Source organism: Toxotes jaculatrix, chromosome 2, assembly GCF_017976425.1.
Source record: "Toxotes jaculatrix isolate fToxJac2 chromosome 2, fToxJac2.pri, whole genome shotgun sequence".
NCBI classification, from domain to species: domain Eukaryota; kingdom Metazoa; phylum Chordata; class Actinopteri; family Toxotidae; genus Toxotes; species Toxotes jaculatrix.
In genome coordinates this window covers 23083168-23226348 of record NC_054395.1, presented here as the reverse complement: position 1 = coordinate 23226348, position 143181 = coordinate 23083168, and the positions used below count along the sequence as shown (strand labels likewise).

Sequence of the window (143181 nt, the reverse complement as noted above, 5' to 3'; positions counted from 1 at the left end):
CACTGAATGACGGTTTCTTTAATACTTAACTAACTACAAAACAATAAGTACATTGAAGTTACTGATGATTTCTGGTGCTCTCGGAGATTTGTTTACATCAGTAATGTTCAAAACAATAGAGTATCAACAGGCCAATGTTTCAAATAATGATCAGTTTACACTTTAGAGCTCAAATGCAGATACTTGGCAATAGATAGCGCGTCGAGGTTGAGATTCTGCTGGTGCAATGAGCCCTTTCCGCTGTGATTGGTGTTGAAAAGTTGTCCATGCCAAGGACGTTTGGTTTTCTGAACTGTTCCAGAAAACCAGCAGCACCCTGTGCTTCCAACTTCTGCTTGATCTCTTGCTTTGATTTTCAAGACCCTGCTTTGTCTTTCACTTACGCAACTTGCTTTTCCATATTTTGTTTAAGGCTGCTAGAGTCTCTGAAGTTGTCTTGTTTTGCACCTATGAGAGTCTCAGGCTCTTGGACCTGCTCAGACTATGTAGTGTTACTTAAATGTCAGCTGTCTCCACGTCCATATGTTTCCAGCATATGGACGTCTTTGGACTCATGGGTGGTGCTCTGTCATGTCAGCATCGTTTGCCATTGTTTTTTAAGTGCACTGGATGAAGCAGGCTGTTACGTTGATTTTTGCACTCACCAATAAAGGCTTGAGCTTGCCATGCATTAGTCAGCGGTCAATTTACTCATAGTGCATAACAGTTATGGGATGCAAAATAGATTAAAATGTTGGAGAGCACCTTAGGGAGCTCATGAACATCCAAACCGAAAGTCTGTGATCAGTTCTACTCTACTATGCTGCCAACACTTGTTGAGAAACTATACATACAAATGCTTTTTTTTTGCCTTTTAAAATGAATCCATACCAGCTAAAGGGTCTCTGATTTGAAGCTGGACATGGCCTTTGACCTAAGGGTGGACAGAGGTTGTTATAAAAGCATGAAAGGCCATATACAACTGGGGTTGACTTAGTTACTTTAAAATGAAAAAGATATAGTGATGCTAGCCACATGGCTCCAGAGATGGCAATGTCAGCCTGTTGCACTGTCCATCGCTTTGGTCCAGACTGAAATATCTCAACAACCACTGGATGGATAATCAGTTCCAATATCAACATTCATGGACCCAACACAGTGAATCATAATGGCTTCGGCGATCAGTTCACATGGCTGTTATGTGTTTTAACAGTGGACTGAATCACGTAAAGGCAGCATTTCTCCCAGCACATTACACGTGAATCTACCAGAGATGTCAACAGTCTGTCAGTCAAGTGATGATCAGCTCAGTGAACATCACCAGCAGCCCTCCAGATCTGCAGGCAAGCCGAGGCTGCTCACCTGATGGTTACCTGAGCAGGAAGCTGAGTCCAACAGCAGATGATATTTCATCCTGGGCATCGTGTCTAACCGATGCCAAACCGAGACACTAGAACATGCATGTAAACGCAGCGAGTGTTAACACAAGCGAGGCCTTCTTTTTAGGTAAAGCCTGGTTAGCAGGACAACAGCTTAAAACAAACAACAGCACACACAAATCCCCTGAAAGAGGAATACAAGAGGAACCGGAATCTTTGTCTCACATTGCATCAATTGCATCAATATTTAAATTCGGGTACTTTTCTTCTAACGAGAGCATAAGGACATCGCTGTCTGTTTACTACAACTCAGATCTCACAGGACTAACAGATTCATTGTGAGGGAGTGCAGCAGTAAAAAGAAAATGAGAGGGGTGGGGCGTTGGAAAGGAAAAGCTGATTCAACCAAAGATGCTTCCTCTGCCTGAGCTGAGGCTGATGCACTGAGGGCTTCTTTCCATTTCCCAGCTTGGCAGAAACAGATGGGTAAAGGTAGTAACTGTGCTTTGTCCCCGTCCACAGCGGATCGCGAAATTCAGCAGTTTGACTAAAGGCTGTGTCTTCTCTGAGCGTCATGTGCACGATTTCAAAATCTCCTTAGTCATACACTCACTAAGCACTTTATTAGGAACACCATACTAACACTGGGTAGGGACTCCATTTGCTGTCAAAACAGCCTCAGTTCTTTGTGGCATGGATTCCACAAGATGCTGAAAACATCCTGTTTAGATTCTGGTCCATGTTGACATGATTGCATCACATCGTTTCTGCAGATTTGTCAGCTGCACATTCATGCTGCCAAACTCCCATTCTAAGACATCCCAAAGGTCTTCTGCTGGACGCAGATCTGGTCACTGGGGAGGCCACTGAAGTACAATGAACTCATTGTCATGTTCATGAAACCAGTCAAAGACTTTTGCTTTGTGACATAGTGCATTATCATACTGTGGCAATCAAACGATGATTGATTGGTATTAGGGGGCCTAAAGTCTGCTAAGAAAACATTCCCCACGCCATCACACCACAGCCGCCATCAGCCTGGACTGCTGACACAAGGCAGGATGGGTCCACGGATTCAAGCAATTCTGACCCTACCATCTGCAGCCTCAGCAGAAATCGAGGTTCATCAGCCCAAGCTATGTTTTTCTAATCTTCAGCTGTCCAGTTCTGGTGAGCTTTTGCTTACCATCTTGTTTAAATTATTCTGTGTGAGTGTAAACTATTGTTTGTTTTAATTGTTGTGCTTTTTGTGTGGACCCCACTTTGTGGAAGTTAATAGGGATCTGAACAAAAAAGCCACCCATCACCAACGTTTGTGGAAGGTGCTGTTGTGTACAGTATGTTGCAACTGAGCTTGACAGGAGGTACAGACAGCAACAAGCCTCTGTGACATCACAGGCTTGCCTCGGGGGGAGGCGGACGGGCAGCCAATCAGAGGAAGCCCGCTTAGCCGGCCCGCTGCTCCACACCAAGGTGACAAGGTGGGGGTGGCAGACCTTGGAGTGCTCTCCTATCTTGAGATGAGTGATGCTGCTGCTGGTGACACTGGAGAGGAACTGGTGGATGGAGATGGCTGTGTGTGTGTGTGTGTGTGTGTGTGTGTGTGTGTGTGTGTGTGTGTGTGTGTGTGTGTGTGTGTGTGTGTGTGTGTTTTCACACATATACGGCAACCCTGAACTTATCTAGACATTTCCCAGAGTTGTATGTGAGAACGCAAATGTCCGAAACAGTAGGACCGGACATTAAATGGACTTTGCCATGCCAGCTCCCTAGTACAAAGTCAGAGTAACGTCCTATCAAGCTAATGTGTGAACAGAGCCGGTCACTGTCCGCAGAATTCACAGCGTGTGAGTGGGTGTGTTGATGACGTTTCTAACCTGCCTCCTGAACGCTCTACCCAGGCGCCACGCCTGGGCTAAATCACACCGAGTATTTCCGGGAGGTGAGAACGCATTTGACACGGACAATCTCCTGTTGTGTGCTACACGAGTGAAAGGGCAACTCTGGACAACGTCCGGCCTTGATTCTCCAGGACATCGACTTCATCTGAGAAAACGGATTGTGTATGTGTGTGTGAGAGTGTGAGGGGGTAGAGTGATATAGGAGGTGTGGCGGCTGAGGGGAAGGCAGGACAGGAGTGAATTAAGTTGAGGAGGTGGTCACGTAACAGCCGGGTTCAGGCAGAGTTGAAACCACTTGCTTGCTGTGGTGCAGCTGGTAACATTTACCTCAACTCCTACCCCGTAAATGTTTGTGTGTGTGTGTGTGTGTGTGTGCACACGGGCACGTTAAGGAGCTCTAAAAACACATAAACTAGGCCTGGATTTTTACAATGGAAAATGAGTAAAAAAACAGAACTCCCCTTCTCACACACACCCACCCCTCGGAGGACCCCTTTAACAAGCATCTATTACCTTACAGCAAGAAGAAACGTGAAACTAACCGCCTCCTCCCCCTAAAAATCCAGCTCTCCTCTGCTTGGGGCTCACAAAAAGGTGACAGATTGTGTTTTTCTAACTCTCGTTTAAACAATGATACATACAGACATGGCTGCCCCACACCATCACGTCACTGACCGCAAAAAGTGACATGAATCCATGTTTCCTCTGCAATCCCTGAAAATGTTGACTCTCTGTAAGTTTGTGAAAAATCCTGCTGAACTCTGTGTGCACCCTGCGAAGAGCAAAAAGAGAAAAACAGAAGGAGAAGAACAAAACCACCCTCCATATTAGGCACCAGCACACGATGTCTGTACGTGATTTTGAGGCAGATTCAGGAAAAGGTGCTTTTCTGTAAGACGTGCTGACAGTGGTCTTCTGCTGTCTGACCTTCATGTGTTTGCAGAGCAACAACATGTGAGTCAGGTTTTCTTAAGGACCCTACACTATTTGATTTTCGGCACTAGCAGATAAAAGTTGACAATCTTGATAGAAGTAAGGTCAAACCTTTCACCATCAATTCAAAACCGTGGCCCCTGTAGCTGCACTGAGAAACACTGACAGCTAATTTAATGCTTTGGCAACCAAAGAAACCCTGCGTGAGAAATTCTGACTTTATTTAGATGTGGCCTTAAAATACTATTATGATATTGCAATGTATTTTTGCAGAAACTATATTTATGGTGGTGGATGGAGTTAATCATTTTAGTGACTTTTTGTCCAACACTCTAGCTTATGACAGCTTCAGCTGTATTTTGTGTTTAGTGCTAATTAGCAAATCATGCAAACACATCACAACATGTCTCCGTGACGATGCTGCCGTGCTAGCATTAGCATTTAGTTTCCAGCACCACTGTGTTTAAGTACAGTGTCACAGAGGTGTTAACGTGACTGCAGACTCTTAGTCTAGAAGTGCTAAAGTTCACCAGGTTCTCATCGCACAATCTGACATGCCTCAAACTAGGTATCGTCTGACACTGAGATTTTATGAAACTCAATTTCACACTGAATAACATGCGATGAACCTGCAAGATGGTTGTTACTACACAGTGTATTAGGGCCATTAGTGTACAATGTGTGCTGTACTGAGTCCAGCTAGTACCGGCAAACATGCAGCAGAGAGAAGAGAGGAGAGGAGAGGAGAGGAGAGGAGAGGAGAGGAGCCCCAGGTAGCCTCACAGCAATGCACCATTAGATAAAGGAAAACACAGAGCCAAGCTCTGCTGCTCGCGTCTTCTCCAGCCACTGTATCCCCGTCTCTCCCACTGACCAGCTAAATATTTTATCAGCTGGCAAAAGAACCTACAAGCCCCAAGGCCAGAGGTTCTTTTTGTGTTTGTTTCTTCATTGAAGAAAGTAACTGTTTGTGTGTGTGTGCGTGTGTGTGTGTGTATGTGCGTGTGTGTGTGCGTGGGGGAGTGGGGGGGGGGGCTAAGTCTGTTCACCGACCACAAAGTCACTGAAGTGCTTTTGATTGGTCACTTTGAAGTAGTTCTTCTGTTTCTCTCTCCCAGCCTCTCTCTCGCTCTCTCTCTCTCCCAGCCTCTCTCTCTCTCTCTCTCTCTCTCTCTCTCTCTCTCTCCCTCCCTCCCTCCCTCCGTGTGCATCCTATGTGCAGCACGCTGCTCAGTTCAGAACTGGATGAACGACCTTGAGCAGGCGCGAAGGGCTGTGTTGCCATAGCAACGAAGCCTCGCACAACCAGTAACAGCTGGATGCAACAGCACTCCCTGAATTTTAGCGGGAGTCGCCACGTTAATAAAACGACTCTCCACGTCTCCTTCCCCCTCCCCTCCTCCTCACTCTCTGTAACCACCCCCCCTCCCTCATCTCTCTCCACTCTCAGACACATGGACCTGTACTAACACAAAAGAAAGCCATGGTTGCACAAATACAGTATGTTTGACATTAATGCATAAACTTACTTTTGTTTCCTGTGCACAAGCTAATTGCACGCAGTGAGAAAGAAACACAATGGAGAAGACAAAGACCGAGGTGAATGAGACAGGTGGAGGAGAAAAAGACAAAAATAAACAGAGAAGTCCAAGTAACAAAACAAAACACAGAACAGGGAGAAACGCACAGAGATGGGCACTTGACATTCCTCTCACAGAAGAAATAGCTCTCAGAAAAGGATATGAGCTGCACTGAGGCATTCTGGGGAAAGAAAGGAAACAGAAACTGAGGATACCCGGTCGACTGTTGTTCTGACAGTGCATCAGCTCATCCCTCTCTCTCTCTCTCTCTCCTCTGTTTCTCATCAGTTCATCCTTACAGCTCTGCTTGATGTTTAGTGATCCCATTATCATACACAACAGCATAAACTACTTTCTAGCTCCTTAACTAACCAAAAACATTTTTCCGTCGACCTGACTAAATAAAGATCAACTGTATTTCCTAACACATCAAATGGCAGCAGCGACTGGCACGGCTCTTAGATCAATTACAGGCCAATGCGAGAACCTGGCCTGTGCTTGCTGTTAGTCTGAACGGGTCAGCACGTGTCAAGTGACCTGGTTTCACAAACACGCTCCAAATCAGTGTTTGACCCAGGCCTGACCAAATGGAGGACAATACAGACATTAATACTCAGATTTACTGTGTTAACAATAAAATGCAGCTATTTATGCATTTTACAAATCATTTTTATCATCAGTTCATCTCTAACTTCCTCTGATTAATCATTTCAGTCTATAAAATGTCAGAACAATACCCATGATTAGTCCAAGATGATATCTTCAAGTTGCTTGTTTTGTCCGACTAACAGTTCAAAACCCCAAAATATAATAAAAATGACAAAATCACTGCCTTTAATAACTGATTATCAAAATGGTCGTTTATTAATTTGCATGCATTTCCTCTCTCAAAGTGGCTCACTTCTGACACATTCAGCATGTAGTAGCTGTAACAGTAGTTTGCTGAATGACTGGTTAAACATCTGCATAGATAAATATCATAACTCAATGTCTCTCTCGCACACGCACGCATGCACACACGAACACACACACACACACACACTGTTTCCCATTCAGACTCTCAAATGTAAAGAGGGAACCGCGTTTTAAGAAGTGAAATTTGAGATTCATAAAAGCTCCGGTAAAACTCCACAGAACAGCAACAACGTGTTTCTTGCAGACCCATGAAAACGTGTGAACAAACAATAACAACCACGACCAACAGTCTGGTTAAAGTGATTTTAATGTCTGTTCATTCTGCACCATCATGCACAGGGTTTGTGTCTGTCACAAATTTTACTTTCACACCTGGTCTTTCTTTTGGGAACCACTATGTCATAAAACTTCAACACAGCAAATCAAAACTTTTAAGTTGTTATGTTTTTTGTAAAGATCAATGTTCTGATTTATCTCTTGACAAAAAAGCAAATGAGTGTAATTCCAAAATGTCAGACTATTCCTTTAAAGCCTGTTTAGTAAAATAATTGTTTGTTTGCCTTAACTGACTGTGACATTTTAAATAACTGTACCAGTTTTCATATTTTCGGTGATTCATTTGACTTGAGTGTCTTAGCATCTTTTGGAAAGAATGATCTGTGATGTTGCAGGTGGTGTCGACACCGAGAAATTGTGGCGCTGTATTTCTTCCTGTATCATCTTGACTCATGAAAGCAGCTTCCGGAGAACTGATTCCCAACACGCACAGCACAGACATATCACTCACACGCAAAATACCACTGACAATGAGATCAAGAGCACATAAATAAATAAATAAAGGACGTTACTGTCATGTTATTGGAAGTAGAAAAGTTTTTTTTCAGTTTACGTGAGTGTAAAATACTTAAAATACTTATGGGAGTGAGAAACAGAGACAGAGGGGAAAGCTCTCTATAACAAAAGAATCAACAAGTAATTAAAACAATCTTAACACGTAATTATAAATTTACATTTGTAATATTAGATAAGTAAAACTCAAAGCCTTAAGATACACACTATGAAGGACTTTCATTGATTGTTAAATGAAGAGTGAACTTATGAGCCTTTAAAGCAGCCTAGATTTTTTTTTTCTTTTTAGATGAATATGGGTAGTATTTCTGGTTTCATACTGTTAGCTGTACAATAAAATAGAGCTCATTTGAGTGTCAAAGCTAAAGCCAACACATAAATCCCCTGTCTATCTCCAATTCATTATCACAAGAGTAGCAGCAAAATGTGTCTCTTGATGTCTCCGCAGGCGGGAATGCTGGCTCTGAGGCTCCTGGCTCAGGAGGAGAGCCATAAATGTTGGCAAATATTGACCTGACATATGCAAAATCATAGGAATAACACATCAGAATTCTGTTCTTGGGGTCATTGTTTTACCTTCAAGCTTATTAGAGGACTGACTGAGTGATTCCTCATCCTTGAGCAATTTTCTCTTGACATTAAAAGGGCAGCCAAAGGGGTTAGGTTAGGGTAAAATTAAAGTCCAAGCTTATATTTTTCACACTCTACAATACAGACTTTTCTACATGGACCATCAACTGCTAGGACGAGCAGTTTTAGCCTCAGTCTTATAGCTCAACATGTACAGTCATCAGTGCAAACGTCTCGTGGATTCTTACGAATATTCCACAAGACTCTTGTTTGTGTTACACAAACAGCTGGAAACATTAAAAACTTTAAAAGCCAGCAAGAGGCTGCGATTTCAACCAATGCATGGCGCCGATTTTAGCTTAATTGGATAGCCCGGTAGAGCCGATAAAATCTGCCAGCGACAGTTGTCATTTCAACTTGATGGCCATAGCAACAGTAACTAAAAGTCAATTGCAAACTAGGAGGAGCCGCTGGTTCCAAATCATTTGCTCCTATCCTCTATTCCCATTACAGTTTTTTAGAGGACAACCTTAACGTTACTTAATGATAGAAACACAGTAATCGGTTCATGTTGTAACCACCCGTTTTGATTATTTCAAATTCTTTAATGAGAAATCATGCTTTGTCTGTCACTTTGACATTGTGGATGGACCTAAATACTACAATACCCATGAGCCTCAGGCGTCGTTGCTATGGAGAGGCAGCCAGACAGAGGCAGAAATTGGAACGGGAGGGAATTCAAAACGCTTTGTTGTTGCAGTTGTTAACAAAGCATGGCGCAATACCTTCTGAATTCAACCAAAGTTAAGAGTGAACTGGTTTAAGATTGTGACACAGATTGTGTTTTCAGCTTTTTCAACAACTTAATCTTTAGTTCTCTTTGGAGAATTTTAGGAGTCTTTCATTAAAAAAAAAAAAAAAACTCAAAACGATTATTCTATTATCAATTATCTATTATTTATTGATCGACTTATGGATTAATCAGCTAATCATAGCAACTCTAATACAGCTGGTAGTGTGAAAAGATACCCAGGCCTAGTCATTTGAGATGAACTTAGTAGTATGGGGGTATCCACCGCTGGACTAGAGATGCATGAGTAAACGACAGGAGGACACAAATGAGTGAAATAAAAAAAGAAAACGACCCCCTCAGCCACAAAGCAAAATCAATGAGAGCTGGTGAAGATTAATTCCTGTTTAACAAATCCTGACACATGGGAGAGGGGCCCCAACAACAACAGGACAACAGTTCAGCTCACTACACTGCTGATGGGGGAGGCAGGGGACAGCGAGGGACATACCACAGAGAGAGAGAGAGGGAGAGGGAGAGAGAGCACAACAAAGAATGTGGACCGTTTAAATCAGAAAACTTCCTGATTCCACAAAAGAGGCGATAAAAAAACCTGAAACGATCAAGCAAAGTCGAGGAGGGCAGAAACAAGATCAACAAAAGACCAGGAAGGACACAAAAGACAAAAATGCCAGGTAGAATTCCAGCAAGAGGCTCCACCTGAGCCCCTCCCCTTCCCATGCACACACCCCTCCCTTTTCCACACACACACACACACACAGCATCCCATGCTCCCAGGCTGGTGTGTGAGGTCCTGCCTCCCTCCCGCTCAGCCTCGTGTGAGCCCTGCCCCCAGCGCCTGACCCAGTCACCAGCATCCCCTGCTAACCTCTGTCCCCTTTTTCCCCATTCAGCAAACATCATGCATCACTGTCACCCTCCTCCTCCTCCTCCTCATCCACGCATTCATCCCACCATCCGCTTAGCGAAGACCCCTCATGGGTGCCTACAGGTCCGAGCAGCTTGCCCACACCCCCCCTCTGCCCACGTTCCTTTCGATTCCTTGTGTGCAGGTCCTGGGCGTGTGTGTGTCTGCACGTGTGCAGAGACTCGGGCCACAGAGTTGACTGTAAATCTGTCAGAAGAGAGGTGCCGTGAAACGAGTCGAGGGCTCCTTGCTGCCACACCCCTCCACTTGGGCAACAGACAGTTCAGCCAAAAGACTCAAAACGATAGGTCAATCAAACAATTAGTCATCGAAAGAAACTGAATCGCCAACAATCCTTATGACAGAATCATCGTTTGAACGCCCCTCAACAAGCAGCAGCTGGTTAAATCCTGAGTCTGAGTTGACAAACTATATATTGACATAAAGTAAAGTGACAGCTTTCTGCTTTCAAGAACCTAATATCCCTGCAACAATATTTTGTAACAGGTGATGAAACAATTAGTTGATTAATCACTTAGTTCATCCGCAGCAACTATTTTGATAATGCCAAATATTTAGAGATTCCAGCCTCTCAAATGAGAGAATTTACTACTTTTCTTTGTCATATATCACAGTAAACTCAATATCTGTGGATTCTGAACTGTTGGCAGGACCAAACAAGATATTTAAAGATGTCACATTTGAGTCTGCAAAGTTTTTCATGTTTCTGCTTTAAAAAAATAATGAAACTATGAAGACTGTTTCCTATTAATTTTCTATCGATTAATCAATTAATTGACTAATCCTCTCAAGTCTGAAGGTAAGAAAAAAGAAACTTAGTACATTTTTTCATGTTCTTGTCTCTGTTCTCACTGTACAGTTTACAGTGTATTATATCATTGTACAGTATAATATTCAGCACATAGAAGAGTCTAGTTATGATTCTATGTTTAGTTTCTATTTTTTATTATTGTCTGTTTAGTTATTGTACATAGTGTAGCCTTTAAGTGTATTTGTTGTTTTGCCTATGTCATTGTTTAGCTCTCTAAATTTGGAATCACTGTAATTAAAAAGAGATCAAGAACAATAACCGTTTTATTTTGGGCATGTCATTGTCAGGCTTGTGCACAAAGAAGGGGGTGTTAGTTAAAGTTATTTATCAATCAAAAACTCTAACCATTCTCTGGTAGCAGCTTCTCAAATGTGAGGATTTGCTGCTTTTCTCTGATTTGTATCTCTGTAAAATGAATATTATAATAATAAATTTTGGACCACTGATCAGATGTCAGTCTGAATTCTGGGAAACCTGGATGGACATTTTTTTCCACATTTTATAGACAAAAAATAATGAAAGATTAATCCATAATGAAAACATCAATAATAATGACTATTTTGTATATAGAATGTCAGAAAATTGTGTAAATGCCTGTTACGGGGTCTTGTTTTGTACAAAAAAAGAACAAAACTTAAATATATTTTACATAGTTCTACATAGTTTACTATCATACATCACAAAGCAAAGCAGCTAAACCTCACATATGAGAAGCTGGAATCAGCAAATATTTTGCAAAGTTGCTGCAGATTATTTTTCTGTCAATCAACTAGTCGATTAATCCAATAATCATTGCAGCTCTGGTCATCAGCTGTGCCCCTATTTAGTCGTGAAACAAAGCTGCAAAGGTGAATTTATACACTGATCAAAATATGACCAATTCACCTGTCCACACTGACACACAAACCATCTGCATCACTCCCATTCAACTTATGTTTACACACACTGAGGAAGGCTGCTGTTGTTCAGTGTGAGCAGGTACTGTAATAAGGCTCTGGTGTCATGCTCAAGGACACGGTGCTTTTCAAGGCACATGCACACACACACACACACACGCACACACACACGCTGGCTGTGTCAGGGATCAAACCGTGCACGTTCAGGGTTACAAGGCTGTGTATACGGACAGGGCCACGCTGCTGCCCCCTGCAGATATACAGTGAGATACATTATTGAGTATGAAGCAGATGACAGGAGGGAGGTTACGAAGGAGACCTAACAGGGAAAAACATAAGCACGGCGACCATTCACTCTTTCAACTCACGCTTTTATAGCCAATACGTGCCCCGTTCACTGACTTGCACACTGGAGACACACCGGAGAGTCAGTGCACTTTTTTTTATTATTATCGCTCAGCACACGGGACCCGGGCAGGCAGGCAGGCTGACTGACTGACACACAGCCAGTCAGTCAGTCAGTCAGCATCCCCTGCCTCTTAACGAAGCCACTAAAAATACACCCGTAGCCTCTTTCAAACACAATGCATATGTCACACAGCTGAGTGTTTGCATGCCCTTGATCAACACACATTTCGGTCCAAATTCCCTCATGTTGCGACAGCGACGGACTCAGCTTATCTACTAGTTTCCCACCGACTGCCGACAGTCAGCAGCGGCCAAGAGAAATCAGTCCACTGTCCCCGTGTTTGTGAGCGTGTGTGCGAGTGTAAAGTGTGTGTGCTCTCCCGAAAACTTCCCGAGGTACCGTATGAATTGGAAAACACTTCTGTGATCCACCAGCTTGTGTGTAAACTGGCCAGCTCGCACGATCGCCAAGTTACCACATCTGCTAAACAATTATCCCTCTGGCAGCACAGGCTGACAAACAAACAGGGCGCCCGGCGTGCACCTCGTCGCCGCCGCGAACAGGTTAGTAAACCTCTGCTGTCACGGACTAAATGACCATGCACTGTGCCCTCCGCACCGCGCCGATGCCAATATTGTGTGTGTGTGTGTGTGTGCACCGCGGCTGGGAACCCAAGTCAGTACGTTTCCGTCCTCCTATCGAAATGCAAACCGAATGCAAAGTCGGCTTGAATTAGCTGAATGTCATCAAGCACGCAGCGCGGGCTTACCTGGTGGACGTCTCTCTCTACCGGATCGATAATTTCTTCTTTACACCATTAACTCTCCGCCATCTTCGGCACTGTTTGTTTAAATGGGAAACACTCCCGAAGCCCAAGAAGCCAGTTCAGTAAGTTGAGGCGTCGCGGGGGTTGCTGGGTAAAGGAGTTCGTTCGCGCGGAGCGCCTCGCTTCCTGCCACCTCCTCCAACCCGGATGCGGACTACAGGCAGACTCCACCACCGCACGGTGAGGGGAGGGGTGGGGGTGGGGGTGGCAGGAGAGGGGAGGTAGCTGTGGAGGAGGAGGAGGTGGGGGAGCGGGCACTGTCTGTCTAGCTGCCCACAGACGGATGTCAGCGACGATACGGAAGTGGAGGGAGATGCCCCGGTGTGTATTTTCTGTTAACGCCGGCACGCCACGACAAAAGCAAACACTGAATTGTTTTTCTTGTTGAAGAAGCCCACAGGCACACAAAAAGCACAATTTCCAGACTTTCTACTAAAAGAAAGCATTTGGCTGGAGGGGATGACAGAGGAGTAGACAGCCTAAACTTGAGAGCAAATTAGGACGCAAGGGTCTTATCCCTGTCTGGTGATGAGTAGTTGGTCCATTTGGACAAGTAAAAGTGGTTTATCTGCCAGTGGCCTGCTCCTTATTGAAAGCAGGGATTAGTTAACACATTAAAGGACCACTGTAAAATCAATTTGTAAAACCCAGTTCATTTCCATACATGATAAAATTTGCTTGGCTGTGTCTTTAAACTTGTTAGGTCACTGATACACTTGCTTTTTACATACATGTGTAGACAGCGGCTGCAATGGCACACATGCTGGCTTGCCTACTTTGTTTGTATCTGGAGGATTACAAGTTATATCCACTAGGGGGCAGATTAGGAGTCTGTCTGTTAGGTCTCTCACTTTTGGACAACAGAAACAGAAACCAAGGCAACACTGAAAGAGGTAAAAACGTCGTGGATGCTGAGATCACGGCAGAGAAAATGGCAGCAGTGACATCGAAAATGATATATCAGGAGGAAAATTTTGATGTTTCCCTTCATTGTGTTGATCCAAAACTGCTGCTGACCTTTCTTTCGGATATTGCCCCCTCTGGTTATGAGTTGAATTGCATCTCGCAGACATGTAGTGCTAATTTCTGCACAAGCAACGCTCCCAAGAAATGCAAGTATGGGAAGTGAGGTAGCCATGATGTGCACGTTAATGTATATTGACAGCAAGTATATCAGCAGCTATATATATATATATATATATATATATATATACATACATTTTGAAAGTTTTGTGATTTAAAAAACTACAAACTGATTAATCAAAACCAATATGGTCAGATTAATTGATAGTGAAAATAATCATAATTTGAGCATTGATCTGGTACAAATAACATGTAAATGTTAAGTAAAAGGCTTGTTCTATCAAAACTTGGTTGTTCCTCCACATGAAACAGAGACCTTGAAATGTCACATCACATCCCTGCAGCCTTTTTGCAGGAGCCAGCCTTCTGTGAACTGGGTTTGTTTCACTGGAGGAAGTGTGGCTCCTTCAGGCCACCTATCTCTTATAGATGAGGCCCATATGTGGGCTCCATATGCGAGCTGGCAGGGTCAGTGTGGAGCAGTGACGTCGGAGCCGGGTGGCCTATGAACTGGGACACGTCAAAGCAGTGCCCCGACTGCTGCCAAGATATACAAAGCAGGGACAGACAGCACCAAAATCCGTCACCATGGTGATACCAGGCAGACAAGAGCAGAGATAGATGGATAGATACACATACACACACACACACCATGAGTCAGGATCCTATTGTGTCAATGACAGTGGGAATGAAAGAAGATGAGAAGAGGAAGGTGAGAGAGAAGTGAGACAAGATGATGAGATAGTGGAGTTTAGTTTAAGGCAGTTTAAGAAGACGCAGAGACAAGATCACAGATAATGATAAATGGTATCTATTGCCTGAAGAGAACGGTAGCTGGGAAAACCTATATGTGTTAAGGGAACACAAAGTAGAAAAAAGGGGAGAGAAGAAGAGAGTGCGGAGTTGTCACTGTGATAGAGGAGGAGAGGAAGTGTTGTAGCTCAAAAAGACATAGAGGGAGTGAAAATAAGATTTAGTTTTAGTGGGAAAGTGAGGGAGGGATGGCAAACAAGAGGGAGAAAACTGTAAGAGACTAAGGAGAGTAAGAAAATGTTGAAATAGGGTTGTGGAGAAAGTTTAAAGCAATTAGCCCCATGGGTCAGGCATAATTCCTCAGGCAAAACTAAAAGAACCGCTAAGGAGAAGAAAATGTGATTCGAATATAACTCAGTGAGAGATGTGGAAATGTGAATGTTCTTGGAAAGCAGGAATTACATAAAAAAGATCCTTAAAATTTTAATTTCAAGAGCCTACTATTACTGAAAAAATGTTAAACACATTTACTTGAGTGTAACCCAAAACGTTTGATTAAAATTTATTGCTACGCACAAAGACACAAACTGCTATTTTCCCAAAAACAACCAAAGAAATGCGAACACTTCTCAAATAAACACATAAAACCAGAGACACTCATACACATGTAGTGATAAGTGCTAGCCAAAGGATTTAGAGCTGTTTTAAGCCTCCTTTAAAAGAAATTAGACTTGGAACCCATTCGAGGTCTACTGGCAGGCTGCACTGAACCAATAAATGCCAGTGTAAAAGCTGAATGCACGTAAAAGGTTATAAAGAGAGAAGAGGAACTGTTAATGATACCATTGAGTATCATGGAGTCATCACTATACAGAACACATCGTAGGTGACCTTCAATAAGAAATATTCTTTCAATGCAAACCATTTACGTTGTGTGTGTTGTAAATGTAATGGTAAAGACTGACATTGAAATAATTTGTCACTGACGGCGAGAAGATATTTTGTATTGGATGTACTGAATACATGAAAACAACACTACAAAACATACAGTATACCAGAGTCTTTATTAGCATTTTGCTATAGGTGGTATTGGTGGATTATCATAATGATTAACTGAATAGTGTCCTCCAGCCATTTAGCCATTAATACACTTGGAGGACACTTTTAAAAAAGAAACATCAAAACCAAAGCAGGAGAGCTGAGATATTCTTGACTAGAGGTCCCTGGTGTGGGTCAAGCTCCAAAAACACTGGATCCAACTACATTTCCATCATGCGAATCAATAACATCTTTGATTAGACCTTGTCTGGCTCTCAAATGCCCGCTTCTTACAAACCGTCTGCTTCCACTTGGTAATGCACCATCAGGGTCGTTCTCATAGCCTTCGGAAAACTCCATTCAGAGCTAAAGAATGGATTGTGGAAGGCGCTATATAAATAAAATTGAATTGAATTGAACTGGATTGAATTAAAGAAGCCATTATACAACTGTTAACTCAGACTATGTGGTACTTCTTGAGATAAGTAAACAGAACATGTGTAAAATTGTCAGCGTGCCCCTTTGACACCCCCAAAAAGTCCAGTTTTAATTGACCTCTAGAGCTTTAATGTGTCGTGTCGCTGCAGTGATGTAGAACTGTACTGCAGGGTGTGTCAGTACAATGTGACATCACTGTTGGGCTGTACATGGACACATTATGAAACAATGTGCCCTTGGGCACAGACAGGTAAGGTCCTCCCGTCCCTCCTTTATAGGAGTAAGATCCCCAAGTTGAGAGAGACGCAAAAGAACATTTGTAGTCATTTTGCAGATTAACCTGAATTTTCAGACGCAAAAAAATGACTCAGTGGTGTACTGTACACCCCACTGGTGGCTGTGGTCAGAGGTGAACTATGCTTGAATTGTTCTACCAGAGAGGTCTGTGATGGAGGCTGCTTTTCCACCTGGTGTTAAGTTGCTCTTTAAGTTTAGATATCAATAATTTACGCTGTTAACAACTGGGCACATGTTTAACATATCAACATAGAATATTTAATAACTAAAATATATAGATACAGTTATCACTGTTTTAGCGCCTTATGTTTAAGGACCATGCATGTTTTTGCTTATCTCAGCTACTCAGCTACATAACAAGTAATATAAAACGTGACTGTACGCTCTGGACAATGGTTGGCAGTAATGTTTGTAATAAATGGGCTACACCAAGCAAAACCACTGGCATGACTCTTTAACAGAGATCTGCTATTTACAGGTGGAGGACAGCCAGCACATTTTCATTCTTAAAAACGTAACAGTTATTATTACAAGTGGAAATCTGAGTTATTTCTGACCTTTGCTTACAAATAATTTCATTCAAATAAATCTTTTGAAACCATCAGCTGCTTTTGAGAATAATTGCCACTACTGCATTTTGGAGCGAAATCCTTTAATTCATTAAGGCCTGTTCTTGATACAGCAAAACAGTGGAGAATTGTTTTTTATAGCCAGCTGGCTTCAGGTTGCAGTTCCACAATATTTAAAGCCACATTATTATGGTACTTATTGTCCGTCATTTGGAAAATTCCATAGTGCTGCCTAAGGCTAAAAGAAAATGGAAATGGCAGAAAATGAAATGTAATGTGAAGAAACACACACACAATCACACACACTCAGCAGAGTCATTTCTACAGTACTAGTGCCTCAGCATCGAACTGTGTCATCACAATTCAACTTGATCTTAATCCGCAAAGATACAATAAAGCAGCCTTACTGCCTAATATCAATCCATCAGATGGTTAGAGATTGGACAGAAAATGATCATGCTTTATTTACCAACATACAGTTTATTGTTGAGATAACCCCTGAGAGAGAATTTAGGGGACTGCAGAGAGAATTGTGGGAAGGTGAGAGGAACAGGGAAACTGTTTAAAATTCTAAACAGGTAGGAATGAGGCTTCAGGAGTGTAGTGGAACTGCTACACAAACACACACACACACACACAGATGTGAGACACGAGTAGAGAAAAGAGGCTACCCAAATACAGAATATGCTGTTACATTTGTATGTAGAACTGAAATGATCAACAGAAAATCAGTTGATAGCTACCTTGCGTTGTCGATCAATCGCTCAAGTAATTGTTCAAATAAAAATACCAGGCATTTGCATTGCATTGCAATTTGGTTTTATGTGTTGGTAAATCATGACAGTATGTGTGAGAATAACAACAATTTATGGGTTTTGTCCTCTTGTTCAGACAAAATGAGCTTTTGGAAGACTTTAGAGACTCTAGAGAACGAGAATAATTAAAGTAGCTCTTAGTTGCAGCCCTGTTTGCATGTGCTGTAGTGAATATACAGTACGCACAATGAATTAAAAACCAGTTGAATGAATTTATCATCTACCTAAATCCACCCCCATTCAAGGATATTTTTTTCTTAATGCTCCTCCCAGTCACAGCACCTCTGCCCAGTTTGAATTCAAAAGGCTGAGGTGAAAATTATGATGGAGACACAATGTGAGAAAACTACTCTAGCAACACTAGGCAAATCTTCCTTATTTCACCAACGCGGATCGGCGCCCGTTCTTCATCAGGGTGATTTTTTTTTAAAAGATGGCAGCTTGAAAAGATACTTGAGGCCCTAGTTGGCTGGTGAAGTGGCGACAGCACTTCACACACACAGGAGACATATTACTAGGAAGCTGCCGTCTTTGGGCTGCACATCCAATAGGATTGGTGTTAACTATGAAGACGCAGGAAGGTTAAGAGGTGGCCTTGACTCTATAGATACAGTTTTAAGTGGACTTGTTAGCACTCAAACCAATATACAGTATAACGTGTCAAAAAGTAATCAAAGGGGAGGTCCCTGATGAGAAAAGGAAATGGGAAGATCTGCCCACAAATACAGGTTGAAAGACAAAGGTGAAGCTGTGGGAAACAATTAGTTTGTCATATATTTATGAATCCACCATATGGTCCGGGTCCCAAGTAGCCGTTACTCTCTGCTTCCATTTCTATTTGTGAAACCTACCTCGGCATCATCCAATGCAAAATCAATACGACATGATTGAACAGATAAAGCAAAAACGGGGGCAGTTGTTGAATCACTGGCTCGAAAGCCTCGAGGGACGATAAAGTTGCTGTTTGGAAAAGCAAAACCCACAATAAGTGAGAAAGGAAGATGGAGCCAGGGACTGTGTGTTTACCGTCACACTGGAAGAGTGCACAAACCGGGTGTTACAGAGAGAGTGCAGGCAGCGGAGGAACAGATGAGACTGTATAAACACACGTGACCTTGCTAGTGCTGTCAGCTGTCCCAGTTGCCGGCTGGGCCGTGTGTGTGTGCAAGCACATGCATGTAGGTGTGTAAAGATTCACGTTCCAGATGCACAGCTTGTTGGTGCACAGCTGCATGCAAGCATACACACAGTATACATTCCATGCAGTCTAGAGGACATGCGTAAATCATATCCATATTCCCACCACGTTTTTGTTTATTTGTGCGTTACTCAATGTGAACGCTTGAGGCAAAAAGGACACGTGCTGACTCCATAACTGAGGTCTTCACCAACTCTGTAAGCTCACACAACTACATGCCACAGAGTATCGTGTTTTGGTATGGTCTTGCGAACAACCTTAGGCAGCGAGGACAACCTAACCACAAGAGTATAAAAGTTCTTAAAAAAACATAGTGTCCATATGAAAGGTAGTTTTTATTAATTGCAAAACTACTATGTGGGCACAGAACAAATTCAAGCTGTAATCAATCTCGATTTGAGAGCACACCGGGACAGATTTAGAAGCATGAAACAAGTCTTAAGCACAAAATCCTGATTTTGTGTGCACTCAGCACAACATGTGCTCTCATAATTTCCCCCAGCCGTTTTGGCAGAGACTGAGCTTTTGGGAACTTGAGGAGAGGCTTGAAAACAATTTTTTGAATCACATGCTTCAAAAGGACAAGCCTATATGCTGTATCGCATCTATTCCATAGTTCTGTCTGGAGGCAAATGATAAAGCCAGTGGACTGTGAGGATGGGCTTACAAAGTGTGAGTGAGTGTGACAGCGTCTCTAAGAATCCATGCAAAATTCTTTGCAACATATTTGGTGCTAGAGGCTTCTTGATCTGGAATCTACTGACAATGCTAGCTGGTGAACTACTGTAACTAGAGAGCTTATAGTTAGACTAGTGTCTCATAAGAATGTGCAAACCGTTCCCCTTTTGTTGGGCAGTTCATATTCAGTGACAGGAGGTTAAATAAAACTGGATGGTGCAACACAGCTAATAAGCAAAGATAGCTTGGACTATCTGGCTTTCTTCTTCCATGAAGGTCAGCGCAGTCAAGAATGCTTGCTCAACAGTGCATATTTGTGTTCACCAAAGTTGAATTCAGAGTGAAAAATGTGCACATATTTACTTCACCCCAACAAGGGAATTCAGTGATCGCAGAGGTGCCACTGAAATTTAATAATTCAATTGTAAATTTTTCCTGTTTTAAATGCTGGTGTGACAGGACCTCATGGCTTCATGTACAGGTCAATTTCATTGGATTTTCCTCTGCTCTCAGTTTGAGATTGTTTGCAAGCACACAAACTTCCAAAAGTGAGAATGTGCAACAGTATACGAAGTAAAGAAGGCCCAATGCTTCTTCAGATCGGGCTTATAAATGTGCCCATGCTCTTGCTTTTGTCTTGGAGAATGATTTCCATTTAAATTTGTTTTATGCCCTTTCAACTCATTAATGAACTTCCACACGCATAGTGATGTTTAGCCTTTCTGCATTTACCTCAGTTTCGCATCAAGCATTTTGCTTTTTGCCAAGCTATTACTAAATAAGAATTTGCATCTAAATTTACTGACCTTGATTAAAACAGACACACACACCAGCTCACAAACATAAACATGCATGCACTAAAAGTCATTTAATGAGGGGTGATGCTGAATGAAAACAAATCTACTGAGAGCTCTTTTTCTGCCTTTTCCTACATTTCTGTTTCTTTCTCCTCCCATCCAGTCATTTAGCCTCTCATTTATCTAACTGTTCTGTATAGCCTCTTTATTTCACCTTTCCTCTTTTTATCTGTACCGTTTAGGAGTCCACTCTAATTTGCATTTGCTGGCTCTGATGGACACTGATAGGGCACTGCTCTCCTCTTCACCACACACACACACACACACTCCCCTCCATTATTCTCCTCAGTTCTACAGTGAATCATAGCACTCTGCTCGACATTGCTCTCCCTCTGTTTCTTTCCCTCTCACTTCCTTTACCATTTTGTCTTCACCCTCGTCTGCTTTTCATTCCCGCGCCTCTGATCTCTCCAGATGTATCTAGCCCTTCTGCACCCTGTCCTTCATTGGTACACCTGCTCTATTGCTCACCTCACACGCTCCCCTCTCGTCTGCTTGCTCACAAATAGCCGTAAGGTCATGAGCGTCTAAGATCCCCATCGAGCTTCATGGATCACTGCAAGTAAACCTGGCTGGGAGAGCAGCTGCTGCCCAATTTGCTCATTTGAGACAATCAATGCAAATAACACTGAAGGACTACAATACTTCTAAGAGATTACACAGACACACACGTACACAAACACAAAGGTGTGTGCGAGCACACACACACACACACATACACACACACACACACACACATGCTTCAGTCCTGCTAATTGTTGGCTATTAGTCTGCAAGTCTGGGATTACATGTCTTATTAAATACAGAATTTCAAATGAGCTTCGTTAAATAAGAAAGTACTCCCCTTTTAATGAAGCTAATTTATATGGAAATTACACATAATACTGACGATTCAGTGAGAGATTTATCCTCATTGGATGAAGGGGAGGAGCGGGATTGTAATTTTTTTCCCTCGCCTTAGTTGGCCCCTGCTTTTGGACTCTTTCTGCAAGTTTGCTTTTGAAGCGCACCCTCACAGAGTTTAGGTCATGTATGTCTGGGTTGGGGACACAGCCATCAGTGTGTGTGTGTGTGTGTGTGAGATGGAGAGCGTATGTGTGAACTCCTGTCCTTGTGCTGACCCTGCAGAGCTCTGCCCTGCCTCTCTGGTTCCCACTGATCCATCATGCTGTCTGATTGCCCAGAGAAAAGCCATTACTCTGAAACAACACAACACATTAGCGTTGAGCTGCAGGTGTCTCTTTTCAGTGTTGTGCTCATTCCTCACCATCCATGGATGCAGATGTCATGTTTACAGAGCCCTGGCAGTCAAATTGCACAACAGTGAAGCGGTGGTGCATGACTCCTTTCTAAAATACTCTTTTGGATTTGGATAAATACACATTGTTACCCATCAGTTGATTCATTGTTTGTTAACTGCACGGTAAAGATTGTTTTAAGAGTGCTGAGCTGCATGCTGTGTGATAAGACAATGTTTCTGTCTTTCTCATTCTGACTAGTGATTTATTAATGCAGGTCTGTATGCAGCTATGCCCCTGCAGACTGCCTCTGTCCCTCAGGCAAAAAGCTCAGTGTTGCCCCCTGGTGGTAATTAGCTGTGAAGTACGATTTGGCCAATATTTCCTTGTGTCTCCTGACACCGTTCCCAGTGGGTAGTATAAATTAAAAATGTTTAAAATTGAGGTCTTGAAATATGTCCTTAAGTGAAATAAGTGGAAAGATGTAATGAGCAGGAGGGGAGAGAGGGAATCCTCAAAAGCCAATATCTTGTGAATATTTTCCTTGCTGGTTCACCTCAGAAGTAGATAGTTGAGAGAATCCCTGATAATTTACTGTGCACTTTAAAATTATAATGTTTTTTTTTCTCCATGGAGTTTCCATGCTCACAGATCTACTATACCTCTGGGGCAGTATGTTAAAAAATATGTTCAACAAGTTTGTGTAATGACCAAAAGCTTTATTCAAACATGAAATAAAAAAAAAAGAGTGACAAAGAAAAATGATCAGAACTCACAAGAATTTGCATAAATATATAACCATCAGAGCAGTTCAGAGACAACATATTTGAAAAGGAAATATATCGCAACATCTATAGACAAGCAGCAAAAAAAAACAACTTAAAAAAAAACAAAATCAAGGACAATGCAGAATGAATTAATATAATACAATAAATGTGTGTCTCTGCTGTGCAGGTATTTTTTTTTTTAGTGATCTCATGTTCAAATGCATTAATGACTGTTGCCACCTAGAGGTTGCTCACAAAGTTAATGCACTGCAGTCTTTTTTTTTGTTTGTTTTTTTTAAGTTTCCAACAATTACAAAATGCACACCATTTTAATTGAGCAACTTCAATATGCAATTCATTGAGAATCAATGCAGAAACAGCCCAAAGTGAGCAGTGTTATGGTGCTCTGACGTAATGCATATTATGCAAAAAAAGTGCATTCCTGTGGGATTATACAGGCTATTGTGTCTCAAAGCGAGGGGGCCGTGAGCTGCAGTGTGGCTCATGTTTCGGAGCCTAAACGTCTGCTGATTGTTGTACAGTCGACATCTGACGAGCAAGAAAAGCTCACAGATGGTTTCACTGCAAACTGTAGTTTGTTAGTTCTACATCCAGGGCCTGTAATCACAAGTACTGAAAGACACCTGTGGGACGGGAACAAATAAAACACTATACTGACCACTTGCTCCTCTGATCATATTTTTAAACTGATGTGTGGATGACTAGTGTCATTATGACAGTGCTTTTCACTATCATGAAACATGTAGCTGCAGTGTACACCTGCAGCATAGTGTTAACTGAGTACTGTTATACAACTGAGTTCACTTTGCTCTAATAAGGCCATGAAGTTAAATAAACCATTAGGCTAAGTAAAGTTTTACACTCATACCACAATGTATACCCACGCTAACAGTTCAGCAAGCTTCATTCTTATATATATAAAAAAATTCATATCAATATGGATGCAAAACAAATATTCACACGTGTGTACTGAACAACAGTGAATTTTAACAGTTTCCCCTCTATAAAAATAGCTTAAAAATCTGACACATATTTTAGTACAGTGTTGGGTTAAGTCAGTTTTTTTTTCTCTTTTACATCTGAGACAGTTTAATAACAGGCTGGTACATAAGTCCTGTGTTCCTCCTTCCCTCCCACGACACTGCCATACACAGACGTAGGGCTTTAAAGACCACCAAAGTCCCAGTAAGGACCACTAAAGGGAGCAAAAATAAATGGCATCTTCATCTCCTCCCTGCTCTAGACCAAGAGTCAGAACTCCAACTGTCTGCAGACAGGTAGTACATTTTTTTTCTGCACAGAGATTCATATGCACAGTGGTTTAGTAGTGGAGCAGAACTTGGTCTATGACAGGGAAGGGTATGGTCAACAATAGAATAATGTGTGCTCCATAGCAATGTCAGGATCATTGGAAAGGCGAAGCAGGAGAGACAAAACATGCCACATTTGGCAAACAGAAATCACAAAATCTCTCTCACACAGGATAGGGCATCTGAGGGGCAGAGACGGAACACAGAAGCATTTAGTAACCAATATCCTATAGAACGTACACCTATCCACAACTCAGTGTTTTACACATACAAGAGTGTTGAGAACTGAGACGGGTCCAACAAAAGTGAACTAAAGGACAGGATATGATTGTGAAATTCAACCAACAGGGCAGGAGTCAATGAACAGATTGTCACATTTCATGCTCTGCACACAGGCAATTTTTTTTTTTTTTCTGAGACAAGCAATAAACATTGTTGTCATCATCATTCAGGCCCAGTTAATTCACAAACATACATAGTAGGCGAAACAATACTTTACATACGTACACACACACACACACACACACGCACGAGTTAGTGCGCAGGCATACAAACACAATCCCTCACAAACACACCTCCCATTGCGATATGGGACATAACTCATAGTGTAAGTGGTGAATAGCTTGTCCCCTGATACCCAAGGATAAAAAAACGGAGAAGGCAAACAGAACGCAACACAAGCAGAACGAGTGATACAAACCACTGACGTTATAAGGACACTTGAAGAAAGATTGTATTGTTTGGATTAACTAAACGCAGTTGCTATGTACCGCTGTGTTTGCTGGTTATAGCTTTTCAAAGCATATAAAATAATAACTATCTGTAGTATATGACAAAAATAAATAACTCAAACCTCTTGCAGCAGTTGTAAAAAGGCCACTGAATGCTTGTGTGTTTGTGTATGTATGTATGTGTGTGTGGAGAGAGATGCAAACTCAACAGCACAGGTAAGAACTAGCCATAAAGTCTTTTGCCTTAAACCATCATGCATTGACATTACCATATAAAAGACTGAAGTGCAGCCTCAAACACAGTTTCTTGCTCAAGTTTCCAATCATGCTGTTATAAAGATTTAACTGTATGCATACAGTACAGCATCACAGGTTACAGTACAGCTTCCTCTTGTTAAGTCACCTAACCTGGTTGAACCCCTGGAACAGGCTGGTTACCAGGCTGGTGATAAAAGCGAACAAAATTATAAAAGTGCCTCAATCCTGTAGCATGTTGGATTTCAAAGGCAGAGGCTGTAAAATAATGGCAGTAAATAATCACAGAGTTAAGTACAAGCTTGAGTTTTCTGGCTGCAGCTATATCAAATACCTAAATAGCACAAGTCTTCCTCTGGAGTGATTAATTTAGGATCTTTTCCTGACAACAGCAGAATAACAAAGTGCTGTAAGAAAGGCTTTATTTTGGGACATGAACCAGTGGCCTGTTTAGTATGTTTAACTGAATAAGGCCCAAACTTAAAATGACACCCGGTACAGTTAATCTGTACAGTAACACTTTCTACTAGGTTGCCCTGAAGTCAAAACTCGCTTTTTAAGGTAATGTGATATTAACCGATTCGATGTCAAATTAGTGAAGAGCAACTCAGTTTAAAATACCCGACGAGTGATCATAGTTTTACACAAAAGGACACTTTGAAGAGCTAAATCTATCCTGTTAAAGCATAAAAACCAGCTCTGCCCTGCCAACGTCCCATCTGCACAGAACCCAAATTACTAATAAACATTTCCAGCAGACATTAACACTGAACTTTTTTCAAAAGGGGAGTTTCAACCCCAAAGGGACAGTTATGTAAGGTTTCTTAGTGCGCTTAAACATTTGTTTTGGAGAGCAATAGACAAAATTTGAAGTTGTGTGAAGACATAATGTCACATTGTCAGAACTCCCTCACTCAGTTTTCCTTCCAATTCTTCCACCTCTATGAAGCTTTGGCTTTTCTTGCCCGTGGTGATGTCTTATCCTCGGACTTCACAACCCCATTGGCAGCACCTCCTGACATGACAAGTGAATAGAAACATCCCTGATTAATCTTACACACAAACTGTTTGAAATACAAACAGAAACACAGAATCACATCGTGTCTGTTTGGGTGACTGACCAGATGTGGAGGCGCTTGAATACTCACCCCTTGTAGGTTCCCTTTTGTGAGGCTTGCTCTTTGGGCTGACCGTCTTCTTCTTTGAGGCCTGGTTCTGGCTGTGCTCCCTCCACTTTTTCAACTGGAAGTTAATGAATTTCCACATCATCCAGGCCTGCGTCAGGCAGATAGCAGCCAGACAAGTCATCCTGGGGACAGTGGGGAGGAAACATTTTAAGAAGTTAAAGTGATTCAACTTGTGAACAGGAAAACAAAACTTTGGCTTTTCTTTTTGTTCTCTTCAAGTATAACAGAATTGGTAAATTAGCTAGGTATGAGAGTTCAGTGAGTTGCCATCTGGACTTGCCTTATGGTGAGCACATTGAAGTTGCCTTCTGCTAGGGAAAAGCCCTGGTTTTCTGTGCGGGGTAGCCCAAAACCAAACGTCAGAACTGAGAGTGTGAGGGTGAGGAGGCGGGCGATGACAAAAAGCAGCGCCCACAGAGTGAAGCTGTAGAAGTCAAAAAAAAAAAAGAAAGAAAGAAAGACGTAGCATTAGGTTGGTCAGACCAACAAGCTGCGTCTGCCCCTCCAAATACTAAAAGTAATACCCTTTCTGCTTGTTCTCATCACTGAAGTAGAAGAGGCGTGAAGCGTGGAACAGGAGCTCCACCAGGTAGTGAGGGACCAGCAGCACCAGGCCCAGTCGGTGGAGGCTGAACAGTGAGGACACAAGGAGGCAGAACAGAATTATGAGAACTACTGACATATATATATTCTCTTCTCAGAGGACATGCATGTGGACCACGAGATATAGCATTTTCATATCTGTTTCTGAAATTACATTTTTTTAGATTAAAGGAGGAAGGAGATGACCAAAGGGAAGAGCTAGGACTTACAGGTCAAAATACAATACAATGCCTTCAATTTTAGTATCAATTCCCTATGTGGGGGGAAAAGTCAGTTGACCTGGTTTATAGTTTAAAGATGATTTCTGTGGGGCTGTTTAAGGACAATAAAAGAAAGTCAAAAAGTTGATAATTGAGTCACTCCTCCATCAATCAAAGAAATAGTGGTGTACTGAATTTGCTTTCATACGCTTCCTTGCTCATTTGAAACATTACCAGGAAAAATATGAGGTCTTTATGAGAGATTTCTTTAGAATATGCTCCTGAATAGTCTTTACTCTAGGATATATTCAGAAAAACGTATTATTTCGCTTACTTTAAGACGTAGGCACCAGTGATGTGGACAACATAAAGGCAAATGTAATAGAGCTGGCGGGGGATGTCCTCCTGTAGAAAGAGAAAATAAAAACAGAGAAGGGAGTCGGTGTTAGTAAGACCAGATGCTCTATGGCAGCAACAAACAGTTTGGATGACAAGGCATTATTATGTAGGATTACAGCATTTAAAATTTTGGACATTAAGTATTTAAGTAAAGGTTTTAGTGATTCTATTTACTGTATAGTAAAACATGCTTCAAGAGTATCAACCTTCTTTCACCAGGATAATTCACTCAGTATCAGTAAATACACAAGTACAATATGTAAGTATTAGCAATATTTCACTGGACAATTTAATGTCCATTTAACACAAAACACCATATAAGAACAACTCTCTCATCTGAAATATGTTGTGTACATTCTTTTTTGTAATTTATTATAAGCTTCAGATAATCTCTTATAGTCTACAATGCCATCAAATTTCAGTATCTGTATTTAAGAAACCTGCGGTCTGAGGCTTCTCGATAAGAGAATCTGTTGATTTGATGATCTGTTGATTCTTACGGCTCTCTTCCACAGAATGAAAATATGGCTAGTAGGATTTTTACAAGTATTTCCCCAAACCTCTGCACAATAGGTGATGTGTGGAACAATAACTGAGCAGAACCGAATGTACAGTGCACTCGCATGTAGCGGGTCCTTTGCGGCTATACAAAAACAAAAGTGAAAGTGATTTTGATTAGATTACGTGTATGCACGTAGTCAATACCACACACCTGCAAGATGCTTTTTCAGTAGAGTTGAAGAAGGAACAATAATAAATAATGGCTTCTTTGGTTTCCTGCTAATTCCACAAGAATTTTATCAAAGTACAAAAGACCTCAAGTCCTTCTTACTTGTCTTTAAGTACTGCAAAAGATGTTTGATTGTTTAAAGTAAAGCCTCTGACCTCTTTACTATACACCTCAGCAGCCCTCAGCTGTTTCCTCTTGTAGACAACACCAGCAGGGATTAGAACTGGTTAGAGGGTCATTAACTGACTGAGATCTAAACACCACTGCACTCACCATAAAATAACAGACTAAACAAAACTTATACAAGAAGAAATATAATAATCAGATTTATTACTGCTGACAAATAGAGAGAACAGGGGACTCAAGTTCTTCACCACTTCATCTGTTAAGAGGTTATATGGATCTTGTGTCCCCACATTGCAGCTGACAGCTTTTTCTTTCACCAACTCATATCTGCAATGCCACTCATTTACATAAAATACGCTGCTGCTCTGCTGACCCAGGGCAATATGCAAAAATCTGAAACATGTTTCAAGTGTATCTTTTTAATTGATTCTTACCTTCCGCACTTTTTGAAAGTACAGCTCAGGAAGTGCATGGAGCCAATAGGCAATTTGGCAAATGTAGAAGAACTTGACCTGAAAACTAGACAAAGGACAGGTTGTGCAGAGGTAAGAACCTGTATGTTTCAGCACTGGCGCAAGTTATAGCACTTAAAGTGAATAATATACAGTAAAATATATACAATACATAATTTACAGTAGACTGTGTTGTACATGCTGTACTGTCCTGTAACTTTTCAAAATAAAGTTGACATGCACAACATTATTTAAACTTGAATTACTGACTTGCGGTGTGTGCTTCTGCCAACCAGTCAAATTGCAGTCTACATCCATGTCTGTCCAGAGTATAATATATATAATATATGCAGTGAAGACTTTGAAGAAATTTAATAAAATGTATTATGTCCAAAGCTCACAGTGACCTTTGACCTTTGGAAGTGAACATTTGTGCCAATTTTTGAAGAAATTCATTCACGAGAATGGGATGGACAACCCGAAAAGATATTGCCTCCGGTCATGGCTGTCGCAGCCGTAGAGGCATAAATACAGTGACATGCAAGACAAATCAAACCAGAGAGAAAATCGGAAGGAGACACAGCCTGACCCAGAATCCAAAACATCTTCTGTGCAGCTTGACACGATGCCTCACAGATCGCTGACATTAAATTTTGATGGAAGATAATAAGATAAATCCCAAAAATTCAAAACAAGTGAAAAAAATTCTGCTGCATCATTCATTATAGAAGAAGAGCTGAAACTACTGAAGCTCCTCAGAATACATGAAGAGTTTGGATTTTTTCCGGGATTAATCACAGTTATAAAATATGATATCACGATAAGTAGGAGTCCATAAATCTTTACTTACGCCATGTGAGTGTGTGGGTAACCCTCCCATAAGAAAGTAGGATTCGTGGCAAAGTCCTCCTGTCAGAGAATCAGAGAGGCTGCATGAGATAAAGTGTAACACAGGCTGAGACAGTGTATTTCTATGATTCCTGACCCTCATACCGCTGTTAGGATGCTGCAGCCCCAGATAAAGGAGAACAGGTAGAACGCTGCAAGCTGTCCAGACTCATTGAACTTGCTGTGTTTGGTCTTTGACAGGTGCAGCCTCCTGTTCATTTTCTGAAATTAAAAAAAATAAATAAAAATTATTCAAGATGAACATATTAATACTGTATCATCACATGTTAATGTGGGGGACATTTGGTTTTTATAAAAATTAAAACGAAATGTCACTTTTTTCAGTTTTTCATTTTTCAACTAAATGATTTAAGTGAACTACATAAAACAACCTTTAACATAACAGTTATAACACAAATTGTGTAAGAATAAAAGAACACCCATTCCCTAATTTTTCCTTCTCTCACAAATATTGTAATTGCCCTCCTTTGACCTTAAAGGATAAGTTCACATTTTTTCAAGTCTATATTCTGTCTGGGCGGCTGGGGATGTAGAACAGGGTTGGTGGTTGGATCCATTCCGCAAATTGAATGTACTTCTCCACAGAAACAAGGACTGTTTCTCACTGACTGATTTTGGGCCCCATCTCTTAAACTGTAAGTGCATTGGGGAGGGGATCTCTTAGCGGCTGGTATGAACAGGAAAAATGATTACAGCAGTATTTCATCTGAGCAACGGATGATTGTTTTAAGACAGACATGAAAAAATGTGAACCTGTCCTTTAAGACAGACAGATGTTTTTTTTTTTTTTTTTTTTTAAATCCTTGTCCATTACTGAATGTGGTCCAAAAAAGATTTTTATTTTTGGAAGAAAGAAATAGAATCATTTTTTTTTTTCTCTTAACGATATCTGTCTGAGAATTGCTATCAAAGCCAAAAGATGTCAGGGGGAACATGAGCGCTGTTTCAGTTATTATGTTTTAGTGCACATGAAGGTGGAAGGATGAGATCACTTACAAACAGATCTCCAAAAAGAACAGTCAGACAAGAACACAGTTGTCACGTTTGACAATGAAGCCTATGATACTTTTGATCCTTTCAAGAAATTCAAAGAGTATACAAAGACTGCTGTAGAGAGTACACGGGTTGAGTCAGCTATTATGATTTAATTCTTATAAAAAGAAACTTGTGTGCAAACTTATAAGTTAGAGATAGAGGAGTTTCACTTACACCATGCTTGTACATTTAAATGAAAATATAAAAAATAAGCCAGAGTTACCAAGGGAAAAATGGTTGCTGATCTTAGATACTCACGTCCAGAATATACTCTTGTATCAAGGCATGGAGGATGACCGCAATGAGCAGATAGAAAAACACAGTGGCCACATCTTTGGGGCCATACTGGTAAAGGTTCATCGGCTCAGTCTTCTCATCTGCAAAGAAACAGAAACACAAAATTAAAACCTTAAAACCTAAACAACGGTTAAAGAGGCATAATACATAATCAAAGAAGGGCTTTTATTTCGGAATAAAAATCTGAAATGATTACTAGACCTATAACGTTTGACTCACCAAGGACTTGTGTTACGTTGTACTGTACTGTGATGAACATGATGGCAAACTTTGCTGTGACCTGGAATGCAAAGAAAGAAATAGGATCAACTGATTCTGACAGATTTCATACAAAGGAAGCTGGAGGCTCTGTGTTAATAAACTAGCACTGCAATGAATATGTGTCTAATCCTCTTGGAATGCCCATTGTTAGTAAACCTCAAGGTATCTTTTTTGACAGGCATACAGAAACAGGATGTGTTAATGACAGAATCCATATTTAATCCTGTAGTATCACATTGCCAAACAATCGTGAAGAATGTGGTCATCATTTCATGTACAGGTGTGATGAGTGTGGACTGCTGTGTCACTGCAAGACACTGAATTCCCAAAACTGGGGTCTGGGAACCTCCACATTCTACCTGGAGATGCTCCCAGGGGTCTCTAGCAAAATGAAATATATTTTTAGTTCACTACCGTTGCTACAATAACTATAATGGTTTCAGGATTAGTGTGTATCATGATCATCACTTTCCCCTTGAGTACAGACATTGACATTTTAGTACCAAACTATAACCCGACTCTGTCCTCACAGATAAAGGTTGGTTCAGATTTTATTTTAGAGTAGTGGCTGTGTTTAGGTGCGGACAGGTTAGTGGGAGGAGAGCTATCTTGTTTCATTCAAACGTGGCTAGGTACTAATCAACTATAGTTGCCCTGTCGAGCCAAAGGGATAAAATGTGTAGCATGCAGACAGACGTTTAGCCTGATCATCTTGTTGCTAAAGGCCAGATACATGTATTGATTTGCTACAGAGGCAAAGGATTGGCCGACTGGTAAAATGACCTGTGAGCTGTGCCAGTGGGCCTCCTCACCATCTCCTTTGGCAATCAGTGAGACACATGAGAAGGTAAGGAGAAAGACTCGCTAGCGCCCTGCCCCTGGAGTGCTGCTGTCATGTCAGCTAACGATAGCTAGCAGCAGCTAACATCAGTCGGCTAACTACAGCTCACACAGTACCTCGAACATCAGGCCGAGGAGGATAATCATGGCCAAACACGAAACCATATCGGCGTGATTCTGGATCACAAACTCGTGGCTCAGCACCGGCGGGCTCTTGTTCTTCTTACGGAAACCCATGGCTCTCCGACACTGCTCTGCCTTCTCCGGATTCGGGGCTGCCGTTACTGAGTCGTTCTTGGTGGGTTGGGAGCTAGCTTTCCCCCGCTGCACGGCTCAACCGATGGATGTTAACGCTGCTCTGGGCCGGTCGCTCCACTGCAGTCCCTAAGCACAGTGAACCGCTGCTCATGTGCTTAAAAACAGTCATGAAGATACATCGCACAGAACCAAACACCACAGCACAACACCCACTTTTTCCCCCTGCCTGGTTAAGTCAGATGACGGGCCCTCCCACTTCAAAACCCCTATCATGAACCGCCCAGAGCCGTTGACGTAGAAGGAGAACCCAGGACCGTGGTGCCTTCACGTACTCCACGTAAGAACCAAGCGTTCAAGTTCAATTTGCCAGCAGGAGAAAGAAGCTAAGTGGATACTCTAAACCAGTGGTGTCCAAACTGTTCCACAAAGGGCCGGTGTGGCTGCAGGTTTTTGTTCCAACCAATGAAGAGCACACAGTGTGACCAATCAACTGTCTGAAGAAGATCAGTTGATTAAATGAGTCAAGTCTGGTGTGCTGCTGCTGCTTGGTTGGAACAAAAACCTGCAGCCACACCGGCCCTTTGTGGAACAGTTTGGACACGTCTGCTCTAAACTCACCATTTATATAGTCTGAGTCACTCATCATTGTTTGGGGATAAGTAGTATTTTATCACAACATCATCTGAAATGATGAAGTGCATCATTATAAATGTCTTAAAACTAGAGGGGCTCTCCACAAGACAGGGCCAGAAAATCATGCAGTCACCTTAGTCACCTTAGTTGATATTGTACTTTGGTAGTGCAAATAACTTCACCCATTTGCAAATAATTAAATTGCCTAAACAGCGGAGGATGAGGCCCTTTGGGGGACTCTCAAGGCCTGGGCCCCATAGGCAGTTGGCTGGTAGCAATAATGGTCTTAAAACTGGATTTTGTCCCTTTACAAGACCAGGGCCACACGATGGAGAATGAAAAGTCTATCATAGCTGGTGCTGTACTTGAGTTGTGTACATTTAAACAAAGTTTTGGTTAATCAAATTATGTACTCTGCATTTGATCTTGAATGCTCAGGGGCTTGCTGTTTTATGGTAGTTTTACTGTACTGTATGCATTTTATTGGTGAGTTTTATGTGTTTTAAAGGCCAGTTTAAGGATGGGCATTACAAATTAGTTCCCTCAGCAGATTAATCCAACCATACAGAATAGCAGGAACTGAATAAATTCTTGCTACTGCTTTCTCTTTTGCTTTAACAGTGAAAGGTATAGAATTTCAGTAACAAAATATAAACATAACAATTAGCATCTTGTTGTTGTTTTACTTCATTTTTACTATTTACTTTACTGCTTGTCGCCTGCCATTTTATTTTGAAGAAAAAAGTGACACCGGAAGCAGCTATTTGACTTTTGGTGGCGTTGCTCCTCGTTAAGCTGAACTAAGTCAATTAGGAGATAATATGTCATTTTGTGTCCGCTTTTATGCGTCCACTGTAACTTAATTAACTCGAAAACGTCAAAAAAAAAAAAATTACTGTGATGATGGTATACGACATCGGCAGTCTTAACGTTTACGGAGAAAACCAGCAGGCAAGTAACTAACGTTTACGTGAAGGAAAAGCCACGCGATCTCTTTATTGACGTGACACCGCTTAGCCGGCCTTAACTAACGTTTTCATTTCCGTCCCCTAATTAATTCATTATCTTTTGTTTGAGCCATTAGGGGCCTCTAATTTACGAATAATTTCAACTGGGCTGTTAATCCGTATACCTCAGTTCCGCAGTTACTCATCCTTTTGCCGCCCCAGTAATTACAAGAAATATAATCAATGATTTGCATCTCAAACAGAAATAGGTAGCAATTTAATAGACATGACGTGCTAATAAAAGGGCAGCAATAACAGTATTTTCTTACCACCGTAAATGACACACTGTTTATTTTATGTAATTATTTATTACATCTTGAGTCTCGTACTGCAACACAAAACAAATATTTTTTTTCCAAATTAGTTTTAGCGTAACAAGCTGCTGTGACCTTCAGCATTCACCAACCAATGGGAAAATTACACCCCTATTACACTCCTTCCTGTGTAAAACAGTCTCGGAAAACAACTTGTTCATTACAACATACAGAGGTACCACTGAACAATGCGAACTGGCCCATGATTGAACCTAATAGCTGAGAAACCATTTAGTTGACTCACCTATAATATATAACATACTTTTTTGGCGCTAGAGGGCAGTATGAGGCAGACCGGGTACACAGGGCCTGCGCCTTCCTCACTCAGTTTAATGGCGGCCAATGTGGTACGTGGAAGTCCACAATGTGATATGAAACAATGGTAATCATGATATTTAGAGATATTAAAAACGTGGCAATTCCATCGGGCTTGTATTAGCCCGGCCAGCTCAGTCTGTAGAGCACTAAACTCTCACCCTCACGGGCGGCGGTTCGAGCCCCACTGCCCCACTTTCACACTTATCATACACATCTGGGGTTGAGTTAAGTGATATAGGTGTCCTTCATTGAAATACAGTCAGTCTAAGGATGTTAATGTTAATTTTTGAGGCCATGGGACATTGGTGTTGTATTGGATTACATCACAATAAGCATATTTTTCCCAATATTTCGACCATTTACATCTATGGAAGCATACAAGAACTACCTTTCCTTTCATCATGATGTAGTCCAGTATAACACTGTGAATTACAGCTTCACAAAATGACAGTTTTGAGGCAACAACTGATACATAGGAACATTATAAATGTCACCAAGACTGTATTTATGGCAGGGTCCTTATGTAAGATTTCATGCCTGTTTTCCTATTTCTGTCTGTCACTGTGCTGCTGGTGCTTTATCCAGCAGTGTTTAATTATATATGAGCACAGTTTGAGCACAGGCGTCAAAGAGGAAACCCTACTCATTACCAAAATCACTCTCTAGTTTTAATGTCTTCCCACGGAGGGGACGGACTTATTTTATTTATCTTATTTTATTTTATTTCAGCTTTTGGTTAACTGTCAATGGGTCAATTTTATATTGAGGTTATAACAGTAACAATTGTGATGTGAGACATTAAAACTCTTGGTCTTTTTTATTTCATTTACAACACAATATAAAAATGTTTTGATTGTATACTAATCTGTTTTTTTTCCTTTTTCCAGACTGAATTGCTAAACTAGTTTAAGAGCTGTAGCCTGTCTTTTCTCTGGAAACAGCCAAGGGGGAGGGAGGAGTTTAAACAAAGGCCCACTCGACATTAAAAAAAAAAAAAAAAAAAAAATGGAGGCTTGTGCAGAGAAGCCATGGTGTCCTGCTCCTCACACTCTACATGCTGCCATTTCTACTTCTAAAGCCTTCAAATAAGACAACTACCGACAGATTCTACTCTTGGAAGCTTCAAAACATTGTCATATGGGGTTTGTATGTCAAAACTACTCATATTAATCACGTTATTTTGCTGTTTTAGGCCTAGCTCTGTGCTTATTTTTCTTCCCCTGTCTCTGACACTCACAGTGCTGCCCCTGCCTGCACTGAACAAAGATAATTACTCAGGAAACATTTCGGCCAATCACGCGCGGCCTTGTATCTTGCCTGTGAGGAAAGCGACCAGTCAGGATCTGGCTAACATCACTGGGGCCTGATCGCCTTGCCTGAAGAGCGGAGCCTTCCCCGGCTGAGGGCTGAGAGTGTCCTCCATGTTTTATAAGTGTTGACATAACAGTGTGTCAGGCAGCCATGCATCCACAGAGGTAAGCTCTGTCTTTTTTATCTCAACTCTCTGATAACAACATGGCTTCCTTCTTGTTGTTGTGGTGACTGTTAGTTTCTCATGATGAATGTGCACACCTTAAAATCAGTTTAGTGTGCAGGAGGAGGAGCTGGGGTGGATTGGAGGCCTTGCCAGGCCTCTCTGTTCCACAGTGCTGAGGAGGAGGGTGGGGGGTTGGGTAACGACTCTCACCCTTGCTCTCTCTCTGTGTCTCAGGGTCACATGGGTGCCCCAGACAACCAGGCTGCCATACAGGAGGCAGAGTGGACCATGGCAAATCCTTTTCCTTTTTTATAATGCAAAAGAGAGTTAGATTTAAAAATGGCACCCACATCTCCTTTCTGTTGTGGCAGTCTTGTGTTGTAGCCTGGCAGAGAAAGAATGGGGGATGGGCAGTGGAGGAGGAGGGGGGGGTATTATGTACCCTTTGTAAGTGGATTGGCTCTGTGCTGTTTTCTTGTGTGTCATGCCAGGCCAGGGAATAGATGCGTGGGGCAACAGATGTGCTTGTGAGGAGGACAAGGAGTGCAGGACATAACTGAATACTGTTTTTTTGTCTAATGTTTTTCATATCTATGTCAAATAAACAAATGATTGTGAAACTGAAGAAAACTTTGCCTCGGTACAAATGGAACAAACTGGACTGAGGCTGGACTTTCTACACGCCATGCTGGTCAAATGTTGACCCACATGAAACAAACCTTTAGTCAGAGGGCAATCCTCTCTTTCTCATTCTAACTGTAAGAAATAAGATGTTGAGAGACAAGTTACCACTATTTACAGCCATAGGCCCTGAGTTTACAGCCCGGGGCTTCGTCAGCTCCACGGCAGTATTGTGAAAGTGCTTCCTCCCCTCTCTGATCCTCAGACAGTGGCCATTTTGTGTTCAGAGAGGTCTCCTTGGGAGAAATTCAGGCTTCTCTTCACAAACCAGACAGCAGGAAAACAACATGAGACTCAAGGTTTTTATGTGGTGTGTGTGTGTGTGTATAGATTTCCTTTGCAAATGTCTGAGAGTAAGGTTTGGCTGTGTTTAACTCATCTGTTTGTTAGCATTCTTTTCTACTTTCTGTTATAGTACTGTGGGTTTTTCCCATTTTTAACACATAAAAGAAATGTCATGGTTGCATAAGATATAGATACAAAACAACAGGTTTTGTGTATGTTCTGTCCAGATTTTGTATAAGAAACTACACAAAGGCGAGGCAAGTATTTTAGTAAAGCACATTTCAAACAGAGATAGGTCAAGCTATTCTATATAAGTGAGAAACGCATGTGAGCAGGTGCATACAGGTGTATGAAAATTAGTGTTGCTTAAAGTTTTGAAACAAAAAGAACGTGCCATGTATTTCTCAGAACATATGAAGGCTGTACATTGATTTACATCATTCATCACCATTTTTAGCAGTCTCAACTGTGTGGGGGAGACAAAGAAGGTTTTGTTTCTTCTTGTGGCTTGGTGCATTTCATCTACATGACAGCCAGAAAATAGTAACGTTTCAAATCAGTGTTTAATCTTAGACCAGTTCACTCTCTCTGTAAAACCAAAACCAAAAGTTAACTTCTACGGCTAAAAATGCATGACTCCACAGTGCTTAAATGAGCATGCAATATAAATGTTACATTGATAGTTAGAGATGTCAGTGCGTAACATTATGGTGTTGCAAACAAATCCTCTGGGCCTCTTTCTGAGCCAGTGTATGTAGCCTATAAACAGGACGGCAGAGTTTGACTAGCACAGCCACCGAGTTATGCATCACAACCACAAATATAATCTCCCTGAAGGCCTTTTTCAAGTCCCCACTGGCTTATACTGTCATAATCAAGAAGGGCAAGCTAAACTTAAGGAAAATAAACCGTCTATTGCAGGGGGAAATGTCTGCATTGCACCAAAAATGCATTTTAAAAGGACGAGGGGAGCCTGCACACTGTGATCCGTGTGGCATAGCACAGCCGACCAATAATGTTCCACCCTGTTGGCCCTCCAGCCAATTGCAGCTGCAGTTGAGGTTAAAGATTGACAATCAGAGGGAGAGCAGCAGGGAGAGCAAGGGCCTTCTGGAAAATTCCACAGCCATCTTTGATTCACCCTTTACAGCCTTATATAAAATCCAGGTCAAATCTTTCTTTTATACAGGATATTCTGTGCATACTAGCAGTATACTTTATTTGCTTATTAAGTGTTGGGAATTGTGGTAAAACAGGCATCTTGATGTAGTTAAAATCGTTATTTTTATGAAATGTAGGCAAGGCACTTGTATCTTATTTTAACTGTTCTGTTTTGTCGGTCTCAGGAAAAGCAAAAGCTAATAGTATGGATTTTTTTATTTGTCTGCACGTGGCTGTTGGTCTTGTGAAAGCAGAATATATCTTGTCATTTTACAAAACCTAATAATCTTTCAGGGGTTTAGTTCAGCAGGGTGAGCTGGATGTTTTCTAGTGAGTGGTATTAATCCTAAGTGTTTTCAATGCCAGTTCCAGTGTAAAGAGCACAATATGAGGTTTGTATTGAATACCTTTCCTGGATTTCCATATAAAGTGATGTTTTTTTTAAAAATATTTGTTTGTTTCATTTGAAAAAATTGTGTATTCCTACAGGGATAGAGAATAGCTTTGCCAGGATCTGTGTGTGGTTTCACAGTGTTGGTCTCTCTTTCTTCAAAATGAAATCTTCAAAATGAAATCTAATTATTCCATGACAGCAGCATTCACCGGGAAGGAGGGAAGCCAAGATCGAAGACATTAAAAAAAATGGCAGAGAGAGAGAGAGGGAGATGAGTGCTTCTCACTTTGCTGGATTTTCTCGCGTCTCCCTCTCTGTGTTTCTCCTCTATCCCTGGGATCCACTGTGAGGGTTTTGTCTTGACATAGTCTTGTTTTTAAAAATATTGGACTGTAATCTCCACACATCTCTCTGGTCCTCCTGCATGGATGTGCCAGTGCCTGAGTCTGAGCCTCGGAGTGGGGGATGGGGGAGAGGGGGGAGGGGAGCAAGCTGTGGCCTCCATTTTCTGTGACGAGAGAACCCTGCTCGTCTCTCACAGGAGTGGAATCTAAAGGCACTGACTCAGTGTTGTTTCCTTTTTGTCCATCAGGTACCACTTGCAGAAGGGAATACTGTCAGTGTTTTCTTGAACCTGGGTCTCTCTGGAATATATCCCAGAATCTGCTGAGGATTTATTTGCCTAACTCTCCTTGTGTGATGGATCATAGCTCCTGATCTGAGAATGCCCTTTGGATCAGCATACTACAGCATTTTTACTATTGGTCATCTTGTCTTCCTGGCAGTTGCAGTAATGTCTTATCATTGGCATTAAGTGTGTATATAATATAAGCTTGTGGCAGTTTATTCAGCAGCTCTGGGCTGCCTGGTGATGGCGAATGTTCTTCTTTTTTTTCTCAGGGCTGTGGTACACGTAGCAGAGCGACTTGGCTAACGTTTTCTTATTTTCATGTGGGCCTCGTTTGTTCACTCAGTCCGGAACAGGAAGGCCCCAGAGGGGTTGGGGTTGGTGTGTGTGTGTGAGTGTGTGTGTGTGTGTGTGTGTGTGTGAGAGAGAGACTATTGGCAGGCTGAAACAAGATACCCATGTGCCATATTTTTAAAGAAACTGTGCTCTTCTCGTGTCTCTCATTTTTCAGACAGTACAAGTTATGAATAGTTTCATTTTGATAAGCTATCTGTGATTACCAGTTTTAATGTTGAAATAACAAGGAATTTATTTAGAATATCGTCGATGGTTGTGAGTAATAGTGTTGGCTCTGTAGGGATTGGGGGTTTTTTGTGTTTGGTAGAAATAAGATCTTTAATCACTGTTAAATCTCTGGATTGTGAAGCAAACATCAAAGTTGACTTGTTCAAATGAGTATAGTTTTAGTAGCTGATGTGATCACATCTAATCTCTTTTAGTGTTGGGTTTGTCGTATCTGATTCACTAAAGCCTTTAGAATATGTTTGGTAACCTCCACATGCCTATCAGTGAACTGACATTTGATCATCGTTGTGTGGAATGCCTCTTTAAGGGTGGAAAAGGGGACATGAAGAACATTCCTTTGCTTTCAGAAGAGCAAAACAAAAAAGCTTATCCCACAAATGTGGTTGACCTTTGAGTTGTAGCCTGTAAACCCATCATTCTAGCTGGAAACCAGAGCTGCAGCCAAAGCTATGAACTGGTCAAGTGTGTGACCTGTCAGGGGTCCTTGGGAGGGTTTTCTCCTCAGGGCATGTGAATAAAAGCTACATCTTTGGAACAAGGCCCTCTGTTGCTCTAACAAAGGAGGAGCCACATACTCAAAGACCTTCATTTATAGCAGGACCGTCTTTATTCTCTTCCTTTTTCCTGCAGAGGAAATGAGATGAGAGCAGGTCTGGAGACCTGGGAAATTAGGCTTTTCCAGTGTGTGTGCGCCTGTTGGAGAGGGTTGTGTTAGCTTTTGGAATCATTTACAATCTATGGTTTTATTTTTGTATGATATTAACATTGGCCTGTTTACATCAGATTGTAAACACCTCAGGAAAAAGAGGCCTATATTTTGAGCTATGATTGGAGCAACTCCAAACTTTTATCTACCTCAACTCCACATTTATTTGAATATGTTCTAAATATGTGTGGTTCATAAGTTACTCATTGTTTACCAATGGGCAGTGATATAAACAAAAGCTTCTAACATATGCCTGTGATAAAGATTTAGGCCAAAAATATTTTTGACAGACCCTGTTTTGAAGCTTATTAGAAGGATCTCTTGCTATAGGTTTCCAAGAATGGGCCCAAATCCACGGGGTATGTAATCTTCTTGTTACTGAGGGGGCTTGAGAGGTGGCAGAAGCATATACTGTTAATTGCCATGAGACACTGTCCCTCCAGTAGTGTGGACCAATCCCCTCTGGCTTTCTTGTTACTATGGGACTATTCACCATTTGTCATAAACAAAGCACAGAACAAAGATCAAGACCTAGTCGGACTAAAATCTTATAGCTGCAAAGTCTCTTTGTGGACGGAGGTGCAGGGTAATGTCATTTAAATGGCCCGATGTGTTGTTGTGAATATCGGCTTGTGCTTAGCAGAAAGGAGCGTTGCCATGGTGATTGTTACCATCCTCTCCGTTGGAACATAAAGAACATATTCAGACTCGTTTGTCACTGATACAATGTAAAGGATGTGAACTTCGTACCACAATGTCAGATGTGCTGAAATCCAGTGAAAACAATAACAATGGAAACCTGCAGAATCCCTGTTGACAGATCCACTGGGACCTGGGTGCCTTGGGTGGTGTTCCACTTGTTTACTGTTATGCTGTTGTGGTTTCTGAACACCCTTTCTGACTTTGTGTTTGCCTCTCTTTCTGTGTTTCTGTGTGCTCTTGTTCGGGGCTCTGCAGTCTGGCTGAGGAGGAGATAAAGACAGAGTCTGATGTGGTAGAGGGGATGGATGCATCTCTACGATCCAAAGGTAAGTCTCTAAGGCCGAGTACCTCACATTAAGAGTCAGACATCTGAGGCGACTTAGTTTCAGAGAACGTAGAGGTTATTTACCGCTGGTTCTGAGGGCAGTGTAATGTATTTTGTTGGTCTCTTAGGGCTATACAGATAATCCCTTATACATGGCTGCCTGCCTGTTTGTGTCAAGTATTAACACAGGGTCTAGTTAGTATAGCAGAAGCCCTCTGGCCGTTTGTCATTATTAAGTATTTGTATTATCAAGTATGTGTTAAGTGGCATCTACTATAATTGCTTTTTAGATCAGTGTTTTTTCTGTCTGTTACAAATATTAACACTATTGTGACGACAAAATTATAGAAACTCAACACTCAATTTATTGCCAGATTGCTCAGTTGAAAACTGAATTGCTTTAATTTGCATGTTCTCCCTTGGTTTTTCCTCTGGCTCTAAGAATGTGGGACAATGGGAATGATGTTTTGTGATTTTTTTTTTTTGGTCATTCTCTTGGTTTATTCTAAGACTAGCCAAATTGCTGTCATACCAGTCCCATCTTTTAACCTTCTTAAGCTTGTGTAACATGTTGGACTTGAGTGTGGTAAACAATACAAGCCTGTCTGGTGTTGTGTGATGGATGACCTGATTATCTTTCTGTGTCCAGTCCCTGATCCACCGGGGTCAGCAGAACGATCAGTGGCACCACAGAAGAGAAAGGTGTCGAGCCCCACTCATTCCTCCAATGGACACTCTGCCTCAGACACCTCCCCCAGCCCTCTCAAGAAAAAGAAGAAGCCTGGGGCTGTCAACTGTAACAATAAAGACCAGGTAAGGGCTCCAGTGTACTCATTTCAAAATCTGGTATGTTCTCAAAGGCTGTGGAGTATGGTTGGGAAAGGAGATGGCTCCAAAAAAGAAATCTAAAACAAAGACAATATGACAGTTCTGACAATATAACCCAGGCAACAATTCATCACATTTAGACAGTCTTTCCTGGAAGGTATTCATGATGATAAGTGCCATGATACATGATAGGTGCCACAAATAGTTTCTGAAGCTATTTGACCATCCACCAAGCCTTTTAACAAACTCTGCGGTGATTAAAAAAAAAAAAAAAAAAAAAACCTAGTGCAGGGCAGTGCCATAATGCTTGTGAGAACATGCCAATTTTGGTTGTGACTGTAGTGTACAGATTAAGATTGGACCGACAGGTATGGGTGTGCCCTCCTGTGAGAGTGGAAATGTGTAGGCTCAGTCATGATTGCACGGTAAACTCAAATACACTTAGAATTATTATTATTATTATTATTATTTGGACATTTTGGATTTTTTAGTTTTTGATGACTCTGGAAATACGACATCAGTTCATTTCCAATTATTTTGCTGTATTCAAATTCTATGATTTTCGTACTATGAGGCTCTGATGCAAATGTTTTTATTACGGGCTTGCCAGACTAATGTAGTGCTGAGTGATTCCCTTTTGTCCTTTAGCCCCATGTCGGCCTTGCATGATGTTAAAAGATAATTCTAGCCTTTTTGACGTCCGCATAGCTTATGTCTTCCTGATAGGTTTAGAATATATCCTTTTTATTTTCTTGAAAGGGTCAAATAAGTGACAGTTGAATTTTACCACTCCCGCTACAGATAAATTAACACCAAGCGTTTATTTAGTGTAAGCTCAAGGTAATTTAGACTGTGAAACCAGAGGCATCAGCTTCTGTTTATCCAATAAAGTAGCATCCGTAACGTACCAGTTGGGTACTTACCAGATGACCATGCCGCATGGTTTTTACTCTCAGGGGAAAGACTCAAAAGTCTCATGCCCTAAAACCTGTTCGGTTAGTTTTGTTTGACTCACAGTTGAAACTGTCACATGACCATATGTTTAAATAGCTCACACACAGTAGACAACAAAACTGAGTACACCCCTGGGAAATATCGCTAACATGTTAAACAATGGGCCTCACAGCAAGAAGGTTCTGAGTTCAAACCTGCCTATTGGCACGGACTTTACATATTCTCCCCGTGCCTGTGTCAGTTTCTCCCTGATACTAAGGTTTCCTTCCGCAGTCCAAAGATATGCAGATTAGGTCAACTGGTGACTTTAAATTGCCCATAGGTGTGAATGGGAGCGGGAATGGATGTTTATCTCTGTATGTCAGCCCATCTGATAGACTGGCGACCAATTCAGGGTGTACCTCCTCTCGCCCCCTGTGCACTTGAGATTGGCTCCACATGAACAACATTATAAAGTAATCCGTGACCATGCCAGCTTTCTCAATACTAGCCTGGGGTGTGTCTAATGGAAGGTATGAAACCAGATTTTGAGACTTCATAAAGATGGGTGAGGGTACAAGACCCATCAATAGGCAACTGAACATAAGCTGAAACACAGTCGCAGTAGTACTGGTTTGGATATAGGAACAGTCATATTACCGATAACAGAATACGCAGTGGATGTCCTTGAGAAATGTCAGCATGCACAGTTTGCTATTTACACAACCTTGCATTGGAAAAACACAAGAAGATGAGTCAGACTTGGGACAAGAAATATCTTTGAAATTGGTGCTTAAGTGACTGTTCGGATAGTTTGAAGGACATTGCATGAAGTCAACCCTTATGGATGGCATCCGAGAACAAAACCACTGCTCACAAAACTGCAAGATTAAACTTTGCCAAAGAACATTAAAAGAGACCTGATGAATGTTGGATGAGTCCAGCATGTTTAGTGTGGATCTGACCAGGACTATCACAGTGACTGCACAGTGCCAAACGTGAAGCATGGGGGCGGGAATGTGCTGATATGGGGCTGCATGAGTGCAAAAGGTGTAGGAGAGATGACATTTATAGATGGCTTCATGAGTGGAAGTTTATTTACACAAATACTGAATGAAGAGATAACTCCCAGTTCCAAGAAGTTTGGCAGGAGGGCAAATTTCCAACATGACAAAATCACACCAGCATTTAAAAAGAATGTTTTTTTTTAAAGAAGAACACTATGACCTGGCCAAGTTTAGCTGAATCCAACAGAACACCTTTTGGAGTAGTTTGAAGCAGAAGATAGAACAACAAAACTCTCTAGCAAAGAGCAGCTGAAAAGAATCATCCACGAGGATCAAATCTGTCATCAGAAATAAGGGCAGACCTACAAAATATTTTAAAAAATTGAAGAATAGAATCTCACTAATGAAGAGTGTACTGACTCTTGTTACAGCTAGTCCTTAAATATGGACCTTTAATTCTAGTATAATTTGTCAAACATTTCTGCTTTTCAAATGAGCTAGTTTCATTCTGCTTGGGCTTTTGCTAAAAAATAAAACTGTACTAAATGGACAGAATTTGTGATTAACATTTTAGAGATATTGACAAGGGGTGTACGGTTTTGATGCATACAGTATTTGATTAAGTCTTGTGTTGGGTTCACTGTCTTTAATGCTCTCTATACTGCTTACCCTGCTTACCCCAACTTAATGCTACCTTGTTTTTGTTGCACTGCACCTTTTTGTGTTCCTGCGTGTTTTTTTGAAACCTGCCCCCCTGTTTCTCTTGCCTGCATTTCAGTCAGAGCTAAGACATGGTCCCTTTTACTATATGAAGCAGCCAGCACTCACCACAGACCCTGTTGATGTTGTACCGCAGGACGGCAGGAATGACTTCTACTGCTGGCTGTGCCACCGCGAGGGCCAGGTGCTCTGCTGTGAGCTCTGCCCCAGGGTGTACCACGCCAAGTGCCTCAAACTACCAGCCGAGCCCGAGGGCGACTGGTTCTGTCCAGAGTGTGAGGTATCTCACTGAAGACGTGTATTGTGTGTGGGTGTACACAAATGATTGTGGGACTCAAGGCACAATCTTGCTTGCTTAGTTAACAAATGGGGTGTCAGGCTTTGTGCCGTGAGCAGCTTCAGTCAGAGAAGGGGGAAGAAATGAATGAAATCACCTTCTTTAGTCTGAGGTTGATCCAGAAACCTCTCTTGGCTCTCAAAGACACATGGTGTGACACCCCTGCAAGCATATCTGATAGCTCACACTGTAAGTTTGCGAGATGTTAGAGGATTAAAGTTTTAATCTGCTTCTTAACATTTTGGAAAATTTTCTATGCACGTCTTTTAATTGGCACAATTGTGAACATCTAAAATTTGTACAAGCTAAATCAAAAGACAGCAGATGATCTAAACCTCACAAAAGCTAAGATTTATAGTATTTATTGGAATATCTGTGTTCAGTTTTTGCTTGATGTTTGTTACTTTCATTACATTTCCAGTTATGTCATTAACAATTTTTGTTGCTGTTGCAGAAAATAACAGTTGCCGAATGCATTGAAACCCAGAGCAAGGCAATGACAATGCTGACAATAGACCAACTGTCCTACTTGCTCAAATTTGCACTCCAAAAGATTAAACAGCCTGGGGTAAGACTTTTTAAGATCCTTTCAGTGCTGGTTTGAAAGGTGTCTTTTAATATCTCTCTAAGAAATAAAAGTCTAAGAAAATGTGTTGTATTCAAACACAAAAGTCCAGAAAATGAGGCATCCAAATCATGGCTAATGCATCTGTTTCTTCTATTCTTTCTTTTTAAATATTTGTCTGAAATGAGCAGACTGAGCCTTTTCAGAAGCCTGTGTCTTTGGAACAGCACCCAGATTATGCTGAGTACATCTTCCACCCCATGGACCTGTGTACTTTAGAGAAGGTAGGATTATTTATTTTACTTGCCTGGCACAAAAAAAATGGTCAAAACAGAATGCACAAAGAAAAATACAAAGATGTCTTGCAAAATGCTCAGAAGCAATAAAACAGAATATATTAACAGATGATTATTTTCTAAGTGTCTTATGTTTAATTGTATTACTTTGACTTTTTTCATAGAATATCAAAAAGAAAATGTACGGCTGCACTGAAGCCTTTCTTGCTGATATGAAATGGATCTTACACAACTGCATCATCTATAATGGAGGTAGGCAACTTTGACATATATCAGAAAACACCTGCTAATACAAAAAAAAGAGAAAATATCAAGTCAGCCCTTGTCTTTATTCCAGGTAATCACAAACTAACAGCAACTGCGAAAGTCATTGTCAAGATTTGTGAACATGAGGTAAAGAAGCTTTAATTATTGCTCAGTAATAGCAACGTTTCTGTAAATGTTTCTAACTTGGAAATTAAATACGTTTTAACTGAAAATCTTCGTTATTCAACTTGTATTTTAGATGAATGAGATTGAGGTGTGTCCAGAGTGCTACCTGTCTTCATGCCAAAAAAGAGACAACTGGTTTTGTGAGCCATGTGTAGGTCTTAATGTTACCTTCAATTCCAGATTTAATCAGTGTTTATTCATATTGTCTTAGATTACAGATCTGTGAAGCTGATTTCTTTTTGTCCCCAATAGAGTCAACCCCACCCCCTGGTCTGGGCTAAGCTAAAGGGTTTTCCTTTCTGGCCAGCAAAAGCACTTCGGGAGAAGGATGGGCAGGTAGATGCACGCTTCTTTGGGCAACATGACAGGTGAGGTTAACCTTTGACCACTAAGGAAAAAATTACCTCCTTGTATTAGGACTGTTTGACCAAAAATAAGCCAAGATTCTGATGTGTTATTGTACTTTCACGCAGGGCCTGGGTCCCCATCAACAACTGCTACCTCATGTCCAAAGAGATCCCTTTCTCTGTGAAAAAGACAAAGAGCATTTTCAACAGCGCCATGCAAGAGATGGAGGTCTATGTGGAAAACATTCGCAAGAAATTTGGGGTCTTCAACTATGCACCCTTCCGCACTCCCTACACACCCAACAACCAGCTACAGATGCTGTTGGACCCCTCCAACCCCAGCGCTGGGACAGTGAAGACAGAGAAACCAGATAAGCTTCGCTTCAACTTTGATATAACAGCATCTCCAAAGATGGTCCTCAGCAAGAGCTCCACGCCCAGTGGTATGAGTCGGAGGGTCTCCATGACAGACATGCCTCGGTCCCCCATGAGCACCAACTCTTCCGTTCACACAGGGTCTGATGGGGAGCAGGACATGGAAAAGGCCAGCAGGAATCCTGCCTTCCACTACAGCACCGGAGAGGAATCAATGGACTGTTCTGGTAAATAAATAACAAAGTGCCTATAATCAATATTTTTATGATGCCAATAAATCAGATGGTCCTGTGAAAATGATGTGACGGTGTGAAAGAGGTTCTTTGTAGTGAAAAAACGACACAGAATTATCAGCTGAATCTATATCTCAGTTTTACAGTGACTTACTTTCTCATTGTCGAGCTGTCTAGTATCTATGTATATAATGTTTTGGTTCGCTGTCATCGCTTTCAAAGCTCCAGCAAAAAGGCTCTGAAAACCCACCGCACACTAACTGCTCAGCACCAAACAGTAGATAGACACAGTTAGCAGCTAAGGATCCTGATATTTCCCTTGGAAGCTGGTGGGAACCAAAAACTGCTATAAGAGAGTGAATCTTGTTCGAATCTATGTTTTGCGAAGTGGCCAGAAACACAATTGAAAATGGATGATAATGTTGTTCTGTAACTGCTGGATGTTTAAAATGGGTAACTGTTTGCAAACAAATTCACCATATCAACTTAAAAGGTGACAATAGCTCAGTATTATGTTCACATCTGCTTCAGCTGCTCCCAGGTGACCAAGTGCAGGTCTAAAGTCTTACAGAACCCTAGTTATGTAGTCTTGAGTGGAGTAATGCTGTTTTTAACCATTTTACCCAAATATTTAAGATGGAAGATTTAGATTTTTTTTTTTTTGATTACAGCATCTCCTGTCTCTGGAAAGATGGGTCCTGCAAGCAGTGTAACAGGCAGCCCGAAGCCCTTTAACCCTGGACTGGTGCCCAAGCAAGAAAGGACCGCAGGCACAGGCAGCATCCTCAATCTCAACCTGGGTCAGTTCCAACAGCACAAATGTACTGTATTTATGATGTCATCATCATGAGAGCTGATACTCTGAAGAGAAATCAAGACCATTTGCTCTGAAATTGAACATTGACCTGTTCCTTTCAGATCGAGTGAAGGCTGAAATGGATCTGAAGGAGCTGAGTGAGACTGTGCAGCAACAACAACAACAACAACAACAACAACAACAACAACAACATCATCAGCAACAGCAAGCAGCGTCAGCAGTCGTCCCTGCCCCAAAGAGACACATCAGGAGCCTGGACAAGACTATTGAAAGCTGCAAGGCACAGCTCGGTACATATGCAATCACTCTGTGCTTTGGCACAGAACACTATTCTTGTACTGTTCATCTGGTGCCATGTCGCTTCATGCCATTTGCAAGACAAGTTAAAATTTTTGATACAATAAGTTGTGAATGTCATGCCAGTTTGCCTGTTTTTAGATTTCAGATTAGATTACCTTTGATTAAATTTCTCTAGATGTGGTGAATTATGAGGAATTTAACCAAAACACGGGGCAGCTGAAACATGTGATCTGACACTGTGTGACTGCTGTTGACTGGGATTAGAGTTGTGAAACAGTATGTTTGGCAACTACCTAATAACCTTTATTTCACTGTCTCTGACACAAAGTGTTACAATTTTTGAAAAAGATATAATGAAGAATGTATGTTTCTCCATGCAGGTATAGATGAGATATCTGAAGATGTGTACAAAGGTGTGGATCACAGTGATTCTGAAGACTCTGAGAAATCCGACTCAAGTGACAGTGAGTATCTGAGCGACGAGGAACACAAGCCAAAGAGCTCCACCCAGGATGACAGAGACAAAGCAGAGAAGAAAAGACCTAAAGCAAGCACGGACCGAGAGAATAAGGAGGGGGCAACAGGGGCAGGGGATAAAGCCACCCCTGAACCCCTGCTCAAAGAGAAACAGGGTAGCAATGGCCCAGATAGGGACATCCAGGACAAGCCCAGAACACTGCAGTCTCAGCCCCTCACTGACAAACCCAAAGCCCCAGAGGAGGGCAAAGCAGCAGCTGCTACATCGGTGGCTGAGCAAGACTCTGATTCTGAAAGAGAGCTGGTCATTGACCTGGGCGATGAACATGGAGGCCGGGACTCAAAGAGAGCGAGAAAAGAGCCAGGGGCCTCTACTGCCAAAACTCTCAAAGAGTCTAATGTTGCCAAGTTGGAAGGTGAGGCCTTTGATATGCTGGATCCATTTTCTCCTGTGATTCTCATTATGACATGTACCTCAGAGGGACAATGTGAAGGAAATAATAGCCTTATGCCACTTAGCTTCTATCTCTCAACACTTATGGGTATTCCTAAATAATTTCAAAGTCTGCAGCTGACACATCCATTCCTTAATTACATTTTAAATTCTAAAAAAAAAAATCCTGTTCCTTGAGGACAATTATAAACTAGTAGACTCTACAAAGAGGGCTTTAAGTCCAACTCTATTTAATCTGCTTGAGGGCCTGATTTAGAAATCCAGCATGCCTCCCTCTTAAGGAGCAAAATATATATATATTATATTTTTATGTTTATGTTTATTTTTATTTTTTTTTATTTATATATATATTTTTCTACCCAGGTAAATTGCCTTCATCTGCTACCGCAGCAACACCATCACGGGAAGCTGCCTCCAACCTGAAAGACTCCTTGCAACCGGCTATTACAGCAGCCCTCAACCTTGTGTCCACTGCAGCTTCTGGTCAACCCAGTGCCACCACAACTACCAGCGGACATACCAGTTCTCCCTCTCCTGCTTCCACCTCAGTCTCTGCAGCGTCCCCCGTACCTGCAGCTGTAAAGAAACAGCGCCCTCTACTGCCTAAAGAGACGGCCCAGGCAGTGCAGCGGGCAGTGGTTTGGAATCCCACCAAGTTTCAGACGTCCTCTCAGAAGTGGCATATGCAGAAAGTGCAGAGGCAGCAGCAGCATGGAGAGCAGTCAGCAGCGCAGACTCAGGGGCAAACACGTAGCCCACAGCAGTTGCAGTCACAACAACAGAACTCCTCCTCCAGTACCCGCTATCAGACCAGACAAGCAGCTAAGGGTATATACTTCGGCATAATCATTCATCTGAGGATTCAACTTAACATAATAAGATAAAATGTGTATTGAAAGATGTATAATTTTCCTTTTTTTCACACCTTTTTCCCCTTAAGTGCAACAAAAAGACCCGCCTCAGAATGCGTCCTCAGCTGTCCAGATCACATCCGGTAGCTCTTCTTTCATGTCAGGAGACTTACAGATCCCCACAGTGTCAGCTGATGTGGCTGCAGATATAGCCAAGTACACAAACAAAGTAAGTTAGAGTTTGTGAAATGAGAAAAGGACTTCAGCAATTTAACTTTGCATACCATAGGCATGATTATCCCTATGGCACCTAATGTAAGGATAAAATCATAGAACAAATGTGCCAATTAAACCACTCTCTTCACTTTTTTAAAGTGATAGTAGTTAAAACTGTGGACTAATATCACGTTTTTTGGCAAAACTTTGCAGATTATGGACACAATAAAAGGGACAATGACTGAAATCTACAATGACCTTTCCAAAAGCACATCAGGAAACACAATTGCAGAGGTAAATACTTGCATACACACAGGGGCTTATTAATGGTTCATAATAATACTTGTAAGACTTAAGGGGTTATAATCACTGCACATTTTTGCCACAGATTCGACGGTTAAGGATAGAGATTGAGAAGCTCCAGTGGCTGCATCAACAAGAGTTGTCAGAGATGAAGCACAATCTAGGTAAGTTTTCTGCTTCCAGCTTACATCATTACACCTCAAAGAATTTACGTGCCACTAAACCAGTCTTTACCTGATAATCACGTGATTACAGAGGTTTCTTTTCAACATGTGATATGAGTTTCAGGTTATTTGTGTTTGACTTTAATGCAGAACTGACAATGGCAGAGATGAGGCAGAGTCTGGAGCAGGAAAGAGAACGGCTAGTAGCTGAGGTAAAAAAGCAGATGGAGGTGGAAAAGCAGCAGGCAGTGGACGAGACCAAAAAGAAACAGTGGTGCGCGAACTGCAGGAAGGAGGCCATCTTCTACTGCTGCTGGAATACCAGTTACTGTGATTACCCCTGCCAGCAAGCCCACTGGCCGGAGCACATGAAGTCGTGCACGCAGTCAGGTAATGTAAACATGCTCATAATAGATAGGTGGCTTAAGAGCACTTGTTTCAGCGAACCTTCCTCATGCTGTGTTTGCTCACCATGAATACCTCTCCACTTAGTACCTGATTCATCTGGTACCTGCTCATTAGATACTGAGACAAAACTAGAAGGACATGTAGGACATGTGGCGCTGAGGTTGCATCAATTAGATCTGAGTGTACGGTAATATATATGTATATTGTGTTGTCTCCCATTAGGCTGGATTCTTCTCCTGTCATGAGGCAAATCTGAATTGAAAATTATTGAACTCTAGTGACTGATTTTTTATTGGGTATTATACAAAAACATGATTTGTCTGACACAGTTCTAATCTCTTACTGATTACTGATTACACATTGAGCATATAGGCTGTTGCCTTTCAAATAGAACTGTGCCCTTGGATTTAATAGGACAGTTATTTTCTCTATCCACGCATACATTATTCTGATGCGAGGCTCATTCTTATTCAGGTGGGTTAGTTGATACCATTTCTGTGTTTTGAGATAAGCAAAAATGTTCTTTATAGAATTTTTCTAATAATTCACCTTGAAATTCGAAGGCAGCTCTGCTCTGGCTATATTTGCACTATTCAATGTCAGATGTAAAATGAACATGAAATCATCTCCAGTACAGTCTGTCCTCCCTGTCCCTCTGCCTATAAACTCATCCCCATGGTGTCCAAGCCCCCAACTCCCTGCAACCCAAGCACTCATTTCTTCAGTGGTCAATATGATGTACCATAAGTACAGTGTGATTTTACATTGATACATACATGGAGATTACCTCCTCATTGTGTTTTGTAGACACAGCCATGCCTTTTATCCAACCTGTGGCATCCAGATTCTGCAGACACACAAGCAGCTATGTAGTGTCCAGGTTCTCATTTTCTGTTTTGCTTTTCCTTCCAGCCACAGCTTCGCAACAGGAGCCAGAGGCAGAGCCCAACTCGGACCCTTCTATCAAATCATCAGGTCACTCTCCTGCCACACAGACCCTGACCTCGGGAGCAGGATCCATATCAGACAAAAGCAACTCTCCCACATACATGGACAAGAGTAAGGACAGTTCTGCCGTTACTGTGACCTAACTACTACGCTACAGAAACTTTGGCAGATTTAGAAAGGTCGCTGTAGGGCTTGTGGCGTCAAACATGTGGCGCCAAACCTGGTGCTTCAAGGCCTGCACCTCTGTGACAAATCACTTTGATTTTCCATTCCTGTATGAACACCCGCTTGGTTGACATTTTTGGTTTATTCCTCATTCACAGTTTCCATAAATCTGTGTTTAGGTGGATTCACTATGTGAAAGTAGTCTGTCTTGAGAAATAAAATGTGAGTCTGTGTGTTTTTATACTGTAGTTTTATGTTATAGCTCTGTTACCACTTTGTTTCCAGTCTGAGGAAGATTGTATCATCCCACAGAATATTTGCTGCATTATCCCTTTCAATGCTGCTCTTAAGTACTTCATGGCAGTTCTGTTTTGTTGACTGCTCTCCATAGTATGAGACAAAAAATGTTTAAACAGCCATCCACATCTGATATTCATTTATCATGGGTCCATCAGAGGTATTTTGAGTTATGCAAGCTTCACCTTTATTTTTTTTAAACCATGTCCTCTTCAAATCAACTGAGGTATTCTGGGTAATGCAAGTTTAAACATTGTGTCTTCAGCCATGTCCTCTTCATGTCAGCGGTGACATTTTTGGTTCATACCAGTTTTGTATTGTAGTTCCACATTGTATAGGCTGACATAAAAATATCTGTGATTTATTAAAAATAACTAAAAAATTTAAACTGTACATAGGTTTTGTAAGAAGAAAACTGAACAATATTTATAGTGTTATATGTTTTTATAGTATGTTTAATGAAATCACATTTCTATGTGTCTAAAAAAAAAGTTATTTGAAAATAAATTACTTCACATGAATGTCAGCGCTGAGCAAAGTCTCTGTTCAACCGGTTATCCAAAGCTGATGTAAATCCTGGTCAGACTGTGTCTATGTACTGGGTAGGTGTAAATAGAAACTGCATTTTGGCTGGTTATTATTTCCTGTGAGCATGTATGTTTTGAGCTTGTCTCGTTCTTGTTTACATATTGTACATACAATATATGGACTTGTGAAGAAAAAATAAAACTGCTCTGATCAGTTTGGTGTTTCTTGGTTTGATGTATCCTTGTGTAATGTAAAGTGGTGAGGATTCAAACCTTCACCACGAACTGAAAATTATTTACTCTGATTAACATTACGTCCACTGTACCTTGATTGACTTAGAAATGTGTCAGAAATTTAAGGAGTCAAAAGTTTTGAAGTCCTTGATCTTCACAACTTCAATGAAGGTGCCACACTGCCTGAGTACGTTAATCGACATTTGTGGATGTGAAACATACCCAGAAAGATCAGCAACTGAATTACGGAGGAAATGTTCACTTCCATCCCACTGACCACGACATCCAGCATCAAGTAAAATAAATCAGTCTGCGCATTAGCTCCCATTTTCCTACTGATAAAGCACTGCACAACCGTTCAAATAAATAAATAAATACTATGAAAAACAAATGTTGAAAAAATGTTTCGCTGTCTGAATGACAACAATCATAACCATAATCTATATTTAGCCTACTTCTTACCAACGCGTGAACACTCTTGAAAGTTGGACAATTTGACTGGGATTTTGTGCAAAGAAAAGACATGCACCTATAAATAATTAAAAAACAAACACATAAATAATAATAATAATAAAGGAAAAACATTTTGTAACTACGTTGTTTTCCGCTTGTGACAACTTCCCGCGAGATTACGAATCAGCACGGCAAAGAAAATGGAAGGTTGTGCTAGCAAGCTAGCAGAGCGAATGTAACCCTAACTGGAAAATTGTCGTTTATATTGAAGGTATGATCTATGTTTTCCCTCACAGTGTCGGTGTACAAGTGTGCAACATTTAACTCTTGTGCTGGTATCTTTGGAGATCGTTAGCCTCCCTGCGTATTGCTTTGTTTAGCTGGTAGTGTAGCAGCTAGCGGGTATCTAAACTAGCTACAGAGAACAATGTCGGTCGCCATTAGAAACAAGAATTCTCTTTTCCCTCTACAAAACAATTCAGGAGTGTTTGCAAGGACGTTTCGTTTGTGCGCTACTTCAGCCGACCGAGGTCCGAGAGTGAAATTGGTTACGCCTGCTGTTTCGTTTCTGTTTCGCTTAGTGGTGTCAGTAAAATATAGAATGCAGGGACAATGTGGACAACCCACTTACTTCTCATCTCAGCTGAAAAGTGTCTGGAATGATAAACCGTTTGTACCAGGTCTATTTCACTGTGTGGACACCAGAGCTAACATTTACACCAGTTACTAATTGTTAGTCATTTTTTATAGCAAAATTGCCAAAAAAAAAGCTTCTCAAATCTGGGGATTTGCTGCTTTTCCATTAGTTTTAGCCAGGTGTGCCTAAAAAACCAACAACGTCTTTGGTTATAATGTTACATGCCATTTGTGATATATTACATTGTGTTGACAGGTTTTATTTTGTCCACCCCATTCAAATCAGTGAGGATAGTCAAAACAACAGAAACACCTCCTTGTTGAATGCATCACAGTTTAATAGTACTGCAGACTACATCCATGGTGATCATACAGTTGAATCAATAGCATTGTAATGCAGTTTCAGTAAAAACTGAGCATTATAACATGGGGGTAAGATTGATTACAGGACTGTTGGATTAGATTGCATTAAATTTACCTTATTGCGTATGCAATAAACTAACAACTGAGTGTATAGTGTCCACTATTCACCGCCCTCCGTTTTGTGGCCCAGGTTTTGTAGAGGGATTCTCAAAATTTAGTTCTGTTATTTAAGTTTATATTTGTTGTTTCTTTGTTGTGTTGTGTTTTATCAAATTCCGTTTTTTCTGTGTCAAGCAAATAACAGAGTAAGTCTCAGGAAAGGTAGTATTCCATCATAGGATAACTGTAGCGCTGCAACCCTGCAACAATTACTTCACAGTTATCAATATGTCTGACTTAATTGTTTACTTTATAAAATGTCAGAAGATAGTGCTCTTCATAGCCCCTAAGAGGGCATGTGATCATGGGTTATAAATGTGTGTATACACTCAGTTATCAGTTTATTATGTGCACCCTGCAAAAACGAATGCAATGTCGATTACAACAGTCCTTAAGTAAATCTTACATTCATGAAGATTATAATGTTCACTACATTTGTACACATATTAGAGGCAAGAGTTTTTGAGAGTTTGTGTTTTCCTTCTCGAATTTACATTAGGAAGGTACATGGAGAGACAAGGGGAATGACCATTTGCTCGTTCTGAAAATTCATACATTAAGGCCTTGTCCAGCTCACCGAGAGTTGACATTCCTTTAAGCTTATTTATTAACAACTTTTATCCTCTGTATTTTGACAGTATTCTATTGATGTCACCATGGACCCAGTGGAAAATAACAGCGTCACAGATGATAATAATTCAGGTAAAACAGATTTCTGTGAATTGCTTCGGTGGACAGACTGCAGCTGTAGATGACCATGAAAGAGGTAGTGTTTCTCATTATGTTGATTCTGGGTGTTCCTGTTTTTCTATAGAGGAACGACAGAGCCAGACAGAAGAGTCCGAGTCTAGTGTTAGGCCAACCCTGTCACAGGTGAAGAAGTCCTGGGGCTTCAGGCGTACAACTATTGCTAGAAGGGAGTTCATGGAAGAAGTCGGAGACCTAACACACAGCCCTCCACTTGTACGGAGAGGTAGAAGTCGTCGAACCAACCAAACACGCCAGACCACTACAGCGACTCAAGCTGCCCAAAAAACTGCAAGCGCAACGAAGAGTGTAATAGATGAGCTCGAGTGGTCTTCTCCGTCCTCACCTGCGTCAGAGGAGAGCAAGCCAGCTTCAGAAGCTTCTGCAGGAGGGAGCCTTGACCCCAGCTTATGGCAGGATTTTGGATCTGCCTTCCACACTGCCTTCTCACTGCTCGGCGGGAATGAGGGCTTGTCAATGGACATGCCAGGTGCACTGGCAGCCCCTGACATTGCATTGGAAGCTGCTGATGCCATCGAGGCCCTTCCTCCACGGGCCATAGATGAAACTGAGGTGGCTGATAATATGGAATCTGCTGATGACGTGGAAGTTTTGCCGCAGGGTGCTCCTGAAAATGCGGCAGGGGGAGAAATAGATGATGTGGTGTTGATCTCTAGTCAAGAAGAGGACAGTGATGAAATGACTCTGATACAGATTAAGGAGAAGTTGGCATCTAAAGCCAGGCAGGGAGACGCGAGAGGTAGAGGGGGGAAAGGCGGAAGAGGAAAGGCCAGAGGAAGGGGTAGAGGCAGAGGAAGAGGTAGGGGAAAAGGGAGAGGAAGGGGCAGAGGGAGGGGCAGGGCAGTGGAGCTTCAATCAAGCACTGGAGATGAGGTGGACAGTGACGATGACGTGATGATTGTTAATGGGGCTGAGCAGCAGAAGCAGTTGCAAGAGGAGAAAAAGGGAAATGATGCACATAGCCCTGCTGAAATATCACCTTCTCACTCTGATATCACTCTGAGTCCTGCGCAGCAATCAAGCTCAGACTGCATAATCATAGACACTGATTTAGATCATGTTACTGATGTAACCCCTGGTCAGTATGATGATGCACCGGAGGAGGAGGAGGAGGAGGAGAAGAAAGACGATAAGGATCTAGGAGAGTATTCAAGCATATCAGATACTGAGGGTTATGACTCCAATGCTCTGTACTGCATCTGCCGACAGAAACACAATAAAAGGTACATGCTCCTTTCTGGTAACAAGATCTGTTGGTGCTGAGCTGCTCTTTCGGAGCTTTGCATACCTGAACCATCTGTCAGTTTCGCTTCCTGATCAGTGCTGTATGTTCACTGCTTCTTCTAGGTTCATGATCTGCTGTGACAGTTGCCAAGAGTGGTTCCATGGTGACTGCGTTGGTATCAGTGAAACACGGGGCTGTAAGATGGAGAAGAAAGGGCAAGAGTATATCTGCCCTCCTTGCATGGCCAAGAAGCAGCTTCAGTCTGAGCCTTACCCTCAGCCTGAGCCTGAGCCTGAGCTTAGCTTTTCTGAATGCTTGACACTAAGTCCCTCTGGTGAAGAAGGGGAGGGGCGTGAGGAGCAGCAAGCCCACAAGGTTAAAATTTCATTTGGATTGCCAGTAACCTCCAGATGGCTCATTGTTCCTAGTCACAAAGAATAAAAATAGCTGTCCAACTAGTTTGCAGCTGTAGTTTTTAGGTTAAATATTTCTCACTCCCATGTGACAGTAAATGTAATAAATCAACACAGTATTTGTATTATTAGTGAATGACTGATTTGCATGAAGGAAGTGTGGTCTCTGGGTCTAAGATGAGAATCGGTTTTCAGGAGACTGTAATGGAGGAGGAGGAGGAGGAGGAGAAGGAGAAGGAGGCTCCTGCACTGAGGCCAGAGCCTGAACCCAGAGCTGACATGGAGATGGAAAGCTCTCTTCCCCTGTGCATTGGGCCGGGGTGCTCCAAACAAGCCCTGCCGGACTCTGTTTACTGTGGCACCGACTGCATCCTTCAGCACGCTGCTGTCACTATGAAGACACTCTCTGGACCTAAGGTGCCCAAGTCCAGAGGACGAGGACAGAGAAAAGTTGCCACTGCCAGACCCGCTGCAAAGGTAAGCAGTTTAAACATGGAGACTGAGACATTTAGACAGATGTTTGAGGTGAATAGGTTATGTATTTTCTTGTTTGGTCTTTTCCATAGTTTGTCTGATTTTATGTGAAACCACTGTGTAAAACCCAGAGCTTTAAGTATCTTTAGTTTTGACCTGAGTAAATATTTTTCATCACAGGGTCAGAGGCCAGGTAGGATGTCTAAGAGGTTAGCAGGAAAAGCAGAGGAAGAAAATGAAGAGGAGGACATGAAGGCAGATGATGGAGGAAATAAGGAGGCTGCATCTCCCTTAGCCTGCGACCCCAGTCTCACCGAAGTTCAGGCCACTTCCTTACCATCATCTAAGTTTAACACAGCGTGTATGTACCATTCACTACTCGTACACATTCAAATCATACAGCAGTTCAAACACAGAGCATAAATTGCCTCTATTGGCATTACAGATATTCCTCCCTCTTTGAATCATTGCAGTATGTAAAACAAGCATGCGCACACACACACATACACACACTCTCTGTCTCTCTCTGGGATGACTGATAAGTAGCAGGGGTCAGCAGTGGGTAAGTATGTTCACTTTTATAGTTCCTTTGATGAATCTAAATGTCCAAAAATGTTTTTAAAACTTGACTAGTCAGGATTCCAGTATTCAACAAAACACACTCATTTAAACCAGTCTCATAACTGGAAACAGCTGAATGAGCAAAACACCGACCGCGCGCGTGTGTGTGTATGTAGAGGTTACTGCCGGATAGGCAGGGTGCATTGCAGAGTTTGGTATCCATGTGTTCAAACACTGCTTCCGTGTTCAGTTTGTCTGAGGTCGTTTTGTAAACTCAAAGGTTCTCACTGAAAAACATACATGACAATCACTGACTGAATGATGAACACGAGTTCGAAGAGGCTTTAGCTGGTAAAGAGGAAGGCTTAATACAATGACACTTTGGGCAAGGGTCTCGTATTCTGGACACACCCCTCATTCTATAAAACTAAGCTGCCAGCCTTAAGAGTATGACGAATTCCTGAGAAGTACTTGAGAGTCAAGGTTTAGGGTCTGTTTCTCACGGTAACTTGCAGTTCACATGAAGCATATGTTTTTATGTGTTCATTTCTGAGCCAACAGGAAGATGTTCACATATTACCAACATTTTTCATCATTGTAATAATTGAAGCACACTTTTTTTAATTGTCTCAAAAAAAAAACCTTACGAACAGTCAGTTTTAAAATCAGATACTCCAAATCATTTGAACTCCGTAACGCCCTTTTCACATGTGTAGGCATTTAGAGGCTGTGGCCTTGTTCAGACCTGGCATTGATATGTGTTTTAAGTGATCTGATCACAGGTGGACAGCTCTAAGAATGCATTAAAATAAGTCTCCATGTGCACCTTGAGTGACCAAGTGTGATTGGATCAGCAAGTGCAGAAATGCACTTCCTGTGCATAGTCTACTGGAAATTTAAAGGAGATGTTCCTTGGCACATTCCAGGCAAACCAAATCACCAACATCTCGTTTGCGTGATTTGAGAATGAGAACGAGTTCGTACTTCCACCTAAACAAAGGACGTCAATTCAATAGGTAGTTCTTCATTGCGGCCCAGGACGCATTGGCATACACACTACTAAAAGATTGTGGCCATATGCAGTCCAGACCACCTACAGATGTGGTCTGAGTAGATCTCAATGCGTCCTGGGTACGATCACACCTGTACTTAGAGCACGTTAAGGCTAGGTGAGAACAGGGACCCTGTGATAAGATTTTTTTTTTGTCAAACTCTGTCAAGAACGTACCTTGAAGCTCAATTAAAAGACACTACTATTAGATGCCAGGATGTTTTTTGCTGAAGGGCTTTGCTAGTTACTGGAAAGTGGTGGTTATACATAGATTAAAAGTAAAGCTTTGCAGACTTAGCTGTGCACACTCGATCATCACACAGGATCTCTTGCTTGGAGGCATCAAACTGTAACTCCCACACGTCTAATCTTTCAGAACTCCTGAATACCAAACCTTATGGTTTCAAAGTCAGAGAAGTACCACGGTGTTGAAGTGCCAGGGCGTAAGGATGCTGACGCTTTAAAAATGTAGGGTTCATTTTGAAACTGCTGATGCCTTATGCCTCCACAGCTGATTTATTTTGGTGGCTGAAAACTTAATGTGAGTAAACTAAACTAATTGCTGCACTCTGTATATACATACAACATATATACATAAAGCGTTTTACAACTTTTCTTGACCCTTGCTCAGACAACTTTCTAGGTATGAGATACCTGGAAAACTTCTCTCTACATCAAGTCTCTTGATGCTGCAACTTACAGTGCCTTAATCATCAACTCACAATACACAAGCACACACACACTTGGATCAGTCGTTACACAAACACACCATTATTAGATTGGCAGGAGGAGGAGAAGGAGTTGATTCCTTCCTTCTGCAGAGATGCAGAGGGGACTTGAGGATTCACCGGTGCAGATGCTAGAAAGAGGATCCATCTGGACTCCACCCACCAGTGTAAAGGGCATTTGTTGTCACATTCCTATGAAGTGTCAGTGGGCCTCCTTCACTAAAGTGCTCCATCCCTCTGAGCCTCTCAGTGTACCGCAAATGAAGAATACATCCATACAAAGTCTAGGGATGAAGGATTTGTGGGACTTTGGTGGAGGATAGGCATCTTTTTAGTAAGTGAGTGTGGGTATAGTGTTTAAGGAAGGCTACTTGATCTGCTTTTTTTTTTTAAATAGATCAAACAGTATGAATGCGCCCATGATCCTGACATTTTGAAGCCCTGTCCCCTTCAGTTTTGCTTACACACTCACATATGCATCCACGTGTCTTCATATATTCATACAAACAGTCAACAGGAAACATTTCTTTTGCTAGTTTTTGTAAAAGTAATACTTTCTGTGCTTTCCTTTGAGCACTGACACTTATTTCAAACCATTAAAACAAGTGAAATTTCTAATTTGAACAAAAGAACAACTTCACCTTACTTTCACTAATACATTTCATGAACAAAAGTATAAAGCCTAAAGGTAAATACAACAGACGGCAAATTTTCTTTTTGTTACACTTGTTCATTTTTTACAGATACACATAAGCAATATAATGTTTGTTCAGTGAGCCAAACAGTCCACATTTCTGTATTCTTGCAGAAATGCATGCACTTTTTTTCCTTCATTAACTTAAACATAATAACAATATAAAAAATACTAAAAAATGTTACAGATATAACCGCAAACTTGGCTGCTAGGTAAGAAACTTTAAATAACCCTGTACTCTACCCAAAAAAAGACGAAAACGAAGAACTACGTATTAAAGGTTCCCTGTGGAGTTTTAGACCTCTAGTAGCACCGTGGAGCTTGTTTTGTTTTCCTTTTTTTTTTTTTTTTTATAAGAGGGAGTCCTTGTTTTCTTTGTCTCAAGCACACATATGATGATTCACATACATGCACACGGGATGGTGCAAACCACAGTCCGACCAATGGTTTTACACTATTCCTCTGGTCACCCGGCAGCAGTAACACGCCAAGATATGCTGTAGAAGACCGGATGTAAATAATGCTGGATTTAAGATATTTTTAAAAATCAGCTTTGCAAATGTTTGATGAGGAAGGAAATGCATTTGTTAGGCCCCTAGGATACACACAGTGTGTTTCGGTGAGTAACACTGAATGTAAACATAATTTTTCTTTGTTTACAAGAAAAAAAACTCCACAGGGCACCTTTAAGTATGTGATGTGAAGGCCGCAAAATTTCCACATTTTTCTACATATTCATACAAACACAGACAACAGCAACCAACATCTCAGCTTTGCCATATTTATCATTTCTGTGGTTTCCTTTGAGCACTGAACCAGGGTCAGCTTCCACTCCCCTTTTCCAAACCTGCCCCAACCAACTAGTCAGCTACAGTGCAATTTCAAACTAATTCTGTGAAATTCAATCTTTAGTGATAATGACCAAGTCATTAATATGTCAGTTATCATGCAACCCAGAAATTTTGGCATCACTACTAAGTCTGTGTTGACATAAGGTAGAAGCCAAATTTGACAGCTAGGATCTTTTACAGTTTAGACCTGCCCTTCCCCTTAATTAGAAGATATGCATGTTAACTATGTCACACATGAAGTGATGGTAGCAAAAATGGGCCAAGAGATCCAGCTCCAGCTTGTTTTATGATGCAGAAGACCAAGATTGGTGGGCCTCATTCCGATTTTATTTAGCTCATTTATCCAACTAACTGACTCTCTGACAAGCCTCCTATAGAACATTGAAACTTAAACTGTTTCAAAGCTAGATCAAGGTCATACAGTATATATTAAGTAGCACAAAACTGTTAATATATTAATTCTGCTGATCAAGCATTAGAAAAAAAAAATCTTATGTGAAATTGCCCTTGAAATTGTTCTGCTGCCACTCCAGTAAAAGAAGTGTTCAACAAAATTTGTTTCTGGTGCGCAGTGTTTGACATTAAAACAAAAAAAAAAAACAACAACCCCAAAACATCAGAACATCTTTTCAATAAAGTAGTAGTTCCAACGAAAAAAACTTAGGTTACAGTTTGTATTGTAGTGGTGGCAGAAGTTTCACATATCAAAACCTTGGCCCATAAAAACATTGCCTAGATACCATTACACCTTCAGGTTAAGTGACCCTTGAGCATTAGAGACTTCTGAAACACTAGTTTTCAGCATATCTTTGCATACATTGTCCACAAAAAAACAAAAAACTAAATAGGTTGTGGAGAGAGATGGAAGGTGTGTCAGACTTTTGACTCGAGCTATGGTCTTGTGGATAAAAATGTCAAAATGTTAGGAACAAGTCTTGATATATACTAACAACAACAAGAAATTCATGACTACAATAAATAAAAATAATGAAAGTAAACAAGAGGGAAGCAAACTTAACATTTTCTTCAAAACACTAATTAGCAACAGTAGTCCTGCAGTCCATCAGAACCGTGTGTGGTCCCCCGTTGCTGCCGCTTCTGCTTCAGCCTCTGGATGTGCAGCTTTGAGGTGCTCACACTTCTGGAGAAAACACAGACTAAGCTGCTGGCTCTTGACAGGCAGAGGTCACGTCTCCAGCTGTTGTGTTGCAGGGCGTCTCACAGGTTCTCAGTGGGGTTGAGGTCACGAGATGATGTCGCAGGCTGAGACGGCATCTGCTAATCAGCAGTCCTCAGGGCAGGTGTTGCCTCATGAACAGAGGTGTTCTCCTGATGAACTGTGGTGCACATGATGAGTTGCTGCACAGTTTCATCTCTGCAACGCGTGACATCATGGAGCAAAGGAGACTTAAGTGTGGCATTTGTCTCAAAGCAATCTGAACCTTAAATTAGGGCCTTTTTAAAGATAAAGCGAGTGGACATTTCTCCTGCTGGACCTCAGAGTACTCCCAGCAATCCTCAGTGTGAATGTCAAGTTTCAGGTTTTGGTGCCTCACTGTTGCTCGTCATAAAGCTTTAGACATTTGACGTTTCTGTCAAACATGCAACCTATAGCTATAATTTCTTAAAATGTCTCTTTAACCTCACTGTATATATTGTATAAATCATTATTTCCACATATAACAAATTTTTAGATGTTCAAAGTGACTTTTGTGCATTGACATAGCATAACCTTAAGTATTCTATCGAAAAAAGACAGGGCAAATACAAACATTTAGTTTGGTTAAAGAAAATGATCTGTACATGATGAATAGTCATGGGAATGAATGGGTTTTGATCACCACATCGGAAATTTTTTTTTCTTTTTTTTGGGTGGACTTTTTTTGCATTCTACACCTGATAGTTTCAGTGTTTTCTCGTACACTAGAAAAGGTTTTGCATTCTAACGCCTACATCTGTGAGCTGAAAGCTGTCTTCAGTGGTGACCACCCATCAGTTTTCCCACCTGTGTTTTTTGACTTTCGCTATTAGTGGCTGGGAAATGCACAACGATCACAAAGTACCACAGAATAACTACACCCTTCAAAAAAATACTTTGCATAAGCAGGGCACAGATCAAAACATCTTTACAGGAAGCAGTAACAGTCTTTTTAGCACTTTTTTTTTTCATTTTAGCAAGTGCATATAGAAAGGATGCAGTTGGTTATACTTTGAAATCATTTACTTTGAGAGTGACATGGATTTCAACAGAGCCAATACGGACTTTTCTGCCTTTCCTTTTAATCTTGTCAAAAGAATAGCATGCCTTATTTGTTCCTGGATGTAAAATGTTGCCAGAAGTCATTGTTTTTTTTATGTAATTGTGATTTAATTTGAGATGAATGTGAAACTAAAATGGAGGTACAAACAAGTACGTTTTGGTTTTAAGGACAGGCTGATTTTAACTTAATGCCTTCTGCTTTCTGTACCACTGGAGAGCTGTGCATATTACATGGATGAGACACCGCACACAGACAAATTTGTCAGTGTCCAATAGGGCTGTTGGGGCGGGTACCCAAGACCAGCAAAGACCCCAAAGTGTTCAATTTTACACGTAGACAAACATTACATATACATATAACTGAAATAAGATATTGCCATTAAAATTAGAAACTAAATAGGAACCCAGAAGTTTAAAAACAGAAGACCCGGTTCCACTGGATCCATGAGACAACCTGTTGTGATGTAGTTGGAGCCTTGAGCAACTTTTGTCAATGTTGCCTCACTCTTGTGATGAGTAAACACTCTACTTGCCAGGCACATGTGCCATATACAGAGTCGGAGGCCCCCATCAGGAAGATATTTTTTTTAAAATCTCATTCATCCAGACCACCCACTTCATTGTCATTTACAACACTTTCTCTCAGTTAATTGCTCCACAAGGAAATATATTTACCTGACATTTACAGGTTAACAGTGCCTAAGAAATACTACGGTAGTTTTATACATCAAGTGAAGGGAGTTGCTTTTGCGAAGAGCGACTTCTCTCTGCTTCATTGTCTTTTTCCTCTACCTGTAGTTGAAATGTTGAAAAACTTTGTCGCCAGGATCCCTGTCACGCTTGACTCGTGGCGAATGCTGTTCTGCATCACACAACACAAGCACACAGTGATACCCAACATGTTTATAAAAGTCTTGTTGGACTTCATGCAACTTGCAAATGCCTGTTATACTCATATATAAGGTTCTTTAATGGTCGTCCTGTCAGTGTCCACTGGGATTCCTTTCCATACGCAACCAGTACTACACGAACATCAAAGATCATTTTTGGTCCATATTTAGCCATAAAGTAGTTGGTAGTTACACAAAATGAAATTTATTCTTGATTAAATTATTTCTATCATAGAGTGAACAGAATTTTTTTCAAGATTGTACAGTGGGACTCTTGTGCCGAGCTGGAGTGTAGTGTGACCACATGATGTAGTGTGAAAGGCATGTGATTTCTGTGGTTTCAGTGTTTACAGTAGTAAAATGTTGGTCTAGGATAGTAACTTATTTTCTGCACTTTGGTTAATGCATACTGGTAATCTTTAGCTTTGAAAAGTATGAGTAGTGAGTTTAGAAAGAATCTTACGTCTGAGCAAAACTGCCAATGTCAGGTTTTAGCCAAAATCTATTCTTTAAATTTCTCTTGAATCTCTGTTGTAGCATCTTAAATCTCATTACCACCGTTTCTCCATCTGATGCTCTCAGAGCTTGTACTTTCCCAGCATGTCTTTTCCAGCGCTTCAGTAACTTCAGTGCCTCAGTGTCTTAAGCATTTAATTGTAAAACACAAGCACCCCCTACTGGCCAAACAAACAACATGCAGCCAAAGAGAAAATGCTGACTTTCCCAGTGTTTCAGTTTGTGAGAGATTGTACCTCTGAGTTTTTAATGTTTGCCCCCTGTGTAACTTTATAACAGTGATGTAAGATAGTACAGATTAAGTAACTTCAAATTTGTCTTCACAAATATTGTTCTTAAGAGTTATCGCTGGCATTGTCATTTCCAAAAGAAATGTGATCTTATGCCAAGTTATATGAAGTATATATATACATATATGAAGTGTTTGCCGTGCTGTTTGAAGTTGTGTGTGGTCATGGAGTACATAAAAACCCACTTGGTATATCACCCACCAGTCATTTATGGCATAAATACACATAGTACATAGTCTCCCTCAAAACGTCACTTGAATGTTTCTCAAAACACAAACCAAGTATGTACTAACTATTCAGCTTGATGGATTAGTATAACTGCACTTTTAGTGCAGCAGCTTGACAAACACAAACTCTCCTACTGAGGCCTGTCCTCACAGTCAGTTTCCCTTGAGATGAAATTCCCTGTGAACCACATGGCACGTTCTATATTGTGACTCATAATGTCATGAAGGGACTAATGGCTTGCCTTATGACAGTAAATAGGAGTCTAACTACCTGGTATTGCCTTCTGTGTTCCCTTCAGTGGGCTGTGAGGTGATGAAATTTCTTATGCTCCACATGTAAACCTGTTCTCAGCAAGGGAAGAGAACGCTTACCGTTTCAGGAAGTTACCGCTCTAAGCCAAGTAATAATATGGCACATTATCCACTGTAAAACCACTACTTCTTCTTTTTTCACTTAAATTTTTGTTAATTACTGAGCTTTAGAGCTGTTAGTAGGCAGACCTCTCCTAGCTGCAACTTGATATTTACCAGATAAATATGAGAGAGGTATTTATCTTATTATCTACAGTTTAGGGTTTGCGTTTGTCCAACTGAAAAGTTTTGTTTCTGTTAACTAATTGCAAGTTAGAGTAACATTATTGTACATCAGGACAACTCTGAAGTTTTGCATCTGCATATATGTAGAGGATTGCATATGTGTGTAGGACCAAACAGTTTGCCGGAAAACCGAGGTTATGACAGTAGCCCATGATGGTTGATTCAGTGATTATTAAATGTATACATATACTGAGTGGATGTATAGATCCATTACTGCAACTAACAGGGAGTTTGATCCAGGAAAATTAAATCTGCTGAAATGGAAAGTTTGGCTTTGTGCAATGGAAGGCATGTCAAAGTTGATATTGCAGATTAGAGAGACCTAAGTGTAGTGTTTGGATTTGTTAGTGTCTACTTCACTGACAATCAGACTGAATTGCCATTTCATTTCACTGATCAAATCAGAGTTATGAGCAGTGATTCAGAGGTCTGAAAGCAGGCTAAGTACCTGCAGTCATAACAAGGAAATTTGTATTGGTAAGCATTAGAAAACCTTGCTAAGTTAGACTCCACCAATGTGAAGCCTCCTCATTAAGGGTAGGCCCATATTAAGATAAGAGATAGGACAGGATCCCCCAGAGGTGGTGGGTTGCACAATGGCAAGTCTGAAAGACAGAATAATCGAATTGCAGTGATGTTAAAACAAGAGTGATAGGGAAGATTAGAGTGAGAGGAAACAGCAGAAATTCACCCACAGAGGAATAAAGGCAAAGGCAAAATGTAAAAGAATGATTATGATTGTGAGCAGTAGTTTCATAGGCACAGTGTGTGTATTCTTAATAATTTAAAGAGGCGCGCTGAGATTGTTCTTGATTCACCACAGACAGGGTCTAAACGAGTTCATCATATCTAGAAACCACATTTACTCACTCATACAGATGATCTTGTTTCTTCCTCACTTTGAGACACACACACACACACACACACATTTGTACTGCAGTCTTTGTGAGGACACTCATTGTCATAATGCAGTCCCTATCCCCTCAACCTAACTTTAACCATTACAACTAGATACGTAACCCCAAACCTAAACCTAAACTAAACCCTAAGCCTAATTTTATCCCTCACCATGAAACCAAGTTTTAACCCCTTTCAAGCAACCCTTTGAAGTTGTGAGGACCGGCCAAATTGTCCTCACTCCAGAGGTTTAAATCTCAAACTGGTGCTCACAATGTAAAGCCATACAAGTACACACACACACACACAATAGCACAGCAATGTACAAATAAAGATTCTTCATTCTTTACTTCATAGATGCAGAAAGTGACTCACCTGAATATTTGTTCCTTCCTTCTTTCATTCCTTGTTCCATCCTTCAGTTTTAATTTTTTTTTCATTCATTTATAGTTGGTCTACTTGCTTGTCGGTGTCCTAAAGTACAAAGGGAAGTTTCTCCAGATGACAGACTAAACCTGGATCATTCATTTGCTTCCTTTATTCAGTACTGTTGAAATGTGTAGTGTTTCATATGCATCTTTTGTCATCATTTAAAGTAGTCATAGCTTGCCTTGACGTTGCCTCAGTCTGTTAACCTGTCAGGAATATTATGAAGTACATTGGAGGCAGAGAACCAGATTTTTACCTCCATCCTCACCCAGTGCTTCTGTAACTAGTATGAGCATCTACATAAAAAAGGTGATTTTAGTGGGAACCTCACATCAGAGATGTTGCATTGAATTTTGCCCACTCCAGAGGGCTGAGCATTGAATTACAACTCAAACCATCACACCTCTACGCACATGTACAGCTAATCATGACCCCATGGCTTAGTGCTTAGCTAAAGGTCCCAGCTTTCCCAGCTGCATGTTCTCCTTGTGTTTGTGTGTGTTTTCGTGGGTGCTGTTCTGTTGCTTTCCAGACGTGCTTGTTACTAGTAACGTTACGACACATTATCTTGACAAAGCCACTGACAGAGTTGGTCTCCAGGTGCTGCACTGTGGCTGAAGATTGTTCTTGAAAAGCTCTAAGGGGGAAAATAAATCCAGAGGATCAATTTCCTTATAGAAATGCATAAAATGGAACTAAGTGCCTATACAGTATGTTGACAGAAACTCGACCCCTTCACTCTGCTGGCTTTTTCTAAAGCAGGCTTTACCACCTGTCAGAAACTGACCATAAATCCTCAAACACCTGGACATGTAATGAATTAGGCCACCAATCCATACCATACAACTTCTGCTGTGTTTACTCTGGTCTCGCTGCATCTGCCGATGACAGTTTACAGTACATGTGATGAATTAATGACACAGGTGCTGCAAATAATGACCGTTGCCCTGGCTTTGTCGGAGAAACACACTGGGTGAAATTGGGTCTTTCTTTGCTGTTCTTCTCATTGACAGGTGTAGCAGACAGAGGTATTGATATACAAACAGGCGATCAAGGGTGTCTGCATCTATTTATGGCTAACTACTTGTGCTCTCACATAACCAACTTGACACTGAATATGTAGACAACTGGATATAAATATATATTGAAATATTTTTTAGGCAGAGATTCTCAGTGAGGGAAACAAGAACCTCAGAGTAACAGCTAAAGGCTAAAAGTGATCAGTGGAGCTGGTTAAACATCTGTGCTCATGAGTCTACGATATACAACCCACAGAACATGGTGTCGATGTAAGGACACTAGCGAGTTAACTGCTGTTCTCGGAAAAAACACCACCACTCTGTGCTTCAAGTTTGCCAATGATACCCCTCAGCACTACTGGGAAATGGTTTTGTGGACTCATTAAACTAAGGTTAAATTGTCTTGAAAGATCACACAACACAACATCTGGCTTAAAAAGGACACTGCATCAGTCCAGCAGTGACATACAGTGGAAGAAGGCATCATAATTTTCGGCTTCTTTGCTGTCTCTGGGCCAGGACAGCTCGCCATCATTGAGGGGAACATGAATTCCTAAGTTTATCCAAATATCTTACATGATAATGTCAGAGTGGCTGTCCCCCAGCTGAAGCTCAGTAGAAGTTGGGTGACGCAGCAGGAGAGTGACCCTAAACATCGAAGTAAATCCACTACAGAATGATTTCAAAAAAACCTCAAGAGAGCTGTTCGCACCAGACGTCCGAAGAATATGTCTGAGCTGATGCCATTGAGGTTCCACTGGTCCGAGGGTTCGCTTATTTTTTCCACCAGCAATGTGAATGTTTAATTGGTGTACACAGAAGATTCTAATAGCTTGTGTGTTGTTAGCTTAAGCACATTCAGTTTGTCAATACCTGTGACTTAGATGAAGATCAGATCACATTTTATGACTGGTTAGTGCAGAAAAACAGATAATTCAAAAGGGTTCACATACTTTTTCTTGCCCCTGTAAAAGGTTTACACGAGCCGGTTTTTCTCATCACCTGTTGATTCAACATTGAAAAGGTTATGTAACTTAAAGTACTTTAAGTACATAAAGTGCTCATCTTCACTGAAACATTTGATCATATTTATGTTAAATTGTTTATATGATCTTCCTTATACAAATATACATGATCATATTTATCATAACTTTGAAAACATGCGTGCCTATGGGCATAAAGTTCAAGTCAGTGGTAAATGTGAAGTGCATTCACAGGACTTTAATTATCCAAACTAAACATATGGTGCTGCCCCAGTAATAGTAAACGCCCACGCTTGTATCCTTCCAAAATCTTCCAAGTTAAATGAAAGTGGTGTTTTTAAAGTGAAAATCACTGGGGGAGACAAGCAACAACTGCTGTGAACTTGTTGCTCTCTGGCATTATTCCATATGGGGACAGTGATGTTAGTGCCAGCACTTAAAATACTCACTTAGTGAAGAGCTAACAACAGAGTGGCTGGCAAATGAACGCCCTTCCACTTTCAGCTTCCTCATGACAATTTTTGGGGAAGTAAAAGCATTTTAAGCCGTTTAAAATCAGGCAGTCATTAACTGACAAAGCATCTACAATAAACAATGCTCTTATATATTCAGAAGCCTAAGAAGCCTATTTAATCAGCAGTTCTCACAATAAAATTGAGAGAAATGTAAGAAATCAAGAAGTGCAGAGTGCCGATTAACTTTTGTAAAATATTACCAGGACGCAGTTTTATTATGAAAGTATATTTTGAAAATATCTTTAATGTGTCAGCAAAGTAAATGAAGACACTTTGCCAAATTTACTCAGTGCATTATATGTTTTAGAGAGGCGGTCGCTGAATAACTCAGTAAAGAAAAGTAAGTCATGTAACTGTTAATTAATCTTTATAAATCTGTCTTGTAATATTATTAGTACATTATATACACAGCATTAATGTCGTCTTAATGCTGATTGTATAAAAAACATGAAAATTTACAAGAAAAGGACAGTTATGTTTACATGAAATAAAACATAACTATTATTTAGTTCATACACCTATTATTTATGTAATTTTTTTATGAGCACATCTATGTTATCTATATTTACAGTCATAAAATCACCGTCCCTTAAAGGCATATCTGTCTATCTTTTTTCTGACAATCGATTACAGGTTTATTTAGATGCATGTTTACAGAGTTTGAGATATAGACTGGATATCTGCATTTTGCTTATTTCTCAAATGAGAAACTCCATATACAGGCCCATTTTACTCAAATGTATACATAACATTTCTGATATAAACTACGTCAGCAATGAACATTAATAACATGCAATTTGTTGCCATCTAATGTTAGTCCTACTTCCTTTTAGGTGGAGAAAAGCAGATTTGATCAATAAGCAACTTTGATTACTTATTTGTTTTTAACTCTACTGACTGCATATCCTGTGGTATGTTGGTTTATGTCACAGTTCACAGATGGCTGAATTTCTTTATATTCACAACATGCCCCACTGTTCTTTTTTCTTACAGCTAAAAGGGACAGCGAACAGGTAGATGCTGACAGCGAGGCTGTAGCTCCTTCAACACAGTCTCCAGAGGACACCTCTACAGATGCTCTTCCCTCCTCACAGTCTGTCACTGAGCCAGCCACACCACAAAGAGACTCTCAAGAAAAAGCAAAGGAGCCAGAAAACAGTGGTGCGTCTAAGCAACAACCTGCAGAATCTGATCCCTCAATGCCACCCACCCCAGCAAAGTCTAGTCTGTCTCCAGCTGCACAATCCCCAACCACTTCAGCACCCAGATGTCATGAAACTGGGGCCCTTATTGCCACTAAGACCTCATACATCATACCAAAGAAGCAGTCTGGACCTCAGCCTCCGTCCGTGTCTGCCTCAGCATCATGCCAGAAATCCTCTTCAGCCCCCACGCTGCTGAATGAAACCCGAAACCTGCTGGTGCCTCCTGCGCCCAGCGCTCCCTCCTCCAGACCCTCTCAGCCCAACAACCAGGTCAGACAGAGCATCCAGCGCTCCCTCGTCAGCATCCTGTTCAAAAGGTGAGAACTGTTTTACAAGCTTGTCTGCAAGCCTCAGTCTGGGATTCTTTGATAATGCAAAGTCTTGTCATATACAAATGCAATACTCTCTTTTTATTTTTATTACTATAATGTGTCTTTACTGACCAGATTACATACTTTCCAGTCATCTGCATTTCATGGCATTTTCAAAACGTATACACAATTTGGAAATAATATGATTCACGTATCATAAATCTAGGAGTAAATTCATAGGTATTATTTTCATCACAGTACAGGTTCCAGGAACATATAATTTGAGGCTGATGCACTTCAGCAGTACTTAGAGTATAAAAATTGATGCAAAGTGATGCACAACAAGTTTGTTGACTAACTGCTTTTTTGTTTGTTAAGGGTGTCTGATTGTGAGGATTTGGACATGTCTGAGAGTGAAGCTGCAAAGCTCGTTGCAAACATTGAGATGGAGATGTTCGACATATTTCGCAACACAGACAGCAAATACATGAACAAGTATAGAACTATAATGTTCAACCTAAAAGACCCAAGAAACAAGGTTTGTTAAAAGCTGATAAAACCCTTTTGTGTATTGTGATCTTTGTTTTGCGTTACATTTGATTAATTCCTTTAATTTTGTGGAAATTTCTATTGTGAGTTTATTACAAGAAGCTCATGTTATTTTTATATTTAGCAAACTGATAGTCCGGTTCTGGGTTCTTCCTAGGGCTTGTTGTATCGGGTTGTACGTGGAGAAATCAGTCCCTTCAGACTGGTCAGGATGAGTCAGAAGGATATGCAGGCTACCAAGGCACCAGAACCAAGTGCAAATGAAACACCAGAGGTAAAGTGCAATGGGTAGAAAACACAAAACAAAATCAGATATTACACTTGCACTTAAAATCAGGCCTCAGAAAGGTCAAACTGTGTGTGTCTCAGAATTGATTATGCTCTTCTATTTCTTGTGTTTTCATAGGTTAAGGATGCAGCTGCTAAAGGAACAGGTTTGCTGCAGAAGCCTGAAGCAGTGAAGGTCGATTTGCTCAGTTTGAATACTGCTAGACCCGATAGAAGATCCAACAAAAGACCTGATAGCACGGTGTGTGTCTACCTTTTAATATACTGTCCCTCCTGCTCCACATGAACATTTCTCATGAAAGGCAGGGGATGTCTTTTTGGCTTAAGTCTTATTGTTTGTGTGTTTGTGTTGGTGTAGGTTGTTTCCCTGGAACAGAAGAGAAGTCTACCTGCTCCTGCTCTCAAGACAAGAATAAACCTGCCAAGCCAGGGCACCACTACACCAGATGTTCTCACCTGTATGCTTAAGGACACAACATCAGAGCACAAAGCTCACCTCTTTGACCTGAAATGCAAGATATGCACAGGTGAATTAAATAGATATTTGACAATAGCTGTGCAGTACCTAGTAGATATTATGAAGTAATTATTAAAGTAACGATTTTTATTCCTTCCCACAGGCCAGATACCAGCTGGGGAAGAGGAAGAACCTGCAAAGAAAAAACCCAAGGTTACTGAGAAAAGAGATAAGCATGAACCCTTATGGAGAAAGTGTACAGGAGATGACTCCCCTCTGCGGGAGCCACCTGATTCACCCGACATGGATTCTCCAACATCTGCCTTAATGGATCCCTCATCCCGCCTTATCATTGACTCTCCAACACTGACCATAGTAGAATCCCCTGCTTCACCCATAATGGATTCTCCTGCCTCTCCTATTTTAGAGTCACCTGCTTCCCCTACAGAGTCCCCTGCATCCCCAACTTCAGACACTCCTAAAGCTTTTACACCAAAGAGAGCATATGCACCAGTTGTGATTCCAGCTGTTTCCACCGTAAGCATCACAAGACGCGATCCCCGCACTGCAGCAAGCAGGTTTTCGGCTTCGTGTAGTAGCACCTCTGGACCCAATAACACTCGCCAAAACCAATCAGCCCCTTATGCCCCCCTTAAAGAGACTAGCTCTGCCTTGCCCTCTGCTCCAGCATCCTCACAACCAACAACAAAAACACTACCTAAATCTATCTTAATGAAGCCATCTCCCTCAGCAGATCCCAGACTCTATGGCACATCCTCAAGGTATGTAAAGAACTGTGGAAGTATGACGCTAATGCTAATAAGTTTTATTCTGTTTGAGGTAGTGTACATTGGACCAGAATCAGCATAATGTGTGGATATGATTGTTACTGTGCTGCTGTGGCTCATATTTCAGGACTGTGATATCTGAATCACTATCTGATGGTGAGACTGCTCAGTTCCTGGCTAAGCAAGACATACTGTGGAAAGGCTTCCTAAACATGCTTACTGTAGCCAAGTTTGTCACCAAGGGATATCTGGTTTCAGGATCTGCTGAAAACCTTAAAGCGGTATAGTACTGCACAATGTTATTCATTATTCATATTATTCACTTAGTAGTATCAGACAAATCTGTCGTCATGAGTGGATTTTACTTGTTTTGTTTTACTATGTTTTTTTGTGTTTGTGTGTTTAGGATTTACCTGATACAATACAAATTGGGGGACGAATCATGCCTGAAACAGTGTGGGACTATGTTGCAAAACTAAAGACCTCAGTTACAAAGGCAAGCAGCATAGACAGTATTTCTTTCTGCACCTTGTATAATATTATTGAAAATGTAAGAGTATTATACATGTTATTTTTTTTTTTTCTTCTTCGTTTCTTCTTCTTTTTTTTTCTTAGGAGTTATGTGTGATCCGGTTTCACCCTGCAACAGAGGAGGAAGAGGTGGCCTACGTCTCGCTGTTTTCGTATTTCAGCAGTAGAGGTCGTTTTGGTGTTGTCGCCAACGGCAGCCGTTCTATCAAGGATGTATACCTTGTCCCACTCAGCGCAAAGGAATCAATCCCATCCATACTACAACCTCTTGAAGGGCCAGGTGAGATAGTGGCTTGACTACCACTTATAATCTTTCAGAATTAACACTTGCATTATTTGCAAGCACCTATATTAACAAGGTCAACTGTTAATAAAATGCAATTTTTGGTGTCAGCTTAGGATGTAAAATGTATGTCATTTTAATTACTGGTATTGCTAGTATTATTATTGGTATATTATTAAATCAGTTAGCAGTCCCACCCTTAATGAAGAATTCTGCACTAATACCCATATATGCCTGTTCTGTGAATGTGAATAGTTATTCAACCTATCTGCCCAAGACTTGTTCTAATGATTTATTTGTCCCACTTTTCTGTATTTTACAGGGCTTGAAAAAAACAGGCCCAATCTTCTTTTGGGTCTGGCAATCATCCAGAAGACAAAACGTCCAGGAAGCTTCCCTCAGGAAATTGAAGAGAAGAGACCCAAAGTTCATATGACTAAAGACCCTATGTGGATCCCAAAACCTCCGGTCCTCTATGGTTCTGACAAATTGGAAATATTCCAACCCTATGATCCAGAGACTCCTACTAGTACCACCCCTCCTGGTTCACCATCTTGCCCTGGGTCACCGTCAGATTCTTCGTCTTCTGGCTCAGTCACTGTACCATCTCTTTTGACTTCCATGAGGGTAACTCCTCCAGTTTCTACCTCAGCTGTTGTTGCTTCCACTGAGTCCACCTCCAATAGCATCTCTGACAAGAATTGCACAACATCATCCAGTGATAAGACACCACTGCAGACTCTCTTAAAGACTTTGTTTGGCAGTAAGCAAACAGACACCACGGTTTCTTCTGACGGAAATTCTGCAACAACAACACTAAGTTCTAAGAAGATCCAAATGTTTTCTCAGGTGTCTGGATCAATGGTGGATCCAATTGTCCAACAATATGGGCAGAAATCCAAAGTCAAAGAGATAGAAGAAGAGGAAAATGACTTTGACCGACCGTATGACCCAGAGGAAGAGTATGATCCAGCCAGGGGATATGGAATGGCTGCTCCACAGAATGTAGAAAAAATTAAGAGAGATGGCCCTGCCTTATCAGGCTCTGTGGACGATGATATAGCCTATGATCCAGAGGACGAGACTATCTTTGAAGACATTCAAATTGACACTGTTGTAACAAAGGCCCCTACTCCAACTCAAAAATCAGATTCTGTCTTGTGCCAAACACCACTTTCCACCCAGGCTGTAACACCAGCTGTGATTACCACTCCAGTGCAAACTTCTACCCCAGCTGCAGAAACGCCAATCCTTCCTACAGGCACTGTGGTTGTCTCAGCTGCAACACTGACTGAACAACAGCGCATGCTTGAGGAGCTCAATAAGCAGATTGAAGAGCAAAAACGGCAGTTGAAGGAGCAAGAAGAGGCTCTGCGTCAACAGAGAGAAGCAGTGGGTATGTTCATGGCTCACTTTTCTGTTTCTGATTCCCTGATGTCTCCACCATCAAAATCTTTGCCCCTCAGTCAACTGTCATCTCTGCAGAGTGGCATAATGCAAACAGAGTCAAGGCCTTCTGAATCAACAGACAAGACTAGTAACTCTACAGAGACTGAGGACAAATCCAATGTCGATTCACAATCTATTAAGCTTGAAGACACCACTGCCGTCCCTACTTTAAAAAATGACACAGATAGTGTTACAGAGCAAGATGAAACACAGGAAAATGTGGATGATAGTGACAAGCGTTCCTCTGCTGGAGAGATTGAAGATTCTGATGTAGCTTATGACCCTGAGGATGAATCACTTTTTAATGAAATTCAAGAGGATGTATTTCAAGGAAGCAGTACAAAGACACATGATTCATCAGGGCAGAGTGGCAGCCGTAAAGACTCTGTTTCAAATTCACACCACAGCAGAAAGCAAAGGCAGTCACCGAAGAGGCGGAGTCGTCGTGAAAGGGACAGCCACAGAAGTCCTTCAAGAAGGTCACAGCGGCGTTCTCCTTCACATTCCCGGAGACGTCGAGAAAGGGACAGACACAGAAGAAGTGAAAGGGACAGGTCAAGGCATAGAGCTAGAAACCAGTCTGAACGCCAGGGTCGCCACCATAAAGACCATACTTCACGCCGACATTCTCGTGGCCGTAAAAGATCCCCATCATCTCCTAGGAAAAAAGACTCTGTGTCCCTTTCACCAAAACAGCACAGAGGACCTTCCCCTCAAGTCCTTGAGAAATCAAAACATGCAAGAGAATTTGTAGAAAGTAACACATCATCATCCACCCCTATTACTATTAAAAATGACCCTGACGGACAACAGTTAAAATGTAATCTTGCTGAGAACCCTGATAAAGACTTTTCCTCCCATCCACATAAACTTCTTCACAACGTGAAGCATGAGATTACAGAACAACCAAAATCCCAGGACTCTCAAAAAAAATCAGTCAGTGTTCCTTCTACACAGGGGGATAAACCCTCTCAACAGGAAACTCTACTTGAAAACAAAATTGAGAGCACAGTTCCTCTAAGAGAAATTGACCCGCCCATTCGAGATTCTCCTCAGAGCCCTGATCCAGAACCACAGTTCTTGAAACCTAGCAGCATAGAAAAAAGTGACTCTGGAACGACTGAGGAAATCATAGATCCTGACACACATACCAGTGTCTCAGTGCCATTTGTTAAAGTTGACATCCAAAATCCAAAATCAAAGTTAAAAGGGGAAAGTCCAGACTTAAAGTGTCCAGAGATGATGGGTCAAGGGAAAGGACATTCACCACTAGCCAGAAGCTCAGATTTTCATGGCTCAGCACATGAAATAGACCCTGTGACAAAGCATCCAAGGAATCCAGGACCAGATATGAAAGAACCTGGACATAGTGGACAACAAATAGAGCTAAGAGAAACAGGAATTAGACTCCCAGGGCCTGATATAAGAGGCCCTGGCATACAAGGCATGAGCCTCAACATTTGGGGTCCTGGACCACACATACGAGACCCAAAGATGGGATGTTCTAGGATGCCAGGTGTGAACCCAGGAGTAAAAGGACTAGGCCTTGATATGAGCCACTGTGAACCAGAACAAAAACCTGTACCTGTTACACATTCACATATTGGAGATAGAGATGAAAGCCCACATACTGGGGGAATGAGATCTGCTATGATGGGTCGAGGTATAAGAGATCCGAGTCCAGATATAAGGAACCCAGGTACATCTCTCAGGGACTCAAGAGGAGTACAGATGTCTTTAAGGCATGATGGTAGTCCAGTCTTAGATGAAAGGGGCCCCCAGAAAGGGGGTTTCCAACTCCCATCAGTAACAGATGAAAGACAGGGCCCACAGACAAATATTAGGGTTGAAAGGAGTGTGCATGGCCCGAACATGAGAGAATCAGAAATTATGCCTGAACCAAGAAGGCAAGATATGTCAGGAGGAAGTTATATGGGGCCTGGTCAAGATATGGATAGTATGGTTGGCTCAGATACAAGGTGTGATGGAAGTGAGTCACATGCAAGGAGTTCAAGCAGAGACATTGGAGGAACAGGTCCATTTAGGAGGGATGCAGCCATACAAGGTCCAGGGCTAGAGAGGAGAAATGATCAAATAGGTCCAGAAGACAGAGGTCCCGTGCCAAACATTACAAATCCAGATTGGAGAGGTCCAGGACCAGGTAATGTTGGTGCTGATATGAGGGGTCATAGGAATCAAAATAAAAGCCTGGGTCCACATATGAGGGATCCAGATTGGAGTGGCCCAGGATCAGACATAAGTGATGATTGGAGAGGGCCAAATAGGAGAGGACCAGGTCCAGGTAGAGGAAGGCCATTTATACAAGATGAATTGAGGGTCCATCAGCCTGTTTGGAGAGGTCCAGACATGGAGAGCCAGGGGCCTGACAGGGGACCAGGTTGTTTGGATTTCATGGCACCGGGACCTGAAAGGGGAGGACCTGGTATGGAGGTTCCAATGCATGACAGGAGTGGACCAGGAGGTCCAGATTTCAGGAGACCAGAGCCTGAACAGAGAGGTCCAACTATGGACAATTTAGGCTGTGGCATGAGAGCACCAAGGGCTGACAGAAGAGGTCTAGCTTTGGAGGGTCCTGGAACTGATTTGAGGGGACCAGAAGGCACAGATTTCAGGGGACCATGGCCTGAAAGGAGAGGTCCTGATATGGTTGGTCCAGGGCCTGACATGAGAGGACCAGGAGCTCAAGGTGTCTGGGGACCAGGGCCTGAAAGGAGAGGTCTATCTATGACTGACAGGAGAGGACCTGAAGGTCCAGATTTGAGAGGACCAGGACCTGAATGGAGAGGTCCTGCTCTGGAGGGTTCTGGAACTGATCAGAGAGGACCTCCAGGTCCAGATTTCAGGGCATCTGGGCCTCAAAACAGAAGCTTATCTATGGAGGGCCCTGGACCTGGCAGAGGAGGACCTGGAGGTCCAGATTTCAGAGGACCAGGACCTGAAATTAGAGGTCCAGCTTTTGAGAGTGCAGGACCTGACAGAAGAGGACCAGGAGGTTCAGATTTCAGTAGACCAGGACCTGATAGGAGAGGTCCTGCTATGGGTGGTCTAGGGCCTGACAGGAGAGAATCTGGAGTTCCCAATTTTACTGGTCCAGGACATGAAAGGAGAGGTCCCTCTATGGACAGTCAAGAGTCTGACAGGAGAGGACCAGGAGGGCCAGGTTTCCGGAGACCCGGCCCTGAAAGGAGAGGACCCTCTATGGAGCATCAGGGACCTGACAGAAGAGGACCAGGAAATGAAAATGCTGGTGGACTTCGTCCTGACAAGAGAGGACCATACATGGGGGGTCTTGGGCCTGACTTCATGGGATTGGGGCCTGAAAGAACTGGTCCAGGCAGGGAAGGTCCAGGGCCTCACAGTCAAGGACAGGGAGGACCACCCTTCAGGGGTCCTGGGCCTGAAAGGGGGCATCCAAATATGGAGGGCCCAGGGCCTGACAGAAGAGGGCCAGGAGGTCCAAACATGAGGGGACCAGGGCTTCAACATGCAGGTCCAAACCTAGAGGAACCAGGGCCTGACAGGAGACATCCAGAAGGTCCAAATTTCAGGGGACCTGGGCCAGAAAGAAGACCTCCAGATATGGAAGGAACAGAAAGCAGCAGGTACTTTCCAGGAGGCCCACAGTTCAGGGGTGCTGAGGCCAAAGGGAGACCTCCAAATATGGAGGGACCAGAGTTTGATTGGAGAGGGCCACACTTAAGAAGAGTGGGGCCTGAAAGAACTGCTATTGGTGGTCAAGGGCCAAGAGGTCCAGATTTTAGAGCATCAGGTTGTGAATTTAGAGGTCCAGACATTGAAAGCATAGGGCCTGAGAGGAGAGAATCAGGTGGCTCAGGCTTCAGGGAGCCTGGGCCTGAAAGGAGAGGTCCAGATATGGAGTACCCAGGACCAAATTGGAGAAGATCAGGTGGACCAGACTTGAAAGGCCCAGGCATCAGGCAGAGAGGTCCAAATACAGAAGGTCTAAGACATGATAGAAGGGATGACTGGGGAGGGGCTGACTTTGGAGGATCAGAATCTATCCAAGAAAGCCAAGATTTAGAGGGCCACGAACCTGATAGAACAGGTGGAAACTTGAGAGGTCCAAGGCCTATGAGGAGAAACATTAGACCACCAGGGCCAGATATGAGCAGTCAAAATCAGAGGGACAGATGGAAAGGCACGGACACAGAAGAACAATGGTCAGATGGAAGAGGGCCCAATATGGATTATGTCGGAAATGAGAGAGAATATTCAGGAGATCGTTGGGAAAGACATGGCATCAGGAGTCCACGGCCTATCCAAGAAGGCCCAAATGAGCAGGGCCAAGAACATAGTAGGCAGGGTCCTCATAGTGAATGGAGAGGACCTAGAGGTAGGGGGCGAATGCCTATACAGGAAAGACCAAATATACTATTTCAAGGGCCTGCAAGGGGTTCAGGAGATGAATGGAGTGGTCCTGGCTGCAGGGGTCCAGGGCCTGTCCAGGATGATCCAGATCTGATGTGCCCAGGGCCAGGGCCAAGAGGAGGACCTGGAAATGAATGGAGGGATCCTGATCGAGGGGGTTGTGGGCCAAACAGAAGGGGGCTGGGTACATTTTTTAGAGGGGAAAAAAATCCAGATAATAAACAAGGCCATGGTCCAGATATGGCAAATGACTGGAGGCAGCCAGACTTCAGGGGGACTGTGAGAGGGCCAAACATGGAAGGGCCTGCTGTTCATAGGGGAGGCCCAAATAGGAGAGGATTTGAGATGGGGCGTCCAGACCCAGGAGGTCCAGATTTAAGACACCCGGGGCCTGGAAACAGACGTTCAGAAACTGAGGGTCGAGGGACTGATGGGAGGTTTTCAGATTGTGGGGGGCAAGGACCTGAAAGGCAAGGTGCAGACATGGAAAGCTGTGTACCAGGTAGACGAGGATTTGAGCATGATTTTAGAAGGGAAAGGAGAGGTCCAGAGATGATGAGCCCAGGTTTAGAAAAATGGGGATCTGAGCCTGCCATGAAGAATGACATGCAAGCTATTAGATATTCAGATAAATCTGCATCACCTCATTTCAATAGTCCCAATCAGGCTACCAGATTCCTAGGCCCTAGTGATCCACATTCTGCACAGTTCAATGAGCCCCCATGTCCCACTCCAAACAGTGGAGAAAAATCATGCCCAGCTTTTGACAGCCCACAAAATCAACAATCATTAAGACCCCAGAGACACAGAGCTGCCTTACTTCCCACTCCAACAGAAGGTCTCATACGCTTCCCAAATCGTATGATGAACAGTCCTGATGTCTTCATCCCGAAACAAAAACAAATGGGTTACTCTACAGACGGGGAGAGAAGCAGCGGTAGACCAGTGGGTCAAACAAGAGCGTTAGCCCATGGGCAAAGAGAGGAGCAGGAGAAAAGTCCTGCTGGTAAAATAAGCACATCTGTAGATGCAACCACAGGTGTTGGAAAAGAAAAAAGGAGCAAGGGCAATGAAACTGATAAACAGGGGATTTTTGGTGCGCCCATAGAAACTAAAACCAATCAAAGTATGAATAGTGATGGAAATAAAAGCAATGTTGAGCCAAGTTAGAGACAGGCAAAAAATCATAACACATGGGCCCCTCAGGACAGTAAGGCTGCTGAATGAGACCTGCAAAAATATTTAGTATCATCACATTGAATGAACACACTACAGCATAACACACTGAATGTATTTTTCTGAAGAAAAGTGTTTGTCCATGTCTTATTTAAATTTCAACAGTCAAAGCCATGAACGATCAGGCATGATAGCTTGATATGGAAATGCTCAGAGGTATCTGAGTTCATTATGTTCTAGTTCTGTATTGTGTTCAAAGTAAATTTAAGTAAATTTATTTTTGTTATTTGATCAGGACTAAATGCCTATAAAAATTCATTGACCATCTGTAAATTCAACTTTGTATTTCTATTTGGAAATAGGAGGGTTTTGTACAGAAAATGTACAGTTTTTGTTTGTTTTTTTTTTTAACATAGCCATAGTGTCAGTATAGTTACCTTGATCTGACTTTTATGTTCCTCTGCTGATAAAACATAGCTTGATTCAAGTCAATAAAAAAACATAACTTTTTAAATTTGTATTAGGTCTGATTTTGTCTTTGATATTTGGATTGATTGATTGATTGATTGATTGCTATATGAGCAGTGCCACTATTATGTTTGTGGGAATAAATAAAGCTCTGGTTTATTTTTTTTAAAAGTATAATTTAAACATTTCCTTTACAGAGGTTAATGACAAATTTTCGTTCTGTATACCAGAAGCAATATCAATAAAAGGCTTAACAGTGCAGCTTGATTTTATGTCACCTTGGTGAAATGCAAGAACTGGAGATAAATATAGAGATAAAAGCCGGTTTCTAATGCATTTTAATTAATATATGTGATTAATGTGTCAAGTGGTAGGAGAGGAGTTCACATCCTTAAAAGCAATGATACCACAAAGTAAGAATGCTCCTTGCTAATATTATAGTACTATTTTTTTAGGTTGTTAAAACAGATGCAATCACATGTAAGTTGCACTTCTACTGTTATAGTCGGTCAGAGTGGAGCTTTTTAATGGTTTGGTAGATCTTGGCTTGGTAGGTAACCTATAACAATTCATATTTTATGATTTGTATGTAAATCATTAATTTGCATAGTAACTCACAGTCAATTGTAGTCAAGTAAAAAAGTGCAATATCTGCCTACAAAATGAAAGAAAGTGAATTAGAAATATAAAGTTAAATATATAAAACATAAATACTAGAACAAGTACCTCAACATTGTTCTTAAAAGTGGTGAAAAAAGTTTTTTTTTTGCATTCCACCAGTGAATACATCCATTTCAAGCATTTCAAGACACAAAACAAGCACATGTACTGTTATGAGAGAGACTCCATTCTCCCAGTGCTTCAGAGAAATATTGACCAGTTAAACAGGAATTTGGGTGTTTCCTTCTCTGGTTCTGGTTTTGAGGTACTTGGACTTGAGTATTTCCATATTATGTTACTTTTTTTATATGCTCACTCCACTACACTTCAGAGGGAGCTACTGTACTATTGATTGCACTGCATTTATCTGACAGCTATAGTTATGTTACAGATAAAATTTTACATAAATAAGAAATAAGCTTATGAAATAAAAGACTGTTAAAGATTAAACCTATTTTTCCAATCTTCCAAGAGTGTAGTCGCGGGCTCTTGTCAGTTTCAGCAGACATTCCCTTTCTGTACCCTGTCTGAACTTCTCTGATTGTTTTATTTAAATAATTGTTCTTGAAAAAAATAAATTAAAATAAATCATTACAAAAATAAAATAAAATAATCTAGAGATCCTTTGTCATCTATATTCTGAAATGAGCCACAGTGTCATTGTTGAGTACTTCCTCCACCTGCTGTATGTACTGTGAAACAGCGCATAATATTTTATTAGGAGAATAAAGTGCAATATTTCCTTCTGAGATGTAAGCTAATACTAGTCCATAATACTGAAACATGAAACAAAACTCTTACTTGTGCTTTGGAACTTGAGTTAATATACTCAGTTCCATCACTGTCTTTAAAGACAGTTGTTTATGACAGATATCGGATGTTTTGACACTTTGTTTTCAGTTCAAAATATAGTAAGAGGCTTTTAACTGTGACAGCGCTGAAGTCTAACGACGTCCGGGAGTTGGACATAAGCGTCTGTTAGGACCGAGGCCTCTGAAGCAGGCACCCGGAAAAAAGTTAGGTGAGTAGTGGTATAGAAAACAGTACAGAAAACTGAATAATACTGCCGTTTGTTTAGAGTCCAGCCTGTATAAAATGGACGACTTAATACTTAACTGTTGATAATGTTAACGCGTTTATAATGATATTAAAGCGGACAGGTCGTTAGCAAACCTGTGTCAACGTCTGCTCAAACGTGCTAGCTTAACGTTCCTCGTTCGCTAACGTAAATTCACGAGCTAGCTTTTGTATTCTTGTAATTTCTCTATTAATTATAATGGAGTTCTGTGTAGTATGGTGTAGTTTTTATAATATCATCATTAATAGTGTTCGTTTGTTTAAGCTTAACTGAACAACAATTTATGCTATGGCCATAGATATAATTTTAAAAACAGTACAGCTGAGTCAGCCCGCAGGTCACACCACGGTTAAAGTCTAAGTGTATTTTATTGGCTGTTCTGGTGGAAATGTAAGTCAAGTGAACATGTTCTCGATCTCTATCCCATCTTTAGTGGTAAAGATGGCTGCCTTTTCCTCAGCCTGTAAAACCCTCCATGCACCCCTTTCACCTTCATCCAGAGAACACACCTGTGACTCCTCTGTTGGGCTGGTTTTGAGCCAAGGTGGATGGTCGCACGATCAGGGCCAGACGTTGGGAACTGAGCTTGGTCTGATGGAGATGACAGAGGTTGAATACACACACCTTCAGCACCTCATCCAGGCGCACGTGGAGGCACAAGCTGGGCCTCCGGATGGGTCAGATGCCAGAGCTCAACCTGCCACAGTGATGGAAGACACCACTGGATCCCCAGTGATTTCTCCCCTCACGACCACTCAGGCGATTGACCTGTCAACTTCGACTGATGAACACAGTCTGGTGATGCCAGGAGAGAAGACACCAGCTTCTTACGGAGAGGTCCCTGGTTTTGTGCTGGCCAGAATCAGAGGTGAAGTCAGTCCGACTGAACCTCCTGCCAACAGCAGCACGTCCTCACAGAAGCGGCCCAGATCAGCTGCTAGAGTTTGCTTGGAGAAAAGGTTCAACACTGTGTCTGCCGACACCCCAAGACAGCTGGATATTCAGTCTGCAGTTCTCAGCAAGTAGGCTTCACTAATATACTTTATTGCTATTTATTGATAAATATAATGCTGATGATTTTTGTGGGATTTGCAAAATGTCTGTTGTTGTGTTTCAGTTTTTTGACAATACTTCAGCAGTCTGCAGAGACTCAAGAGGCAGTTGTACATCCACAAATGCAGAAGTGGATAAAAACTGACAGATCAAATCCTTTTGAGATTTCCAGCCCATATGTAGGGGGTGTATTTAACCCTGTCACCAACATGTGTGGTCAGGTGGGGTGAAAAATTATATAATAATAAAGATGCATTTTTATTATATCTGTAGAATTCATTGTTTAATCACTTGTTTCTGTTTTGATCTCAGGTGATTGGACATATTCCTCACATGGTTGACCCCAACAAGCACCAGGGTTTAATCATCCCCAAGAGTTTTTCATTGAAGTTTTGCCCAGAAAGGGTTGTTTCCAAAGCTCACTATACCAGTAGCAGCAACACAACAGGAGAGAAGCATCTGTTGGACAAAGAAAGTAATAATAAGTACTCTAAACCTAACTCATTTCAAAAACTGTAGTTATTTTGTTTTTTTGTCTGCTATACTACACTGCAAATAGAATTTTGTATCTAATTGAGTCTTATACACTTTTTAAAAATTTTTTCATAGATGCTGTGGCGACACCTGCTACCTCCAGGAAGCATGGTGGTGCCTGCAGCTCTCGACCCACCAAGGCTGCTAAGGCTGCCCCAGACTTGGCTGGAGAGTCAGGGAGCAGCACCAGGAAAAGAGCTCGGCCTTGTATGTCACTGAGCCAGCGCAAGGAGAGACACAACAGCAAGGAGAGGGAACGCAGGTGAGCAGCCATTACTAACAGTTAAAAATGTCTTTGCAGCCTCCACAATTTGTGACATGGCCTGATGAAATAATGTATAAATATGACCTTACTTTTTAATCACAACTGGAGGCTCTTCTTTCAGGTCCACAGCTGTCAGAAATACTTTTTCACTATTCCTCACAGGTTTTTCAAACAAAAATGCCAAACATTTGCTCAATCCAGGTTCTCAAATGTGAGAATTTCCTACTTTTCTTGGTTACATTATAGTTAATCGAATAATTTTTAGACTCTTGGCTCTACAAAACAAGCTCTCGGGATACATGGCTCTGGGGTACTGTGATGTTACTGTTTTATGATGTTCTATAGACCAAACAATTAATAGATCAACTGAGAAAATAATTGTCAGATTAATTTATAATGAAAGTAATTGTTAGTTGCAGCCATAGATCGATACCATTATGTCTTAAGCTGTAGGGACATGAGACTTTAGGATCTAAGTAAGACCAAGGTCACAGGTCTGTAAAGTTGGAGAAACACTAATTAAAAACATCTGTATTGCTGCTGTGCAGGAAGAGGATTCGTTCATGCTGTGACGAGCTTAACGTGCTGGTGCCATTCTGTGACTCAGACACAGACAAAGTCACCACCCTGCAGTGGACCACTGCCTTCCTCAGGTACATCAATAAAATGTACGGAGACACCTTCAAAGAGGTACGTTTGTGTGGTTTCGTCTTGGAGTTAAAACACTGACTGATGAAAAACATTTTGACTTGATCATCCTGCAAATAAATTATTTGAGGCTCATACCAGGGGCTGGGAGATGAGAGCTTTATTGCATTTCCTCTTGTTGAGTTATTGTACTGCAGGAGACTTTTTATGACTTTTGTTATTCAGAGAGTTCAAATCAAATTCCTTTTAGTTTTGCAGTTTAAAATCAAATAAGCTTTATTATTTTGCTGTGATGGATTCCCTAGTGTTGCAGTTAATTTAGTTTGTGAAAATTGATTTACATACTGAAAAATACATAGCAGCTAATTAAAACAAGCCCTCATATATCCAAACACATTATGCTGACAGAGTGCAACACCACCACCAGCTGGAGTAAAGGGGAGGAGGCAGACTAGCCAGGATCAAACGTAAAATAAAATAAAATAAAACAGTACTGGTACAATTTTGTCATAAACCACAATAATCTAATATTCTCCTCCTTCACAGGAATTTCAGAAAGCATTTGCTGATGAAAAAGGGCTCCTTCTTAAATCTAGCCTTTCTTCAAGCCAGGACCCAGTCCACCGGGAGATGGATGAGACACTGACCATTCCTCTTGCGGTAGAACAATGACAGTCCCCCCCCTCCCATCCTCACCCCATCCTCACTATTTTATCTAATAAATCAGCCAGATATATGAGTGCATATAACCATTAAATTAACTGAGGATGTCTCATGAGCTCTGGCTATGTGTTGTTACATTTTAAATGACAACAAGTCTCGTATTGAGAGGAGCTGAGCTTCTGACTACACTGTGCAATGAATTAGAAAGTGTAAGGTTTTAAGTCCCAGAGCATGTGATGCTCAAACGTGGTTGTTTGAGATCACACTTTATCAGGCAGATATTTGAATTGTCATGCCATTTATTCTACCACTGATATTTTTTGCCCCGTTCAGAGCCATTTGTTTCAAAAAGGGGCGCTTTTCATAAGAGCCATCAACAGATGGCACTGTATCCCTTTGGAGAAACAGATAAGATAGTGATCCAGTGAGTAGATTTCATCTCTTCAGCTGTCATAGATTTATCTAATTTTATTAATTTATTCATTTGATAAATATCTGCATAGTTTAATTGATTTTTTTGAGTAGTTTACCATATTTAAACTTTGTTCAGCAGTATGTTGGACAGTTTTAGTGTCCACAGACTTTTAAGTATTTTTCATGGAAATAAGTTGTGAATTAATGAGGTTACTTAACTTTCCTGGTGTTAAGCATATTGCTCTGTAGTAAAGACTGTTCATTTGATATGTAGAAAAGAGTGATGTTTTACTGAAAAGTGGCTTTATTTGTTCTTTCTTACAACATGTCGCTGTAGCATCTTACTGTACATACAACAGTCACCCACAAATAATAAATAGTATTTAAAGTCATGTATATTTAATAGTTACAGCACTGGTGGTACATAGTGGATGTGGTCATTGCAGATTGAAAAAAAAAGATTTTTTTTTATTTTGCCCCTAAGATTCTTCAACTTATTTTACAATGTCTGATTTATGCATCCACAAGTTTTATTTTGTTTTTGATTCTCAGCTTTGGAGAATCAGCTTCACATGTCATTAAAAAAAAACAAAAAACAAAAAACAAGCTGTAGAAAAAGACTATCAAAAGTTTAAAATTTTTTGCATTAATCTACACAATGTCTGGGCACCTGGGTATTTGTTTTTTATTCCTTTTACATACATAAACAGCTCCTCGACAGAGGCTTTTTGCCTCTAGCACCTATTTCCATATTTTACACTATAAGTTTGTTGAGGTAACGCCTGTGATTTACACTAATGGGCCGTGATACATGCACATTCACTTCAGAGACAGTCACTGTTGTTTTTAGAGCCTGCCAGAAGGGTGTTAACCAAAGTAGTGGGGGCATGAAAACAACATGTACAAAGTTTTTTATACACAAAGGACTCATCATTCATTTTCCAGTTGTTTGTAAGTCAAGTCTTGTTATGTGATAGTATTTGGAGCAATGCAGTTGTTCTCTTGCACTCTTCTGTGCCTCTGCCCACTTTATTTCTGGGTGTCATCTTGATGTTTTTGTCTCTCAGTTGCTCTGGTATTCATGTTACTCCTTGGATGTTCCTCTATTCCTCTCACAATATCACACCACAATATCTTCCCATCTTGTGATACATCTATTTAAATAAAGAGGACATTTTTGTGATCACTCTCTTCTTTCATTGCTTCCTTCCCTCATTTTCACCCTTCCTCCTTGGGGTGGATGGCGTCAGGTTGCAGGAAATGTTTAATGGTTTTTGGGGTTGGAGGATTTCCCAGCGACTGATGCTCCCTGGCAGGCTGATGTATCACAGATTCCAGGAGGTCCTTGGTGCCCAGTCCTACCCACCCTTCCTGGCTCTCCAGGCTCACCTGGATCTCCGGGAGATCCATCACGCCCATCTTTGACAATTCCAGGTACTCCTGGAAGACCTGTGGGCAAGTATTTTAATTTTAGTTGCACAATGGATCTAAAGGATTTAGCATAAAGTACTGAACTCCACTGAAGGACAATCAGAAAATCTGTCAAGCTGGTTTGATGTTAATGGTAACCATAATAGACGTTTCTCACACAGGACATTTTCACATTGTCACAGGTGTTATTAATAAAATAACAATGATGGTTCATTTCATCGTTGTGCCAGTAAACGATTCAAGTGTCTCCCTCCCCTGGAGCTGGCACACCTAAATGGAATGTAGCCATTATTTCTGTTAATGGTTTTGTCTTATGTTTGACAGGTCAAAATATCTGCAGGTCCATATGCACAGTATAGTAACTTCTTAATTAGAAGGGAACTATGTTTTAGCTCAGATTGTGCTCTAAGAGGCCACATACCTTGGTATCCTTGGTCTCCAGAGGGCCCATCAATGGCTTTGCCAATGGATCCCTTATCGCCTGCGTCACCAACATTACCTGTTGTAAAAAGAAATTTTTATATCGGTCACAGGGGCCATTTTTCTGCAGAATAAGTACTTTTGCTTTTGATACTTCAAGTACATTTTGCTGATAATACTAATGCACTTATACTCAAATAGGTTTTTGTGTTTTTACATTGTTCCACTGGTGCTTTTACTTAAAGGATCAGAGTACACCTCTGGTTTTAAAAAGTAGATCATATCATGGTACAACTGAATAGGCACACACCAGCTGATGAAAGAGAAAAAAATCATACTGTTTTTAACTTTCATACCTCTGGGACCGGGGTCTCCAAGTTCTCCTGGCAGGCCTCTGTACCCTGGTGGTCCACGGGCACCTGGATGCCCAATAGAACCAGCAACTCCATGTTTTCCTGGAGGCCCAGCAGGGCCTGGGCGGCCCACCATTCCAGGGGCCAGGGGTCTTCGAAGGTTAGCGGCCAGCTGTGCAATCTGATCTGCGTGATAGCAAACAACAGAAGGTGAGCTTCCAGCTTACCTTTAATTCACCACTGGAATGTATTACAGATAAAGGTTAATTAGATCTCTCACCATCAATCATGGAACCACACAGCTCTCTGATGTGCTGCTCACTTGCCAGTTTACCCTGAAGAGACATTTTTAAAGTGTAACCTCATTCATGCATTTTATTGGAAAACATTACATTTAATATACTTCCATCAGTTAGAACCTTTTTGCAGTTTTGTAAAGATTTTTAAAAAAAAATCACTCACAGGTACACCCGTCTTTCCTGCAATTCCAGGCAGACCCTGTTCCCCCTGGAAACCCATTGGCCCTTGTTTTCCTGGAGGACCCCTTGCGCCGAGCTCTCCCTGTGGACCTACCACGCCCTTAGGTCCCAGTTCACCCCGCTTCCCTGGCTACAATCAACAAGAATTATCCTTTAAACAACTCATTATATTTTCCAAAAATGTGAAAATGTATTTCAGACAGGAGCTAAAAACATCCATAAGCCTCTGATTTGATCACTGACTAAACACCAACCAAGGAGCAAACTGGGTCTGTTGAGACAATACGGGGGCGGATTCATATGGCGGCTTGTTGCCTGATAATTACTCCAACGAGCACAGCAAACAGTAAATGAGACTAAGAGAGTGAGGCTTATCAGTGCTGTGTCTCTAGTTACATAAATTGTGCTGCAGCTTAATGTGACTCGTCTCTCCCTTGTGGCGATAGCAACAAACAGGCCAATAAAACTAAAGCAGCAATACCTATCTCTAATTAATCCTATTAAACCTGGAATGTGAGGCTGAATCATGTGCAATGACTCTGACAAGTGGGCAACAGCTCAGAGCGAAGCACCAGTTTCTAATGTTCAGTGAGGGAACAGAGACAGAGCGAGTTTGGAACAAACTTGTGCCGCTAATTACACCCACGCACAACATCTAACTGTGTTTTGTGCCTGTAGACAGACATCTACTGCAGTGATTCCCAACCAGGGGTACTTGTACTGCAGGGGGTACGTGGAAAGACTGTGGAGTAGCTCAACTAATTAAAAAAAAAAAAAGAAATGAAAAATGTAATTAAAAAATGCTCATATTGAAAACTACTTATTGAGCAAGCCAGAGAAGCTGAAATAGTTGGATAAAAATAATGGATAAACAGTACAAAACTGTTACCTAAAAATGAATGGATAAATGGTTAAAATATTTAGCTTAAAGTATTGCAAAAACAATTGAAGTAGTTAGCATAAAGTAATGGATATATTGTAAAATAGCTCAAAACAGTTTGCAAAAGGTAGTGGATAAATGGATCAAATAGATGCTTGTGATGTCAGTTAAGGGGTGTCTGAGTTCATCTGACAGGACTGTGGGGGCACACTTTAAAAAAAAGATTGGGAAACACTGATCTAATATTTGTAGAAACCTGGTTTAGTAAAGGTGCAAAACACGGCAAAAGTGTTAGAGGGCACAAGTAAAATACAAAAAAAAAAAAAAAGGAAATAAAAACAATGATGTAGCTCACCTCTCCTTTTTGTCCAACTGGTCCAAAGGGACCCTGAAAAAAAATTATCATTTTAGATAAATATATGTAAAAACTGTAAGAATACCTCACAGAACATCATCAAACATAAATACAGTTAAATGAATGATTAAATACCAATCAGAACCCAAGCTCAAAAGATAGCAACACAGCCAATTACTTCTAATTTACCGTGATTAGATTCTGACTGAGGATATGAAATAAAACCTATGTGAAAGAAAATACTTACAGGTTCTCCATTCTCTCCTGGTAAACCATCACTTCCTGCCACACCCTAAAGAGACAACGTTAGATCTGAATTACTTAACTTAATCTCACACAACTCCAGTGTTGTAGATTTTTTGTGTTTCAGGGTCATCACTAAGAAAAACAAACACACAGGCTGTTTTCTTAGTCGTAGTTCTTATCAAACCCATGTAACAGCATCTAAAATTATCATTTCTCACATAATATCTTCTAACAGGCGTTGTGAAGACTATCACAAGTCATTCAGAGGAGGTCATATTTAAGTTTAAGCATCTCGACCTTAGACTTAGAAATATTTACCATGTCCCCTTTAGCTCCAGAAGCTCCAACTGGACCCTACAGGGGTTAGAGAGGGAGAGAGAAAGAGTAAACGAGAGCAATGTAGAGACATTTGTGGAAGGCCGGCTGTGGGAGAAGGAAGGGGGGATGAAGGGAAGTGAGGTGGGCTGTTTGAGGGGAACCCGGACTGGTATAAAGACTGGCTTTGTTCTGTCTTCAGATTCTGAACAGGAGGCCGCTTTGTGTCTGAGCTCTCTCCTGGCTGCAGTTTGAGTTTATACCGCTGACTGAGGAGGGACGACCTGGTTCCTGACATACAGTACCCTCCCATGAAGACAGCTGGACAGTTACAGATCTCTGCTGTGTATATGCAGACACATTTGCCAAAGCTTTGTGCTTGAATCTCAAGGAGTGGCCCTTAATGGAGATTTTTTTTTTTTTTTTTTAGTTTTCAGGGCTTTTTCCTGTTTTTTTACACACTGTATTAGAGCTGCAACAGTGAGTCAATTAGGGGATCAACAGAAAATTAATCAAATTAATCAAAATTAAAAACAAAAACAAAATTCTGTGGTTCTAGCTTCTCAAATTTAAATATTTTCTTAGTCCACTATGTTAGTAAACTGGATGTCTCTGGGTTTTGGACTGTTGATTGGACAAAATGAGACATTTTAGGACGTTGTGCCTTGTGAATGGCATTTGCTGTCTGGTGACATTGTATAGACCAAATGGTTAATTGATTAATTGAGAAAATAGCTGGTAAATTAATCAATAATAATTGAGATAGTGCTTCATTATCATAAGAAAACAAATTAGTTGATATGCTGTATCATGGATTATACTGGGTGACATTAAAGCCTGGGGCATATTTCATACTGTCACACATGTTAAACTCACCCTTTCACCGAACTCTCCACGGATTCCTGTTGGACCTGGAAGACCTGGATCCCCTAAGGCTCCTTTTACCCCCTGCGACACGTGACCCACAGACACACAGTCAGTAAGTTAATAAATAATAAGAAGTTAAGAAATAATAATAATCTCACAAAGAACTGATGATGTTTAGTGATCTCATGTAACTGACCTGAAAACCTTTCACTCCCTGAGGCCCAGAGTTGCCCACTGTTCCAATACCTCCCTGTTAGAAAAAGAGATTGTCATGTCATCCTTGTTGGAAATGTATATATTAGTTAAACGACTGGTTGTCTATGACATCCCTTTTGGACAAGATGTTTTTTTTTCCTGTGGAGATTTAAGAGAAAAAAATTGACTAAATGGCCGTAACAGTTGTGTGAGGTAGGATTCATTATGCAGTGCAGTGTGTGACAGAAGTATGTTAATTCCTATGATGTTTTATCCTTTTAACTCGCCGCAGGGTCTGATGTGAAAAACAAAGACCTCTCTGTGTAGAAATTTCTCCTTTATGAAAATCTGCTCTCATCACTGGCCCCTCCATTTCTTCTAGCTCCACCTTAGCAAGTCACTGAATTTGCAGCAAAACTCTCAGAGAGTTTGTAGCAGAATATAATTAATTTCAAAGGGCACTACTTTATTATCCTTCAAGTTTTATCTCTGTATATCTTGAACTGTATACTTGCAAGTTCTGGAGAATGAGTCTAAATTCTGTAAGCTGGTGAAACTCAACAGATGGCATCTGATGACTGTTCTGTGCAGCAGAAAGTCTCACAATTTGGCTCATAAATGGGGCAAAGATTATTTTTAAACATCCTGTAATAGATGCTTTTGAAGCTTTTATAGCTGTACAAGCAGCTCAGCAGTTTGATAACAGATATATGTACACATTAGTTTATAGTGAAACATTAACTCACAGCCACTCCTCTGGGTCCTGGTATCCCTCTGTCTCCTGGGACGCCGATCTCACCCTGAAGGGAACAGAGGAAAGATGTCGTAGACAAGTCAGGAAAGTTTAGGGACCAGACACAACATTGTTAAAGTTTCATGTGAATAATTGTTAGAGAGGCTGTAACCCAGTAGTACCCTCCAAAGCCCATCAGATACATACAGGAATACCTGGCTCTCCAGAGGGTCCGGTCTCCCCAGCCTTCCCTGGATCACCCTGGTGTAAAAGATGAGAGAAGAAAATAGTTGTCCTCCATGGGATTGATTTAAGCTTTAGGGTTAAAGTCTCTCTATTTTGTTGTAATACTCACAACTTCTCCTTTAGATCCCTTTGCACCAGCCTTTCCTTGTAGACCCTAGAACAGAAAAATACATAACGATGACCTTGTTATCAGTTTTTAGACAGGAAATCCCCAAGTCAGCCTCACAATACTTACAGGCAGGCCGTTTGGTCCTTTCTCTCCAACTACTCCATGGCGTCCAGCATCACCCTGTCAATACAAACAACACTGTGACTGTGACATTAGTCTTGCTATAGCAGTGGACTTTCAACTAAGCTAAGCAAAACAAAACATCATACAGGAAGAAAAGGTGCAACCTACCTTCTCGCCGTCTAACCCTGGTGTACCATCTTTGCCATCTCTGCCAGGAATACCCTGTAGAAGACATCAAATATGATCCTCATGGCTCTGATTGCCAATGTATATAGTGAATGTGTAAATTTTCTGCACTTACAGGCTCCCCTTTGGGTCCTGCTCCCCCTGGAGCTCCTTTGGGGCCAATTTTACCCTGTTAAAAGACACATTTGGGTGTCATCTATACCTCATATATATATATACATTTGTGAAACTAATAGTCACAGCTCAATCACTTACCATTTCTCCTTTGGGTCCTTTGAATCCCTGTGGTCCTTTTTCTCCAGCATCACCCTGGAGACATCAGATGAAACACACACAGCTATTTATTGATGGGACCAGCCATCTATTCTAGCCGTAAACTACTATGAAACACTGTTTTTATTTAAAGTGTGTTACAAACAAGGAGAGACTCACTGTCTTTCCAATGATGCCGGCGATGCCAGGCTTGCCTCTGAAACCAGGCAGGCCCTAGAGACCAACAGAATATGAGTTCACAGGAAGCCTTCACAAATTTAAATGTCTGTATTGAGAGCGATGAGAAGGTAAAGAAGGGAGGAAAGATCATGTTGTAAAAGTTGCTTACTCTGTCTCCTACAGATCCCATCGGGCCCTGCAAACCTCTAAGACCACGTGGACCCTGAAACACAAGATGGAGAGGATGCTTTGAAACATCAAGACTCACTCAGAATATAAATGCCGCTTGGATATAACCAGAACGCAAACAATAACTGAAGTAATATGACATTTCCATGAATAATCTTTATGTAACTCACCTGTAGACCCACAGTGCCGGGAATACCTGGTGGGCCAGGTGGACCAGCGTCACCCTAGAGATAGAACAGGACACTTAGTGTCCATCAAAACAACAAATCACAGAAACACGAACAGCTGTACTCAACAAAACCAGTAATTTGCAGATATACTATAATAGGTTAATCCAGTAATATGACCTAATTAATCACAGTGACTGGGGCCATTACATTTATGTCACATAGTAAACTCACCTTCTCTCCATCTTTTCCAGGCTCTCCTTTGTCTCCTTTATGTCCTGTGTGACCCTACATGCGCAAAAATACACAGAAGTGAATACAGACATGAGTGTGCATGAGGGACTGTATTGTGAGAATGCAGGGTGACATGAGTTGTGTATATTCCAGGGACATATTGAGAAAAAAAAAAGATCCATGACTGAAATTATATTTACTTTGAATCCAGGCATCCCAGGAGGACCAGGGGGACCAGGGGGACAGATTGCAGGACACTGCAGAGGAGAGAGACAAGACACTGAGGACACAGCTTCAGTTCACTGTCATAACACAGGTTTCAGAGGATGCATGAATGAAATCTTACCAGAAGATCACCATTAAGATCATGAAGAGTTCCAGGAAGACCCTGAGAGAGAGGGAGGAATGACAACAAACAGAATGGAATCAGAGTGGCGGAAAGATGTATGACTACAGTGTACCAGCAGCACCAGTTATCAAGTACATAATGATCACTTCACTTACTGGGAGCCCATCAGGGCCAGGAGGTCCAGGAAGTCCTGCAGGACCCTCAGGACCCTGAGGAAAGGAAAAAAGAGCAGCAGGATTAGTAGCATCTTCAGCACCTCAGTCTAAAATAACTGGTAAGATTTTAGAGCCAATCTCATCATCCCTAAGGGGAACTTTCTTCAATTGGGGGTAACATTAATTTGAATATTCCAGTGCTCGACTAACCACTCAGATAACAATTCATCTTTGCAGGGAGAATCTATCCAGCTGAACTGTGAGAAGAACGATTCTTATAAATTCATTCCTAAATCTGTCTATGAAAGCCTTAAATTGATTTCTGACCCTGACAATAACATATCTCCACACTGCTGCTGACAATACTGTAAGGTCTTCTGAAACAGAGCAAGCTTTTAATCACAAATAAGCTGAGTATGAGAACTGGACAATCCAAACACAAGTGTGACACAGTAGAAACTGTAGAGCAGTCCACATGCTGAAGCTTCCTTCCTTTGCAGTGGTTATTCTTATACACTTGGTTCCTGCTACACTATATGGAAATTTAGGACAAAGCTGCCCTGGCTGGTTTCAGCGCAGCTGTGAGTTAAAAAGATTACTGAGATCTCTATCTGTTTCTGCTGCATAGGGTCGTGTATGAAATTTTCTGCCAATCAGTATTCACCTAATGAATTGACTGGGTGATAAGTTGATAGTTTTCTGTAGCCAGATGGGTATTGAATCCAAGGTAGAATAAAACTGGATAAATGACAAGATTCTCATTCTGAATCAGTGGATAAAACTTAAGAAGGATGACAGGAAGTCTAATTGGAGAGATCAGACTGATACTCACCACTGGACCCTGGGGTCCGACTCCACCTGGCAATCCATTGGTTCCAGGTAGTCCCTGGAAACAAAAGACACTGGTTGTGTGCAAGACATCCGAGTACATATGTACAACATAGTGTTACATGTACAAGCAGACACTCTCAGGATGCAAACAAGCAATAGTGAAGTGGACAAATTATACTAAGATGACTGCCTCCATCTGTGTGCACATAAGAATGATATAAAAAGACTGTGCCGTGTACTCACTGGAGCTCCTGGTCTCCCTCTGCCCTACGGAAGACACAGGAAGAAAAATTAAGTCACAAACACCAAGGGATGATTAGATTTTCTCACAACATCCACAATATCCACCATGTGATATAATACTCCATCAAATCCACTTTGAAAGTTTGTTGCTGGTTGTTGCTGTGAGCTGAATATTCACTTCTGCAATCCAGTTAGAGCAAAACAAACGATTATCTGAGTATTTGTGGGATAATATGTGATTCTGCCCCATCATTATGTTAACAGAATCGGCTTTGGGTTCAGTGATCCCTGACTTTACAGACCTTGACTTTCTGAAATTATTGAGTCCTGTCTGAGACAGGGGTAGCTGTAGGTCTAAGATGGTATATAAAGGCTAGGAATGAGCAGTCTTGCTATTGACACTTTTTGATAGAGTGAGGTGGATACAAAAACGAAGTACGTGCTGTGTACCTGTGTGATGTTTCTTAGGTGTTACATGGTAAATGGGGGGTACTTACAGGAGGTCCAGGTGGCCCAGGAGGTCCAGGTTCACCCTAAAGAGAGCAAGGCAGAGTACTACAATCAACCTTTCTGATGTTTTGTTGACAATTACAAAACAAATTTCATTAAGTATGCACACAAATGAACAACTTTGTCCTTTTTTATTTTGCAGAGAGGAAACAGGACGAGTGTTTTCCTTACAGTAAGACAGGTATGTATAACACTATACTGTGTTTTTGTTAGCTTAGAATGAGCCCTTCACGTCTACATGGGGAGTGGGTGCTCTTCCACGGAGGCCGCCATGTTGCACTGCCATGTTCCTACGGTAGCCCAGAATGGACAATGCAAAGCACTGCCTCTAAAGAGGGCCTTTCTTGTTTTTGCATTACTCGAAGGCCACTGTAGCTTCTCCTACGTGCTTAGAAAGGGAGGGGTATTGAGTTGGTTGCACTTTGCAAACTCACAGCTAGATGCCACTAAATCTTACACACTGGTCCTTTAATGATTAACAGACAGTTTTATGAATGAATTTATAAGTAATGATTAATGAAGACAAAAATAGCACAAGAACAGTATCTAAATAAGAAAAGGAAACTGATACACAGTAATTGTGGTTCTTGTAAGCTGTAGGTCACAAGAACGTGGAAGATCACAAATAATTTGAACGCTAACTTATTTTTTTCAGATGCTGAGAGATACATCTTGGCAATTACTGCACAAAAACGATAATTTCTCAAAATCAATTACCCTGATTGCATGTGCAGTGTGGTTTTCTGTAAAAAGAATAATTTATGTACTTTGCATTGTTAAATGAGAAGGACACAATAACATGTTTGTCTTTTAAATCCTCCTTTTTCCTTCATTAACTTCAGTTTGTTTGCATGTTCAGTCTATTATTGCTGTCAGTAAAAAAATGACTCCCACGAAGTTGTTCCACGCATACCTGATCAAACTGCGGTATCCCTACCTCTTTCCTTTCTAACCACCCCATGATCATTTCTCCTCTTCCTTCTCCAGCCCTTTGTTTACCCCTCCCAGCTGTATTTGTGTTGTCCGAGAGGTGAGAGGGCAAAAGACTCCAAATAAACACAGCGATGTCACACTTATTTACTGCATTCCTCAGTGTGCAAACCAGACAGCGGGCTATAGGCTATACTGGCACACAAGCCACGAATACAAGGAAAGTCACCTGTGAATACAATACTAAGAAAATGTATAACAAAAAATGTGTTCTGAAAATGAACAGTCATCATTTCTGTTTACTGTATATCTGGTTTACTGCTCTACATTAGCTTATTCTTTGTCTCAGACTCCTCCAGCCTGATCCTGTTAGTCTGTGCACGAGTCTTCAGTGCTATGAGCCAGTGTAGTAATCTGAGTAATTAGGGACACTGGTTGACGCAAGCTCCCTCATTAGGTTGGCTAATTAGTTGAATCACTGGGGGCGTTTATCTGTCTTCACAGTGACTTTGCAGCCTTGCAGTGGAGATCCCTCAATATTTATTCTTTCATATCTTGTATTTAATGTGGGAAATAAAAGTCTTGCTGTTTAATCATAAAATATAGCAGCAGTTTGATGTCACACGTGTTGTACTTCTGTCTGTGCTTGTATCTCTCAGAGGATAACACCTGTTTCCTTCATCATCAGGGCAACAGATCATCATCCCCTGCAGTCTCACAGATTGGTGGGAAACAGTGCGCATTCCGGGCCGGATTAGGGAGGCAGCAGAAATAAATCCAATTCTGATCCCTCATTAAAAATATTCCCACCAAGCAGCTGAGTCGGCTTGACAAATCCAGGCTGACAGAGGAAACACAGGCCATGTCCCTGTTAGACCTTCCTAAAGATCTTCAAACAACAACATCCAATCAGCATGCACAAGTTTGCATACATGTTTGTTCATGTGTTTTGTGAGTATTGGACTTGTGATTAATGAGGTGCAGTGTGAGGTAGAGAGGTCGTAAAGCTCAGCTGGGTGCATCTTTAAGTGGATCCTCAGTGTCCAAGAAAGATCACAAGACTAAGACACACTTACTGCTTCCCCTGAGGGTCCATCCTTCCCAGCAGGACCATCAGGACCTGTCAAACCCTGAAAAGAAAGTACATCATTCAGCTGAACATCGTTGCCTCATTGCTCTGCTGTTATTTTAAACATTGTCAATAATCAATCATAGCAGACACTTCACTGGGTTTGGGCATTGATTCCTCACTTTCCGTGATAAAGACAGAGGTGGTGTGTTGATGTTAGTGTAAAAATTTTCTGTGCGTGTGTGTGTGTTTATTGGACACTTACATCCACCCCTGGAAGGCCTGGCAGGCCTGGTTTTCCTGGTGCTCCTGGTATTCCGGCTTTCCCTTTGGGACCCTACGCAGACAGATTTATGACGTTTTATTTTGGATGTTATTTCTTACCCAAATCAAGAGTCTAAGGATAGAGGGTGTCATTTGCTGTCCAGATTGAAAAGCCCTTTGAGACAAACTTGTGTTTTTGGGCTATGTAAGGGACTGTGAAAAAATGATTTGGGGAGAATAGGGGTCAGAAAAGGGGAAGGGGGTAATGATTTTTCTTTTGGCTTAAATTTGAGTAGTCAAGAAAGTGAGGGTCTTCTGTTTACTTATGCATTTTGGAAAAAAATTTGGCCATTTTTTCCAAACTAAAACATAAAGTTCACACCCCTTTACCACCCCAGTAACTTTTACACAGCCCCTAAATAAACTTGGCCTGACTTGTTGGTAATACTTACTGCTTTCCCTGGTAGTCCAGCAGGTCCATTTTTGCCCTGATAATTATAAAAGAACAAACTGGCATCAGAGGCATAGACAAAAACATACCTTTAATTCATTTTCAATGTTCATTTATTGTACATCTTGAACACTCCATATTAATCTGGGATTATTTAAATGCAGCCCTTTTAAATTGCCACTGCCACAAAGGTCCAAATGTGTCCAGTATTTACAGTGTTTGATTGTACAGTCACAGTTCCTGTTTCAAATTAAATAATAACTTAGTGTAATACCAATGACAGGAATATTAAAGCAGTGACTCTCTGGTCTGCATTAGTGTATAGGACATAATGTTTAGCTTCTGCAGTTACTGGGGGAAGAACAAACACTGCTAAACTGACGGGATGCTGACTGGTCACATGATAAAAGCCTTAGTTTGGTTTGAACAGGGGGAGGCTGAAGGTGCAGGGAGGAGGAGGTGTGAGGTGAAACTCTAGATGGTCTCACAGGGCTGGGGAATGTATGAATAGACCCTCTGTGTGCCTAAACTTTACTGGAGTCACAGAAATATCAACAACTAAAAAAAAAAAACAACTCTTGAGATTTCTGACATGAACACATAATGTTTACACACATCTTTTTTCATTTAAAAAAGATGTGTGTGAAAAGTTTAGCAAAAACCAAAGACATAAACATAAAGGAAGTAAAACATTTAATGGGGTTCACACAGTAGGTAATTTTGTTAAGAAAGTTTTTCTTTTTACTTGGCTTCCCCATAATCCAATTTCCTCATCACATAATTTTTACTCATGTTTCTACCATAACATCATCAAACAATGAATCTGGGGGGTTAAATGTCAGTGGATTGTTCTTGAATTGTGCAGTTATTGATAAGATAGAGTGATGGTAATCAACACCTCAGGCTGACTGACACTATACTGTATGAGTTAACTGTAAGCCATTCATAGTGTGGATATATGTAAGCTAATTAAACAGCATTTCAGCATGTTCAGCACAGTCACAGAAGTCCATTTAGTGAATCCACACCTAAACCCTGCCTACCCGACATCCATGATTCTAATTTAATACTTGTAGGTGGAGCTGTGGGAGGAGTCTGTGTGATAAAAACTAACATCTAGAAGCATTTTAACCACACTTATGCACAAAGAAAACACTTTCTAATAAAAAGAAACTGGTTTGGAATTTGATTTTGAAATACAACATGGAAAAGATGTAGAGCCACTGAGCAGTCCAGTGAACTTTCACTGTACTGTCTGAGGCACAAATGTGAATTTATTTATTTTAGTTTTTGGTAATCCTGATCTGGAAAGTGGTAGGCCCCATTGAGGAGGAAAATCAGTTCATTACTAATACAAATTAAATGAGCAGCTAACATTTCCCTTATCTACTTACTGCAGTTGGTTGACTATTCAATTTTACCAAGTCAAAAGTAAATGAGACACATGAGTTTAAAGTTTAAAGAAACTCTTGGAGCCTGGTCAACTCACATCAGTGCCATCCCTTCCCGGTGGTCCTGTGGGTCCTGGTGGCCCAGGAGGTCCTCTGGGGCCCGGCCTCTGCAACACAAAATTCATTAAAATCGTACTTTTCTCCCTATGAAACTGTAAAAACATCCACAGTTCTCTGAACACAGTCACCTCAGGTGGAAATGTGTTGATTTTACATAAACTGGATAAAACAGAAAGTGATAGAAAATGTTTGAAGACAGTTTAAATTAATTAGAAAATGTTTAAATTCTCAACTCAGGACAATATTAATGAAATGGAATGATACAGTCTAATTCAAAATATGCAGCTAGACATTATTATTCAACAGAACTGCAACAACACCATGAAAAATACGGTGTAAATATACGCGCGTAACGACGCTTTACACCTCACAAGAGGAAGGCTAAATTAGATTTCTACGAAAAACATAAATAAATCAGTAGTTCACGGTTCATCTAAGCAAAATAAACTTATTTCACTGAGGACTTTCTAAATGAGCTCCAGCATTTAGCTCAGTCAGGGAGCCTGAATGAACAGAGATGGCATTGTGCGCCGTGGCACCGATCTCCAATCCGCGCATTCCACAGGTTCAGGGAAAACATAACCTCGACTTCATCAACTGGTGCTAAAGGCGCAGCCACCTGCAGACAATTAGGCTGCTATGACAGAGCACAGACAGGCCCACAGTGCCGGAGAAGAACCGGAGAGAAAATGCCACCCATGTTCACTCAAATGATAATCACAGAAGAAGAATGCATTGTGTTTGACTGCACAGCTGAGAGAAGATATTGAGAGAAAGCATCAGGTTTTAGGGCAAAGAGCGCGCAGGTCAGACCAAAAGCAGCTGTAAAAGAAGAGCGACTGTTCTCATCAGTACCATCATCAACACAAGAGATCCCCCTTCTCATCTGTAGGTGGATCCGCAGGTCACATAAACTTATTGCAGTAAGTTAAGATTATGAATTAAACGCCACCAGCAAAAGCCCCACACATCACCACACGGACATACTGCAGGCTGCTAAATGTGAAGATGGATGCGGCACTTGATCTCCCTCACCTGGGCTGAGGATGATGTCAAAAGCTGGCACAGTAAGAGCACCCAAAGCGCAGAGAACACCGCCATGGCTCTCCGGCGCTCGCCCTCACAAACCCGAATTTATGTGGAAAAGGTCAAATCCCCGGTTCCCGGTCCTCTCTCACTCCCCCCCAGCGTCCGCAACGGAGCCTTCCTTCACCTCACGGCGCGCAGCCCCTGAATGGCTTTCTCTTTGGTTCCAGATAAACCCGAGCCTCCAGGCGAAGGGGCTGAACTCAGTCTGGCTCACTGTACACAGGGACGAGGGGGGCGAGGAGGAGTGGGACTGGTGAGGGAGGCAGCAAGAAGAGGGGAGACCATTTCGGACAGCAAGAAAGAGGGCTGAGCTAAAAATGTTTAGAATATGCAGGGGTTAGTGCTTTGACCAATTACAGGCTGACCTAAAGCACAAAACGTCCATGACTGCAAGGTAGAAGATCTTTTGGTGGCACCATGTGGTACAGTGGGTTAAAGGGTATGTCAGGGGTTCTTTAAAGAGCCTCACAGCATGTAGACCCATTTCACCATGGGCCATTTTTGCAGCAGTGTAGTGTTGGATGAATTAAAAAAAAAACGTATGGCTGCCTCTCAGGTTTCATAATGATGCTTATATTGATTCCCTACATCCTCAGCTAGCAATCATTATCCATTAATTAGCAGACTATTTTTTCTGATTAATGGATAATTTGGTTTATAAAATACTGAAAAATCAGTTTCCTAAAGACCAAGGCGATGTCTCCATATGCATTGTTTTGTACAATAAACAGTCTAAAAGCCAAAGATATTCAGTTTACTAAAAGACCAAAAAGCAGCACATTCTCAGGATTTAACTGCCTGAACAAGCAAATGTGTGGTATTTATGCTCCAGGAAGTCAAATGATCACTGGATTGTCAAACCAGTTGTCAATTAACTTTATGTCAGTTGACTAACTGTTGCAACACTACCCCAGAAAAAGCACATGATCACAATGTGGGGCCACAAATCCAAGTATCTGGACCAGGAACACCTACATAAAAGAGGAAGTACAGTTATTATGAAACCATCACAGTTAAAATCGAGATTAAAAAAAGACTCAGAATACATGTATCCACATCCTCCCTCACTGAGGACAAGCATAGTCTGAGCTGATCTAACACTTCAAATACTCCAACAAAATGTGTTGAGAATTTTATTTATAATATTCCAAAGTGTGGATGGGTAGATCTATAGATAGAGGCTGGCATGGACAATGCGATAACAAACAGCAAGCTAAAACTCCAACAGTGCGTGTGTGTGTATATATATATATATATATTTTATTTATTTCTTTTTTCACCATCCTCACTCACACCCTCAACTCCACACTGATCATGAGGTCTGAAGTTGTGTTGTATCGGTGGCTAAGTTCAACATCTTTCTTCTCGTGAGTCATGCCACTTCACTGAGGCTCAGTCTGTTTGATGGGGGAGGACCAGTATTTCTGACTACGTGCTGCTGCACTGGGAGATCAAAAAACCGAATCTCAGAAATAGGAGCAAAAGTGACAGTGTTATCCTGACAACTGCACTTTAATAAAAATAATAACAGGACTCAGACTTCGGCTAAAGACATCAGTGCCACAAATGCATCAGAAAATAGTATAACTTTATTCTGCTTTGTTGACAGCCAGGTATTTACTTGGGAAAAAAAATCACATATAAAGATTTCAACATTTTTGTAAAATTATTAGGACTTCATTATGTAAATACCATAACTTCAATGCATCAATATAAGCACCCTGGCGTGTAAATACTCAGGGTCTGCAGTTGTCCCAAATTAACACCCAGTGGACCTCAAATTACAGCCAAAGCTTCATCATTTCTGCCGAGAGGACAAATACGCATCGTACAATCAATCAGTCTTATCTCATTTTTGGCAGTTCTTCAAAAGTCTACTTCCCCAGTCTGCATGAAAACATACAGACGAGCAACATTAATGAAATATAACTTAAGTGACATTCAGTCTTAAATCCATTTGATCAGCAGAGTCCAGCAGAAAACATAAACCAGTACAGAAGAAATTTTTACTTACATTTAAAAAAGAAAGCTCAAAAGAGGCGGGAAAAAGCTCTTCCAATTATTTCTCAGTGCAAAAAAACTGTTCAATAGTGAAAGTAGTAAGGTGTTAAAAATGCTTAAATCATCATTTCAGTGACATACAGTAATAACAGTGCTTTATGTATTCTGTAGTGATATTTAATATCAGTCACCGACGGTCGCAGTCATTACTATCAGAAAGGATAAGTCCGGTAATATTCTATATTTTTCTTATTAGCAAAAAAAAAAAAAAAAAAATCCCATGAAAAGACCAAAACAAACAACGATCCAAATGCACAAGTATCACATGTATAGCCAAAGCCTGATTATAGTTTATTCCTTTGAGCCATCTTGCAAAGTTGTCCAGAAACTATTAAACACAAAAATGAGTCACAGTGTGGCACTGGGTGACATGTTCCTTCATTGTAATAAACGTGGGCACTGGAGTTTACTGAATACACCATCCTGCTGCTGTAGATGTTCCCAAATCCACCATCACAGTTTACTCCTGTTTGAGTAACACTTGCAAAACCCACTGTAAGAATATATAGCTTTTTTAAAAAAAAAGTAAAACTATATATTATTGACTTTTTAAAGATCCATGTCTTTAATATTAACCAAAATGCCACAGACAGCGCAGGGAAGCCAGAAAGTACTGAGAGACCAACTAACGTGCTGTCGCTTCTGGTCTTTTCATGGGATTTGCTGAGCAAAGCAAAATTACAGAATATCATGAGTCTTATCCTTTAATATTATCTGATGGCCACATGGAAACTGAGTCACATCCAGTTCCCACATTTGGTGAATTAATCATTCCATATATGATCATAAAGTGAAAAGAACTGATATCTAAACATCAAATATCGTAGAAATAAGGCCCAGAAAGTCTTTTTTAAAGTCATACTCTGTCCCTATATTAAGTTTCATTTCATCTCAAATTTTTGTATTTTCTCCAATCATCCACTTTATTCATGAATTGCCCACGTTTTGTTATGAGCTCGAGGGGTTTGATGCCATATCAGCATCTTCCAACTCCTTCCCATTTGTCTGTTCATCCACAGGTTTGCCGGTGCTCGTCAGTGACCCATTTGTTGCTGACACATTTTCCTGTGACTTGTCTTCTTCTTCCTTTTTATCTGGCACTTGATTAAAATCAGTCCTTGGAATTTTCTCTCCTCTTCCCAAAGAAGGAGAGGGTGAGTGTTTTGAGGTCTTAAGTGGGGTTTGCGTCGATGGGCTCGTTTGACCAGTGGCTTTATTAGCTCCAGCTTTTTCCTCCATCTGCCCACTGGCTGAATCCCCAGCGAAGCTGTTGCTGGGCAGCACCTTGTGATCTTCTCTCTTCTTCTTCAGTGGTTTCTCAGTGTCTATGTCCCCATCTTGCATACCGTTGCCTGGATCCGGGATGGTGTCCTCTGAGTTGTCGGTAAATTCAGTGTGTGCGCTGGGTTTGGTTTTTGCAGCCACGGTGTCAGTGTCGGTGTCAGTCTCGGTGTGGCAGGGCGAGTGATCCATTTCATCAACTTCATCTGTGGAGTCGTTTCCATTGCCAGAAATTTCATTATGAGACTCAGCCTCTGTGTTTCCATTACCGACAGCATCAGCTTCCGGTTTTTGCTCACGTGTTGCCTCTGACGGTTTGTTTTTGTCTTTACTTCCTGTCTTATCAGTTCCTTTCTGAACCTTTGAAACATTATCCAATCCATCCTCTTTTTGTTGCACAGCTGCCACTCCATCTTTGATTTTACCTGGTGCATACACTTCATCCTTCCCATCTCCATTCCCAATGGCATCCAGTCTCTTCTCTGGCTTCCTGAATTGTCTCTGAATCTTTCTGGGACACCACACAAACTTATCCTTTGGCTCAAAGTTAAGGTAGGCGAAGCGCAAAAGCTCCTGGCGTTTCTGCTTGTCCAGCACGGCAAACAAAAAATAGTCAAGCACACTGCGTTTAACGCTGCTAAGGTTCTTCTTGACCAGTGTCTCTTCCAGAAAGAAGCGCACAAGTGGGGCCTGATAGTGCTCAAATCCCAGCTCTCCAAGGCTCTTCAGGATGCGAGTGATGCGCAGATTGTTGTGCATATTCCTGCAAGAGATTAGACAGTTGAAGCTGAAATTACAAACGAAAAAGTACACACCTCTGAAGTTCCTTATGTGAGAATATTTAATATTTACCGCTCCAGGTTTCCAAAGCGCTCCTTCCAATTTTCGGCACGTTTCACTTCACCTGTCTCTTTGCTGACCAAACGGATTCCATAGAAGCCCAACATGAGCTCGTAAGACTCGACTAGTCTTCTTTTGGCGTCCTCATTCTTCTTAAAAGCCTGAGGACCACATGCAGTGGAGATAAAGATTTGAAACTCTGAAAACCAAGCTGTTAAAGCTGTTTTTGGGGCATTTTTGCCATAGTTTTGATAGTGGACAATAATAAGGTGACAGAAAACGAGAGGACAGAAGAAGTGTGACATGCAACAAAGGTGTATGTGTCTTAAAAGCATCGGCATTGTGGTCGAAAGGTTTAACTTCTGTAGCTTGTTCTGGACAGAATTTATCACTTAAGCGACGACTGAGGTGATTTTAGAGAGACTATGACAGCTTTTTAGTTTTCTGGTTGATTCAAAATGGCATTTGGAGCCTTTCTAATATGACATTTCTACCCAAACAATCAGAGATACACTGATGCTTTGGCTCATTGTATGGCATTTGATTCTGGCCTGTGCCCTTCAAAGATATGACCATAAATGGTCAAATACATTTTATGTGTTGCTTCACGTTGTGCCAGAAAGTACAAGTCACTGTTGAACTGTTCTACTCTTACCTCAATTTCCTTCTTGGTTAGCTCTGAAGCCATGTAATTAACCCCAGGCTCTCGCAGTGGAAACAACCTTACAGTGGCAGAGGATTCAGGAGAGACAACACAAAACCAATTAGCATCTAATGAAACTGTACTCTAATCCAATGAAGATGACGTCAGCTGTCCCTGCAACTGTTTATAACCCAAACATAAAATATGTCCTTGGTGCTTCACCCCAGAACAAGACCACATACAACTCTGAAGCCCTGTGAATTCACAAAAGACATCCTGAACATAAAGAACTCAAAAACACTGTGCTAACAGCATGACATCCCTCTGGATTTCACTGGAATCAACTTAATCTCAGTTTCTCTTTTGGCAAGCTGTAATGATGGCTAAGACTAGAAAACAGTCATAGGATTAGAATGACACTCTCAATTAAACTCAGAAGAATGTAATATTTCTTGTTTGTTTTCTGAGTTGTCACGTATGTTCTTTCACTATCATCCACAATCAAGTTTATTTGTTTCCAGCTGTGCAAAGCACTGTGTGATAATCAAAAATCAAGCATTTTCTTGCATTCAGCTGTTTTGATTATACTTCATTTTGTCACATTTCCAGTGGGACCACATTACTTACTTAAAACGAGCTCAGATTTAGTATGTAGTATGGATTGGGGAGACAGTTCATGTACTGGTATTTGACAACTCAAGCACATTCCTCACTTAGGAGTGTGTGTAACAGGACTCAGACTACAAGGTCATCAGGTTGCCAGAAAATAAGATGACATTGACTCTGCTGCTTCAGATACGACATGACAAAAACACACACCGAAAAGTTTGAACAGTACATACCACTGAATGTACGAGTGAACTCTCTCCAGTCTTTTATAGTCATTTTTCCATTCCTTAAGAAATGACTCAATGTAGACATCTGTGCCAAATGAGAAAGAAAGCAGAATGTAACTCCACACACAGCCACGCATTTTCACAAAACACTGAAAATATCTTGTAAGAACGTCTAAATATGTTACCATCAGGTGCAGAGGGAAATTTATTGAGATAAAACTGCAAATTGTTCATTTTGTCTTCTGAGCATTCATCATCTGTAAGATTCTGTTGACAAAAAAACAAAACATGATTTGATCACTCTCAGTTATTGTAGATTATTATTATTATTTTGCTGCAACATTTGGCTGTTACTTACTGGATATCCTCTTCTGTAGTTCTGCATGTCCTTTGCTGCCCTTATGTTCCTGGGCGTGTGGTGCCACTGCAAGCAAAAGTGAAAGTAAAATAACTATCAAATGTTTCACCGTTGCACAAACTGTGTATATGTTCGGAAAGGGGTAGAATTATTATTCAGAGCCGATGCATCCTAGTTTAAAACATCTATGAAAAGCCGTGTTCTCATTTCTAATTATGTCTCAACCTGTAATGACAGTAGAAACCAGTGTTATACAAGTTGAAATATGAGGCCAAGCTAATCAATTTCCCACTCCGACAAAAAGACTTAACAAATGTTTTTTTTTTCCTCAGTTCTAACTATGAATTACAAACTGTGAACAGTTATCACTGTAAGCAGCCCAACATAAACATAAACGAAACGGCAGCTATTTTTGATCGCTTAAAAGTGAGCTAACGTCAGCGCCTAGCTAGGCTAGTTAGCAAGCCCGCAGCAGTCAGGCATAAAGCTAACATTAGCTTTCCAGTCATGGTAATAATACACACGCCTGGCCGGGTGAAAAAGCAATGAGTCAGAAGTCAACATATTCCCCGCTATGACAGCGTTAAGGCAGGTTACGATATGTCTGAGAAGTAATGAAAGCACGTACTAAATTCCAACTGGATTTGTTTTTGTCTTGACTTGACCGACGGGGTTGGCTCTCTCCGGCCGGGTCGTCTCCATCACTCTCTGTGTCCCAGGTCGAGTCGTACTCGCAAACACAGTCGTCCTCCATTATTACAAACACAGTTATATGACGAACCAAAGCTGACTAAACGTTAAACCAGGTTTAGCGCTACAAACTGACATGAGTCAAGTTACACTTGCATGATCAGGTTAGACGGGGACGGCCCTGACCATCCGTCTTTACAGTCTACCATCGTCAGACAGCGGCAGCGTTGGCGGCTGCAGTGCTGACGCTGCCTTCAAGTTCCCCCCTTACTTAGCAAATATCTAAACTCACACCACTTGACACACAATTGCGTCCGCCGTTACTTGAATCCGAAACGGAAATAGTCTTTAAAAGCGTAGCTTTTGTGGCTATTTGTGTTTGAGAGTATAAAACCCTACACCTGTATTTTTAACTGCTCGGTGGGACCATGTAGCTGCACTTAAAGTATGGAAGAGTTCCTGATCATCTGGGCCCCAGGATGGTATTTATTCCTTGTTGGTCCGCAAGTATTTGCAAGTATTTAGATAGCTTTCACAACACTGCAGAGTTATTTGACATGTAATTATATGTTATCAACGTGTTTTCTAATGAACTTTTCGACTTTCCTACACAGCCTGAAGGCAGCACACTGGCTTTATTGGTTCATGGTAATAAAAGCTGCACTTGACAGTTTGCCTGTTTCACCAAAAGCAGCCATGCTATGATAGTTGTATTGGTTACCAATAAATTAACAAATTCATAATTAATATTACTAAATAAAGTAACATGATTTAAGTAACTATTTTATTAACCTATGGCTTTTTATTTTTTCCTTTAAGCAGCTTTAAGGTTGTTAAATCTTATTCTACTCTATATGACAATCACATGTATATATTTTGTGTCACTTTCTCCCAGCTCTTTGTTACTTTCAAACCCAAGACTTTGAATATATTGAAAATACTCTAAATATCTTGTAAATGATTTTACACACATATCCCCTAAATTCACCCTGACCCATTTGGTGTCTATGGAAACTTTTGTTTCTCCACTGGAAAATAAAATAAAGTTCTGTGGGTTTGAGCAAAGTTTGTAAAGAATAAAGAGCAATAAATAATAAATAAATTGCAATAAATGGTTCACTGGCATGCCCCTGTTTAAAATGCAATATCCTGTTAAAAGTATTGCATGTCTTATTTTGTGTTTTATTTTGAAATACTCACTTCTCTTGTCCCCATTACCCCTTGTGTTTTCCTCACCCACACCTACTTCCAATCACTTACCTGCCCCTGGTTTTGTCATCAGGTAACCCTGTATATATACTCCTCTGATTTCCTTGTTCCTCTTCCATGTTGTCCTTGTGCCACCTCCTGTGTTTGTTGCTTTCCAGTGTTCACCTCATGTGATTCCATGGTTTGTGACTTTTGTTTGTTGTTTTTCTGACCTTTAGTGATAATGTGGATATGGAAACTTTGTTGAGATTATAACATGTTCATCATTTAAGTCCAAAGATTATACTGCTGTTGGGGCAGACGTAAAAATGAGCAAACCAGCCCCTGTAACTCTTCCATGTCTGTGGGGCTGTGTTTGGTTTGGGATGAGGTGACAGCTGTGCTCATACCCATGAGAGACAGTGAGATAATGTAGTAGATTATGACCTCTAAAGTTTTACCACAAACACTGCAGAAAACCTGTGCATTGAGAGATGAAATGTTTGATGTAACACTACAGAGAAAATGAGGCATGGCTAACTATAAATGATTAATTCATACTTTTGTCTCTAAAATTACAGAAAGAAGTGAAAAATGCTTATTGCAAGTCCAAGGTGATGTCATTGAATTTCTTGTTTTGTCTGATCAACAGCAACAAAATTTGTCATTTTACTATCAAATCAAATTAAAGTAGCAAATCCTCTCTTGACAAGCTGGAATAAGGCATGTGTTTATTATTTTTGCTCAGATACTGGGCAACTTGACCTGTTCTGATATCTACACTGTGTCCTCTTAGGCCAAATTGCCATTACTGGCCTCACTGGCTTCATAGTCTCACCATTCTGCTATGGCCCACTCAGTAGTCTATACCTTTGTTGTCATTTTCTGCCTACTCTTAATTGTTTTGGTTTTATTTGTTGCATCTAATCTCATCTATTTTGGTTGTTCTTCATCTCTTTGGAATCATTTTGTGTCAAGTCATACTTGCTTTGTGTCTTGTTGTACTTGTTTTGCATCTCTTGTACTCTTACATGTCTTTGTAGATGTTTTGTCTGTTTTTTATTTGTCACGTGTGCCTTTGTAGTTGTTTGAAGGCCATTTAATTTAGAGGTTCTGGTCTTAGAGGTTCTTGGCTACTTGGCTTACTGGGCCTGTGCCCAGTGGGCTCATTCCTAACCAATCCAGGGTTGTTTCTCAAAACCTTTCACCAAATTTTCTGACCTACTGCAGCTTTTAAAGGAAAAGCTGGAAAGAACTTATCTGAATGCTGCTAGCTGGTCAGTTGGTCAGAAACCACCATTGTATAACTGGTTCTACTAGTCTAACCAGTCACTGCTAAGTAACAGGCTGTCTGCTATTAGAAAGTTAGGAAATCTACATTTAAATTTGTGTCTTAGATGTGTGTAACATTTTCAGTATTGCTGTCTCATGTTTGATTTAGTTTTCATACTGTAAGGACCCACAGCACAGAGAATGTATAATTGGACCATGATCTTTTGACACCAGCCAGACAGATAGGTTTATACATGGGAGTATTTCACCATCTGAAGGTATAAATAGAATATTGCATTATCACAGGGGATTCAGTGTTGAATGGCCGCTGGTGTGGGTTTCTATTTTTGGTTCTAGTTACTGTGGAAACCAGAGGGCTCTGCAAGCATCCAGTATTTGCTGTTGCTATTTAGTGCCTCTGCTTCATAAAATGGATCCTCTATTGCTTTATTCTCAGAGAGATCAACACAGAGATTATAATAATTATATAAACATAGACTAATAGAGGGTCTTCTGGGGGAATTCTGCTCATCAGGACTGCTGCCCCAGCTCCTTGAAGATTCATGGCTAGGTTTGTGTATAAAGCCCTTCCAATGTGCCAACTACTAGCTAATTCCAAATTGATTTAATAATCAGGATTTCACTATTAAGACTAGCATTAAAACATATGGAATGTCTTTACTAGTTACGACTTTAGTAAAATGTAAATCAGTCACAGGGCACTTCTGTAGCACTCTTCAATCAAAAGCAAACAATAGTTTAATAATCTGTTTGGCATCTCTTTGTGGTTGTTTTATGTCTCATTTTAGTAAATTTGTGTCTTTTTCTGGGATATTTTGCAGTTGAAGAAAAAGGACACCCTGACCCCTTGGGACCCTGAGCCTGTGCCAGGTAAGACCGTTCAGTAATTCATCCATGGTTGTAAATAAATCTGGCCTCCCACGTAGACAAAGTGCAAAATAGACAGGCCTGTGGGTGTTGTAGCATGGCCCCAAATATAACTCAGTCAGTCACTGACAGATCTGAGGGGATAATCCTCACTCTTGCTTGTCTTACCTGGTATGTTTTCCTGTATTGATGAAGGGAAGCTTTTTCTATTTTGACAGGTCAAACAGTTTTTGTTAGGTTATGTGCTTACTCTAGTGCAAGTATTTCTGAAGAGATTACATCCAAAAAACATACAGTATATGTCTGAGAGTTGTAGTGTGAAGAAAGCTGACATGCCATTACTTCTGCGGTTTAACTTTGGGCAAGAACGCAAACTCATATGTATTTTGGTTGCTGTACCATAATGCAGTAGGTGCATCTCTGAGGTATCACTGCTGCACTACCTGCATGGAAAAATACCTGTCACTATATGATGCTCTGCATTTATTACCTGTGCCTGCCTTGTAAAAACAAGAATGATTTGAGTTTAAAAGTTAATACTTTACAATGGACTTTGACAAATCCCACCCCCATGCTCCATCAAGTATCAAGTTTGATCATATCTCAGCATTGCAGCATATGAACTTGCGCAGTTGTAATGGAATTGTAGGACTTCTTATCAATGTTGGCTTAAGGTGTGGACACAAATTGCAGCTGCCGAGCTGATTGTGATTATGCTTTGGGTGTGACGACTGATCTCATGACTCTGTTTATGTGGGTGAAAACAGTTATGTGTGCTTTGTCCAGTCTTTGGTGGTTTCGCATTGTCGTCAGGTTTGTCCAGAGCTTTCAACGTTGAGACTGAAAATACATTCTTGACACTGCAAACACTATAGCTGACAAAACAATTTCTCACACACAACTGAGCAAAGTCTGTTCAGTCCTGGAGCTTTAGTAATTACAAATATGTCGAGGGCAATGTCCAAGGACAGTAAACCTATCTGCATTTTTACAACTTGTAATCCCGTTTCTCTTTGTACATATTTCTTTCTCACAAGCTTGGTCTGAGAAAAGATTTGGCGTATTTTTTTTTTGCTTCCTCCTTACAGCTAGCACATGAGGACAGTTTATTACACTGTATCATGACACCAAAGCCTACTTATCCCTGTTATCCTCCTGTTGTGCTTCTCTTGCTTTGTGTGTATTGTACATCCAGTGTGATTTCAGTCATCCTGCTCCTGTACAACATCTGCTCAGTAGAGTTTAGGTGTTAACTGTGGTTGAGATTGTGCTGAATAATAGCATAGCAAAATTGATCTACATTTTGAATTATGGCTGTATCCATTAGTTGGTAAGGATTCTTCTTTAGTAATCTTTGTATACAGGCTCATAATCTACATATTTAATGATAAAGATGACGATGACTAGAAACAGCCCCATAGGGGTTTAGCATCATCTTTGCCAAAAGGAGTCTCAAACAGAAGAAAATTAGGTTTTTGGGAAGCCTTTAATGAGAAACTGAATTTTTTCTAATATTTCTTTGTCAGTTTAAGACGCAGCATTTCAGCCTACTCCCAGTTCTAAATTGCAAATTCAGATTCTGATACAGTTCATGTCCTAAATCAAATCCTTGAACCAAAGGAAGCCAGCAGATCATTATCTTGATTAAAGCCTTTGCTGTTAAATTCACAGCTGTCCATATCTTGGTGCCTTTAGGTCCTCATCCTCTTCACTGACTTCTTTCACTAACAGGTTTATCTGCACGCACGTCCTCTCTCTCTGTGTCAAGCTGCTTCTTAATCTTACACTCCTGTGTTGTCCTTTTCTGCAATTTTCTCCTATCCTTGTCAAAGCACAGCTGCTGTTCCCTGCTAAAAAACCCCTTGCCATTCTAAAAGTTTGGCTTTTACAGAGGAGCTTAATTCTTATAAGCCTTTTCTACGATTTTGCCAGATTTGCATTTTTGTAGTGACAGAATTGGCAGATGGGTTTTATTTAGTGGGGAAATGTGCCTTCAAGCACAAAGTCCTTTTTTCTCTGCATGATGCCATGTGCATCTTTAAAATGGTTTTGTACCATCTGCGTATTCTTAGCATCACCACGCACACCAAGGAGATCTTTGTGATTTTGTGATAAAAAAAAAAAGAGTTTTACTGTATCTTTACAAAATTCTCCCAGAGGAATGCCTTTCCTAACCATCCAGCTATCATTCAGCAGCCCTTATGGAGATAATAATAATGCAACAAATGTTGGCATTGACATGTATAATAATTTTAAGTACCTCCTGTGTCTTTATTTGTCAGAATAGAATAAAATTTAATAGAATAAATATTAGAAAGAAGCAAGAGGCATTATGAGCCAAAGTGGCTCAAGGATGGCGTTTCCATAATCCACTTTATTTATTTTCATTGTTCCTTGTTAATTTCATGGTAATATATGTGTGTGATAGAGAACACAGAGAGCAAAACTAAATCAATGAAGCATCTCTTTGAGTTAGAATACTTATCCTCAAGCCCAGGCCCGAGGGGGATTGATGGGCCTCCTCATTTTGTTCCAGGTCCTTGGGCTTTGAAAAGGATATGAATACAAGCTGTGTGGATTGATGGGTGGCTATTAGGGCTTGAGGTTCCTCTCTTATCAGCTGTGATGTAATTGATTTATGGAGAGCTGGTTTGAATCACAACAGGGATATAAGTGTGCTGATTTAGCCACTTAACACAAAAAAACAGGGCCACCAACAGCAGGTAGCTCTGTCTGAGAGGAACAAAAGAACACAGAGTAATCCACCTGCAATACCCTGTTGGAGCTGTTAATACCCTCTGTGACACAAGGGGGATGCTCCTGCTCAGTTTGTGTCTGACACAACTGTGGGAAATGTCTTTTCTTAACATCTTTGACCAGAAAAATCCAGCCTGAACAATGATAATTGTTCACATGTTGTGATGCAGGGACAGCATGAACGAGGGCCTGGATCATTACGCTTAACATATTAGCTTCAACCTCACTGACAGTCCAAGTCTGTGCTTCTGGTATTGTAACCATGGCAACCAGCATCACCTACAGTAGGTTTCCAGAAGCATCTAGTGTAGCGATGGCGTTTCTTTAGCCACTGTACATAGATGCATCGGTTCTCTGATGTGACACACACATACTGTATATCCATGAAAATAAAGTGATCAGTATGTTTTAAAACTGACAAAGACTTAAATCATAAAGCCAAAGAAACAGACAAGTAAATCTGCATCTATTTTTCCTGACAGGGCCCCATAACAAAATCTTCTCTAACGTGTATACGTGTGTGTGTGTGTCTATATTTAAAAGTATAATTGCCCATTCATATGTATATTAGGTTGGTACATTGGTTCGCCTATATTTGCCTATATTCGCCTATATTCGCCTGTATTATTAATGCTTTTCCTTTCACTTTTGTTGCTCCTTGATTTAAAAATTTCACAGTCCACTTTATTTTTCTTGTTTTGTTTTCTTGTAACATGGGATGACATCACTACAAGGTCTAAAAAAACTTTCATCATCACATATTTTACACATGTACTATGTGTACATAATACACAGCATTTAGGCTAGTGATGAAACAGGATTACTGAGTTGATCTCTGTGATTTCAGTTGTCGTGGATATATGGATAGATATGATAAAAAAAAAGCTTCTCAGCTTCTGGATGTCTCTACCTGAGATGCGCAGCTTCAAGGCCAGTTCAAATGTGAAATCCCACTGGTTGCTGTCCATGGTAAAACCCAACCCCCCCCCCTCCCCTGGTTAGACTGGCATCAGCCGGGTCGAGTCGGGACTTCACTTGTTGCACATAGGTGTGATAAGACCGAACACTGGTGCCAAAGCTTACTATGCGTCCTATGCATATATTCCATTACACACTGATTTTTACTGGTGACTGGTTTGCGCATGCGAAGAGGCAAGCTGAGGCCACTTTGTTAAACAGATGACCGTGTCGAGAGCATCTATCGCTCTCAATGCGCACCGCAGAATATGAGCGTTTATATCAACAAGATATTTGGACCTGGTAAGATAGATTTCCAGGTTTTATTTTTCCGCACGCCTCTCGTGCTGCTACGTTTCATGCAACAGGCTGCACCACCAATGTGGAGTCTACGCTGAGGAATAGTACCACCTGTAACTGTGCCAGTCTGCCCCCGACTTTCATGCCGACGCCGAGGATGAAGAAGCAAAACGTCCGGACCCTGTCGCTCATCCTCTGCATGTTCTCATATCTGTTGGTCGGCGCCGCGGTGTTTGACGCGCTGGAGTCCGAGTCGGAGAGCGCCCGCAGGCGCATCTTGGAGCAGAAGCGCAACGAGATGAAGAAGAAGTATCGCTTCTCCGAGGACGACTACCGCGAAATCGAGCGAGTGGTGCTGCAAGCTGAGCCCCATCGCGCCGGGAGACAGTGGAAATTTGCTGGCTCTTTTTACTTTGCCATAACAGTCATCACCACCATTGGTAAGCTAATGTAATGCATCCATCTTTTTTTTTTTTTTAATCCTACTGTTTTACTCAGTTGCTGTAGTGTTTACAGTGGAGCATTGACATGACTACAGAATTTAAGGGTGTGTTATTCACAATGTTATTCTAATTTTCATCACTCTGCATCAAGGTTATGGACATGCAGCACCGGGCACAGATGCAGGAAAGGTGTTCTGCATGTTCTACGCTGTACTGGGCATTCCTCTCACTTTGGTCATGTTCCAGAGCCTGGGAGAAAGGATGAACACATTTGTCCGATACCTCCTCCATAAGGCGAAACAGTGCATGGGCTTTCGACGCCCTGAAGTGTCCATGGAGAACATGGTCCTGGTAGGCTTCCTGTCCTGCATTGGAACACTGTGTGTGGGAGCTGCAGCTTTCTCCCACTTTGAGGGATGGAGCTTCTTCCACGCTTACTACTACTGCTTCATCACACTCACCACGATTGGTTTTGGGGACTTTGTGGCCTTGCAGAAAAAGGAGGACCTCCAGGAGAAAACTCCCTACGTGGCGTTCAGTTTCATGTACATCCTGGTGGGGCTAACTGTTATTGGGGCCTTCCTTAATCTCGTGGTGCTTCGCTTCCTCACCATGAACACTGAGGATGAGAGGAGAGATGCTCAAGAGAGGGCGTCACTGAAGCGGGAGAGAGGCCTTCTGGATGGGGCTGTGGGCCTCCATGTTGTAGGTGAACAGAGCAGAGGCAGCCACAGGGAGAGGAACAGGAGCAATGTAGTGCACAGTCACAGCACGCTGTTCCTCCCAATGGAGGAAGGAACCAGCCGCACCAACCTCATTGCTTCCCCAGCGGAGGATCAGGAGAGGCGAAGAAGCCCCTGCACACACAGGCTACATTTTCAGATCAAGGGAGGAGGATGCAGGCCAGAGTCGAGCCTCAGCTCTCTCTGCTCTTGTGTATGCTATCGCTTAGGGATTTGTGATAGTCCCCTTGTGTCCCACAGTGAACACCATGGCTGCCATATCAATTCTGTTTATTACAACTCGGTCTCCTACAGGATCCAGGGCTGCTCGCCGGGTTCCAGGGACAACACTGGACTCTCGTCCCCAGGAAGCACACTCTCACCTGGGCATAGCTTCCGAGAGTTCCCTCGTTCAAGAAGGAAGTCAGTGTAAAGAGCACCATGTAGTGAGGGAAAGTGTTTGCACTGACTGTAAACAGTATTTTCAATGACACTGTATTTTGTGTTATATTTCTTTTGTGCATGTCAGCTGATGATTCTGTTAACTGAGTAAGTTGTCTGTTGTGGCTATTGAAAATAATTTTATTTGTAAAGCAAAATGGGATTTCTTTTCTTCTTTCATCTTGCCATTATTTATGTATGTGACTCTGCTGTTTTCCTTGCATGTAGAAGCCAAAGTGCAGTGCATGCAGAAGAGAATGTATAGCACACAATGTGAATGCACGAGTGCTGTGTGAAGGTTGGGCTTTTTATCTACAATTTTAACTAAAGTATTTTGGTTATAGTGCTTTTCATTGACTGTAACTTTTCAGTGAAGGTATGTGAATGACTCTGCTCCTGTTTTAGACAAAACCCTAAATTTTTCATGCCATAGCTAGAAGATGTCATTATACTTTTATATATATATTTAAAAAAGCCTTAAACAATTTTGACCAAGTACATGAGATATGTGGCGTCTTAGCTCAGTGAATTTAATAAAAACCCTTTTATTACTTATCATTGGGGATGTCAGAATAACTTTTCTGTGCATCATTCAGCACTGATGCACTATATAGAGATTATACTTGTTACATAACTGATTCAAATTTAACTGATGTAGCACTTAACAGGTATGTAGCAGGTTACGAGTGAACTTCCCACTGTTCTGGAAAAGTTGTCATTTTCCGGACACAATGGTGGTGTTTCCTTGTTCTTGGTTTGCAGTCAGTCTCTTACAGTATTGTTTTATTAAACCAAAGGACAGCACCATTAAATGTGTGAGTGTATTTATTTTAAGCAAAGTTCATTATGTGATTTAAGAAATCAACTCACATTTGTATGAAGTTGCCAAGCTTTTGTGTTCATTCGTCTTCCTCTGCTCTGTTTCAATCTACTGGAACTTCTTTAGTTTTGATTTAAATAAAAATAGGACTCAAAGGCCTTAACTCTCCTTTTTCCTTTTCTTGTACACCACAGGAACGGTACAGATGAACAGGTACCAGAATGGGGTAAATAAACTTTTAGAGACAACAGGAATTACGGTAACTAATATACAGTGCATGATAAACCCAACAATGAATCCTTTTATTTATTTACAGGTCAGAAGACTTTGTTGAAGTGTTTTTAAACCATAAATATTTTGTTGAAGAATGATGGTTTAAACATTGGTTATATTTAACCTTAAAAAAAAAATCACTTTTCATCTTATTTAGCCCAGTTTCAAACTAAAGTTTGACACTTTTTTTTATTTGCAAATCATCCAATCAATTCCTACTGGGAAAACACCACTGGGGGGGGGGGGGGGGGGGGGGGGGTGGAGCTATGTGCATTTACTCCAGTATTGGTACAAGTACCTAAAGAACAATGCTCCAGTATTGTTCTTTAGGTACTTGTACTCTACCAAATATTGTTCTTTTTATTCCACTGCATTTATTTGAAAGCTGTAGTTACTTGTCAGTGCACAGATTTTTATAAAACAATTATGATTACCTTACGAAATCTAATGCATTGTTATAGATTAAACCACTATATGCAATAGTATGTATTGTATTGTACATATATGTGAGTATGTATCTGTGTCCTGGGCTTGACGTAGGTGTACACTTTGTTCTGGGTTCATAACTCACCCACAGATCTGTCTTTTTGAGATATGAAGTAAATAATAAAATGGCCATAAACAACAAAAATAAGAAAAATGCCTCTGTTCTAAGCGCAGTAGCCAATATTTCAAGTCATTAAATACCACACCTTCTCAACTGTCGTGAGATAAAATCACATCATGTATCTTAACGACTGCACAGTGCCTCCCTTTGCTATTTTTAAAACCTGTTTTCGGTCTGGAATGAGGAACAGAAATCATGAAGTCTTTACATAAGTGTCCCCAAGCATACATTTCAAGCCATCTGTTGATCTGCTGGAATAGTAGGCTGCTTTACATATAAATGTAAAACTGATTGGGCAATAGAGTCTGAAATGGTGATTGGTTATGAAATGCCATCTGCTCTGGCTGCTTCAGGGTAGAAACACGGACGTTTACTCTCTTCCTTACGCTGTCACATCGCATGCTCTAGTTAAGAACCTTTCTTTATTGTGCGCAACAAGTCAGATTGTACGGTATGTTGGTCTTATGCTTTCTAATACAAAGGATGTTCATCATTCTGTATGATCTGATGGCAGAGAAAAAGAGGTGCAGTAAATTACAATAACTTTGACAAGGGGGCCCTCTGCAGGGGAAAATGCTTTGGGGCTATTTAAGGAACATATCATAGTGTAATGTGAAACATTTACCCACTAGAGGGCAGTATGTGTCCATATGGCAGCAGTGATCTGGCTGATATTCTTCCCTGTGTTCATCAGTAAAAGTGTAGTTTGATTTAATTTGGACACTACGAACAGTACAGAAATCAGGCTTTAAACTCCCAGCCCTCTGGACTGGTTAAGCTGTAGGAATCAAGGATCCAAAAAAAATCCAAAACCAAGCTAGTTCACAAATTCTGAACAAGAAGCATATAAGACAAATCATCTTTTATTTATACAACCCAATATCACAAATCACCAGTTTGCCTCAAGGGGGATTTGCAGGCTGCACAGCATATGATACCTCTATCCTCAGACCCTCGATTCAGATCAAAGACAGAGAAATTAATCTAACTGTCCAAAGTGGTCGTTGTATGAAGATGAAAGCAGAAAGTTGGGGTGGGTGAAATCATAAAATTATGCTTAATCTAATACCAAGTAAAGCCAGCACCAGAATCACTTACATCAATACGTATATGCACTTTTAAAAAAAATTAAAATTAGTTAAAATCCTGTCGTTCTTTGAAGTGAGGTGAATCCATTATCATACTTCTGAATGTATTTTCATCATTGCTCAGTGATTTTCCAAACATTAAACAATTGTTAAAGCATTAATCAATGTTAAAGCACTGATAAAACATTAATTAGGCATCAAAACATTTTTATAGACAATAACTCATAACTGAGGAGGTTATTGCTCCGTGTTTGCCCACATTCAACAGCAACAGAGAAACAGAGTGCCCAGTCTGTGATCTAACATGAGACGGAGCAGCTTCTTGGGTACTGATCCTTTCGACACTCTTCCTGATACTCTGAGATGCAGTAATTGAGTCTGAAATGTCGTCTTATTGGCCCCCAGTGGCAGAGGTCCCACATCCCATTAACTCTCAAGTACCACTGTTTCAAGCAGAGAGTCAAAGGAAAATACAAATGTAACTCTGAGTGAGCTGCTGTACTTTTTGCCTATATTATCCACAGGCACTTTTTTCACTGACTGGCCTTGTTTGCTGTAATTTCATTAGACAATCAATATCTGTCAAATCAACATTTGTAGCTATCATTTCTTATACAAATTAGCCCACATTGTTCGTACCGAATGCATCGATTGAAATATTAATTTTCCGGGAACCTGTTATTAAACGAACTGCCTGAGTGGTACAAAGAACCTATTGGCACAAAACCAGGACACATCATGTTTTGGATTGATTGCAGCAAAGATGCTCAAACCTTTAATAGCACAGAGGCTAAAACAGTTACAAATTACATGGCATGGTGCTCGACTGATGGCCACTTCACATGCCAGTTTCATTTGCATGTCCTTGGATGAGAGGTTTGGGTTAAAAAAGATGAATTTCAATTAAATCAGAGTACAATCCTGCTGCTAATTAAATCTTTTTGTACTATACAATATATTATCATTGCTGCACTTTCCACTGTAGAATTCACTCTTGTTTGAAGTGGGCTAAAACAGAAAGAAATGATCTTTCTTTCCTAATACAAGAACGTAACATAAACCTGAGAAAATTCCCCCTGGTGACAGAAGAATCCCTTCATCTTATATAGCCTTTTTTTTTTTTTTTAAATCTGCCCAAACAATTTTTGGTTTTGTGAGGATTTTTATTTTTTTGTGCCGAAGGACATAGATCAAAGTAAGGTGCTACATCTGCTGCTAAAATGATCTTGAAAGGGATAATCAAATAGAGACTCATCAAAATTGGAGCTGGTGCTAGTGGTCTTTGGAGAGATAATATATATAAAAATGTGGTCTGTTGTAAGTAACATTATATTAACATCCTGTTATCCCCCCCCGCCCCCACCCCTATACACTCACACACATTCAAGATAAGGCTCGCACTCCTGCCAAAATACATCTTGTGTGACACAGCTAATGGGTCAATTTTAAATCTTCTGCTTTACCATTTACCAACTGATGACTGTAAGAAAGCCTGCATTGAAAGCTTTAAACCAAATCTTTATTGCCATCACTCAGCAAACTCCCGTCTGATCTCTTTATTGTGAGATATGCCACTGATGGTTGTGAACGTGTGCAGCATACAGCCCAGGGTCTTTGTTTTATCAAACCGAAAACATATAAAGTAAAAGTAAAATTTAGGGCTCAAGTGAAAAATTAAAGTAAAATAAAAATGAAAAATCAGATTCTTATTTAAGAATAAAATCTATTTATGAAACTTCTCTTGACTTAAAATGCACTTAGATTTAAGAGAGCTGCATAGAGTAGATCCGAGTGCTTACTGATGTGATCACTTGAAAGTTGCTTGTAAAGCGTCTTATACTTTAACTGTCATATCCTGGCTCCGGAGATGTGATGTGACTCAGCAAAGAAACTTTTTTTTTTTCTTTAGAAACTCCTAAATAGTTTTTATGTGTAATTCTTAAAAGTTTGATGAATACAAGGCCAAGTCTGAGGCGAATCCTCTGCTTTTTCCTCTCTCAATGAAAACTCCTCCACTCCTCCTCTCTGATCATCCTATAATTCACACAAGTACACAGAGTCAGAGAAACAAAGGTTGACGGTTGATGGAAGATGCAACAGTCATGCAACTTTAGTTTTCGCCGCTGGGAGGCAGTGACACACTGGTTGGCTCACACAATGTGCCTCCTATATTTGCCCAGCTGTAGCTTTGTGTGCCATCATTACCCCCCTAACTCCCCACCTCCCCATCCTCTTTACTCCTGCCACAACTGATCTGAGTATAAGATGGAGGTAAGCAATGATGAATAACAATTAGGATCTTTCTGAAAGGATAGAGGTCAGTATCAATATGAGAATTTTATATGCTGAATCTTTCATCGTTCATTTCACTACAAATGTTCCCGGAACACGCTGCAACGCAGCTCAAACAACACAATAATTAAACACTTACTTCAAACTGATATGTGAGCAAATAAATTGGACATCGATACACACACACACACACACAGAGAACGAGACAAAATAATCACATCCACTGTGCTGAATTCTCTGCAGGAAAGTCATTAATGGTTTTAAATGAGGATGAGCTGCCACTGATACAACTGATCTGTGTGTGAAATGGAATTAGGTGGCTGAGGATGACAAGTGGAATCTTTTATAGCCAATACTCATTGCTCACTGTGGCAGTGTAAATGATGCTTATTTTTGTCTGCTGCTCGGTGGTTAACAAATGGCACTGACACCTCACATTTTCTGTCTCCCATTGACATATAATCAATTAAACTGATATAATCATCTATATTATCACCGAGACAATGTGATATTTTAATCTCGCTTGTTATCTAACAGAGGTGGTCACAGACAGTATTCATAGGTAGATGGAAACTCAGTACGTTTACTCAGGCTCTACAATACTTGACCTTCACTTCTACTGCTCTGCGTTTAACTCTTAACTTTTACTCCTGTATGATGCAGTAACTAAATGCTTTTAACACCTGATCACTTTATACAATCAGCTGCCAGTTTATTAGGTACACCAAGCTAAAAGTAGTACACGACATTGGAGTGGAGTGGAGTACATTTTTAAAGGCAGGATTTTTACTGGTAATGGAGTATTTTAACAGTGTGATGTTACTGCCCGAATCTGCTTGAATTTTGGTATAAATTCTTTTTTTATTTTCTTCAACCGATTTTATTTTATTTTATTTTATTATATATTTATGAGATCATCTTGTAAATTATAAGGCATCGTTATGGATTACGTGGTCCATAGTGTACTGTATGAAGGATTTGGCTGGATGAGATGGATGAGCAAGGCATTCATGTACATGTATAATCTAATAATATTAATCCAATGGAATAATATAATATATACTAATAAAACATTCCTAGGGAGTATTTTTCTGCCTATGCTTGCTGACTGTGTCCCTCTGCTGTTTGGTGCTGAGTAGGTGGTGTACAGTGTTTTTTCAGAGCGTTTTCACCACAAACAACTACACCTGAAAATGATGCTGATGAAAGAAAGCAAAACAATGAGCTGGAAAATACTTTAAAAACGTTGTACAGCTGAGAATAATAATTCTCTGTGGATTTGTCTCTATAAGCAACACCTTTCACGTCACACATCTGACGCATTGCTAATACAAAAACACTGATTAAACCGGCTTTAAGTACATTTTTGCTGATATTAGGTTTTTACTTAAGTAAGATTCTAAATGCACAACTTGCATAATTGTACTTCCATTTATGTAAAGGATCAGAATACTGCATCTACTGATCATCCCTGGGCCACATGTTCATAACCCCCCCAAACACCAAACACACACACACACACACACACACACACACACACACACATCACCAGAACTTCTAACAATCGATCAGAGCTGCTGACGCTCCTCATCCCAGCGCCTTATGTTGGTCTCTGAGCAATTAGCCTGCTTGCATCCTAGTGTGTACACAGCACTATGTAGCTAATCTCACTCCCTTTTCACTTTCTCTCTTTCCTTTATCGATTCTTTTATCTCCTGGCGGACATGTTTCTTTTTTTTTTTTTCCACATAGTTTGACTGTCTGACACATATAACTGGAGGTGTGACAGCTTTTACAGCTTTTACACTAATACCCTTTATTTGCCTGTAAAAGGCTATTGTTGGGAAGTCAGTAATGGATGTGTGCGTCTGAGGCTGTCAAGTCTTTGCCTGTGTGCGTTTGTGTAGGTATGTATGTGGTGTGTGCATGTGGTTTGTGTAGGTGTGTGTCACAAAGACGTTTCTTTTACAGTGCTGTCGTAAAAAAAAGACATTCATCGCCCCAGAGAGAGGGACCATTTCTGTTTCACAGGCAAAATGGTCTCTCAACTCCAGAGATTACAGCTTTTTATATATATATATATATATATATATATATATATATATATATATATATATATATATATATATATATATATATATATATATATATATATGTGTATATATCGTTTATGTTACTTTTCAAGCAAAATATGTCAAACATTTCATAGCTCTGGCTTCTTAAATGTGAATATTTGCTGCTTTTCTCTGTTTAATGTCATTGTAAATGAAATATCTTTGGGTTGTGAGCTGTTGGTCAGACAATACAAGACTGAAGACTGACTGAAGACATCTGGCCTCTGTCGACATTTTTCAAATGTTTTTATAAGCCAAACAATTAATCAGGAGAATAATCAGCAAGTTAATCGATAAAGAAAATAACATTTTAGTCACAGTTTTAGTGTTTATCACAGGGCTTCTTTGATTGCCTGAGAATGTACAGTTGTTTCTATTCATCTGTACACTCTGGTTAGTCTATACACTATATTTTTATTGATTAAAATGTCTCAAGCTGCACAAAAGACTAAAAAATAGTTTCACATTTTATGAATGAGTTTAGCAAGTGCAAGTCATCACACTGTATCTATACAAAACAAAGTATTTGTATGTGTGTGTGTGTGTGTGTGTGTGTGTGTGTGTGTGTGCTGTGAAGCTCCAGAGAGAGATGAATTGGTTTAGTGAAATCTTTAGCCTGTGGATAAATGTCCATTCTTTAAATTATATAAACAAGGCCCAGTCTCAACCCAGCAGGAATCTTTAGTCACAATATAACTTAATGAATTGGAAAGAGCTGAAGATAGACTGCATTTAGTTTAAAAACCTAGCACAAAGTAATCAATGCTTCTTGTTTTATTTTTTTATTTATTTATTTTTTCCAACTTGCAGCCAAAAGACTAATGACACAGTTGCCATCCAGCAGCAGAGTAAACACGACTGAGGCTCCCTGCTGGCTGCTGCATGCAGTGACCTGGGAATGAAGGAGCACAGTCGTGCTGACTCGGTGAATCTGAACACCACAGAGGCTGGCTTGTCACAGTGCCAACCATTCGATTTGTTTAGAGACACAATATGGCCATCTTGGCTGTGTGCTGGAAAAGACGCCAGGGGAGCCGGTACTTGCCAGCCAACTTTCTCTTGTTGCTCTTTCTCTCTTATTTTTCACAGTGAAACCACACTCTGCAGGGAGCATTTGAATAAGGAAATGTGCTTTCATGGAAGATTCAAAGCCGTGATCAAACATGCAGTGTTCTCTGAAATAAGTCAACATTTTGACACTTTCATTGTCTTCAGCTTGATTTATGGCTTTCAGCCTCATAATATATTCATATTACTGTTTTTTTTTTTACAGTTCTCTAAAATATGATTCTTTTCATGCACATTATTTTACTGTTTGATGCAAAATGTCTTAATGAGTAAGCTTCTAACAAATAAACCTGTTTGAATTATTTCTACTATGACAAATAAAAGCCATTATCGTTTTTACATAATGACTGCATTAATCGCTCTGATAACAGTATTATCACGAGCTTGATCTGTCACCCTTCTCTTCTCTGTGACAACAGCTGCTAATAGTGAGTTAGAAGAACACAACCTTCACGTTAATGCAGAGATGAAAATTTTGCTCTGTCAAAACTTAGATTTCCTACATTCTGAGTGTTGCACACTGCACAGCAAAAGTGATAAAAGAAAAATGGAGCCATTAATGATTAGTAAGTGTTGATCTGGGGTCAACAAATCCCACAAAAAGACCGAAACGAGCAGCTACAATTTCTGACTCCCCTGCCCTGTCTGTGTCCTAGCTCCAAGCTCCTTCATTCCCACTGAAGATAAGTCTTTAAAAACAAGAAATAAATCGTTTCATTCTCAAAAAATAATAATTTCCTAAAACAGCTGGATACTGTTTTAAACAAACAAAAGTAAATTACGTAGGGACTCTGTCTTCAGTTACGGTTTAATACACTTTCGGTGTATTTACGACAGTAACAGTATACACTTAAATTGTAACAAAAATTGGAACTGTCTCCTACTGAAGACATACAGTAGTTCGCTCAAAACCTGTCCACAGAGATGTCTTCAGATTACCCAGAGGACCTGGGACATTGCTTCTGGAAAGACGCGTTGCTGTTGCGTTTTTCAAATACTATTTTGTGATACTTTCAGAACCACAAACCAAATTTCACCCACCTTCACGTATTGGAATGATGACAAAAGTTTCAAAACTACTGTACCTGGTGGGATAGATACTTCTACTTCTACTTCTACTACTTATTTAGACAAACTGACCCTCTAAAGTCTAGAGTCCCTCATCTGATTGAACTGACTGCTGTGTATACTGAATACTGCTGTGCATGATCATACATAACGAGAACTTATTACAAATCATTATTAAGTGCAGTCCAAGGTTTCAGTGACTCTTTATTATTAGAACTCATTTTGTGGAATTCAACAAAAGATTGAATGGATCAATTCAAAATGGAAATGAAGCCTTTGTGTCCATTCATATGATGGAAAAGTACGAAAACGCAGCACTAGATAAATGATATGTCGTGTCAGTCCCCAGGTCAGTGCTATATGGACCCTATTGAAACAAGATGTATGTGAAGCATATATATCCCTTATGAATGTACTAGTGTATTCATGAGTGAAGCATACGAAAGTGACAATGCATCCTTTCAGATTTCTCTTAATGCTACATGCATGTAATCAGGAAAGTGACTGTACAGTATGGTAATTACAGCATTCTGGAATCAACATTTCAGAATAAAATAAAGTATACTGGCTACATTTATAAAGGCGTTTTCCAACGTTTTTGGCTTATGACCTCTCACAAAAAAACTGTGTCTACCTGGGGCCCTTTGTTATGTGTTTCACAAATCCATTAGTTGTTCCACCAAAGCGTGATTTCCCCTCTTCCTCTTCTTCTTATCACTTCTTTGTCTGTTCAGCTGTTTCATGCACAAAGAATGTTTTACAAAAAGCAAAGATTAGAGAAAACAAAACAAAAAAAAATGTGGGGCATGATGATCGTTCAGTTCGGAAGTGTTTTTGTCATTTCAGTTCTTCCTTTCATGTACTTGCCACCTAGTCAAATTCCATCTGATGAAACCTGAAGCAAGTGCCGTGGTTTTCCACTCGGGAGGCAGACTGCGAGGAATCTGGGGAATTGGAGGAATGAAGAGAGAAATCCACGGAAAGTGGAAAAATAAGAAACAATAAATTCAAATGTGGAAGAAGCGCAAGAGTAAACTTTCTGTTTACCAGAAGTGTGTTCTGCTGCAATAATTGCCGGGGAGAAAGACGTGAAAAGGTGTGTCAAGTGTGACCTAATTAACTACAGCAGAGACTTAAACTGCTCTCAAGTGAACTGCAGTCGAAGGGAATGCAGAGCTGAACTACCTGTATGAGTCGGTGGAGAAAGACACGCAGCTTCCCCATTTATTCTGCAGTTTTAAAATATTGTGCTGGTAAATTGCATTAACAGAGATCATAATGATATTATGGATCTCAGTGAGATAAATGACAAGTCGGTGTAATGGGGAATCAATACAATTAGGAGCCAGCTTCGTCGTTGGTTACACTGATGTCAAAACTTGCTTGCCTCCCCCACTTTTTTCTTCCCTGTTTTATTTCATAGGACCCATCATATTCTGCTTTAATTTATTTGTTTGTACTTTAATAGTATCATTAAAAGGTCATACTCGTTCTCCTGTTGTCTTGGCGGTGAGTTTGAAGCTTTTCTCCTGTAATGGGCTTGCTATTGAACATTCACTGGTAATTGAACAGTAATGAACTGTTCCGTGACCTGTGGTGTGTGAGTAATTGATTCTGAAAGTGCTGTTTGTGGGCACAATGTGTGTCTACAGGGTGAGCAGGCACTGTGTAAAAGGCAGCTGTTGTTTCAGCTCTGGATTGTGTTGTTGCAGCTCTGGCCTATAGATGGTGATGCTGCACTTCCTGTTCCTGAATGAACGCACCATGATTTCACTCTGCTTGGGGTTTGGGTGATCAGCCCTGCCAAAACAAAGAGAAAACTGTGGTCAAAAGCTGCAGGTGTCCTCCTACTATGGATTAAGGTTTGTTTTGTTGTGTTTGGGGATTACGTAACCTTGTTTTTGTTTTGTTTTTTTTAGTTGCTTTTATTTGTGTCCAACAGTCTTTTGTCATTGATCTCATAGAGTATTTCTAACTACTCCCTCATGTAATGCTGATTAATGGTGGTAAATTCATTTCTCTTGAATATTTTGCCCAGTCAAAGGTTCACTAAACACAACCTCTGAACAGCAGTTGTCCAATCATAGCTTAGTAACCATGGCTAGGCATGGCAGGCCTGTCAAAGCAAATAACATCAACATAACAAATAACATCTAAACTACATCAGCTGGTGAGGATGCTTCAGCCTCAGTCTTTTAGCATTATACCATTCACAAAGCTATCATGTGGAAACGGGACCCGAAATGGTTGCCCTTGACTAATTTTAGAATCAGGCCAAATTTCTGTCATATTGGGTTTTGTTTTTTTGTTGTTGTTTTTTTTTTTTTTATCTTAAATGGGTCACAATGGCTGATTAATTTCCTAAATGAGAACGATTTGGTATATGGTATACCAGAAAGTTTGGTCAGCTGTCTTGCAATTTCCCACATTACTGCTATCATATAATCCATTACTGCTTGACTACAACTATGACGCAACCTGTGCTGTTATATAAAAAAAACAGAACTTTCTGCAGCATCTTCCAGGCTATCTACACCTCCACATTTCTTTTTCATTCTTACTTTCCAATCATAGTAGAATGGCACAAAGTGACTTTGCCTTTCTCTCTTTTTTCCAACATTCTTTATGGTACGACTGGCTTGTTGGACCAAACTTTATTGGAATTGTCAATGTACAAAATCAACCAGCTTTAGTGTGAGCACCAACATTGTAGCCGGTCGATCCATACAGTGTATGCATAAAAGTCAAATGCTTTCAGAGGCTTTTCAGGCCATTCAGAAAGGCAAATTAAAGTATGTAGTGTGAGTTGACTCAAAGTTGTCTGCCCAGCTTGAGAGCCTTTCCCCAGCTTCCCATTTTAAAATGAAGCTGGAAACATTAAAAGCCAGTGGAAATGGAGTTTACAACCAACTTATGGACTGCTATGAATTTCAGCTAGCTAGCTGCAGCTGATAAATTCTGCTATCAACAGTCATCGTCTCAGTCCATAAAATCCACTGTCCTCTGCTGTAAATGAGAAGCCTTCCTTTGTTTACTTCTCTGAATTGAAGACAACTTGTTTAAAATTTTTTTACTGTAAATCTCATCATTGTAAAAATGCTTATGTGCTGAAAGCCTGACAGACTTAGTAACAGTACTGAAGGTGGGACTGGGCTCAGCAAATGGTCAGTTCGTACCTCCCAAACACTCTCCACTACCTTTGTCCTTTTCACAAACTTCACTCCTCTGTCTTCCCTTCTGAATGTGTAGTGCACAGTAGCCGCTGCATTAACCTCCCAGTCACCTCCCAGGCTCATCACTTTCATTGGCCCTTCACGATAATGTCCGTAGCGAGGTTTTTCCTTGAGCACAGATGGTGAACAACATGAAACTATGGGGACCATCCAGGCTTATGGCCAGCTACTGCTCTTTGTGTGCACAGGTAGACTATTTAGAGAGTGAAGTGGAATCAAAACAGGCCAGACACGACGAACACAATAATCTCCTGATGACTAGCTCATTGACTAAAGATGTTTGTTTTTGTCTTGCCTCCTGCAGAAAACAAGCAATTGTTTTAGAAAGTTAGACTTTCAGCTGAAATGGTCCCCAGTGTTTTATTCTGCAGTTTGTATTGTGGTCAGGTGTGCGAAAAGGGGCTGAAATGGATTTGATTGTGCTTTTAGAAGGGATGAAATGGTTCACCACACAATCTGATGAGTTGAGGTTATTGTGACCGTCAGTTTTCTCTCATTTTCCTCTCTCTTTGGGAACACGGGGTACATATTGTAGTGCATCTGAACCCTGTTTGGATTGATCCATGATTGCAGTCACACCAAAGGTCAACGAAACCACAAATACCTACTGTGCACTGTCTGAGCTCAGCGGCAAATCCAGAGGGAATTAAAATGTTCTGCAGTGAAAATTAGTGTCAGGCGTACAGTCACGTTCCCTTCAAAGAGGATGTACGTGAGGGTGTGTATGTATTTTGTATGGTTCACAGAAAAAGCCACAAAATTAAACAGTGAGAATCTGAACTGAAAGTTATTTGAAGAGAAAATCTGTTGTGCTTTATGTGTAAAAAGTACAAGAGTAGCCAACCTCCCGAGCACTTAATGAATGCTTGACTGAGTGGAGCAATTACAGCGGATAGCTCCATTAAGCCATTTACATTTGCTCAAAGTTAGATTGCCTTTAATTTGCTCTATTTGGAAAGCTTGAGAAAAATAAAAGCATATATTTTATGGAAATAAGCCAGATGCATGGAGATATACAGAGATTGTTAAAATCTCTGTGGTGTCAACATGCTGACTCTACGTCACTTGGTGACTACGTGGCCACATGTTTCAACAGCTGAACCAGATGAAAAGAAAACTTTCGACAGTAATGTTTGTGGATTATCCTGTGTTACCACTACATTGTTTTGGAAAACAGCCTTTTTTATGCTTTGAGCAGCTAAATCAAAATTCTGTTCACCTCCATCATCCAGCTCATTCTCAGCAACTTCCATTTTCCCACTGTTAAAACCTCCCATTAGTCATTACTCTCTCATAACTCTAACATAGAAGTTCATTTGCCTTTTCAATTTAAGTACACCTGTTTCAGAAAAAAAAAATGCATGCAGTTTTACTGCTAATCATCATTTTCAAGTAATCCTAAATTTAGTGATTCTCTTTCATTCTTCACTAAAACTTTGTGCTAAGGCAACTGAAGTTAGAGCTACAAATACTATGACATACTATTACATGTCAGAACATATAATATAATGAAGTGCCAGGGGTTGGAGGAGTGTATCTGACACTAGATTGTGATTTAATTACTCTGTGTGGGACGTGTCAAGTGCTACTTAAATGTTTCTGAGGCAGGCGACAGATCTGGTGAAGGTGTTATGATGAAAGTATAGAAATGCTGACAGTATAACAGAGCGACTTACAGTACACAGCTGATTACAGCACACACAGTCCCCCAGGATGCGCCTGTTTCACACTCAGAAACCCCTAGCTAGGCTGTTGTTGCTATTGTGCATAACCCCGTTCAGATGATCCCATCAACAACGATTACAAAGTGCTGTCATGTTAAAAAAAACAGTCTGAAAATGGACTTGTAAACAATTTTAGATGGGATAAAAAAATATTTATAGGCAGCATTCTGCAGCAACACTCATGTTGGTGTAATATCATTTGCCTTGAGGTTCCATTGTCTGTTGTTAGTCATATCTTTAAAATGGCTCCAAAATAACACAGTTTTAATATCTACAGTACTCCTTTCCCCTCAGTACAGTGAAACCTCCAAGACACATACAGTGGATGCTTTATGTATTGACAGTGCACAAAATCTTAAACATAGTCTGAGCTGTTTGATGGAACAAACAAAAAGACAGTCTCCGTGTCCCACACAGGCAGAGGTGGGTGAATTCATTCAGGCAAAATTCTGAGTATGCTTTTAGAAAGATCATATTCAGCACTGAAATGGGCTGGTGGACTATTTTGCCCAGCAGAGGTGATTAAAAGCACTTTTGAGTCGTGAGAATTACTGCTTATGCCTCTTAGCCCAACGCTCAGCCAAGAAAATGATCCACCTGCGTTTTTTTTTTCTCTCTCCTATTTTATGCACTTAGGTTTGTTTCTTTCTTGCTTTTCTGTAATCTCTTAGGCGCTCCCTTGTCAAATTCTTCCCAAATTTATCATCTTTTTTTTTTTTTTTTGCTTCTTTACCATTAGCCAGAGACACATCAGACTACACAGAATTTAAACCGCTGCCCGTAGAAGGAGGGGATGGAAGCAGACGGAGGAGGGTGCATTAAAGACTTGAGAAGTGCTTGGGATAAATAATCATATTTCTATGCACCCACGATGCTGGAAAAGCACCATCTGGGACAGGCCATGGATTTGCATTACAATATAAATGGGAAGTTGCTGGAGCTGAAAGGGTGATGTGAAGTCATTCAGCCAGCCCCCTCACTCTCTGACAGGTCGCATCTCCCTCCCCACACCAGGCAGCAGGCAGGCGCAAGGCACTTTGTTGGCGCACGGTACCCTGGCGTACTTTTGTCGCTCCACTGCCCCCCACCACCACCCCCCACCACCTCGTCCTTTTTTTTTTTTTTTTTTTAACACGCAAGCTCGTCTTTTTTCAAATGCCACATCTCCACACACATGCAGCAGCCCGATAGCGTATGCACCAGTGGCTTCTCTTTCAGATGTGATCTTCAGTGAACCCACAGAGCTCTGTTCATATAAGAGTAGGAGCACAGGAGACAAGGGGATGAGCAAAGAGGAGGTGGTGTGAGAGGTGGTGCTGGTGGCATTTAGGTGCATAACAAAACTGCTATATAATCTGCTATATGCATAACCTGCTATATTTTAAACGTGCCCACTCATCTCAAACACGTTATAAACCTGAGAAAATAATATTTAGCTCCTCCTCTCACTGGAGCAGCAGATCACCAAAAGATGCAAATGCCTCTCACAAATTAAATTTTGAAAGCTAAAGGGCACAGGTGATTTATGCTTGATTTATTGCAGTTTATATTATTTTGCAGTGCTTTCCACCTTTAAGCCCTCTGTTCATTTCAATTTTAAAAAGTATTTGCCCGACTGAAGCTCAGGTTGAGGTTTCTGAATCTGACAGTATACAAACAGATTTTGAATACTTCATGGGAGTTGGCACCACCTTGCATGACAGAGCAACACATTGTGTTCAAATGACTGATTCTGCTGTAGTCTGACTCTGAGGATGCGCTGAGCTGCTGAAATAGTCTCTAAGTGGTATATTGTGTTTACCGGTGCAACATAAGAGCCCTAACCAAGTAATTACGTTTATAGGATGAGCTTCTTGATTTTGACACATTACGATTGTTCAGTTTTTCCCACAGAGCTTGTTTCTTTTGCTTGTCTGATCCAATATTCAAGTAATATGATTTAGACCCTAGCCCTTCTCATGAAACTTTAAATATCACACTTGCTGTAGCACACATTTTGACATCGTACAAGACCCTTGTGTTTCTGCTGTTATGTATTCATATAAGCACATCTTTCACAGGCCTCCGCAATATAAATATGCATAACAAAACTACATGACATGAAAGGAAGAACACAATGTCAATTACTTTCTCATTTCACACGCTCAACATGAGTCCGCAGAACCATAAGAGTGTGCTTACTAAATAAAGCTCTGTTAGAAACAGAATCCATTAACCAGAAACTGAAGGGAAATGACAGAGGAATGTCTTTGCAAAATGTTTCAGTGTTCATATCTCATTATTACTTGGTAGACTGCTGTTGTTTTTAGCACCATTAGCAAAAATGTGCTCACATTGCTGTAAATTAAAACACCGCAAAAAAGTGACACATAGAGGTGATGTGGATACCAACAAAGTCGATAAGGAGACTAAAATAGATCTGAGCGGATGCCGTGGAAAGAAATTCATGAGGCAATCAACGTTGGGATTCCCATCAGCATCCCACAGACGCTGATTAATTTCGCCAAAAAATGGAGGACAAACTAATATTTGTAGATTCTTCTGAGCCGTATGACTCATTCTCTCTACTGACTAAGAGCAAACTGGCAAAAAAATCAGTTAAACAGCAGGAGTTTAGGATGAGTCTAAAAAAGCGTATCTTGACAAACACTGGCTGGTATTTATCATGGATACCCGCTGATGGCATTATCTGCCATATTTATACATCGCTTGCTCCTGTCTTCTTCCCAGTGGGCAAAAATCCATAGGCTCTTTGAGGTCTGTTCAAGACAGAAAGTGAAAAAAACATCTTGTCTTAGTGGTCACATTTCTGTGAATAAAATGAGATGAAAAACTACTTCTCATTTTCTTGGTTCATACACAATGACAGCCCCTTAGAGCTGCTAGATGTGCTTTGAGATATGTTCACGGTCTAAAAAAAAAAAAAAGATATGTTCACGGTCTAAAATTATTAGTTGGAACCACCATTTTGAGATAGAATAGGCAAATTACTTTTGTTTTCCCTTATAAAGAGATAAGTGCTGAGAAGTAATGTTAATTATTTTCTGTTTTACAATACTGTTTTAATTGTGCAGACAAATAAATAAGAACAGGACATTTGCCTGCAGTCTTTAGTGGCAACATAGAAGAATAATCAAGATAATGGGTTTCTATATGTTTTTAAAGCAAAATGCACTTAGATAAAAAGATTGATACCACTCTCAATCGGTAAATGGTAAATATAAACCTACAACCAGCAGTCAATTATCTTAGCTTTAACCAGTGTTACCCCCGTTTCAATTCTTTGTGCTAAGCTAAGTTATTCAGCTGCTATTCCTTTAAATATCTGTCCTTCTTTCATGAAGTCACGTGAAAGCTTTGTTGATAGTTCCTTACTGGGAGTCAGTGCGGCCACATGAACCAAACACTTCACCGCAGGAACTTTTATAATGAAAAATGTATTATGATGTACTCGTGCAATACCTACAGTGCTATGGATATTGACATTGATTCAATGTGATAATGCATGCATAGACAGACTAACCACTCTCTTACAGCACATATTTTCACACCCAAAAATCACTGTTCTCAAATTGGAATGACAATAAAAAAAAAGAAAGAAAGAAAGAAAGAAATGGCAGCATTTCGTGCATAGACTTTTTACTCCTGATGTTGCTTCATTTATGAGAAAATATGGTATCACATGTCTAGATATAGTAGTGATAACTCCTTTATTTCACACTCCATTATCCACACCACTTGTCTTTAAGGATCAGGAAACAGAGAAAGACAGCATTTCCCAACTCTAATGAAACTGAATAGTGGAATATAGTGGCCTAAGGTACAGAGGTGATAGCAGTGACTTTTTCCAATCTATTCACTTTGTCTGTCAGCAGCTGTGCAGACCTTTCGGTTGACTGTCCCATTGTTTTCTGCTGTGAATCCCACAAATTTCCTCCATCTAAAAAAAAAAATGAAAAAAGAAAAAAAAAACTGGCTAATAGCAGCCATTGTTGTATGTGGCTTTGAAATATCACATATTAATGGATGCCATTTTAGAAGTGCAGTCGCTGTTAAATTTGAATAAAATGTGATAAACCTTGCATGGAGCGATAATACTCATTAAAACAAACCCGCTCTACACTGAAGGGTTGATATATGCATACAACCTTCTACCAAAGGAAAAAAGCAAATTGCAAGACAGAAAAAAAAAAACAAATCAGAGTGCTGAAAATCAGAAAAAGAAAGCACAATTATTGTTTTAGCTTTCAGACCTTAGGCTTTGTCCCTTCTTGCTGCTCTGGCTAATTTTCCATAATGTCTGCACTGATTGTGGAATTGCTGACAGCACAAGTGGCTTTGTTTTTCTTAATGTTTTTTTTTTTTTTTATCCTCCATCTATCTAAGGTAATTTTTTTTTCTCTTGTACTAATTTCTTTAAACATTAAGCAAGGCACTCGAATACCCCAAATTCATTTTGGAATTATTTGTATCTGATCGAAAGGATGAAACGAGCAGAAATCACAGACTGTGCACACAATGGCACCTAAAACATTCTGCTGTTTGAGACGTGTCTGTGTGTGAGCAGACAGCTCCTTGTGTAAAACCTGCACTGGATTCACAACACATCCAAACAATAGTTAATATAGAATTTTGTCTTTAAAATGCGGTTACAAAAACTGCTTCCTGTATTACAGATGACAGAGAAATACTCACAGAATATCTACATTGATCTTACGGCTACTGGACATTATGAAACATGGGTGTCCATACATTGCATAGCATTCATTAGCAGAGAAGATGTAAAGATTTACAGTTTGCTAAAGTTTCCATGCTGTTCGTTTTGCTTCCCCAAAGTTTTCCTCTTAAAGTGGACCACTGCTCTTTACTGTGCTTGGGATTTTGTGTCAGCTCAGCTGATGCTATTCTCAGAGCTGTATTAATTGTTGGCTCACTCTTTGATTTGCCTCATTTAAAAGGGCTTTGGTTAATTTAATGGATCGCAGAGTGAGCTTTTCAAAGTACTGCTGGGTACAAAAAAAATTGCAGACAGCGATCGTACATCATTAATCTAAAAAATATTTCATAAAACGAGTTGGTTTTCTTTATGTTGGTCCTGCTCCAGGGTCACACTTGCACACATTTCAGGCAGATTAAAGGTCAAAGTGTCCTTTGTGTTATTTCTTAGTCCTCTGCATTACATTACTGATCTGACTTCATCCATTGTCCTGTTTAAACAACCGAAATTAGCTTCTTTTGTTCTGTTATGTGGCTGTAACAGATTCATTACTGAGTGAAACAAACTGACAGCGTCCAGCTACTGATAAATGAGCTAAATCCACTGTATCGTTCAGGGAACAATTTGGGGAAACATGCTTATTGTTGAGGGTTAGATGAGAAGCCCCTCTCATGTCTGTGCATGCAGCTATGGACTGGATGTAAAAAAATTCAGATCTCACAGACTCAGAAATGCATCTATGGGCTGATGTGAAAGCTTTTCCCACACTATTACTTGTAATCACTGTCTGAACGATGTGGCATGAACTTGGTGGTACTCTCCTCTCACTTCTTTGTTAGTTTCCTTTCTGTGCTTCCAGATTTGCCGGAAAGTTACCTGATAACCTTCCTGCGAACCTGCTTCCAACCTGTAAAGTGCTGTGTCTCCTGTAGTTTTTCTGCTCCTATCACCTACTGTATCACCTCAGTCTTCTGTAGCTTACATTCACCGGCCTGTTTCTATTTCCTCCAGTCTGCAGTTAGCCAGCTCCTCCAGCTCTTCATTCTGCCTTCCTGCTGATCTCAGCTCCCTTGAGCGAATAACCATTAAAACATAGCATCTGTCTCTTGTTTCTTCATCTGGGTCTATTCCTGAAAACTTTCCATTTTAAACTGACAGTTTCTCTGTGTTTGCTGTTGCCTCATGTTTGACCTTTTGGGGTTGATACTACTTGCCGCAGAAGTAATTAAATTTTTAAAAAGTTGATTGCATCATTGCCGTGACTCTAGACAATAGTTTCTGCTCATTTGTCTCAGACATTAAAATATACATTACACTATAAAACACAAAATAATAATTGCATGCCACACAGCAAGGTAACAGCAGTGGTATTAATGCAGCATCAACTACACAGACCAGTGACTTTACAAACAGGCACTTCCAGGGACAATTTATTACTTCCTCATTGTTTGTTCGCTGCGGGCCTGGCACAGAAGTTACCGTTTCTGTGTTTAAACCTCAGTGCGGTGCGACGGAAACTACTCCGTATCAATCATTTTACACAAACAGACCAGTTACTTTCATGTTCAAACTGAAAAGCAGAATGATTGGTTTTCATTAATTAAATAATTCCTGTGCTTTGAAGTTCAATTTCATTGTGTGGAAGCAGGCCGAAGAGCATTTGGAGTTTGGGAGGAAAGCAGCTTTGGAATGAATAATACCTAAATAAAAAATGGAAAAAAAAAGGCAAGTGCCCAAAGCTGTGCTCTGTCTGTGGACATAAAGCGGAATTGCTGAGATGTACAGTTGCGAAAGTGTACTCTGTGGTTTAACTGCATTGTGATAGTGTGTGTGTGTGTGTGTGTGTGGGGGGGGGGGGGGGGGGGGGGGGGGGGGTTGTGTGTAAGTGATTGTAGAGACCTGCTGCACTCGTAGCAAGTTCACACTCCTACTGTAACTCAGTCTTGTGTTTCATTTAGAGACATTGCCACCTCTTTCCCAGTGAACCACCCCCCCCCTCCCCCCACCTCAACCCCCTATCTCTGTGAGTCCCTCAGGTAAAGACAGCACACATGAACAACACCAGCCATGGCTTTTGTTATCAGCTCAATCATCACAGGAGCCCCTACAATTTCCTTTCCCCCTCCCTTCATTCTCTTACTCTTCTGCCTTTCATTTCGAACGCAGCATCCCGTTCTATTACTTTCAGCTGTGACATTTACTCACTCTTTTATGATGAATTCATAAAATCACGACAATGATAGCACACTGAGAGTGCTTTATGGAAACTCATTATAGAGTATCTATCTCTGCCTGTCTGTCTCTCCCTCTCTCTCTCTCTCTCTCTCTCTCTCTCTCTCTCTCTCAGACACGTACACACTTTCTGTCTCTCCACTGAACACAAAAACAACAGAAGCAGCACACTTATATGAAAAGTTTGGCTGTGAGCTCTCTGTGGAGTGTTCTGATAAGGCTATCAATGCTTGGCTGGCTGATACACTTGGTGGGGCTGAAGTCATTTTTTCTCTGAAATCCTTTTTTTCAGATCACTCAGACTGTCTCTTCGCCACATTAGGCTGAATGGTGTTGGTTAAGGGAGAAAATAGCCCGCAATGATACAGGTTTTCAAAGTAATATCCACGATATCTTACATGAAGTGAGAAATGACCACCTCTCAGAAAGTTTAGTCATGCTGCTGTGACAAATACCAAGGTGAGTACTATCGCATTTGTGTTACGGTGTATGAACTTCAGCTTATCTCCACTTGCATTATTCTTGCTTTGATAGGAGCTATGCCATACCATTGGCGTAGCTGGCATGTGATTTCTTTGGAAGAATATAATTTTGCAAGAATGTCATGCATTGACAGGACGTGTCAAGCAGAACATTTCACAAGACAACATCATTCTTTCGACAGGAAATTGAAAAATCCTCACAAGTCGGGACGACATCTAATTCACACAAAAATGCAACATTCAACACAGCACTGTGACAAATTCTCCTGCGTCTCTTAGTTTCCATTGTGCACCGAGGACTCGGCAATACCAGCTCTCATTCTGCAGCATAATGTTTTCTCTCGCTCCTTACATCATCATCTCAGACCTTAACTGACCTCAGCAAACATCCCTCTGAATCACCACAACCCTTCCAGGTTTGTCTGTACCAACTATATTACCATGCTCTCTGGTTTGATGTGAAAACTCATGCGTCCAGTATAACCCGGAGGCTGAGTTTCCATTACCCACATTACCAACCTACCTGTAACTCAGAACTGCATGCCTTGCTGAGGCACTTCTGAGCAGCACTCTCGTTTTTGTGGCGTTTAAATCAGAGCAGAGGCAGATAAGACCCCTCAGCTCCAGGTGAGCTCACCAACAGCAAGATATACATCATCAGAGGGTGGAAACTCTTCACTAAAAATAGCTGTGCAGAAGTGTATCGCACAAAAATTACCTACTTCATACTTACGAAGAATATTGAGCTAATGGTCTCCTTGGACAACCCTTTTTCCATGAGTTATCCAGATGAATGTTCACTTTGACAGCACGATAGATTAGATTGTTGTTAGATTTCAAGTTCAAGTGATAGAGCCCTCTAGTGGCTGTAGCAAACATAACAGGAGTAAGGGACGTGTGGACAAAAAACAGGACTTTGTGAGGCCACTGTTTATTTCCCGTCTCAAACCAACAGTCGGTGCTGTTTCTTTTAACCATGACCAAGATCATTCTATAGCCTTAACCATGTGTTTATTATTGTAACCATGATGACAAGTGTCCTCTAATCCAAGGAATCTCTAGTAATAGTAATACAATAAGTGAGTGATGACACACATACTCTTAAAGCTGCAGGAAAAAAAATAATCATTAAAACCAGACCAAAACAACAACAACAACAAAAAACCAACCCAGAAATAAATTGCACCAACAGTATTCATTCACAGCAAGTAGCATTCTGGAAATATGGATTTTTAGGATTAATAGGACCCAGCATCTGTGGTACCCTCAGGTGTCAAGTCATCAAGTACTTTGTTCCACAGTTGGAGCTCAGCTACACAGGAAGTACGGTCCCCAGTGATGTGGATCCATGAGCAGCAGGATGTTGTTTGTCCTGAGGATGTGGGGGTTACAAGTTTCTTAGAAGGTACTGTGGGTTTTTCTGGGTATATACTGGAAAGTCAGGACATCACTTTTTATTTTTGTCCTGTGATACTGGACTCTGGAGAAATCTGTTGTTTACATGGCACCATCAGCACTGATCTGGACTGATACTGGAGACTTCTGCCACGTATAACCTTCATGCATGAAGGAAATAAAAGGCCTGGCTCTGCTTCTCTGACTCTGTCAGTCAGACACAGCTTTGAAATATTCTTCAGAAGGAGGCTTCCTAGAAGTCGCGTTATGCAACTATCAAATGCTAATTGACAGTCAAGTCTGATGTCTAGACTGTTTAATGAAAAACAAGAAGTAGTTGTTCCATGATGTCCCATCAGGAGGTCATTCATGACACAGCTTGAAGATTTTTCAGTTGATGTCAGCTGGATTCTTTCTAAATGTGTGAGTTAATGAGTGTCTCACAGCTTAGCAGAAACTATTTTCAGTCATGTTGGACAAAACTTCTGGTGCAAGGTTTGGCTAATTCAGATGAGGTCTGCAGACTAAGCTTGAATGAGTCTCTTGTTGAGATCTAAGGATTAATGACTCGAGCAGTAAGTAGACTGAAAGAAGATATTCAGTTGGTAGTTTGTTTTCTCAGCCTTTCTTTTGGTGGCATTAGTTATGCATTAGAGTGCTGGAGGGTCCTGAGGAGAGGTTTGGGGGCTGAAGTGGCAAAGCCAAAGAGCTGCAGAGTGAATGAAAACGTTTGTGTAGATTGAATTGGTTAAGGTACCGTGCAAGTTTATCCAGGATTAGATTACATGACATTTACAACTTCTGAGACAGTAGCTCTGTCAGATCAGGTGATCATGGTATTGTGACTCTGTTCAGAGAAAGGACACACATTACAACCCCAGCCAATCTTAACTTGTGATTTTTCATGACTTGCACGATGGGAAAAGGTGATTGCACATTAGTGGCCAGCTTTCACAGAGCAGCTACAGATGTCATCAAAACAGGCAAGACGAAACTGTTTTTTTTTTTCCAGACGTGCTTTTATTTCTCTCAGGGTGTCATGAGGTGTCATAGATGCAGAACCGGTTGTGTTGTGCTAGAACCATCCCTGGCTCCTAGAAATTACAGTCACATACTGCTAATCTGTTTTTTGTTTTTTGGCGGGGGGCAATTACTGCCTGGATTATGTCAACTGGGAATGTGTTTTTTTTTTTCAAGTGAATGCACATAAAATGACAA

At 40.8% G+C, this 143181-nt stretch overlaps 8 protein-coding genes across 15 annotated transcripts in view; 4 read left to right on the top strand and 4 right to left on the bottom strand.

Moving 5' to 3' along the window:
- The window catches only part of LOC121192825 (nuclear receptor coactivator 3-like), a 56691-nt gene extending 43770 nt beyond the window's left edge, over positions 1-12921 (bottom strand). Inside the window, exon 1 of the mRNA XM_041054735.1 lies at positions 12731-12921. The gene's annotated coding sequence lies outside the window, so the exon portion shown is untranslated. The remainder of the gene's footprint in view (positions 1-12730) is intronic.
- Positions 12922-23519: 10598 nt separating this feature from the next.
- On the bottom strand, positions 23520-32372 carry zgc:113278 (uncharacterized protein LOC541528 homolog). Its single transcript, XM_041058322.1, has 11 exons — positions 31992-32372; positions 30993-31053; positions 30735-30853; positions 29526-29642; positions 29383-29441; positions 28515-28599; positions 27160-27230; positions 26547-26651; positions 26303-26446; positions 25984-26144; positions 23520-25850 (listed from the first exon to the last, which is right to left on the bottom strand). Exons 1-11 carry the CDS (start codon positions 32109-32111, stop codon positions 25777-25779), a joined length of 1116 nt encoding a protein of 371 aa, XP_040914256.1. The 5' UTR covers positions 32112-32372; the 3' UTR covers positions 23520-25776.
- Positions 32373-35292: 2920 nt separating this feature from the next.
- LOC121199448 (protein kinase C-binding protein 1-like) lies at positions 35293-53562 on the top strand. Of its 6 annotated transcripts, none has more exons than XM_041064186.1 (21): positions 35293-35546; positions 35644-35879; positions 41279-41349; positions 41998-42161; positions 44973-45116; positions 45628-45741; positions 45930-46022; positions 46199-46286; positions 46372-46427; positions 46540-46617; positions 46719-46834; positions 46940-47415; positions 48093-48221; positions 48340-48528; positions 48919-49431; positions 49833-50297; positions 50410-50549; positions 50750-50830; positions 50925-51003; positions 51154-51393; positions 52324-53562. In XM_041064186.1, exons 2-21 carry the CDS (start codon positions 35866-35868, stop codon positions 52500-52502), a joined length of 3429 nt encoding a protein of 1142 aa, XP_040920120.1. In that variant the 5' UTR covers positions 35293-35546; positions 35644-35865; the 3' UTR covers positions 52503-53562. The 6 variants fall into 6 exon arrangements, with proteins under 6 accessions (XP_040920120.1, XP_040920075.1, XP_040920085.1 ...); XM_041064141.1 differs by having other exon boundaries at positions 44895-45116; XM_041064151.1 differs by having other exon boundaries at positions 35293-35550; positions 44895-45116.
- A 668-nt stretch (positions 53563-54230) lies between these two features.
- On the top strand, positions 54231-82752 carry si:ch73-181d5.4. 2 transcript variants are annotated; one of them, XM_041064128.1, is made up of 17 exons: positions 54231-54306; positions 55832-55895; positions 56008-57184; positions 57309-57561; positions 57795-58076; positions 58254-58434; positions 71575-71742; positions 71842-72103; positions 72476-72635; positions 72804-72920; positions 73053-73175; positions 73293-73461; positions 73555-74173; positions 74307-74460; positions 74586-74675; positions 74795-74990; positions 75316-82752. In XM_041064128.1, the coding sequence occupies exons 2-17, from the start codon at positions 55850-55852 to the stop codon at positions 82020-82022; spliced, it is 10704 nt and encodes a 3567-aa protein (XP_040920062.1). In that variant the 5' UTR covers positions 54231-54306; positions 55832-55849; the 3' UTR covers positions 82023-82752. The 2 variants fall into 2 exon arrangements, with proteins under 2 accessions (XP_040920062.1, XP_040920055.1); XM_041064121.1 differs by having other exon boundaries at positions 71575-72103.
- Positions 82753-84108: 1356 nt separating this feature from the next.
- LOC121199563 (transcription factor-like 5 protein) lies at positions 84109-87406 on the top strand. Its single transcript, XM_041064377.1, has 8 exons — positions 84109-84177; positions 84668-85256; positions 85352-85508; positions 85600-85762; positions 85897-85944; positions 85981-86083; positions 86635-86776; positions 87281-87406. Exons 2-8 carry the CDS (start codon positions 84676-84678, stop codon positions 87404-87406), a joined length of 1320 nt encoding a protein of 439 aa, XP_040920311.1. The 5' UTR covers positions 84109-84177; positions 84668-84675.
- Positions 87407-88097: 691 nt separating this feature from the next.
- On the bottom strand, positions 88098-103268 carry col9a3 (collagen, type IX, alpha 3). The gene is made up of 32 exons (XM_041064303.1): positions 103120-103268; positions 102063-102131; positions 100575-100610; positions 100124-100195; positions 99866-99919; positions 97847-97882; positions 97350-97373; positions 97108-97161; positions 96276-96329; positions 96118-96159; positions 95972-96028; positions 95772-95825; positions 95541-95594; positions 95351-95404; positions 95182-95235; positions 95005-95058; positions 94865-94918; positions 94732-94785; positions 94567-94620; positions 94441-94485; positions 94293-94346; positions 94099-94152; positions 93354-93407; positions 93167-93238; positions 92294-92329; positions 91977-92021; positions 91730-91762; positions 90478-90624; positions 90296-90350; positions 90019-90201; positions 89664-89741; positions 88098-89260 (listed from the first exon to the last, which is right to left on the bottom strand). The coding sequence occupies exons 1-32, from the start codon at positions 103183-103185 to the stop codon at positions 89076-89078; spliced, it is 2037 nt and encodes a 678-aa protein (XP_040920237.1). The 5' UTR covers positions 103186-103268; the 3' UTR covers positions 88098-89075.
- A 1401-nt stretch (positions 103269-104669) lies between these two features.
- Positions 104670-110109, bottom strand: ogfr (opioid growth factor receptor). 2 transcript variants are annotated; one of them, XM_041064315.1, is made up of 7 exons: positions 109821-110109; positions 109193-109258; positions 109020-109101; positions 108841-108919; positions 108011-108077; positions 107368-107516; positions 104670-107278 (listed from the first exon to the last, which is right to left on the bottom strand). In XM_041064315.1, exons 1-7 carry the CDS (start codon positions 109944-109946, stop codon positions 106183-106185), a joined length of 1665 nt encoding a protein of 554 aa, XP_040920249.1. In that variant the 5' UTR covers positions 109947-110109; the 3' UTR covers positions 104670-106182. The 2 variants fall into 2 exon arrangements, with proteins under 2 accessions (XP_040920249.1, XP_040920257.1); XM_041064323.1 differs by having other exon boundaries at positions 109817-109956.
- Positions 110110-117231: 7122 nt separating this feature from the next.
- kcnk15 (potassium channel, subfamily K, member 15) lies at positions 117232-119651 on the top strand. Its single transcript, XM_041064336.1, has 2 exons — positions 117232-117684; positions 117839-119651. The coding sequence occupies exons 1-2, from the start codon at positions 117387-117389 to the stop codon at positions 118840-118842; spliced, it is 1302 nt and encodes a 433-aa protein (XP_040920270.1). The 5' UTR covers positions 117232-117386; the 3' UTR covers positions 118843-119651.
- The last annotated feature ends 23530 nt before the right edge of the window (positions 119652-143181 follow it).

What these genes read in the sequence shown, in the direction of transcription:
- col9a3 (XM_041064303.1), bottom strand. Translation starts at nt 103,185, where the DNA reads ATGGCGGTGTTCTCTGCGCTTTGGGTGCTCTTACTGTGCCAGCTTTTG. An exon ending in CTGGGATGCCTGGATTCAAA is followed by an intron (nt 95,826 to 95,971) that starts GTAAATATAATT and finishes TTGCGCATGTAG; the next exon opens with GGTCACACAGGACATAAAGG. An exon ending in CAGGAGAGAATGGAGAACCT is followed by an intron (nt 91,763 to 91,976) that starts GTAAGTATTTTC and finishes ATTTTTTTTCAG; the next exon opens with GGTCCCTTTGGACCAGTTGG.
- kcnk15 (XM_041064336.1), top strand. Translation starts at nt 117,387, where the DNA reads ATGCCGACGCCGAGGATGAAGAAGCAAAACGTCCGGACCCTGTCGCTC. An exon ending in AACAGTCATCACCACCATTG is followed by an intron (nt 117,685 to 117,838) that starts GTAAGCTAATGT and finishes CTCTGCATCAAG; the next exon opens with GTTATGGACATGCAGCACCG.
- ogfr (XM_041064315.1), bottom strand. Translation starts at nt 109,946, where the DNA reads ATGGAGGACGACTGTGTTTGCGAGTACGACTCGACCTGGGACACAGAG. An exon ending in ACAAATCCAGTTGGAATTTA is followed by an intron (nt 109,259 to 109,820) that starts GTACGTGCTTTC and finishes TTTTGCTTGCAG; the next exon opens with TGGCACCACACGCCCAGGAA. An exon ending in CGCTTTGGAAACCTGGAGCG is followed by an intron (nt 107,279 to 107,367) that starts GTAAATATTAAA and finishes AATCTCTTGCAG; the next exon opens with GAATATGCACAACAATCTGC.
- si:ch73-181d5.4 (XM_041064121.1), top strand. Translation starts at nt 55,850, where the DNA reads ATGGACCCAGTGGAAAATAACAGCGTCACAGATGATAATAATTCAG. An exon ending in AGGAGCAGCAAGCCCACAAG is followed by an intron (nt 57,562 to 57,794) that starts GTTAAAATTTCA and finishes ATCGGTTTTCAG; the next exon opens with GAGACTGTAATGGAGGAGGA. An exon ending in GTGCAAATGAAACACCAGAG is followed by an intron (nt 72,921 to 73,052) that starts GTAAAGTGCAAT and finishes GTGTTTTCATAG; the next exon opens with GTTAAGGATGCAGCTGCTAA.
- LOC121199563 (XM_041064377.1), top strand. Translation starts at nt 84,676, where the DNA reads ATGGCTGCCTTTTCCTCAGCCTGTAAAACCCTCCATGCACCCCTTTCA. An exon ending in GCATCTGTTGGACAAAGAAA is followed by an intron (nt 85,763 to 85,896) that starts GTAATAATAAGT and finishes ATTTTTTCATAG; the next exon opens with ATGCTGTGGCGACACCTGCT. An exon ending in GAAGCATGGTGGTGCCTGCA is followed by an intron (nt 85,945 to 85,980) that starts GCTCTCGACCCA and finishes AGGCTGCCCCAG; the next exon opens with ACTTGGCTGGAGAGTCAGGG.
- zgc:113278 (XM_041058322.1), bottom strand. Translation starts at nt 32,111, where the DNA reads ATGGGTTTCCGTAAGAAGAACAAGAGCCCGCCGGTGCTGAGCCACGAG. An exon ending in GATGAGAACAAGCAGAAAGG is followed by an intron (nt 26,447 to 26,546) that starts GTATTACTTTTA and finishes TGACTTCTACAG; the next exon opens with CTTCACTCTGTGGGCGCTGC. An exon ending in TTCAATGTGCTCACCATAAG is followed by an intron (nt 26,145 to 26,302) that starts GCAAGTCCAGAT and finishes CACTGTCCCCAG; the next exon opens with GATGACTTGTCTGGCTGCTA.
- LOC121199448 (XM_041064141.1), top strand. An exon ending in ACTGTAACAATAAAGACCAG is followed by an intron (nt 42,162 to 44,894) that starts GTAAGGGCTCCA and finishes CCTGCATTTCAG; the next exon opens with TCAGAGCTAAGACATGGTCC. An exon ending in ACTGGTTTTGTGAGCCATGT is followed by an intron (nt 46,618 to 46,718) that starts GTAGGTCTTAAT and finishes TGTCCCCAATAG; the next exon opens with AGTCAACCCCACCCCCTGGT.